Consider the following 134,163-nt stretch of genomic DNA (forward strand, 5'->3'; position numbering starts at 1 on the left):
TGACACTGATCTACTTGGTTATTTTAACTTCCTGATAAAGTATCAACATGGTCACCAGCCACCAAACAAAAACTATTTAAATACCCCTTAGTCAATATGTTTGCTAATCTATGAAAGTCTCTGAGAATCTGATTGATACTAAATGAGAGACTGAGAGAAGAAAAGAGGAGGCAAAATGAGTCTTTTCCCCATATATCAAGGGGAAGTTATCTCAGGACTGAAAAGGAGAACTGCAACTTATAACTGAATTTTAAGATTAAATATCCAAATAAAAATGTTGGGGAAAAAAATTAACCTGCTATTACTACAGTAAAAGCACAAATACTATGTCACATGTCTTGATTTTTTTAAATCTGTGTAATGAAATATATTTAATAAATCTTCCATTTGAAAAGTTGGCAAGAATTTGTATTTCTCCACTGGCCTCATAGTGAGAAAAAAAAAGCATGTATGCTACCCATAATTAAATAATTAACCACAATCACACCACTCACACAGACATCCTGGAATGTGAAGTCAAGTGGGCCTTAGGAAGCATCACTACAAACAAAACTAGTGAAAGTGATGGAATTTCAGTTGAGCTATTCAAATCCTAAAAGATGATACTGTTAAAGTGCTGCACTCAATATGCCAGCAAATTTGGGAAACTCACCAGTGGCCACAGGACTGGAAAAGGTCAGTTTTCATTTCAATCCCAAAGAAAGGTAATGCCAAAGAATGTTCAAACTACTGCACAACTGCACTCATCTCACACAATAGCAAAGTAATGCTCAAAACTCTTCAAGCTGGGCTTCAATAGTATATGAACTGAGAATTTCCAGATGTTCAAGCTGGATTTAGAAAAGGCAAAGGAATCAGAGATCAAATTGCCGTCATCCGTTGGATCATTGAAAAAGCAAGAGAATTTCAGAAAAACATCTACTTCTGCTTTATTGACTATGCCAAAGCCTTTGACTGTGTGGATCACAAGAAACTGTGGGAAATTCTTAAAGAGATCTGTATGCAGCTCAAGAAGCAACAGTTAGAACTGGACATGGAACAACGGACTGGTTCCAAATTGGATAAGGAGTACATCAGGGCTGTATGTTGTCACCCTGTTTATTTAATGTCTATGCTGAGTACATCATGGGAAATGCCGGGCTGGATGAAGCACAAGCTGGAATCAAGACTGCCAGGAGAAATATCAATAACTTCAGATATGGAAATGACACCACCCTTATGGCAGAAAGCAAAGAGAAACTAAAGAGCCTCTTGATGAAAGTAAAGAAGAGAGTGAAAAAGTTGGCTTAAAACTCAACATTCAAAAAATTAAGATCATAGCATCAGTCCCAAAGCATCATGGCAAATAGATGGGGAAACAATGGAAACAGTGAGAGACTTTGTTTTTTGGGCTCCAAAATCACTGCAGATCATGATTGCAGCCATGAAATTAAAAGACACTTGCTCCTTGGAAGAAAAGCTATAACAAATCTAGACAGCATATTAAATAGCAGAGACATTACTTTGCCCACAAAGGTCCATCTAGTCAAAGCTGTTTTTTCCAGTAGTCATGTATGGACATGAGAATTGGACCATAAAGGAAGCTGAGCATTGAAGAATTGATTCTTCTGAACTGTGGTGTTGGAGAAGACTCTTGAGAGTTCCTTGGACTGCAAGGAGATCAAACCAGTCAATCTTAAAGTAAATCAACCCTGAGTATAAATTGATGCTGAAGCTGAAACTCCAATACTTTGGCCACCTGATGTGAAGAACTGACTCATGAGAAAAGACCCTGATGCCGGGAAAGGTCAACCTTTAAGTAGGAGGAGAAGTGGATGACAGAGGATGAGATGGTTGGATGGCATCACTAACTCTATGGCTATGAGTTTGAGGAAGCTCCAGGAATTGGTGATGGACAGGGAAGTCTGGCGTGCTGCAGTCCATGGGTTGCATGACTGAAGACATGCAAAGAGTCAGACATGACTGTGAGACTGAACTGAATTTGGTCCATATCTTAGTTGATGTCCATTTCATTCCTTCCACTAACAACTATTTTTTGAGTGTTTATTTACTCTAAGTCAAGTGCTGTGCTGTTGGCTGGGGATGGAGGAGGTAGAGGTGAGACAGGTATGAGCTTGAATCTCACACAGTTTGTACCCTAAGGGTGAGACAGGTAATAAATATGCAAAGAAATCCAATACTTGCAGATGGTGATGGGTGTTACCAAGGAAAGAAATGGGGTGTGTGATAGAGCACACCTGGATAGGGTACTGGCCTGCTTTTTTGAGGAGGGAAGTCAGAGAAAACCTTCTCCAAAGAACTGAGATGGGCCAAGGGAAACAGAACTAAGGTGAGACAAATGAGGTGCCTAGCTGCCTTGATTTAAGGAGGCAGTTACTTGCAGGCCTGTGCCAAGTGCAGGGTTGCATTTGGACAGTCTCAAGAGTGAGTACCTCCTTAAATTCAGCACCAGAGGCACTCCACTCTTTACCTTAGTCCCAACCCTAATGGGAGCGAAGTTCAGTTCGAAAGGCAGTCCAGGCAGAGGCAACATCAAGTACAAAAAATAAAAACAAAAGCAAAAACAAAAAGACCAACTCTGGGACTGGAGAGGCTCAGTGTGTTTCAGGAACAGAAATTGTCTCTGTGTTTGGAGTGGAATTAAAAAGTGCTAATGGAACCAGAGAAGCCGAACCACCAAAAGAAGTGAGAAAAAATTTTGGAAAGTTTTGAACATTGATCATATTTGATGTATATGTATTTTTAAGTATCCAAGTAGTCATCATGGGAAAACTGAGCTTTTAAGTCTTTCTTTCCCAGTGGTTTAGAATTTTTATAACCAACATATATTGGGAGGTATGGGTGGAGGGTTAGCGTTTTCAGTTCTTAGGTGCTCAAAAATGGTGTTTTTCAGTCTTGTGTGCATATTAGAATCCGATGGGGAAGTCTAAAAAATTTTAATGCCTGAATCTACATTTAGAGATTCTCATTTTTTTAAACTGGGGTACAGCCTAGGTGAGAGGATTTTACTATGAAGAAGAAATTTAGAACCATTATTAGGATCCTGTTCACGGGTATGAGCAGCCCTGGGATGTTTGCAACGCAGGAGAAGCCAGTTTTTACAGACTCTTAGTAATGATGAGTCTGTCTAGATTTTATCTAGAGAATGGGAAGCCATTGATGTGTTTTAACCAGGATTGTCACATGATCTGATCTTTATTAGAAGAAAATAACTTTGCAGTGTCGCATATCTTCTTAGGATACAATCCTAGGAGAGGAATCTCCTAGGAGCAAAGGGAATTCATTTTAAGTCTTTGGATACACACTCTTAAATTGCTTTCCAGGAAGTTGCTGCTAAATGACACTCACTCACCTTCTGCGTCCTTACACCTCCTCTGTATGAACACTGTTTTTGAGGGTTAATCATTTCTATGTAAACAGTAGGGGAAAAAATGATAAATAAAAAGCAATTGCTTGAGCAATTGGGCACAACCCCTGCCAGCTACCTTTTTTTTTTTTCTCATTCTTCACTGGTCATGCATAATCCAAACAGCCATGTGCTTCAGTGAAGTGAAGGATCTGATTTTTAGCTGTGATTGTTTACCAAGTGGCAGGCACTGTGAAAAGCACTTTACATGCAAGATCGCTATTAACCCTCTCAACATCCTGAAGAGGTCAGTGCTAATATTATCATCTATATTTTACAGATGAGAACCTGGGGCACTCAGCCTTGCACCCCCGCCCCCCTCCCACCCCACCCCAGCCCGAGCTTTTACACAGCGTTGGAATTTGATCCCAGAGCCCTTCCTTGAATTACTCTGCTGGTGTCCTGTAATTTGAAAAGGTTAGAGGACTCCTGAAAATTTTCTCAGGGTTCTAAGTTACTGATTAGTCTTTTGGAAATCATTTTGGAATTTGAACAACTGACATAATTTGGTCACTGCACCACTGTTGCAATCAACTGTTGAAGGAAATCAACATGATTGATTGGCTACATCAGCCATTGGCTCAGGGGTCTGAGAGTCCCAGAGAGGAGGAGAGCGGGAACTCACCTGGAGCACAAAAAGAAAACAATCTGAGAAAAACAGGTACAAGGAATCCTCAAAATTTAGAATTAAGGAAAGGCTTTGGTCGAGGGGGCTTTGTTAGTCAGATTGTGAGACAGGCTTGCAGGATGGTGGAGAGAGGAAAGATTGAGCAAACATAGCAATTTTAGCTATTTCTAATAATATTGAGTAGATTATCTCTTTGACCCCTACTTCCAGAATTCCTTGAGGACAGGGGTTGAGTACGGCCCCCTTTACAACAGTGGGATCCTTCCTCAAGCAAGTATGGGGGAACCCAGGGCAAATTTCCAGATGTATTTCTTTTCACACAGATATTTTATTTAAAAAAAAAAACCAACCTTTTTTTTATGCATGTGGGTGACCATACTTAAGTCTGACCTAGTGGGAATTTCTAGGTTGAGTCAAACAGCCCCAGTTCAGAGGAGTTTCTTTTTTCCGGGATGGGTGGAGTGGGGGCGGGGGCGGGGGGGGGGGGGTGAGAAAGTGCATTTGAAAATCTAACTTTCCATCCTCTACAACTGGCAGGATCATACCTTTATGAGGGGTTGGTGGGCATAAGGAAGGAGCGGAAAGAGGATGAGTAACATCTCATAATCTCAACTTTGGTAACCACTTTTAATCACACAAGCAATATATAGACTTTCCTCTTGCAACGTAAAATAGGTCAAGACCCTCTGTGCAGAGAGGGGTAAGATCCATTTGAATAACCTCCCCAAATGTAACTCCTGTTACCTGTCTGATGTGCACCTTGCTGAAATTTTATTGTACATGGCATTCACATTACGTATCAAATGATTTACTGAAGACTTTTGGAGCACTGTCGCGATGGGGGAGAGAGTGCTTAGGCTGTCCCCCCGCCCCCACTCTCCAGTCTCTTTTTGGCGGGGAAAGTGGGGAAGTGTTACCGTGAGAAGATAGAGCATATTTCGCGTTTCACGGGATCGGGGTTGGTGCTCCTCAGTAATTAGCTTTTCCTACTTTTTTTTTTTTTTGCAATGAGAAGAAACGGTCAGGGTGTCAGGACTTTATGGACACATTTCAGGTAGAGGCAGGGTAGATGGAGATCAACCCGTTTTTAAAAAAATTCCACTTTTTACCGTAGAAGGTGAGGAACGTGGACACACGTGAACCCTCATGGCACGTGTGTGTGTGTGTGTGTATGCACGCGCGCCCCCTAGCTGCCCCCACCCCCTCAAGGGCACAGCAGGTTCTTCACTGGTGGCCGGGTTACACCTGACTGCCCGGCCCTCAGGGGGTCAGGTGCTTTCCCGGGAGTAAGTGGGAGGGTGTGCGTGTCGGGGTGGTGGCGGAGATCCCCTCTCCCGTGATCCCCCGCGGCGGGGCTGGACTTCGGCGCGGTCCGCGGAGAGCCGCGACTAGCGCAGGGAGCCGGAGGACAGTCCGCTCGCCGCGCCGGCCCCGCCCAAGGCCCCGCCCATCTGATCTGACCCCGCCCCTCTGCCCTGGCCCGGCGGGCGCCGGCACCGCCCCTCTCTCCCAGCATGCCGTGCGGTAGCGGCGGCGCGGCGGGCGGAGCCGGGAGGCGGGGAAGCAGTGGCTGTGTGAGCGTGGGGCGCCGTCGCCACCGCCTCCTCCTCGCTGTCCTCCTCCTCCTGGGCCCGGGCGTCGCGGGCCGCGGACGGCCCTGGAAGAGAAGTCGCCTCCCCTTCCTCCGCCTCCCTCGCGCCGCGGCACTCCCGCCTCCTCGTCCTGCGCTGCGGGCTCAGGCGGAACCCGGAACGGCCGTCCGCCTCCCCCGCCCTCCGCCGCCTCCTCCTCCTGCTGCTGCTCGGCTTCCTCCTCAGCCCCGGGCCGGAGCGGAGTGTCGGCGGCGGCCGGTTCGGGCGGCGACTCGCGCTTCTTCGGGCGGCGGCGCTTGGCCATGTCGTGTCGGGGAAGGTAATGAGCCGCAGAGCCCCGGGGTCTCGGCTGAGCAGCGGCGGCGGCGGCACCAAGTACCCGCGGAGCTGGAATGACTGGCAACCCAGGTAGGTGAGCCGGCGCCCAGCCCGCCGCCGCGACCCCGGGCCCCGCCTCGGGCGGGCCGAGGCCTAGGACCGCCGGGGTGGGAGGCGCGGCCTAGGCTCTCCGTACACCCCCGCCCCCCCCACTGAAAACCGGGCGCGGCTTCCTGGGTCCCCTCCCGCCCCGGCCGGGGAAGGAAGGCCGCTGGGAGGCGAGGCCTAAATGCCTCCCCTTTCCCTGCGCTTGAGTTCGGGGGCTGGAGTCGAGAACCCGGTGCTGCGGCAGAAGGCACTGGCCTAGGAATTGGGTTCAGGATGGTGAAGGAAGGGGGACCAGGTTGTGGGGGTGGGTTGACTTACCACCTTCCCCTCAAGTTGGGCGTTGAGTTTGAGGGATCCTGAGAGTATTGGACCCTTTCTGTTTATCCATTAACTTCCCTGATCCCTCACCCGCTTAGCCCCCACGTGAAAGATTTTTCCTTAACAGCGATCTCTATTGTGACCCCCCCCCCCCCCCACGTGTTAGTCTTAAAAAAAAAAAACAACCAACCACTCCCGAGTCTTTACTCTGACAACAGGGTAGTTGTGGAGCGTGAGCTGAGATTGTGACTGTGTTAATGAGGACCGACCAAACCTGGTGCTGAAGAGTGAAGTGCAGGGGCAGTTAATTGGGCGGAGAGAGTTCCTACCTGGACACTTGAGCCGACACTCGTTTAGAGGAATAGAGAATTTGTTTTGGTTTTAGAAAGGTTTGGGGCCTAGTTGGAAGTGGATATTTGGAAAATCGACTGTTTTTTATTATTCTCCTGTTTCTTTTTGGCCTCCCCACGCTGGTTGCAGGATCTCAGCTGCCCTACTAGGCATCGAACCTGGGCCTGGGCAGTGAAAGCCGGGAATCCTCACCACTAGGCCACCAGGGAACTCCTTAAGGAGCATTGACTTTAAAAAAAAAAAATTAAGTTTCATGTCTTTCTGAGTAATCATGGGGCAGTTGTACCTCATTTAGGACTGATTTATTCTTACCTCTCTTACTGAATAAGTGGTTGTAATAGACTATTGGAACTTCGCCCAGTGCCTAGAAGAACTCCCTAAACGTATGTAATATTTTAGGCTTAGTTGATTCATTGTGCTCTCATACTTTGACGCACACGTGTATTATGATTACCCAGGACCTCGGCAGATAAATGTTAGACACACACGTTGTTGGGATGACTTTTGCTTCTTAATGGTATGTGTAATTCCAGCAGTGTTTGGAAATTAGTAAGATGTTAGAATGTAACACTTAAGACTTGATAGTAAAATAAAAATAATCTTTTGGCTAATGAGTGGTGCACATCTTATTCTGTTTAATATGCCTTTTCAAATCCTGTGTCTGTTGAGAACAGGTGACTTTAAAAGCTAGTACTTGAGCCTAGAATTGAGATGTTGAGCAGTTAAAAAAGTTTGGAAAGCATAGTTTTACTCTTCCTTTGCCACTTAGGGTTTGTGCATGCTTCACATAAAATCAGTTAACTAGTTTGGTATTTTTTTAAAAAAAATCTGTAATTGACATTCTTAGTTGTTTTATATGCTTGTTGTAATGTGTAAATTTAATTTTTTTTCACCTATTGACTACATGATAAATGAGTATGATTTGACATTTGAGAGGTCTTTGACAGATTTCCCATTATTTTTCAGTACTGTGGTCAGCATATGTAAAAGAATGCACATAGTATCCCTTTAGAGGACTAAAATGCCCTTCACAAATAGTCCTAGAGTTTCTGGAAAAGAATTGTAGCTTGTGGCTCTGAGTAAATGCAGTAGCATAGTTGCAGCTATGGGTTGAGATCACCTGGCTTCATTCGACTGATACGAAGCAGGGTGGCTTATATAGTTATGGAATATATACATGGGTTATTAATTTTATTCATATTTTCTTCTTTTAAATACTTTATTTCTTGGCTGTATGTTGGGTAGGCTGTGTATTCTTTGAAGCTGTGCTCTGTTACAAAGTCTCAGAACTTACTGCCTAGGTTACAGTTAATTCTTGTTTAGTCCCAACTCCTTTGCGACCCCAGGGACTGTGTCCATGCCAGGCTATTCTGTCTGTTGGATTTCCCAGGCAAGAATACTGGAGTGGGTTGCCATTTCCTTCTCCAAGGGATCCTCCTGACCCAGGGAACAAACCCATGTCTCCTGTATTGGTGGGCGGATTTTTTTTTTTTTTAACCACTGAGACACCTTGACAGCCCATGAGTTGATAAGGATGTTGGAAATACTTGACTTTTTCAGAGGAGAGAACAGAAAGGTACTGATAATATACCACAGCAAAACTTGATTTCTTTGCATGGTTGCCTAGTTGTTTTGTTAAATAGCCAATTAAAAAAAAAACAACTCAGGTGTTTGCCAAGTCATAAATTTTCATGAGTTAAATTTGAGGTGGTTGTTATTCTGTTCCCTCTTCACTTTAGAAAGGTGACAGACTCCAGTTAACTGAGAGAAGGGAGGTCAATTTTCCCCCTTGTTTAAATGGGGGTTCGTTTCTCTCAGCAACTTCAAATGCAAGCAGATTCCTTATGGTTCATCAGAATCATTTTGGTTTAAAAAGATTATTTGCCTTTCTGTGCCAATTCTCTTCCTATTTTGGTTCTCTTTCCCTTAATTTAGACGTTTTAAAAAACAGGATTTTAAAAAGGCGACTTTCGGTTGGTTTCTTTTCAGTGTTTGTCTGTCTGGAAACTATTGAGTTAGTAGTGATGGCCACACATGATACTTCATACATGTTGACAGGAAGTGTTCCAGGTGGCTGAGTAGACTTGTGTCATGTGGGAACAGAGCAAGCCCACCTTTGCTAAAAGCATACATCTTAGCAGAAAGCCTTTTTATTGCCGTGTCTTATAGGGTTCATTTACTGTACTCTTCTTTAACATTTAAGAATGATGATGCAAATGAGTGGTCTTATTGCCACTGACCAGTCTCTTCTTTTCTTGACTTTATTTTGGAAAGTAAGCTTCTAAGTATACCAGTCAAGATAGAGATCGGAATGATTTGTTTAAAAATTAAGTGTATATAGGAGTTTTCTTGTGGTTCAGTGGTTAAGACTCTGGGCTTCCACTGCAGGGAGCGTGAGTTCCATCTCTGGTCAGGGAACTAAGATCCTGCATATCTTGCAGTACAGCCAGGAAAAAAAAATCAATGTATAATTACATTGTTCATTTTAAAACTCCAGATGACAAGATTAATTTGACATTGGAGTCAAATACAGATTAGTTCAACAAACAAGAGGAAGCATTCAGGTCAACCCAAAACACATAATTTTACTTCCACACTTGGGAGTCTTTAGACTTTATTTAACAGATATATATTGATGTCTTACTGTGCTCAAATTTAAGTCTTTCTACAATTCTAAAAAGATGAGACTGTATATTAAAAACAGCTTCCACTTTTGGTAAAATGTAGACAGATTGAAGTTTTCACAGTACAAATACCTTCATTCTCTATTGTCACAGACCAGAAGATAGGGAAGAGGCCTGTGAAGATGGAAAAGCCAGAAACTAGTATGTCTGGCATTGTGAGAAGCTGGATTTTTGAAACTAGAGTTGTCTATTTCAGCCTTTTATGAACCTGTACTGTCGGATATCCATAGATGCATAATATAGTGAAGTACATTTTACAACTATAAATAGAGCTTTAGTTGGACAGAATTTAAAGATTGCCAGTTCAGTACCACATTTTTTCAAGGACATTAAGCAGCTTCAGAGATTATGTATGGGTATTTAATTTAGGGGAAAAGTTTATTTTTTCATTATAGAATAACATATATTCCTTATGAAATAATTGTATCTTTAAACTGAACCCTTCTCCCTCTTCTTTTTTGGTCCTTTCTTAAGATGGGAGCATAACTGAAGGGTTTTTTAAATATTAAGAGACAGAGACTGTGAAATATTCTAATTCAATGAAAATATTCTGCTTCAGAAAATAGAGATGCTGTAGGGATTTTTATAACTAATAGAGCCACTGTCGTTAAGGAGGTTGTTGGTTGGTATGGGAGATAACGAAGGGCTTTGTAAAAGGTAGAGCATTATATGGATATTAATTGTGATACAATTCTTGGTATAATTCTTTTTACATGTGATTTACAGTTTAAAACCTGGAGAGTCAGAGGAAGGAAAGCTATACAGTTGAGTGGGGGGTGGCGGGGCCGTGAAATTCATCTGTTCTATTTTGACAGTAAATTTGGAGGGGATCTCACAAATAGAAGATGGTAGATAATGGCAAAATGCAGGCTGTCCTTGGTAAAAAAAAAAAAGATTCCCAGATTGGTTAGAAAGACGGATGGGGTATTTGTGAAATGTGATACAAATAAGAAGTGAAGCTTAAGCGCTGGAGTGCGGCTGTATTGTCGCTCTTGAATCATATTGGAAATGTGTTTGGAAAGACTTTAGGGAGCTGTTGAAGTTTTACCAGCATGGAAGTGGCATAATTGAAGATTGTTGGTGTGTGTGTGTATTTAAGTGTAACCACAGTAGGAGGCAGTTGAACACTAGACAGAGACTGTTAAGGACCTGAATACTCTGTTTATAATTCATGGTTTAAATTCAGACAAAAATATTCAGCTCAATATATGGAATTTTCAAAAGCAAAAGCCCCCCATTTGTTATTTGGTGTTGATTGAGGGTGATCACTAAAGTGATACTTAAACCTGCTCACAATTCAGTTCAGGTTAGGGCACTTACATTATATAGAATGATCATATACATAAAATGGAGTGTGGTTGATGTTTTTTGTGAACATTGAGTTCTCACAACTTTTAAATTTAGGCTTTCCTGCCTTCATTGCTTGGTACTTGCTTATTTGCATTTCTTTGCCAATCCTAATAATCAAACCTAAAATAAATCCCTGAGACAGTTTTCAGTGGACCTCTCTTTATGGATTCACACAAGCTGTCATTTGTTTGGTATCTTTTCATATTGTTTTTTTGGTTACCTGTCTTTGGTTGTCTTAAAGTTTTCTTAAAATCCATTTAATGTTGGGGACTACAAAGTAAAACATATTTTCTCTTGTATAGCGATCTAACAGTGAAGATTGCAGACATTTTGTGATTTAACTCCTGTATGAAATACTCCAGCTTATTAGTTTTTTTAATGTAGACTATAACCTCTTAAATTTTTATGGAGATATTTGTGTTTTTCTTGGTTTTTCAAAAATTGAGGTATGATTGACATACAGCATATTAGTTTCAGGTGTGTGTACATTTAAAAAATATATTTATTTATTTGGCTGCATTAGGTCTTAGTTGTGGCGTGCAGGATCTTCCTTGCATCATGTGTAATCTTTCGTTGTGGCACATGGATTGTCTACTTGTATAGCTCATGGGCTCAGTATTTGCAGGGTATGGTGTCTCTAGCTGTGGCGCGTTGGCTTGTTTGCTCAGTGGCACCTGGGGTCTTAGTCATCTGTATTGTAAGGCAGAGTCTTAACCACTGGACCATGTATGTTTTTATTATGGGAAGTCCCATGTATGTTTTTATTATGTTAGTTCTGCTCCATCTTATATTAGTTGATTGTACTTTTCCTCTCTTAGTTGAATTCTTTTTTGGGCTCTTTTTTTGAACTTGTTACTTTTTTGAGAAAAAATTTATCCGTGTGTAGATCCAGTGAATTTCACAAATGCCTACACCTGTGTAACCATGACTCTGATCAAGATACAGATACACAATGACTTTGCAGCTGGATAACTTCCCTTCCCACTGCACCTTGTCCCACCCTCACCACCAGACCAAACCAGAACAGAACCTTGGCAGACTGTACATGTGGATCTTGCCTTAAAGTTATTATAGAAAGGAAATATTTGAATATTATCTTGTAATTTATTACCAACTTATGGTTTCTGCAGATTGATAACCTTATCATCTTCAACATATTTCTGTTATTCCTTTTTTGCTATAAACAAACTTGGGATCTCTGAAGAGCTTTGTGAAAGTAGTTTCAGATGGATCTACTGTTAACCTTTTCAGGCATTTGAGTCCTGGACACAGAGGAGCTCTTCTGAGTTTGTTGGCTAAACTTCTTCCTGTGAGGTAACAGGTTCATAAACCTCTCTTGCACCTACTGTTTCTTGTGCTGTCTCTACTGTAAGCATTGTGCTTCCCTTAAGATCCTTTCCCTGCCTCTGCCCTCTGTACTCCTTCTTTCCAAATCTTGCTACAAATCTACAGTGAAAGCTAACTGTGCTGGGCACTTCAGTCTTTTTTTTTGTTGTTCCCCCAACTAGTTTAAATCCCCGAGGGTTGAGTGTGAGTTATTTTCTCTGCTGCTTCTGTGTACTTGCCCCGAAGCACTCCCCAGACTAATTTCTGCCTTATTTAGGGCCTTTGAATATCCTGTTCTTGCGTGTAGCTACCACATAGATTGCTTTTCTCGGAGTGCCTGACCTGGGTGTTTTCATGCTGTTTTAGGCTAATTGCCACCCCTCAGTGAGAAGCAGCAGCCTTCTCTAATAATACTCACTGTATGAGTTTTTTGTGTATCTTCTCCATAATGATTTTCCCTCTGTATCCCTCCTTTCCTATTAGTGCATCAATAAATAGTAAACGCTCTAAATCTGAGTGTTCTTTCTCATCTAAATATGTGAAAATGGAATTCTGCAGGTTTATTTTTGTGTTAAGAGTTAACTTCAAGGCTTAGAACACTTACTGTAGGAGACGTTTTGAGGGAAACTTCCTTACACAGTGGCCTGGTTAGCCTGAGGCAGCAACTTCATTCAGTTGATTGAGAAAGTTCAAAGGGACAGTGTTCTGGTGGGCTGAGGTGGCCAGATCAAACTAGGGCCATGGAGTTTTATCCATCTTGAAGAAATACTTTGCTCACATATTTATTTATTTAAAAAATATGTTTATTCATTCGGTTGTCCTGGATCTTAGTTTTTGGGTGTGGAATTTAGTACCCCAATCAGGGATTGAACACGGGGCTTCTGTATTGGGGGTGTATAGCCATCAGAGCCGCTGGACCACCAGGGAAGTCTCTGCTCACGTATTTCAAGTTAGTTTACACACTGACAGTTTATCCCATATCTGTTTGTACATTATTTGAGTAGTCTAATCACGAAAAAGTTAAGCACTGGGTTGAGCCTCTTTTGGCCTTCCATTAGAATGCCTGAGAAAACAAACCTCTTGCCAGTTGTATGCCTACTGATTGGGGAATGACTGAAACCCCAAATTCCAAGATCAACAAGTTTCTTTCATAGTCATCTTCACACCCTTTGAAAAAAGGAGATTGTGTCCCTGTTAGAAATCATTCCTTCGGAAGTTACTGTTGCTATTCATAGTGTGTCTGGAATCTCATGTTTATTATGTAAAAATCTTTTACAGACTTTCTGTGTTTATTAAAATCTTTTTCAAAAGAGGAGTTTCCAGGAAATTTCCTGGCGGTCAGTGGTTAGGGCTCAGCTCTTTCACAGTTGGGGCTTGGGTTCGATCACTGGTAGGGGAACTAAGATCCCACAAGCCTGGAGGCCAAAAAAAAAAAAAAGGATATCAGAATTGTAATTTGCTTTTTGGTATGGAGTTTCCTAAATTATGCTATATCTTTTTTTTTTTAATTAGGAATGGCATTACTTTTTTTTCCTTTATCTTTTTTAATCAATAAAGAACCTTGACAGTGCTCTTATAGGTCCTCGAGAAAGTTATTGTAGGCTCTGCAGTGGCTGAATTATATGTATATTTATGCAGATTAAAAAAATGTTAAGCTTAGTATTTAGTATATATTTATTTTGAGGTGGTATCTATATTAATATCTTTCTGCCGGTTAGTCAAGAGGCTTCCATAGTAAGCATGTCTTGGTCAATATAGTGATATATTTTAGTTTTTCCTCCGTATTTGACAGCAGTGACAACAATTTTATTTTTTTACTGCTGAAGTTCTTTGAATTAAAAAACTTCCCTCTTAAATTGAAAATTTTTCTTTTTAGTATTTTAATCTGATTTTAAAAGATGTGTGTATATTGTTTGTGTAATTGGAATTTTAATTTTCAACTTGTAATATTTAGTTCTTTGAAACAACTCATGACTCTTTGCTATTTCCGTTTCTTGAAGGTCTTCATAGTTTATATTCCTGATAACATGAGACCTGGAACCCTTGTCTGAATTATATAACTTTATTTCTAGTACCTTTGCTTTGATTCTAATGCTGAAAATTCAGACTCATTGCCCTAATGACAGTGTATGTTGGCTTCCTGCGATTTGTCAGAAATTAAGCAGAAAAATCTATTAATGTGAGGAAAGATGTCAGGCTTTTTTCTGTCCTCTGTGTAATGGGACTCTTCTGATTAGATGACTAAAAAGAGTCAAAGATGATTACCAGTATCACACAGTATGTTAAAGATGAATTAATACGTATTTAATCAGAAAAAAAGTACATCCTGGATTTTCTTTTCTAAAAAGATTGATTTTCTTGCTGTCCTTCTATTCTTTTGATAAAGGTAAAGTGAAAATGGTTTCCCAAAAGTAAGATAATGAAACTTGGGATATAGTGTCTTCATTAGTCTGGTTTATAGAGAAATCTACCTTGAGGCACTGTTTGTATTGTTTTTGTAGGACTTGAGTTAGACTTTTGACTGTTAGAAATGATAAATTGTCCTTATTTGAAATATTGAGATCATTTTAATATATGGTGTCTTGTTTCTTTTTTTGAAAATACTGGAATTAAAGATAAATTTGTGCTTAATGAAGATTGTGTCCTTTTATTTACTTAAAGTGGCCCATCTTGCATAGCTTCTATAATGCTAGTGTTCCTTGTGTTTTTATTGTAATCTTATTGAAGGTATAAAACTTATACTACAGTGCTCTTCTCCCCCCTCTTTTAGTCTATTTAAAAATCCACTTGTTGTCTTAATACAGTTACATTGGAGGAGTTAAAAATAGAATGAGAGTGTTTTAGATTCTTCTCTAAGATATTTGCTTTTAAGAATGTGTGCATTTTTAGTTTTTTTTCTTTACAAATATTTCTCTTGAGAGGCTGGTGTCATGAAAACAGCAGTGTACTAAGCATGAGAAGATAGAGGTCTTTTGTACTGGCATTACCAGCTGTCCCTCAGGAGGTAGTTCTTGCTTTTCCTAAGATAATAGGGTTGTGTGGGGTAAAGATAAAGTTTGGCAAATTACTTTCAAAACTGTCAAGTACTGTACAAATGATACTTATGTTGCCACATCTGAATCAAATTAAGAATTTTAAAGAAAGTTCCTCTTTTATTGCTTCCTCAAAGAGTTTTAGAATTGACTACACACATAGACCTAGACTCAAGTTCAAATTTCATTTTTCTCTTCTAATACTCTTAAGTACCACAATGTGTATATGTATGTATAGTTACTTATAAAAATTTCACAAAGGGCATTTATGTCAAGTCTCACAGAGGTTATATGACTAGAAGCTCATATAATTGTTAAATTTGTTGTTTTTCTCTATATCTTATAAGTCACACTCTTAGAATTTGATACCAATTGAAACTGTGGGCCAGCAAAAATAATCTAATCTTTGTGACCACATTTACTGTAGAGAAGGTGCAGTGGAATTAAATACAGACGGGGTAGGTTAGAAGGTAGTTTGTACCTTACTTAACTTTCATTATACAGTTGGAATTTAAGAACTAATTCTTGTAAGAACATCAGTTGAATGCTGCATTGTGTTTCTCTCCCTTATTCTAGTATGTATGCATGTTTGATTTAAAGGGATTGGGGGAATCCTGAAAAGGGTTGACTCTGCCAGTGTAATAGTTTGAAGTATGTACAAAAAAGGAAGGACCATATATATCATCTAAACAGATATGAATTAATGAAATTTTGTATCATTATATAATGTATATACTATATTAAGCTATCATGAAATTTTGGTACTGTTTTAAATTATGGCACTATAAATTTACTCAGAATGGGTCAATGCTCTCTCCTAAGGAACTTCATATCTAAAAACTGACTTTTTTTCTATCATTGTAAGGTTTTTATTTTATACCACTTAAATCAATCTGATACATGTGTGTTTAGTGTAAAATATACTAGAAGAAAAAGATAGGGTTTGTATAGGCTTTTTGAGTTTGTATAGGCCTTTTGAGTTTAAAGTGGCTTAAGTGATGATTTTGAACTGTTTCATAACTTTCTCAAACTTATGGCTACTTTAAATACCTCAGTGTATTTCTGGCTCCTGCTGAGCACAGTGGGAGCAGTGTTTCCTGGCTCTTCTTGATTGCTGCTTACTAGTATGTTTCAGTAACTACCCCAAACTGACTTCATTTAATAAATATTTCTACAGTTGAAAGAATAATGTGGTTTTTGTGAGAAGTGTCTCCATTTTCCGATTATTTGATTTAGGAGTCCATGTTTTTTGAGATAATATCTGTGAGACCTTCTTATTTGTTTATGTTTAAGTAGGGGAGGATACTTAAACTTAACACTCCAGCATTCAAAAAACAATGTAGGGAGGATACTTAAACTTAAAACTCAGCATTGAAAATACTGAGATTATGGCATCCAGTCCCATCACTTCATGGCAAATAGATGGGGAAACAGTGGCAACAGTGGCAGACTTAATTTTCTTGGGCTCCAGAATCACTGCAGATGGTATTTCCAACCATGAAATTAAAAGACACTAGCTCCTTGGAAGAAAAGCTAGGCAGCTTAGAAGAGAAACCTAGACAGCATATTACAAAGCAGAGACTTTACTGACAAAGGTCCGTCTAGTCAGAGCTGTGGTTTTTCCAGTAGTCAGGTGTGGGTGTGAGAGTTGGACATAAAGAAGGCTGAGCGCTGAAGAATTGATGCTTTTAAACTGTGGTGTTGGAGAAGACTCTTGAGAGTCTCCTGGACTGCACGGAGATCAAACCAATCAATCCTAAAGGAAATCAGTCCTGAATATTCATTGGAAGGACTGATACTGAAGCTCTAATACTTTGGCCACCTGATGTGAAGAGCTGACTCATTGGAAAAGACCCTGATGCTGGGAAAGACTGAAGGCAGGAGAAGGGGATGACAGAGGACGAGATGGTTGGATGGCATCACCGACTCAATGGACATGAGTTTGAGTAAGCTCTGGGGGATGGTGAAGGACAGGGAAGCCTGGTCCATGGAGTCACAAAGAGTCGGACACGACTGAGTGACTGAACAGCAAAGGAGAGGATGTGGCTGTTTCAGAAACAGCTCTGAAAAAGAAGTTCCAGTGCTTAGGTAGGAGGGTTTACCATACATATTTTATCACTGATTACAGGTAGTATGTTTCTTCACCAATTTGGTGTTAATAGTGTATTTCCTACCCCAGGATACCTAAGATGATAGGTCCTAGAGGAGTTACTGGAGATGTTGAAAGGAATCAGGGTCCATTTAAAAATCCAGTTGCTGTCTTAGTATAGTTGTGTTGGTAAAGTTAAAAGTAAAACCAAGAAGTTCAGGTTTCTCTTAGGTGTATTTATTTTTTAAGAGGATTGGAGTGGGGGGGGTCACGTGTCTAATTTGAGAATGCACTAAAGATGTTTCTGGTAATATCTCTGTTGAAAATCATGTGTGGAATATGAAATTCAGTGTCTTTTCCATGCTTGCCACTATATTTGAGATATGTGGTGTTTGTTAAGAGGTGCATGTTAGAATATTGCTCTTTTGTTGCCCAAATCCTTGACTATGCCCAGGACTTGTAGGGTATACCATACCATTATGGCAATAGAGCCTAACTCGATAATAGTTTTCTTAAAAAATACCTTTGTCGATTGCATAATATTTATGTTTTCTTAAAAACAGAGACATTACTTTGCCAACAAAGGTCTGTCTAGTCAAGGCTATGGTTTTTCCAGTAGTCGTATATGGATGTGAGAGTTGGACTATAAAGAAAGCTGAGCGCCGAAGAATTGATGACCAGTCCATCCTAAAGGAGATCAGTCCTGAATATTCACTGGAAGGACTGATGTTGAAGCTGAAACTTCAGTACTTTGGCCACCTCATGTGAAGTACTGACTCCTTGGAAAAGATCCTGGTCTGGTAAAGATTGAAGGCAGGAGGAGAAGGGGACAACAGAGGATGAAGTGGTTGGATGGCATCACTGACTCAGTGGACAGAAGTTTGAGTAAACTCCGGGAGTTGGTGATGGATAGGGAAGCCTGGTATGCTGCAGTCCATGGGGTTGCAAAGAGTTGGATACCACTGAGTGACTGAACTGAACTGTGTTTTCTTAATATGTTAGGAGTGATTTTTGGCAATCACATCATTTTTCTTGACGTGTAAAAAAAAAAAAGTGATGATTAACATTTCTTATAAAACACTCTGCCTTTTCATTGATTAGAGTCCCAATCTGGTTTCAAGACTTTTCCTTTTAGGATTCCTTTAGTGTTTATCTCTTGGTGGTGGTGGTGTCGCTTAGTCGTGTCTGACTCTTGCGACCCCATGGACTGTAGCCTGCCAGGCTCCTCTGTCCATAGGAATTCTCCAGGCAAGAATACTGGAGTGGGCTGCCATTTCCTTCTCCAGTGATCCTTAATCTTCTCTATCCTCAAGGGTTATGTTTGGCATTTAGTTGAAGAGTTTGGGTGGGGATGAGGGGGTGGGACATGTTTCTTTGTAGACTTTCAGTCCCTTTGTCTTATTCTACTAGGGAGGTCATGGAGTAAGGGATTTCCTTTCAGTCTTGGCAATTTCCCAGGCTGAATGGGATGTTTCTAAAGTACTTCCAGGACTTGCTGACAAAAGAGAAAGATAAGCAATGCAAAAATGGTAGCTGAAGCAGAGTTTTATTTAAGGCTGTAAACCAACATGTGTTAAAAATAAACTTGAGAGTAAGTCAAATTAATGTGGTGCTTTAGATTCGGGAGCCTTCAGGTGACCAATTATTTAGCATTAACAAAATTTTTTTTTGTTAAATACCGAGAATTGAATTCATATTTGTATTGAAGATTAAAAGCATATCAGATTTTATTGCTATCAGTATTTTTAATGCCTAGTAAGATATGAATTTATGCCAGATGAAGTACATAATACTTAACAAACTTAAAATAGATTAGAAGTGGATTGCCTGCCTCTATCTCAAGCAGTGATTTTTCTGATTTTGCTCGCCATGGTGCTTTGACGCTTGTGTCAAAAATTGATGCTTTTGCACTGTGGTGTTGGAGAAGACTCTTGAGTGTCTCTTGGACTGCAGGGAGATCAAACCAGTCAATCCTAAAGGAAATCAGTCCTGAATATTCATTGGAAGGACTGATGGTGAAGCTGAAACTCCAATACTTTGGCCACCTGATGAGAAGAACTGACTCATTGGAAAAGACCCTGGTGCTGGGAAAGATTGAAGGCAAGAGGAGAAGGGAACGTCAGAGGATGAAATGGTTGGATGGCATCACCGACTTGATGGAGATAAGTTTGAGCAAGCTCTGGGAGTTGGTGATGGACAGGGCAGCCTGGTATGCTGCAGTCCGTGGGGTCACAAAGAGTCAGATATGACTGGGCGACTGAACTGAGTGCTTTGACTCTTTAAAAAATTTTTTTGAAAATGAGTAGGCAATATGAGTAGGTTTCTTTCTGTATCCTGCCTAGGTTAATCCTTCCCGAGCTTAAAGTTCAGACACTAAGAGAAGTTTAGTTAGTGCTATATACTATCTGCATTCCTCAGAACAACTCTAGGGCATGTAAATTATATCTCAATAAGTCAAACATAAAGGAAATAGTGTGTTTCTTTACAGTAAAGGTATAAAAATAAGTAAAAGACCATCGGGCTTCCCAGGTGACACAGTGGTAAAGAATCTGGTAAATTCTTTACTGTTTGGTAAATTTAGACACTAACAGTCTTTGATTTCACTGGAGAGTATCCAGTGTTACATTTTTGCTTTTCCATTGAAGAAGAAGAAGAAGTGAAGTCACTCAGTTGTGTCTGACTGTTTGCAACCCCATGGACTGTAGCCTACCAGGCTCTTCAGTCCATGGGATTTTCCAGGCAAGAGTACTGGAGTGGGTTGCCATGTCCTTCTCCAAGGGATCTTCCCGACCCAGGGATTGAACCTGGGTCTCCCGCATTGTAGGCAGACGCTTTACCCTCTGAGCTACCGGGGAAGCCCCATTGAAAATGACTACTAAATTTGGTAGGCAATGAAAAACATGAAATATCAAATTATTACAAATCAGTGGCCTTTTGTGTGCTCAGTTGCTCAGTGGTGTCTGATTCTGTGTGACCCCATGGACTGGAGCCTACCAGGCTCCTCTGTCCATGGAATTTTCCAGTCAAGGATACTGGAGTGGGTTGCCATTACCTCCTCCAGGGGATCTTCCCAACCCAGGGATGAAACCCACATCTCTTATCTCCTGCATTGGGAGGTGGATTCTTTACCACTGTGCCACCTGGGAAGCCTGATGGTCTTTTACTTATTTTTATATCTTTAAAGAAATATGTAAAGAAAATAAAGAAAAAAAAATGACCACCACAGTCAAGCTATCAATAGTTCCATCATCCCCTCCACCCTGCACCCCCAAGTTTCCTTGTTCCCTTTTATAGTCAACTTCCCCTAGTCCTTTATAACGACTGGTCTCCCCGCCCCTCCCCCATAATTTTGTCTTTTCAAGAATGTTATAAATAAGTTTTGAAAAAAATTGTGGTAAAATACACATAACCTTTACCATTTTACAATTCATTGGTATTAAGTACATTCACAGTGTGTGCAGCTGTGACCAACATCTAGTTCCAGAGCTTCTTGTCACCCCAGATTGAAACCCAGTACCAATTAAGCAATCACTCCCAATTTTCCCCTCTTCCCAGCCCCTTGCAACCACAAATCTACTTTCTTTATGGATTTGTCTATTCTGGATATGTCATATAAATGGAATCATGTAATATGTAGTCTTTTATGTCAGACCTCTTTGACTTAGTATAACATTTTCAAGGGTCATCCATGTTGTAGTAGGTATGGCTGAGTAATCTTCCATTGTATAGATTTACACATTTTGTTTATCCATTCATTGTTTGATGTGTATTTGAGTTTCTGCCTTTTTGCTACTGTAAATAGTGTTGTGGTGGACATTGATGTGTAAGTTTTTGTTTGAACGTTTTTCAGTTCTTTGGGGCATATACTTGGGAGTCAGTTGGAGTCAATTTGTTGAATCATGTGATAGTTCTCTGTTTAACTCTTTGAGGAAATGCCAAACTGTTTCTGAAGTGGTTTCTAGCATTTTACATTGTCATAAGTAATGTATGGGGGCTCCAAATTTTCCAGCTCTCACAACATTAGTTATTCACCATTAACAGATTTTTTTACTCTTCTAATGGGTGCTTTCTCTCTGTGGTTTTGATTTGCATTTTCCTCCAGGTGGCGCTAGTGTTAAAAGAACCCACTTTCCAATGCAGGAGACATAAGAGGCTTGGTTTTGATCCCTGGATCAGGAAGATTCCCTGGAGAAGGGAATGGCAACCCACTCCAGTGTTCTTGCCTGGGAAATTTCGACAGAGAAGCCTGGTGGTCTACTGCCCGTAGGGTCGCAAAGAGTCAGACACAATTGAAGTGATTTAGCACGCATTTGCCAGTGAAATTGAGCAAGTTTTCATGTGCTAATTGGCCATATGTATATCTTTGGAGACATGTATCTATTCAGGTCTTTTGCCCATTTTAAAATTTGAATGTTTTCTTGCTTAGTTATAGGAGTTCTTTATATACTAGACTCTTTAAGAGATACATGATTTGCAAGTATTTTCTCTGGTTTTGTGAGTGGTCTTTTCACTTGATAGTATGCTTTGCACAAAAATGAGACTTGTAATATGCATATTAAGTAGATTTAAAAAATTTAGAATTCATTTAAATGAATTACTGAATCCATCCCTTTCTGTTACTGGGTTCTTTTTTGTGTTACAAGACAAAGTTTTTACTTAAATAATCATGATGGATTTTGATCCAAGGCCATCTTCTAGTTTCCCTCCACTCTCCTTGCAGCATCATGCTGTTCTCCTTTCCCTATGAAAGGTGTGTGGTGTTAGATAATATTGTACATCTGCCTTCAGTGCTGGCATCTCAAACTGGTGAACAAATTGAAGCTAGTGTAGAACTACTAAAGTGCAAGCTAGTGTGATACTCTGAGTGCTGTAAGAGTTTAAAGAAAGTACTGAATCATAGGGTTTTTTCTCCCTTAAATCACAGAATATTTTATATTCCTAATTGGAATTTATACTAACAGTTCTTTTCTTTCTAGATTGTAAATTCTTAGAGGGTTGGGACTATCTTATTTAGTTCATCTTTTGGAGTTATTACTCTTAATTAGTGCTCTTGTAGAAAATAACCAAGAAAACATTGTTGATTTTTAATAGAACATATAGGAGAGGGAGTATGGGTTCTAGGTTGAATCTTGAAGAAAAATTAGTGTTGGGTTAAGTTAGGGGACAGCACTCTAGAGTAAAGAGAAAGACCTTGATTGTGAGCAGAGGCAGTCATAGGAAATAATTTTTTGCTCTCTGGGCAATGGGAATACAGTGATAAGCAACACTGACAGGCTCCTGCCCTTCTGGACTTTACAGTCTCCTGGCAGAACACAGTTAAATAAGCTGCTCCAATGGTGTAAGAGTTAAGGAACTGTTAGGTTTCAGGTAGTACTTATGTAACAGGGATTCCTAGTCAGTGTCAGGGGAATCAGAAACTTTGCAAAGGAAAGCTATAGCTTAAAGGACATTGAGAGATTAATGAGGGCCAAGGAGAAGGCTGTTCCATGCAGACAGGCTTAGCAAGGTGACGGGGCACTGAAAGAATGGGATGAGTGGGGCACAGAAGGTAAAAGTATTACGACAGTGTGGAGAGTTAGCTGAAAGGGGAAGTAAGGACCATAAGATGAAGATGGCAGTGGGAGGACAAAACATTTGTGTTTTATTAGAATTGTCTTTGTTGTAGTGTGGGGAGAAATGGAATAGAGGTGAGAACTAGAGGTGGAAAACATACTATTAGGTAGGTGTAAATGTAATTACAGTTGCAGACTGTGGATTTTAAATCATTATAACTAGGCTCAGACACATCTTTATTTACCAAAATAGGAACCATTGCAATCAACACGTTTTTGCCAATGAGAAATAAGTTTGTTTATTCCTGTAGTGTTAAAATTTGGGATTTGATGAACTCTTGGAAAGCATTTTCTGCCTCCTCCTGGTTGTGGAAACATTTTCCCTGCAAAAAGTTGTTGAGATGCTTGAAGAAAGTGGTAGTTGGTTGGTGAGAGGTTAGGTGAAGATGGCGGATGAGGCAAAACTTCGTAGCCTAATTCATTCAACGTTTGAAGTGTTGGTTGTGCAACATGCGGTCAGATGTGATGGAGAAGTGAATCCTTTCTGTTGCCCGATGCTGGCTGCAGGCGTTGCGGTATTTGGTGCATCTCATCAATTTGCTGAGCGTACTCTCAGATACAATGGTTTTGCTGGGATTCAGAAAACTGTAGTGGATCATACTCGCAGCAGACCACCAAGCAGTGACCATGACATTTTTTGGTTCATGTTTGGCTTTGGAAAGTGCTTTGGAGCTTTCTCTAGGTTCAGCCACTAAGCTGGTCATTGCTGGTTGTCGTATAAAATCCACTTTGCATCACACGTCCCAGTCCGATCGAGAAATGGTTCATTGTTGCGTAGAATAAAAGATGACACTTCAAAATGACAGTTTTAAAAAAATCTTTGGTCAGCTTATGCGACATCCACTGAGCTTTTTCACCTTTCCAGTTTGCTTCAAATGCCAATGACTGTAGGATGGTCGATGTTGAGTTCTTTGGCAGCTTCTTGTGTAGTTGTAAGAGGATCAGCTTTGATGATCTTCTGAGTGGTTCTTTGTCAACTTCTGGTGGCTGGCCATTGCACTCTTCATCTTCAAGGCTCTGGTCTCCTTTGCAAAAGTTTTGAACCACCACTGCACTATATGTTCATTAGCAGTTCCTGGTCCAAATGTGTTGATGGTGGGATGCCTCCGCTGCTTTATGGCACATTTTGAACTCGAGTAAGAAAATCACTTGGATTTGCTTTTTGTCTAACATCATTTCCCTAGTCTAAAATAAGTATAAACAGCTAGTTTGTGTCTACTTTGGCCACTTGATGCGAAGTACTGACTCATTGGAAAAGACCCTGACGGCTGGGAAAGATTGAAGGCAGGAGGAGAAGGGGATGACAGAGGATGAGATGATTGGATGGCATCACTGACTTGATGGACATGAGTTTGAGCAAGTTCCGGGAGTTGTTGATGGACTGGGAAGCCTGGTGTGCTGCAGTCCGTGGGGTTGCAAAGACTCAGACATGACTGAACAACTGAACTGAGCTGAAACAGCTAGTAATAAGTCATTAGCAAAAAATCATAAAGCGAGAAATGTGCTTTAAAATGATGTATAACATAACTACATTTAAGAATGTTTTCCAGTATCAAATGGCCAAGTTCAACAATGTGAAACTACAATTTCTTTTGCACCAGTGTAATATGTCTGTTTGACCAAATAGTGCCATTTGTTGGAAAATGCCCACATTTATTAAAGTGGGAGTTCTGGGAAGAAACGAGCCAGTTGTTGTGTTTGAAGCATTAGAACATTAAAAGTGCTTTTTTTTGTTTGTTTTGTTAAATACTTGGGTATATAGGTCTGGATCTCAGAGTGCACATCTTTGATGGAGGCCTAGATTTGGAAATCAATGTCATGCAGGTGATAAGTATTGCCATCAGCATAGTTTGCAGAAGAGATGAATAGAAGGCCTGTGGTCAAGCTTTGAGAAATTCCCAGGCTTAGTGGTTTGGTAGAAGAGGCTGAGTAAGCCTTCAGAGGTGCCTGAAAAAGCAGAAGTGGAAAGGTAGAAAGAAATACAGAATATAACATCCTATAAGCCAAAGGGAGGAAAGAATCTAGTTACTTTGAATTATCAGGATCTGACCCTGGGTTACTGTAAGGATTTTTAAAAGAAGTTTTCATTCAGCCCACTTCATTCCTCTCTAAGGCACCTTTGTGCAGGCTATAGCCTGATCAGCCCTGCTCAGCAGCCTTGTGAAAGCCTGCTTTGAAAGGATGAGTAAGGAGCAACCTGAAATATATCTTGCTTTTAGCAACCTGGAGGTCTTAGTTGGTTTTGCCAAAAGTGATAGAACAGAAGTCGGATTGGTGTAGACAGAGGAGCTAATAGAGGTAAAGAAATAATATGGGGAGGAGAGACGATTTTGTTTGGTTGCAAAGAGCAAAGGCAAATTGGTTGGTTGGAGGGATGTGGGATTGATGGGGTTTTTCTGTGTGTGTGTATGTGTTTTTAATTTGTTTTTATATTTTTAAGTGGGAGATATTAGAAAATTTTACATGTTTAAGAAGATTCAGTTTGGTGGAAAAGGTAGAGTCCACAGGAGAAAGATTATTTGAAAAGTTACGAGAAGGTAGAAATAGATGGAATCCCATAAAGTTCTAGAGTTGGGTGCCTATGTGTTATTGTATCTTTATTTTTCCTCTTGGTCAAGTAGAGAGAATGTTAGAGAAGTAAGGAGAGAGGGAGTAGGGAATTTAGGAGAGTGTTTGGAATCTGAAGAGAATGGGGAACAGATAGTGCCTGTGGAAGATGAAAGAACCTAGGAATGTGGTACTTACTGATGGATGATGGGTAATTGATAATTGGATATATGCAGGATTAGGATTTTGCCAGGTAGGTGTGAGGGAAATATTAAGGGGAGTTAAAGGAAGAGTTATTGAAATGAAAGACCATGAAATCTAAACTGATTAAAGAAGGAAGTTCAAAAGAAGGTACTTGGATTGGGAAAAGTAGAGAAAGTCACAGGAGTTAAAGTTACTAAAAACCTTTATAGTGGTACAGAGGAAATGTGAATAGCTAATTAGCTGTGCTGCTTTAGGTCACTCATGGAATCTTTATCAGCGGTGGTACTGGGGGAAAGAGAAAGGTGCAGAAAGTTTGACAGCTGTTTTGGAAAAGCAGAGAACCCCAGCCAGGGAGTCATGGGCAGCATTGAAGACTCCGTTGCAGGCAGAGAGCTACACAGGAGTGGCATATTCAACAATGTTTACACTGAAGACAGCGTAGATGCACGGGAAGCAAAGGCTGAACTCTAATGGGCACCCCCGTAGTTACTCACTTTGTCCTTTTTAGTTAATATGGTTTAGAGGTCTGTCAAATAGATGGTGTTTGAGATTCCTTGGAAGGGATATAAACTATATTGAAGTTGAAAACTATGTTTTGCTAAAGATATTACATAAAACCAAAATTTACAACCTTTTAAATTTTTCATTAGAGTATATTCAGTGATTTTAAGTATAGGTACAGAGTTAGAAGGAACATGTCCATAAGACCACCCTTACTTCTGATAGCAGTTGCAAGTTTGGGGGTCCTCTAGACCACCCTTGGGTTGGATAATTCACTAGAAGGGCTTAAAGACTCGTTGAAAGCTGTTATACTCATGGTTGCAATTTATTGCAGCTAAAGGATACAGATTAAAATCAACCAAGGGTAAAGGTACATAGGGCAGAGTCTCAGTTACTTCCAAACTCAGAGCTTCTCCCTGTTTCCTGGTATTGATTTGTGATAATACATATGGAATGTTACCAAACATGGAAGCCCAACCCAACCTTGGTGTCCAGAGTTCTCATGGGGTCCATGATCAATTGCCCACATGCATGAACTTAGGTTTTCAGCCCTACTAAAGGTTGAGTTGATCCATGTGATTCAAAGGCCTCACCGTAAATCCCATAGTTTTACCTTCTGGTGTGACCCAAAGTTTCCAGGTGGACAGGGACACTCTTATTAGGCATTATATTCCAAGTGTTTAGACTTCTTCCAGCAGTTGAGGGGTAAGGTCAGGCCTCTCTTTGGGCAAGGTGAAATTCTTTACACTTTTACGAGAGTATTTAAATATATTTTTGTATTTTGAGACTGCAAAAACTAATTAAGGTTTGATTGATATTAAAAGTTGATTACTAAAGAACCCATAAATAGGTAATTAAAATTTGGTATTTAATACTTAATTCTTATTAAGTACCTAAGGACGTTTCATCAAGAAATATTAACTGTTAATATTTCATTATGGTAAAACTGAGGTAAACTCATTTATAATTTTTCATTTTGGCATGATGGTTCAATTCTGTTTTATTAAATTTGAACTTACTATTTTCTCCTGTGGCATTTCATATAATGAAGTCCCTGAGCCTCCCAACTTAATTTTTTAGCCACAGATTCATATTTCAGAGCATTGTCTCTCATGTGAAAGTGTGATGTACTGAAGTCTCAGAGTTATGCATAGTTTCGTCTTTTCTCTCACACTTTTTTGAAAGTATGTCTGAATCCAGGTGAGTAAGAGACATCACAGGGATAACCTTGAATTTATTTTTAAAAGGTAAATTTTTGGTGCTATGAACTGTTAGTATGAAAAACAGCATATTCTGCAACTTCTTTGTGATAGTGATGCTCTCTGTCTTTTGAGTGCCACTGCTTCAGAGAACTAACGCATTCCCACCTCAGTGGCTTTAGTGCAGATCTCATTTCCTATTTGATCCTTACTACAAATTAGATCTCACCATTCGAGTGAAGTCCCTTAATAAGCCGAGTTAAAAGCAACTTGAAGCAATGTCATGCTTGTTCTGGTGGCACCACTAGGTGTGGTGTTTGCATCAAGTCATTTTGGGGTGCTTTATGGAGATGTTTTCTGATAGAGAATTCCCTGACTTCACCTTTCCAGGCTGATTTCCGCCCCCTCCTTAGTTGCTTTTCATGATGCTTACAAGAACTGGACTATAGAACCACATTTAGGGGTGACATACTGGCCCTAACACTCGGTAGGTTGTTGATGTGAGATCTCAGGGCTGGGGTCAGTGAAAATGAATAATCTCTCTGATTTATTACATCTTCTGTATATTGATAATAGGCAACTAAAATGAGTGGTAACTGTATTTGCATGTGATTTGTATGTTATAGTTAACATTTAAATTCTCTTTGGTTCTAAAAATTTTTTCTCTGCCACCTCAAGCCTCTGTCCTCTAAGGCAGAGTGTGGCATTCCGTTTGTTTTTGCTTCAGCATATGAACCCTAGAACGCCATAGTGCGACTAAAAGCACCTAACCCATGAGTGATATTTGCTTCATGTTTGGAAAACAAATGTTTTAACCCAGTGTCCTCACTAATATTGTAACTACTGTCTTACAGATTGACTTGATGCAAAAACATCACAAAGGCTCCATATTATACAGTATGCGATTTTTGAGGTATGAGCTTTAGAAACTTACCTCTCATGTGGCATGTGCATCAGGCTTTAACTTCAGTTTAATCATTTTGGGGAATTTATGCATTTCTTTTTTTTTCCCTCTCTCTCTCCATAATATTTTTAGAGTATTAAAAGGGCTGTGGAGGTATTTTGGGGTCCTAGCTAGGATACTTAGTCTTAATAAATACATTTTCTTTTATCACTAAGTTGAGATACTAATTCTGGCAGATGATAGTTTTTTCAGCCCTTACAACTAGCTTAACATTTATGCCTGCCTCTTTGAGATCAATCTGCATTTTCTTTTTAGTGCCCTTTGATTGCCTCATTTTAAGTGCTTATTTCCATTCTTAACAGTTTTCTATTTATTGGACTGGGATGATCTTGTTGATGCTAACTGCCTGATACTGACTTTTTGAGAACTAAGCTGTCTAGATCTTACAAAAAGAAAGATTTCATATAAATGCTGAACCATTTTGTGTCTTTGGGTTCAGAATATCTCTATAACTTGCATTCTGGTTAGTAGTTTGATCGGTTTCTATTAAAAGAACCTGGAAACCAGAGAGTTTTTAGACATTTCTGAGACAGTAGTTCTACTCTAGTGAATTATTCATTATATTTCCGAAAACTCAAATTCTGGGGAGAAAAGTCTCTGTGTTTATTTGTGTATATACTCTGTGTATATACTAATGAGATTTTATTTCTAACAGATTGGGAGATTTGTTCTGTTTTTTTGTTTGTTTAGTTTTATGTGATTCCTAAGTAGAAATGGATTTCTTTTCTTGGTAGCAGTAGATGGCTTAATTTTTTCAATGAGGAAGTTAAAATCAGTTTTTGTATACTGAGTATAAAAACTTGTTTCGATTGTATTCATATGTTCATTAATGATTAATATTTATCTGTTACACTGGAAACCTTGACTATATTTAGTATTATGGACCTACTGACTTTGAGTGTACCTTGTAAGCTAAGTATTTAAGAACTTGTTATCTTTCATAAGTCTTATAAAAACATCACATAATCTATAGGTATTATCCCCATTTTATGCAACAGACATCAGAGGCTTTAAGTTATCTTCCTTGTGCAGAGTCACATGTGCCTTTCCAGTGCTGGAGCTAAGATTTGAGCCTAGATCTTTTTTTAACCCATATTCTCTATTACTTTGTGTTTACTGCTGTATCACCAGAAAAAGATACAAATATCTAACTTCATAGTAAGAGTAGTGTATGTAATCTATATTAAGCATAATGGACACTAGAAACCCAGAGTATTTTAATATTTATTTAAATATTGATAAGACTTTAATTATCTTGATGTTTCAGAATTGTTTTATTAATTCATTTGCTAACAGTTTGCTTTTCGAGGTTGTGTTAGGTGCCATACATACAGACAAGTTTAAACTATGCCCAAATCATTAAAGCTTATAGATTCTCTTATTTTTCAATTCCCTTTTAGAAATGGTATGTTATAGTTTATTATAGGTGCTCATTGAGTATGCTACTTTTAGATACATGAGGCAGGTCATTATGTAAGTTTTAAGGAGTTCTTATGCTTCATTTAGTGGTAAAGGCATTTAAATGCTTGTAGACTTACTACACTTAGAAAATATCCTCATACATTTTTAAAAAATTCCATTGATTTTATTTTTTCATATGTTGGAAGTTCTAAGCTTTGTTGAGTGAACTCTGAATGTTTGAAGAATATCCTGCATTAAGGAACCTTAGTTATATGTTTAGTTAGTGTGCTAGCATTATGAATTTTTATAAAGTTTCAGATTCAGAGCCTTTAGGAATAATTTAGACTTGTGTGCCATGGAGGTGTCCAATTTTAATTGAAACTGTTTGTCTACATTCTATAGTAACAGTGGTTGCAATAGGTTCAGATCAGGATGTCTGACCCTATGCAACTTTTTCATATTTCGTATTCTTGTGCGTGGGGACAAGGAAAGGATGATAAACTCCAGATAAAATACACAGACACTGTGTCCTTTTTTATACATGGGGAGGGGAATGGGGTTGAGAAACAGCTAAGTTTCTGCTCTTGCCAGTGTCCTTAATATCCCCAGATAATGTCACCAAAAAATTATGGTGCAGAAGGTGTTTTAGTAAGTGCCATAAGAATGATTTATTTTTTCCCCAAGAAGGTCGTTCCTCTCCGAAGAAATATCAGTATTAGAGGAGCATTTTTCTTCATATTTTTCGTATGTTGCCATGATACCTTATTTCTTGGTAGTTGATTGAAGAAAGAATAAGGTTCATGAGAAATTATAGAGTTTAGCTTCCCATTTTACTGATAGGGCCATTGTGGCGTAGAGATGATCCTTAGATAAGCATACTGATTTTACCTTGGGGCTGTGCCACTTGTTTATTAATATCCAGATATCTGGGATTATTCTAGGTAGCATTTGAATTTTAAATAGATTATTGACTGCAACCTTCAACTTTATTGGATTCCTTGGATACCTTGCTTTTATTTTCCTTACTTTTTATAATTTTAATAGATTTTTTTTAATTGACTCAGTCTTTATTATTAATAGATATTGCTTATATAAAGAATATCTATTAATAATGAGGTCCTTAGTATTACCTACCATACATTAAAATAATCTTATTTTTCAGCTGTGTTCTTCCCTAATATCCTACTGAGCATGCTTTCAGATTTCGTGCTGTAATCTATTTTGCCACCAAATAATCAAGTTACGAATTTAGGTGAGAGAGACAGAGTACCACATTGCCGTTAGGCAGTAGTTTAAAAATAATTTGGTAACACTTTGTTCCTGCCTGACATGTTGCCAGTGTTTTTTATTTTTATGACTGAGAAGAGTAATTTTCCACTGGTTAACCTTCTTATGAGAGAAGGCGATTTAGAAACAACTATTGCTTTTATCAAGTTACATGTAAAGAACCCCGGACCACCATGGTGACCAGCTACCTCAGTTTTCCTGGGACTAAGGGAGTTCATAGGACATGGAACTTTCAGTGCTAAAACCAGTTTAGGTGTTGAGTTGGCCACCCTATTCCTGGAAGTTATTCATATTTCTGAATGAATCTTTAGATAGTAGAAGGGACTGAAAAGCTGGTGTTTCACCCATTGACAATCTCTTCCTAGTTGAAAGACTTCTTATTAGATGTTGGAGTGCTTTTGTATAATAGCAATGAGAAGATAGAGGCTTGTATAGAAGAAAGATTTACGATTTGGGTTATCAAAATGTTTGTTTACAGATGTAACTTTATACCCTTCTCTCTTTGCAGAACTGATAGTGCATCAGCCGACCCAGATAATTTAAAATACTCTTCATCCAGAGATAGGGGTGGGTCTTCCTCTTATGGACTGCAGCCTTCAAATTCAGCTGTGGTGTCTCGGCAAAGACATGATGATACCAGAATCCATGCTGACATACAGAATGACGAAAAGGGTATATATTATATATTTCCTTGTTGCCAGAGGCATGCTTGTGTGTGTGTGTGTGTGTGTGTGTTTTAACCTACCTACATCTCCTTTTCCTCCTCCTTCCCTTTCTTTCCCTCTCTCCCCTTCTTTTCTTCTAATATGTTTAAAATATAATTATTAAACACAGTGCTGTTCTTGAAACATTTTTTTGAAAGTTTATCCCTTAATTATAAATTTAAATATACTTTTTACACATGCAGTAAAATACATAAGTACAATTTTCTTGCCCCCAAAATACAGTATTATCACTGAGGCTGAAGTCTTTCCTGACTACTGTCTCTCCTCTGGACTTCTAAAAAGTTTTCAAGTGCAAAATCTGATCTTCCACCGAAGATAACAAAATGAAATCAAGGCATGCATCACAGAGAAAGAGTAGAAGCAAAGGCTGGTTGAGCTGCAGATTGAGTCAGAAGGACCTGAACTATCAGGAATTGATGGAGTGAAACAAAGAGCCCGTTGAAATAACGTAAATGTTGCTGTTTTTTAGGTGGCTACAGTGTCAATGGAGGATCTGGGGAAAATACTTATGGTCGGAAGTCGTTGGGGCAAGAGCTGAGGGTTAACAATGTGACCAGCCCTGAGTTTACCAGTATTCAGCATGGCAGTCGTGCGTTAGCCATCAAAGACATGAGGAAATCACAGGGTAAGACTGGGTGACCTGGGACCATTGCACATGCCTCCACTGAGACGTCTCCTAAATGCCTTGTCTCATGCCAGTGCCTTGCGCATCTGTGGCTTGGTCAGCTTACTGAGTTGAGAAACATGTGATGGTGATAATTATTTGCATTCTTTTTCCTCTCAACCGCTCCCTAACGTAAATTTCTACCAGAAAGGTTTTTAATACTTTTAAAAAGAATTCTCTTAAAATTAGACTGGATAAGATTTTTAAGAAAGGATTTTCCTGGTTACAGTAGATATTGAACATATAGTGTGTAATAGACTCTTCTGCAGCAAGTCCTTCAACTCTAGGGTGAGGGAGGCCCCTAGAGTTCTAGAGTTCTGTTTAACTCTAGTAAAGGGACTGGGCCCTTTTCTAAAGTTAAACACACAGTTACTGCTTCTTGCTTTATAACACAAGCCTCACTGAATGGGTAAAGTGTCTTGAACATTCATAGGATTAGAGGTAATGGTCTTTTTTCCGAAAGAGAAATTTATTTTATTGGTAAAGCTGATTAAGAAGTCAAGATTTCTGATTTATACTCTTTGTTGGATATAATTACTGTTTGGACCTTTACTTTATAACCATTTTTTCCCAATGAGGAGTGTGTGTGTGTGTGTTGTGTGTCTTGGTGAACATTTTTGTATAGAGGTTTTTTATTTTGCATGCAGCTTTAAAAAAAAAGAAGTGATTTCTTTTAGGTAAATTTTTCTAATGTGGAATGACTAAGTCATAGGCTGAAATGTCTCTTAAAAGTATTTGAAGTCTTTTTTTAATTTTTCATTGTTCAAATTTTTTTTAATTTAAATTTATTTATTTTAATTGGAGGCTAATTACTTTACAATAGTATTTGAAGTCTTAAGAGTTAGGTATGGTAGAGTTAGGAAGTGACTCTAAAGCTAATTTAGTCTAGCTCCCCCTCGCAGGCGGAGTTATACAGTTTGCTAGTGGCAGCATTGTAAATACAGCCTAGATTTCTTGACTAGTAACCTGAAGACATTTTAGTAGTCATCCTTGCTGACTCTATAGGCTTAGGCTTTTTAAAAAACCTTCTTCCTTCTCTCAGATGTTATAATTTCTTTTATTATCACTTTTCCTTTCATTCCTTAGAAGTGGAACTGTCAGACTGTTTAATGTGGTTTGTGTTAATGTACATTCATTAGTTATGGTGAATTGCACAGTTGAAAATATAAAGAAAAATTTAACACTTTATTTAAAGCCATCTTGGTTAGTAGTATTCAACATTGTTTGAGCATTCCTGCTTGTTCTTATCATTAAAAAAGGGAAGAAAAGTTTTGATTTGCCACTTCGCTTGTGGCAGCATGCCTTTCACAAGGTAGGTGGTAATTAGACATTGTTGAACTGAATGTGTGATTGCAGTTCACCAAAACTTTGTCCTAGGAAACTGATGATGTAACAAGAGGCTCCCTTCCAGTGTGAGACCTAGGTGAGAAAGAGAAGCATGTAATCTCTTTCTGGCTAATAGTGACTTTATCTCTAAACCTGTTGAAGTTTCTTACCTGTGCTCTTTACCTGGATTTTGAAAACAGTTTGGAACAGATCTGAAGAGAATAATTTCTAAGCCTTTCTTTTTTCTCTGTCGGTTGGTTCTCTGGATTGAGGTATCTGTGTAGGTTTATCTTTTTGGGGGGGTCTCCTGTTGCCTTATAGTCTGCTGGGGCTGGGTGTACAGTGATGAACAGAAGTGTTACGGCTGGGCTTCCCTGGTGGCTCAGTGGTGAAGAATCCACCTGCTAGTGCAGGAGACATGTATTTGATCCTTGGTCTGGTAAGATTCCACGTGCTGCGGAGCAACTAAGCCCTTGCACCACAGCTGCTGAGCCTGTGCTCCAGAGCCTGGGAGCCACAAGTGCTGAGCCCATGTGGAGCCCACATGCCACAGCGACTGAAACTTGTGCCCCTAAAGCCCAGGCTCCACACCGAGAGGCCACTGTAATGAGAGGCCCACACACACAGCTCAAGAGTCGCCTCTGTTCTCTGAAGCTAGAGAAAAAGCCCCTGTGGCAACAAAGACCTAGCACAGCTAAAAATAAGTAGTTAAAAAAAAAAGTGTTATAAGGCTTATGTTTATTGAGCTTTAATTGTCTGGTGGACTGTGATTGTTAATATACTTTAAAATATTTGGGCTCTTAAGTTTCTGTGCTGATTCATCCTCAGTGTTTATGTTCACAGAGCGATCGATGTCTTATTCTGATGAGTCTCGACTGTCGAATCTTCTTCGGAGGATCACCCGGGAAGATGACAGAGACCGAAGACTGGCTACTGTAAAGCAGTTGAAAGAATTTATTCAGCAACCAGAAAATAAGCTGGTCAGTATAGTATGTTTGGAAATATTGATCAGTTTTGCATATCCTTAGTACACTAGATAACGTTATCTGAAGTAGTTTAAGAAGGGAAAAGGTTTGCTTCTAAGGAAAAATAATAGGGAATTCCAGATTATTTGGCCTATATTATGATCATCTTGAACTTAATGCCCCTAATGTGTAATTTAGCCACAAATGTTGGATCCGTGTTGGTTCCTTCTGTGATAAAGTAGTTTTGACCTTTTACATATTTATTCTGTTGTCCTTGGAACTTTTTTATTCTGTGTTCTGGGACAGAATATCTCTCTGTTTTCATAAGTTAAATTGGAGTAGGAGGTACATAATTTGCTCATGGGTAAGTTTGGCCAGGGATAAATAAATGGAAAAACTCTTTAAAGTACAGGAGGGAGTTCCCTGGTGGCCTAATGGTTAGTATTCTGGGCTTTCATTGCCTTGACCTGAGTTTAGTCCCTGGTTAGGGAACTGAGATTCTGCAAGCTAGTTGGCCTGGCCAGAAAAAAAGAATAAAGTATAGGAGCAGTTACAAATTTCTTTGCCATACAACTAAGTCTCCTACTGTTAAGAACATGATACACAACAGGAGACAGTTAATGAAAATGCTGTAGTGAGTCAAATGACATTTGGCTCAAATCAGGTTTCTTCCAGGCCCCCCTGCATGATTTTATTATGAAAAATTTCATATACACAGTAAATTGAAAGAATTTTACAGTGAGTATCGTAGCATCTAAATTCTGTCATTAGCACTTTAACACTTTATGACTTTATCATATATGTCTCTACCTCCTCTTCTGTCCATCAGTTTACCTTTTTGAAAATGCATTTCAGAGTAAATAAAAGAGTTGTTGGTTTTTTCCCCCATTGATGATCATGGCTGTATACTTCGTATGGGTAAATTTCTTTCAGAATCTGAACGGAAACTTATGACCCTCCTGATATAACTGGGACTTGGGAATAATAAGAAAAGTAAGGTGTGTAGTCCAGTTACAATTTGGAGGGAACCAGAAGTAAGAAAAAGTACATAATGTTATTCTTAAAAGTATAGAAATGTGAAGTGTTTATTAATTTTTTTTTAAGGTGCTAGTTAAGCAGTTGGATAATATCTTGGCTGCTGTACATGATGTGCTTAATGAAAGGTAAGAAATTAAGAGAAATTTAAAAAGTATACAGGAAGATAAGCTTATTGACTTCATTTATAACATATTTAATGTTTCACTGGGTTCTCTTGCCATCTTTTTTTGTGTTAAGTATTTAAACCTTAATTATCACTGAAATAGAATCCAGGTAGGTTACAGTCTGTGGGGGTGCAGAGTGAGACAGGACTTAGGCAAATGAGCACACACACGCACACAAATGGAACCCACTTGAAAGGGAGAGCCATTCTTTATTTTAACTTGTCAACATGACTAAATAATTGAGCACTGACTTGTACAATGACATAAACTCTGAATGTTAGCGTGAATGCATCCAGTTAACTTTTGTAAACTAGAGCATTTTGAAACTGCTTAGAGAGTAGAGGTGAAAGGGTGTGTCCTTTGGGCAACAGTGGATTCAAGCCATCCAGTCTCCAGGGCTGCTGGGGTTCCCCAGAGGTGTGCAGTCATTTCTTCATATGGTGATTCCCAAAGACTTGCAGTGTTGGAAAGCATCCAAAACTCATCTCAGTACGTCATCAATCTGACTGCTTTTGGATGGTTTTACTTTGTATACTCATTAATATAATACTTAAATCAGTGTTAATCTTCTAAGTTTATTATATTCAACTATTACTGTTCCCTATTTAATAGTCCTCAGATACTGAATATTACAAGGTATATAATTATTTGTATAGTAGTTTTATCTGATCCCTGGATTGGGAAGACCCCCTGGAGAAGGAAAGTGCAACCCACTCCAGTATTCTTGCCTGGAAAATCCCATGGACAGAGGAGCCTGGCAAGCTACAGTCCACAGGGTCGCAAAGAGTCGGACACGACTGAGTGACTTCACTTTGTCTGATCATTTGTTGCTGCGTTTTTCTATGAATCAGTTAATATAGTTTGAGATGGAATTTGAAGTCTGAATTTTAGTATATTTAAACCTTTTTTTAAAAATTATTTGTAAATAATCGATTCTAAAATAAAAGTTAAAGTTTTAACAAATGTACTATGAGAGAGAAGATAGAATACTTAGAATGGATAAAACTTAAACCTTTTGTGTAGTCTGAATAAAAATTAAATCATATAACACATTCTATTGTAAGATATGTTATTCTTGTCATCTTTGAAAGCTTAAGCCTCTTGTGTATTTTGTTTGTTTTGTTCTGTTTGCATTAAAATAAACACAGTAGCAAATTGCTTCAGGAGTTGAGACAGGAGGGAGCTTGTTGTCTTGGCCTTCTTTGTGCATCTCTGAGCTATGAGGCTGAGAAGATCTTCAAGTGGATTTTTAGCAAATTTAGCTCATCTGCAAAAGATGAAGTTAAACTCCTCTACTTATGTGCCACCTACAAAGCGCTAGAGACTGTAGGAGAAAAGAAAGCCTTTTCATCTGTAATGCAGGTAAGACTATGGAGGATGGGGGAGTGATGATGTGCTTGGGAAGAATGGTGTCTTTAACACATCTTTGGTGGAGTGCTTAAAGAAAGGAATCTTAGGGTAGGGGTTATCTACTGATAGTACATGTAATGTAAATAAAATTCCTCTTTCTGAATTTGAGTAAAGAATATAAAGAATACACTTTATAGGTAGATTTAAAATAAGTTACTTAAAATTTTATGTCTTCACTTTTTAGAAGCTTTCTTTTGAATTTGCCTAGTACTAGAATCATTTACAGATTTAGACACTGGAGCTGCATGAGGAAAGCCAGGTCAAAGGGGGCTTCACATTTTTTGAGGGAGATAAAAATTAAACATCACAACTTACTTTGGGTTTTTTTTTAAGGTTTGATAATATGTTAAAAATTATTATTCCAAGTTATATAAAATAATTGTGTGTCTGAATTATTAAAAGATGATTCCCAATTTAATTTTGAGCCAAGTTATAAGTAATTAAATGTTTGTTGTTTAAAAATTTAGAATTTGATGGTTTTGTAATATTTGATGTCTTTATTTTTCCTTTTCCTAAAAAGTTGATCTTATGTTTTATTTTGGCCAATTAGTAAAAAAAACAAATGTGAGAAATCTATTCTGTCTTAAAATTTTTATTTTCCTGTAATTGTAGAGGTTATGAAAAGAATTTGGGGAAAGATTTAGAAAATTATTTGTAACTAACGAGCATAACACCAAATTTGACTTATTCTGCATACAGTTTATATAGTGGATGTTTCCCCAGTTATTTATTTTGAAAAAATTTAAATCCACAGGAAAACAGATTGGTTAGTACAGTAAACACCTATATATCTTTTACCTAGGTTTGTCACTTATTAATATTTTGCTCCAGTTGTTTTTATACACATGCACACACAGACATGATTTTTTTGTTGAAGCATTTGAAAATAAATTACATCATGATGGTTTACCCTGTGATACTTGAGCATACATATACATCTCCAGAGATTAAGGCTAATCTTCTATATAACAACAATATTATAATCATACCTAAGAAAATTAGTTCTGTTGCATGATAAAATCCATGTTCAAATCTTGCTATTGCCACTGAGATGTCTTTTGTCTTACCCAAGATTCCGTCAAGATTCATGTTTTTGATGAATCTTTAATCTCTTGAAGATGGTGGTGTGCCTCTTTTAATCTTTCTTTAAGCGTAACAATTTGCTGCACTTTTTTTGTCCCCCTTCTTTCGTAGAGAATGTTTTACCTCTTGGGCTTGTCTGATTATTCCTTTCTGGTTAGATTCAGTTCACACAGCTTGGTCATGAATACTTCATGGGTTCATACTTAGCTTTGTGTCACGCTAGCAGGTACATAACTTGAGGTTTACATACCTCTTAGATGAAGAGTTTCATTGCTTAGTTAAGGTGAAGACCAACCAGAGTTTTTCTTTGTGAAGGCTTGTTTTTCTCCCTTTGTAATTAGTCAGTAATCTGTACATAATGCCATGAGACCTTCTGAATATCCTGTTTTTCATAATACTTAACTCGATTTTAGCATTCATTCATATGCTGTGCATTGTATAGATTATAGTACTAGCTGTTGAAAAATCGTGGTTTTCTCATTCTAGCATTTTTTCTATATTTATAATATAATTCTTTTGTAGAGAAGAGCCTTCGTTTTGGGGAAAGAATGGGTTTTAACAAAAAATTCAGCTGTAAAATATTCTATAAGTTGTATGCCATGTGTTTATTTAATATATATGTACACATGTATAGTGGTAACATGATATGTCATTCTTGTGTTGGAGCCATGCTGATCTTCTCTAAATCATTCCAGTTTGAAGCAACTGTTTATATCTTAAAGTATAAACTATACAACATTTTTGCTCTATCTTTTGAATTTTTAAATCATACATCTTAGTTTTTGTTCTTGAAATTTTAATCACACCCATAACATTGAAGAAAGCACTTAGTAACAGAGTAAACATGTTACTTAGAAATATGTTAACAGATGTTAAAGAAGGGAAAAACAGTATTTTTTTTCAGCCTTTAATATCTTAGTGGATTGAAATGTTTTTGAATATTTTGGAAACTAAAACTACAGAGTTTATTTCCTCTGATGTCATAGTCAGTTTTTGCTATGTCACTATTAAATAATGAACCTAATTTGCTTGTTTTCTCCCTATTTTATTAAATGTTCGTGGTTGTAACTTTTATTTTTCAGCTTGTAATGACCAGCCTGCAGTCCATTCTTGAAAATGTGGATACACCAGAATTACTTTGCAAATGTGTTAAGTGCATTCTTTTGGTAGCTCGATGTTACCCTCATATTTTCAGCACCAATTTTAGGGTGAGTTCCCTGACCCCCTCTTTTCATATGATAGGTTGAGGGATTGGCTGCATATATGAGGACTTGAGAAATTAGATAGAAAACAAAGTTTCTGCTCCTTCGAGTATAATCAGTTTTAAGGGCCAGGATTGAATGATACAGTAATGCAGTTTTATAAAAAATACCATCTGTACTTGCCAACACTAGTGGCTTAAGATACTTAAATATTTCATCAATGTCACAAACAAAGGTCCATTATTCTCCTGCCATGTCCCTCCCACCCCCCTCTTAAGTTAATATGATGTCAAGTAGGTAGGATATAAGATGTTCTAGAATCTCTTACTCTTATATGGTCCACACAGGTGGAATAGCAGTAAGACCTTAAAATGATTAGTCCCCTTTTCTTTGTCTCCATCCAGGATACAGTTGATATATTAGTTGGATGGCATATAGATCATACTCAGAAACCTTCACTTACACAACAGGTGTCTGGTGAGTCACTCAGGATATACCAGTTATTTAAATATTGTGGGAAGGAGTGTTGGTTCCTCAAAGACCAGTTGTTAATACTAGTTTTTTTGATAATAGAAGAAAAATAATTACTTCAGAGAATATTTTGGTGAAGATTACTTGTTAGCTACATCTTTTCAAAGGAAAAATGTGTACTTTTGTAGTAAGTAGGGAGAGTAAATGCAGATTGTAGTGTTGTACCTATGACTTCTCTCAAGTCATTTGTTGCATGTGTTGGTTGCAAGAGATACCATAGTGGCAGTACTCTGAAGGGTAGAGTGGAAGGAACAGCCTGGATATTTATGGTTTTTTTTGTTTTTCTAGTGATTAAACAGTCAAACAAATGGATTAATTTGGATGATTGTCATAAATTGTGGGAAAAAGCCACCTTTTTTTTCAAGTTAAATGAATGACTAGTAGGACTCACTTGAACTTGTTCCAGGTGCTGTAGTTTTTCATAGCTTGTTTGGTACAATAAAGTTCTGAAGTTAAGATACACAGGTAAGAATAGTTCTCTCAGTTCCACTGGCGAGTGGTCCCATTTCTCCCCCGGAGATGGAGGTACATTTTCAGTGGCCAGGTGTGGCCCTGGAGGAGAAAACCAGTGTGGTCTTAGATTGGGGCAGTATAGTCTCAGCCATGTGTGTAAGGACCGATTAGATTTTAATTTCTGTAGCATTTCTATTTCTGCAGCATTAAAAGAGGTAGCTGTTAATCATTAGTATATTTAATAGTTCATGGGAATTTCCCTGGTGGTCCAGTGGTTAGAACTCTGCACTTCCACGGGGCAAAGAGGGATGGGAGAGTGGTTTGATCCTTGATATGGGAACTGAGATCCCACAAGCCATGCGGCACAGCAAAAAAAAAAAAAATCAGTTTATAGTACTAATTTTATGATACAGGGCTTGTTTCAAGAGTGAGCAACTTGAAAGCCTTTTAAAAGTGTCTTATTAAATATTTTTTAATTTGGACCTAGATTTTTTTTTCCTACTCTTTCAAAATTTCTTATGTGCTTCCTAGGGTGGTTGCAGAGTTTGGAGCCATTCTGGGTAGCTGACCTTGCATTTTCTACCACTCTTCTTGGTCAGTTTCTAGAGGACATGGAGGCATATGCTGAGGTGAGTATATAAAAACTAAGTTATTTCCTAAAATTTCATTTAAGACAAAAAGCAAAAACAAAAATCTAAAGCAGTGCTACATTTATTTTAAAATAATTCTGATCACCTGACATTTAAGCAAAAGTTATGAGACCATTGCTTCAGATGCTTTTAGGTTGCCAGCAGAATTACTGGAAAGATTGCAGGCCTAATTTCCCAAAGCTTGAAATAATTTTCGTGGTTGGTAATTTTCCAAAAACATTTTCTTCAGTTGTAGTTTACTTTTATTTTTTGTTATGAAAAAGGTGAATTGATATTGTGAATTGATGACGAAAAAGGCTTTCCTCTTACTTGTATTGGCAATCTTGGCTTGTGCTTCAGAGAACAAGGCTTGGTTTCAGTCACCTTTCGAGTGTGACACTTTTAAGTCAAGTGTCCATTACTGGTTCTTGGATTTCCTGGCCACTGTCATGATTTAAACCTGCCGTATTTGAATTTGTCTCTTAGTGTTTCTTTCCTGCTCAGTTGGTAATTACCACGATTCTTATTTGGTGGTCAAGGCTTCCATAAAGATTTAACTTCATCTTTTCTTGATACCTTTGCTCTTTCTGGCAAACGGTTAATTCACTACTTGCAACTGTACCAATATATTTTCTCCCTTTCAGAGAATGAGAGAATATTTTGCTTCCATATGTTTCTTTACCCCCACAGCTAGGATGTCTTGCTTCCTAGCACAGCTTTAAAGCTGATCTGCTTCTCATAAGCCACCCATTCTCTTTTGTAGACTTCCCTTTGCTATCCCTAGAGATCTAGTTTCCTTCAGTTATTTTGGTGCTTAATTATATGTGGGTATAATGGTTCTAATACTCCATTTTTTGCTAATCTTTTCCTTTGAGTATATCTGATTTCCTCAACTGACTTTTAAATCTGTAGATTAGGTATTACAAGTTCTTACAATTTTTTGAACCAGCCTCCTCTAACCTCCCCCGTCCCCCTTCCCTCTTCATGTGCATGATATTGGCTCTCTTACTGTTGGAGTTCCTCAAAGAATCTATTGAGGTTAATATTTGCTTTTTAAATAATTGGAGAAGTAAAGTCTACTTATATATTTAGATTCATGTTTCCTTTTCTCTTATAGGCCAAAATTCCTCTTCATTTGTAAAGATCTGTTATAAAATTTAAAAAAATCCTTAAAAATTAGGAGTTGCTTTTTGTTTGTTTTTAAAAACAATGTCCTTAAATAAGAATGCTGTGAATTCACATCCAGGACCTCAGCCATGTAGCCTCTGGGGAGTCAGTGGATGAAGACGTTCCTCCTCCATCAGTGTCCTTACCAAAGCTGGCAGCACTTCTCCGGGTGTTCAGTACTGTGGTGAGGAGCATTGGGGAACGTTTCAGCCCAATTCGAGGTCCTCCAATTACTGAGGCATATGTAACAGATGTAAGTTTTAGTAGTCTTAAGTATCATTCAATAATAATTGCTTTTTATTTTAAGTGGTTCTCTTTACCTAGTGAAATGTTATTAATCTCTCATTTGTTTAGCGTGTATCTGTGTGTCTGACTACTTTCTTAAATAGCCAGAAAGGTAGGGAATTATATATTTCATTCCCCCTTACCCCATGATGGAAGGTCCACTGTGTATTTTTAAATGTTGTGAACTTTTAGGAGATTCTCTGTAGGTCGACCCATTTATTCTTGTTTTTCACATATAACTTTAAAAACATTCTGTAGTTTTTTAATAATTTAAAGTTTTGATTTAAAATTATTGACTCCTTTTAGTTTTTCAACATACTAAGAAGTTTTTCAACATACTTCTCACTTGTAAATAAGGCTTTGAAAAGTAATTTTCGCTAAGCCTAACAGGATGAAACAGTTTGATAGCTTGACATCAAAGGATATAAAGACATAGAATCTAAAATATGTAGTAGCCTGAGACCAATTAAAAAAGGTAGCTAGATTGCTACATTTCAGCCCCAGACATCAGCTGCATTGTGTTACAGTCCAGTGAGTGGTTCAGTGTAATGGATGTGAGAAGTGAACCCCTATCATTGTACTCTGCTTGAACAAGAAGGGAGAAACTTGTGTGATAAAGTCATAAAAGATCTAACCTAAATGATTAAAACTTTACTGTTAGTATAAATTTCTGGCTTTTATTAGCATTTACTTTTGTTGAACACATTGCTAGGTAAAATAGGACATTAATTACATATTTAATTCTTAGTAAGTTAATTGTGCATTTGAGCAGACATGTCAGCTCCTGAAGATAATTACAACCAGCATGTTAATATTTTAAAACTGAGCGAAGTAGTTTAATTTTTTTTTAATTGTCTAAAAGGAAGGTGGTTGATGACTTTGTCAGTGTTGAAATAAAAGCAGTTAACTCAGATATAAAACAAAGGACAAGCACATATCATTTTCCAGGGTAGTTCTATATTAATGTACTCTTTAATGAGAGTCTTTTAGGTCTTTGCCAAAAATGGTGTTTGAGGCCTTTTAAACCTATTGTTGGTTTAAAAAAAAACCCCTGTATGTAGTAGTTGTTGAATATTACAGAAAAATTTGAGAAATATTATTCTGTATCAACTTTCTCTGTATCTTTTATCCTGTTATTTTTATTAGAAATTTAGTACATTAATATTGACTACTATAGTTTGGTGGAGTTTTTGGTTTGGAAATGATATGATTTTCATACTTACATAGGTATTATATGTTATGAATGAGAATATCTTTACAAAGAGGCCGCCAATACATGAACTTGCATAAGCTAAACTATCTTGTATATTTAGTTTTATAAAAAAGTCCAAGTGCTAGATTATGGAAAGTTATTCTCATGGTAGGTTATTCCCATGTTCTTAATACTGTTACTAGGTTCTGGTTTGTTTTATGATTATTAAAAAGGTTTTGAACGTCAGCTATTTAGTGACTTTGGTTGGGGGTTAGGAATTGGGTATAAGGGAAATAGAGGATGGCAAATTCCATTTCCTGTCACAGTAGTACTTTAGGTACTTAGGCAAGATCCTTTCTGTGTATTGTACCAGAGATAGCCTTATTATTATTCAACCATTGAGAACTGGAATATTGAGACTAGTGACAAGGCAGGCAGTTAATTTTCCATTGAAACTGCATTAGAAAGAAAATATTTTCTTGCTCTGTGGAAGAGTATGAATGTTTTTAAAAAGCTGCTTGTTTTCCCCATTTGCAGGTTCTGTACAGAGTAATGAGATGTGTGACGGCTGCAAACCAAGTGTTTTTTTCTGAGGCTGTGTTGACAGCTGCTAATGAGTGTGTTGGTGTTTTGCTCGGCAGCTTGGATCCTAGCATGACTATACATTGTGACATGGTTATTACATATGGATTAGATCAACTGGAGAATTGCCAGACTTGTGGTACAGATTATATCATCTCAGTCTTGAATTTACTCACATTGGTATGTGAATTCTTTTTTGTTGCTTTTTAATATGTTTATTCAGGTTGTTAAGTGTAAATTGATGTGGAAGAAATTAAGCCCTTGTTTGCCTGTGGGGCTTTTAAAAATTTTTTTGTATTAGTCTTTTAAAATCTAGTTTGCTTTTGCTCTTGTATCTGTTTACTTTTAGTGTTTGAGATCTTATCTTAGTGTAGCTTCACTCTTTTTTCTTGTTTTTGATGAAATAGCATGCTTCACATGAGACTTATTTAGCACTCCTGATAAATTTTGTGTAGAGGAGGTACTTGATACTTATTTTGAAAGACCCGGTTATGTTTTGTTTCTGAAACATGGGAAAGCTTCTTTGATAGTTTTTCTTTTCTTAATCAGAAATATTCCCCCTTTCTTCACCTTTTATTATGGAATTTTGAAGCATATTTTAAAAAAGTAGAATAGTATAATGAATCTCTGCATACTTAATACTCGGTTTCTGTAATTAGAAACACATGGCCCATCTGGTTTCATCTAGGCCTCCTACTCTCTGCCTCCTCCTTGCCGTACCTCCATCCCCAACTGGATTATTTCAGAACAAATTCTAGATGACATTCTGCTGAACATTGCTGCCATAGTTGTACTTCCTTTGCCAATGTAAAAATTTATCCTTAAGTGTAAATACATGTATCCTATTTAGATAGCTAAACATTTAATGTCACAATGTTAAGGACTAAAAATATAGCTTAGATATATTACTTTTTTCTTTCATAGATTACTTTTCAGAGGAGTTTTTAGGTTAACAGAAAAGCAGAATGTACAGAGTTCTCCTACAGCCTCTTTCCCCAATAGTTCCCTCTTGTTATTATTAATACCTTCTTTTGGTGTGGTACTTTTATTACAACTGATGAGCCAGACTGACACCTTATGATAACTAAAGTCCATAGAGTTCAGTCTCTGTATTGTCCATTCTGTGGTTTTTGACAAATGTGTAATGCCATGTGTTCACTATTGTAGTATCATACAGAGGGTTTTACTGCCCTGAAAATCCCTCCTGTTCCACCTATTTTCTCCCCTTTACTACCTGGCAACCGCTGATCCTTTTACTGTCTCCTTAGTTTTGCCTTTTCCAGAGTGTCAGAATTATATAATATGTAGCCTTTTCATATTGGTTTTTCTCCCTTAGAAGTATGTATTTAAGGTTCCTCTGTGTTCTTTTGTGAATTGATAGCTCATTTCTTACTTTATTCTTTTAGATTGTTGAACAGATAAATACAAAACTGCCATCATCATTTGTAGAAAAACTGTTTATACCATCATCTAAACTACTGTTTTTGCGTTATCATAAAGAAAAAGAGGTAAGTGATTTACTGATCAGGCTTTTGCTAACTTAGATCATTGAGAAGTTTGACTCATGTTCATTACTTAGTAGGTACATAAATGAAATTAAAATGATAAATATTTGATTTAGAATATTATAAATTGTAATCACTTAATATTTGTTGACTTTCATATTGTATATACCTTGATGAATGATAGTTTTCTCAGATTTCCATCATTTGTTTCCATTAAATTTGTTTCATTAAAATTTCATGTATATGTCATAAACAAAAGTTTATTGTTAGCTTCCTAACTGACTCCCAGTCAAAGCCAATATAGACTTTTCAAGTAGATGTAGGAAAACCTGTCTCTATAAATTGCTGCTTGTATTTGTTCTGATACTGGCTTAAAAAACAGAAGGCCTTTTAAGGAATTTCACATTGTCATTTTTAGAGAATACTTTTTTGATAATAAAGCTTTATAGATTTTTAAATAGCTTACTGATACTGTGTAGGTTTCCTAAATTTCTTTTTGAAAAATTAAAGTCTTTGGTGTTTTAGACAGTGAATTTATCAATCTTAAACTGATTTGTATCATCATTTTGCAGATAGTAATATACTCTCCATTTAATTATTACTTTCCTGAATTCTCTTTTTAAGGTTGTTGCTGTAGCCCATGCTGTTTATCAAGCAGTGCTCAGTCTGAAGAATATTCCTGTTTTAGAGACTGCTTATAAATTAATTTTGGGAGAAATGACTTGTGCCCTAAACAGTCTGCTACATAGTCTACAACTTCCTGATGCCTGTTCGGAAATAAAACATGAGGCTTTTAAGAATCATGTTTTCAATGTAGACAATGCAAAATTTGTAGTTATATTTGACCTTAGTGCTCTGACTACAATTGGAAATGCCAAAAACTCACTAATTGGGGTGAGTATTTACTTGTAATGGCTTTGTTTTATCCACATTTGAGCCTCTCCTCATTGCATGTTAACATGTTTCATTAACTATCAAGGCGGTGTGTCTACAACATCAGACAGAACAAACGGCCATATTTTGGGCATGATTGGATAATTAAAATTGACAGGAATATTTTCATGCTATTTTGTTTAGCTCTTGCCTTCCTTGATAAGTTTTTTATATCCTTTTTATTTTCTGAAATTGTATTTTAATGCTCTCTCCCATTTACTCTAGCATGCTTTTAGTAAACTTGTCAGCATTTTCCACAGGACAAGATTGTGTAGTTCTAAAATGCAACCCTTTCTACCCCTGGTATGCTTCTCCTTTTCCCACTAGAGTTAGTGCTTCCATGTGTCCCTTAGTTTTTGACTACCCACTTTTCTTTGGGAACATTCGCATATTATTTTGGAAGAAGAAGAAAGATTTTATTCCTTTTAAGAAATCTGAAGTGACTGCTTTTGATTTATAATAATTGCTGTGCGTGAGTGAAGTGTCACTCAGTGGTGTCCGACTCTTTGCAACCCCACGGACTATACAGTCCATAGAATTCTCCAGGCCAGAACACTGGGGTGGGTAGCCTTTCCCTTCTTCAGGGGATTTTCCCAACCCAGGGATCGAACCCAGGTCTCCTGCATTGCAGGTGGATTCTTTACCAGCTGAGCCACAAGGGAAGACCAAGAATACTGGAGTGGGTAGCCTATCCCTTCTCCAGCGGATATTCCCAACCCAGAAATTGAACCAGGGTCTCCTGCATTGCAGGTGGATTCTTTACCAACTGAGCTCTCAGGGTATATTTCTCCCTCCTGTGGTACTTAGCAGAATTGAAAAGCGTTGTTTACAATGAAAAGTAATGGAATATAATTCAGGGGTTAGTGTTTCTAAGAGAGAAGGGAGGGAAAACTCAAGATTTGATATTTGTATTTGCATGCTGTCCCTATTAGATCAGGTGGCCTGTGTCCTCTGCAGTGACTGCTCTTTCCCTCACTGCTGGGCTGCAGCTGACTCCTCTTTCGCATTCTAAAATTTGATTGTTGAGAAATTCACATTGTGTTCAGATTTGAGGTTTATATTCTACACTCTGAAAGTGAGAGGAAGTGGGGACAGAGTGGTTAGGTGAAAGGAGTATCTTAGCAATGGAAAGAAAGGGAAGAATGGTAAAGGCTTAGAGTGGCAGGATTTGCCCTTTTTTCCCACTGGAGAGGGCAACTTGCCATTTATGGTATATGGAAAACTGAGGTAACATGATCTACTACACTGAAGAGTGCAGGGGCTTTTGTTTAGACCAGGGATCAGCAAATTACGGTTCATGGACCAAATCTAGCTGCCCACTGCTTTTTTTTTTTCTTTCTTTTTTGTTTCTTTTAATTATTGAGATATAATTCACATACTATACAATACCCATTTAAAGTGTACAATTCAGTGATTTTTAGTATGTTCACAGAATTGTGCAACCATCACCAAACATCACCTCTTTTTGTAAAGACTTTTTATTGGAACATAGCCACTTTGATTCCTATTTTTTGTCTGTAACTTTTCTCACTGCAGTGGCAAAGTTGAGGAGTTGGACATTGTAACAGAGGTGTCACATAACCTGCAGAGGCTGAGGTATTTACTCTCTTATCTTTTCAAGAAGTATTTGCTGATCCCAGGTTTAGTGTACTAGCTTATTTCCAAATTTAAATCTGTTATTTTAATTTTTAAAAATGTGCAGACATATTTTGAAATAAACATTTTGTATGGTCATGTATGTCCTGAAGGAGCCAAACATTTACTTTCTTTGGTACATCATCAGATGTGGGCCCTGTCTCCAACTGTGTTTGCACTTCTGAGTAAGAATCTGATGATTGTGCATGGCGACCTGGCTGTTCATTTCCCTGCCATTCAGTATGCAGTGCTCTACACATTGTATTCTCATTGTACCAGGTAATGTATTTATATATACTTCTTAAGAATTGTCTGTTTAAAAAAAAAAAGAATGTTTGTTTTTTAAAGGGAAGATGGACTCTTTAGAGTATACAATGTGAAAAAAATGTGTTGATTTAACTTTGGAGTTGCTTTTTTTTTTTTTAATGAGAGATGACAAGGTGATCCAAATTTTGTCTTCTAGGCATGACCACTTTATATCTAGTAGTCTTAGTTCCTCATCCCCGTCCTTGTTTGATGGTGCCGTTATTAGTACTGTAACTACAGCTACAAAAAAACATTTCTCAATTATCTTAAATCTCCTGGGAATATTGCTTAAGAAAGATAATCTTAACCAGGACACAAGGTAATTAACATTTTATAATGTTTCTAGCTTTTGGTTGATTTGAGAAAAAGAAATGAAGACTATCATTTGGGATAGAGCAGCAGCTTCTTCATTACGAAACACTTTAAATTTTGTTTCATTATTTAGTCTAGCATTTCTTGTTTCCTGAAACAATTACATGAAACTTTTCCTTCCTACAATATTTTATAGATGAATGTATTTATAGAGATTTTAGAATTTTTTTGCTATAATTTATGCTAGTTTGGGGAGATTTTCTTAAAAGACAGTTTTGTCAGAGGAATTTCTGTAGTTTTAATATTTGTTTCTTATTTCTCGAAGTATTAAAAAAAAACCAAAATAATTAATGTAAAAAGAATAGACTTTCCAAGTTGTTTTTCTGTTTTTAGTTTTTATTAATGTGAAATCAACTGTGTATTTTATGTTTCAGGAAACTGTTAATGACCTGGGCTTTGGAAGTGGCTGTTTTAATGAAGAAGTCTGAAACATATGCACCTTTATTCTCTCTTCCATCTTTCCATAAATTTTGCAAAGGCCTTTTAGCCAACAGTAAGATTCTGTGATTATTTAATTTTTGTTAATCAGTGCTTAAAAGAGATCTTTGATAATGAGAGAAAGATAGTCACTTGAGTGCCTTTCATGAGCGGAAATGTCTCATCCCCATTTTAATGACAAAGGTGTAATCTGTCTTAATTTTTTTGCCAGTGTTAATATGTGAAAAAAAGTTGTTTTAAAGTGATTGTTAACAATTTTTAAGCTTATGTGATTGTTTATACATTCCATGTACTTTTAAAATTTCCTTCAGAGAAAGGTTTGGGTGAAGACTAGTCACCCTAAGTAGATTTTTGTTGAGTGTTATCATTTTCCCAAATGTTACTACTGCCAGTGAGAGAGGGTTCCGGGCAGGAACAACCCCTCATCCATGGTAGTCACTCACTGTTTATTGAAGTGAATGTGTTCAGATATTTATGAGGTACTGGCATATAATTTCTTCTGGCAAGGTGAAAGTGTCTTTAAATTTTTAACAGCTCTTGTTGAAGATGTGAGTATCTGTCTGCAAGCATGCAGCAGTCTACATGCACTGTCCTCTTCCTTACCAGATGATCTTTTACAGAGGTATGGATTAAATTAGATCCACTCTTTTGACCCTGGCCCTAATAACTTAGAAATATTGCCACACTTGTATTATCTATTTCATTTTTTTTGTAGGTGTGTTGATGTTTGCCGTGTTCAGCTAGTCCATAGTGGAACTCGTATTCGACAAGCATTTGGAAAGCTATTGAAGTCAATCCCTTTAGATGTTGTCTTGAGGTATAACAATTGTATCAATACAAAGACATCCCACAGTTTTGTTTAGCAAAAGACAAATTGTCTCTTGGTGAATCAGTATCACATCTTTTGTGGTACTTCTCAATGTTTGAAGGGATGGCAAAGGATCAAATCTTTCAGGTCTAGAAGAAAATAACAAAAATTTGTAATTTTTATAAAGCTTATGATGATTGCTACAGAATAATACTTAAAGTGCCAAAATGTGTTTCTCAGTAGTTATTTGTAAAACTAAATTGCATTCTTGTATAGTTTTTAATTGGGTTAATTTTGGTGATTTAAGAACTTTAAATTTCAAAATTGTAGTAACCTTTATTTTTAATGTCTTAATTTTATCCGTTTTTACTGTCAGATTTAGTTAACAAGGAAGTATTTCATTTACAGCAGGAGGTAACCTTTTAACTAAAGGATTTTGTATGACAGTGACTTTATTTTCTGTCTACAGCAATAACAATCACACAGAAATTCAAGAAATTTCTTTAGCTTTAAGAAGTCACATGAGTAAAGCACCAAGTAACACATTCCACCCGCAAGATTTCTCTGATGTTATTAGTTTTATTTTGTATGGAAACTCTCATAGAATAGGGTAAGACCTTTCTTTGACTCTTTCATCTGGGAAAAGTACTTTAAATATATTTGAATATCTTAACCCTGTGCCCAGTTTAGAGGAGAAAATACATCAGCGGTGGCAGAATAGAAAGTAATATTCTTTCCAATTGAGTTGTTCTAAGTTTTCAATAGTAGGAGGAATTGGTTTGAAGATGGCACCTGAAGAGATAAAAATGAGCTTTACAATTGATAGTAAAGGTGAAATGTGGTTGATGTAATTGATGTGTCCTAGTCATCAGTGCTTTGGGGAGGGGCCTGAGGGTGCAGACATTCTGGAGACTTGCAGTGAGTATTTTATCCTGGTGGCCAAACTGTCATGAGCTTTTTACCCTAATAATCTGTCTACACTACACCCTACTCTTATTTCAGCCATGAAAGACCTTAAAATGAGAGGTGGGAATATAATGCTTCCCAGTTTTATAGGTTTGCCTTTTTGAAGTAGGGGAAAAGTCCCATATTCCCATTTCCCTTGCAGTTTGTTTTTTGTTACTGTCTGTTTTTTCTTCAAATGAAGTTGTCATTAAATATGAAACTACTTTTTCCAGGAAGGACAATTGGTTAGAAAGATTGTTCTATAGCTGCCAGAGACTGGATAAACGTGACCAATCAACGATTCCCCGCAATCTTCTAAAGACAGATGCTGTCCTCTGGCAGTGGGCTATTTGGGAAGCAGCGCAGTTCACTGTCCTTTCTAAGCTGAGGACCCCACTCGGCAGAGCTCAGGATACTTTCCAAACAATTGAAGGTAATTGACTCTGCACTGTTTCAGACTTTGCAATATAAATACTTTCAAGCTTGCATTACGAAATAATGGATTTTTTTTATCTTCATTAAAACAGAACATTGAGAGTACACAATTTTTTCCTTTAGTACTTTATCAGTTAATCTAGATATGTTTGTTTGAATAAGCTTTTATTAAATAATTGTGTCGTGTGTGTTTGTTCACAAAGTTGCTAGCAAATTTGGAAAACTCAGTAGTGGCCACAGGACTGGAAAAGGTCAGTTTTTATTCCAGTTCCAAAGAAAGGCAATGCCAGAGAATGCTCAAACTACCGCACAATTGCACTCATCTCACGCTAGCAAAGTGATGTTCAAAATTCGGCAAGCCAGGCTTCAACAGTATGTGAACCGTGAACTTCTAGATGTTCAAACTGGATTTAGAAAAGGGAGAGGAACCAGAGATCAAATTGCCAATGTCCGTTGGATCACTGAAAAAGCAAGAGAGTTCTAGAATAACATATACTTCTGTTTCATTGACTACGCCAAAGCCTTTGACTGTGTGGATCAAAACAAACAGTGGAAAATTCTTCAAGAGATGGAAACACCTGCGCTGCCTCCTGAGAAATCTGTATTCAGGTCAAGAAGCAACAGTTAGGACTGGACATGGAACAACAGACTGGTTCCAAATCGGGAAAGGAGTACGTCAAGGCTGTTGTATATTGTCCCCTGCTTATTTAACTTATATGCAGAGTATATCCTGAGAAATGCTGGACTGGATGAAGCACAAGCTGGAATCAAGATTGCCAGGAAAAATATCAATAACCTCAGATATGCAGATGACACCACTGTAATGGCAGAAAGTGAAGAAGAACTAAAGAGCCTGTTGACGAAAGTGAAAGAGGAGAGTGAAAAAGTTGGCTTAAAGCTCAACATTCAGAAAACTATGATGGCATCCGGTCCTATCACTTCGTGGCAAATGGATCGGGAAACAGTGGAAGCAGTGTCAGACTTTATTTTGGGGGGCTCCAAAATCACTGCAGATGGTGACTGCAGCCATGAAATTAAAAGACGCTTGCTCCTTGGACAGCAAGGAGATCCAACCAGTCTATCCTAAAGGAAATCAGTCCCGAATATTCTTTGGAAAGAATAATGTTGAAGCCGAAACTCTAATATGTTGACTACTTGATGCAAAGAACTGACTTATTTGAAAAGACCCTGATGCTGGGAAAGATTGAAGGCGGGAGGAGAAGTGGGTGACAGAGGATGAGATGCTTGGATGGCATCACTGCCTTAATGGATATGAGTTTGAGTAAACTCTGAGAGTTGGTATGGACAGGGAGGCCTGGTGTGCTGCAGTCCATGGGTTCACAAAGAGTTGGACAGGACTGAGTGACTGAACTGAACTGAAATAATTGTATCGTATGTGTTTGTTCACAAACTTAGGGGATTTGTGTGGAGAAGACATTTTTTTCTTCTAAAAATGATAAGATCTTGTTGGGAGTTTTGTTTTTAAGTGACGGATATGCAGAGGATACTTGCTAAATGTGAATTTGTGAAATTATCTCCAATAACTTCTAGAATCTTTGAAGACTCCTTTTAAATGTGGAATGTTGTCTTTGGTTGTAGGTATTATTAGAAGTCTTGCAGCTCACACATTAAACCCTGATCAAGATGTTAGTCAGTGGACAACTGCAGACAATGACGAAGGCCACAGTAGCAACCAGCTTAGACTTGTGCTGCTTCTGCAGTATCTGGAAAACCTGGAGAAGTTAATGTATAATGCATATGAAGGATGTGCCAATGCATTAACGTCGCCTCCCAAGGTTGGTTTCAGTGGGCTGGATGTTGATTTACAGCAGTTTTGTGGTCAAACCTAGCAGTGTGGGCAGAGCTGAAATCACAGTAGACCTGTGTATATGCTTTATGTGTATTTCAGACAGTTCTGCCTGTAATTTGAACCAGTCCTGAGCTCTTCTTTCTCTTCTAAAGGTCATTAGGACTTTTTTCTATACCAATCGCCAAACTTGTCAAGACTGGCTGACTCGAATCCGACTCTCCATCATGAGGGTTGGATTGTTGGCAGGCCAGCCTGCTGTGACAGTGAGACATGGCTTCGATTTGCTTACAGAAATGAAGACAAATCCGTCTCAGGTAAAGTGGTGTGTGTGGAGTTAGTTAAATCTGTTAATAGAAAAACTTGGGGATAATTCCTTTGCTATGATCTAATCTATGGATAGGCGCTTCCCAGGTGGTACTGGTGGTAAAGAATCTGCCTGCCAGTGCAGGAGATGCAAGAGACTGGGGTTTGATCCCTGGGTTGGAAAGATCCCCTGGAGTAGGAAATCGCAACCCACTCCAGTATTCTTTCCTGGGAAATCCCATGGACAGAGGAGTCGGGCTCCAGTCCATGGGGCTGCAAAGAGTCAGATGCGACTGAGCACACAGTCTGTGGATAAAATGAGTTAAAGGTTCCATTGATTTTTAAAGCTTTTCATTCAATATTTTTATACAAGCAGTAACTTCCAAAGTTGCCTATGTTTTTTACTTAGAATATGTGAAAATATTCATTACTTACGCTTAAAGATTGGAACTTCTAAGAAATTCATGTATATAAGAAAACTTTTATAATCCCTTGTAATGATTATATAGTATATAGGAAAGTATGATTTATGATATATGTAAAAATATAATATTGATACAATTATAATATGTGGGAAAAGTGCTGACTTGTAGGTGGGGTTACTAAATAAATAGAATCCAAAAATTGCAAATGTTTACTAGTTAATAGGCAATATGCAAAAACATAAAATTAGGCATTCTTTGATTCATGGTTATTTAAATTTTTGCTTTGTATTTACTTCCTGTATTACTCCTAAAGATGCCACAGCTGAAATGGTAAAGTTTTTTTTTAATTTTATAAAGATTAACACCCAAGTGCTATTTATTACAGTCCATCAGCACCCCCTCCCCCTCGTATCTACAGTATACATAACATTTAAGGAAATTCTAAAAATCTAATTTCATCATTGTAAAAGGAATTGTTAAATATATTTGACTTTAAATAGGCTTTAGATTGTGATCAATAGTTGTAAATTTAGTAGAGATTTGAATTTTGAAGGTATTGACGTCTTTGATTTTTTTTGAATGGCCACTTTCAGGGAAATGAATTGGAAGTAACTATCATGATGGTGGTAGAAGCGTTGTGTGAACTTCATTGTCCTGAAGCTATACAGGGAATTGCTGTCTGGTCATCTTCGGTTGTTGGAAAAAATCTTCTCTGGATTAATTCAGTGGCCCAACAGGCTGAAGGGAGGTAAGTTGGAAGGAAATGGGTGATAGGAGTAAGCTTTTTTGTGTTATTGGCTGACTCTAATTAAATGTTAATTACATTTAATGTTGATTCTTAATTGATAACTTTTCATATCAGAATCTGATACAAATTCCCCTTTATGGCCAGAGTTCTCACTCATTAGCTCTAAACTAACTCGATTCCTGTAGGCAAACTCTTTGCATGCCTTGGATTCCTCTGTATATGTTTAAGTGAGTTTTATCAAATATGGAAAATGTAGGGAAAATAAAAGAAGGGTTTATAATTCCATCTCTTAGTGGTAACTCTTTTGTTGTACATGCCTTTCTATTTCTTTTTCTTTTATATCCAGTTTTCTATACTCTTTTCTCAGAAATAGCAATGTTTCTGCTGGTCACATGATTTTGCTTTTTCTACTCAGCAGTATTTAAAAAAAATATATTTTGTCCTGTTAAATTTTCTACAGTGTGATTTTTAACAACACAGTTTTTTTTTGTTTTTGAGTGCACCCTAATTTAACATTCCTTATTGTTGGACAGCAAAATTATTTGGGGTTTTCTTTTTACTAATCTTAATGCACCATGGCACTTAATTCTTTGCTCATGTTTGTGATTGTTTTCTTAGAATGCATTCCTGAAAGTTGATTTACTATTAATAGAAGAAAGGCTACAGACCATTAGGCTTATGATATATACTATTTCTAATTTACCCTACGTAAAAGATGGTTCCAACTTGTATCCCTAACAATAAAAATAACCTTTTCCCTTCTCCTTTGTGTATATAGAGGGCCACTGAGAAACAAGAACTCTGCCATCATATTAATGAAAATGCTTGTTTTAGTATAAATTTCTTTATTACTAATTAATAGTAGAGGTTTCCCCGTATGTTACTGACCATTTGTGATTATTGAAAACATAGATGATGTCTTTATGGCTTCTTGGTTTTTTGGTTACTGATCTGTGAGATTTTATTGTACACCAGGATTATTGATGCTGTCTATCTTCTTGATCAGTAATTTGTTTTTAATAGTCATTTTGGGTTTTTTTTTGTTTTTGTTTTGATGCCCAAAAGTTTCAAATTATGGTGTCATTAGATCTGTTAACTTTCATGTGTTTTAGTGTTTATTTTTCTATTGAGTCTCTGCATACATTGAGATCAGATACTTACCGATATTTTCTGTTTATACCTTCTCTTTTCATAAATATTTAATGATCTTTGGATTTATTTTCACTTTTTTGTGAGTAAGAAGTCTAATTTTGTGCCTGCTCAGGCCCACACGAAATAATCAACTTATTGTCTCCACTCAATTTATTGAATAACTCATTCTTTCCAGTGTTTTTAGAAATGAAATATGTGAATAATTAACAAATAAGACTGTGTGAACTTGTGTTGAAGGTTTGAAAAGGCCTCTGTGGAGTACCAGGAGCACCTGTGTGCCATGACAGGTGTCGATTGCTGCATCTCCAGCTTCGACAAATCCGTTCTCACATTGGCTAATACTGGGCGTAATAGTGCCAGCCCCAAGCATTCTTTGAATGGTGAGCATTCCAAGTTTAAACAAACAGTTGTGGTCAAATAATTTGTACTCATGATCTTACTATACATTTTTAGATATCTCTGCTCTTTGAAATATTTATAACTGCTTTGGATCTCTCTTGCTGTCTCTTTATTTTATGAAATGTTTTCACTTAGGTGAATCCAGAAAAATGGTGCTGTCCAAACCAACTGATTGTTCTCCTGAGGTTATAAATTATTTGGGAAATAAAGCATGTGAGTGCTACATTTCAATTGCTGATTGGGCTGCTGTACAGGAGTGGCAGAATGCTATCCATGAGTTGAAAAAGAGTACCAGTAGTACTTCTCTCAACCTAAAGGCTGATTTCAACTACATAAAGTAAGGATTTCTTTTCAGTTACGAATTACACTTAACCATCAAAAAAATTTCAGTAACTTTATTTAAAGTCTTATTTTATGGCAGAAGAATATTAAAATTGTTTATATTATGACAAGATGCTTGTAGTTCTAATGATACTGCCATTCTTAAAATGACTACAGTGAGAAACCAACATAGAGGTGAGGAGCATATTCATGCAATGGGAAAACATATTTGTATGTTGAGGTAGTCATTTGGGATTGATTCTCAGAACCTGTTCTAAAATCTTAATGAAATAAAGAAATTTGTCACTGCTTTAGAAAGGATAATACTTGATGGCATTATTTCTAAATTGAAAGTGAAAGTGAAGTCACTCAGTCGTGTCCGACTCTTTGCGACCCCATGGACTGTAGCCTGTTAGGCTCCTCCGTCCATGGGATTTTCCAGGCAAGAGTGCTGGAGTGGATTGTCATTTTCTTCTCCAGGGTATCTTCCCAACCCAGGAATTGAACCCAGGTCTCCCGCATCGCAGGCAGACGCTTTACTGTCTGAGCCATCAGAGAAGCCCCGTTTCTAAATTAGGTGTGCCTATATCAAAAACATTTTTTTAAGAAGGACAGAGTTTATGACATTTGTAAATTAAACTCCCTTTCTTATTTTCTTCTTTTTCCTTTTATTCCTTTGACCATTTATTAATATCTTAATTTGAAATTTGAGTACAAGCTGTGTCCCAGACCCTGGGCTGGGATGATAAGGGTCATTAGTCTTGCCGTCAGGGAGCGCTCTAGTGAGTAAATGAGCTAGTGGGTAATTTCTCCATTGAACATATACTGAGTGCCAGCCAGTGGGGTGTAACACTGTGCAACAGACACACATTCTAATCCTTGAGGAGCTGACCTTCTAGTGAGGGGTAGACATAGGCAGACTAGGTTGGGAAAACCATCAGGATGTCATTTGAGCACAGACTTGAGGAAGCAGATCTCTTGCAAAGATGATAGACTTGGAGTATTCTGGAAATGCCTGGGAGGCCACTATGGTTGGAGTTGAGTGAATAATAAGCCATAAGGGTAGAGAAGTAAGATTTTGACTCCCAGTAAGATAGAAAATCTTAGGTGGGATTTGGAGAAGTATCTGACCTACTGGCTTTCTCTGCTAGGTTGTCAGCAGGCTGGAGGTGAAGGGCCAGGGTGGGAACATTTGGCCATTGAACTGTGGGGTGAAGGTACAGAGAGGAAAAAGATGCTATTAATTGAAGTAAGAACACAGAAGACAATGAAATTTTTTCTGAGGTGTCAGTTATTAGCTGAAAGTGCAAGGCATAGTGGGGACACAGCAAACCTGCCTTTGGAGAGGACTCAGACTCTGGGGCGGCAGAAATCAGTGTGTTGGTCAGCACACCAAGACAGTTCATTAATGCCAGGTGATTGCAGCTCACCTGAGAAGCTGGGATTCGTTAAGGTAGAAGCAGGCACAATCACTTCCAGTGCTGTATTCAGGCTGAGTTGTGAGGGAAGTGATACAGTGAGAGGGATAGGAAAAGAAGAGAGATCAGTGGAGAAGAGAGAATTGAGAAACTGTAACCCTGATGCTGGGAGGGATGGGGGGCAGGAGGAGAAGGGGACGACAGAGGATGAGTTGGCTGGATGGCATCACCGACTCGATGGACGTGAGTGAGTGAACTCCGGGAGTTGGTGATGGACGGGGAGGCCTGGCGTGCTGCGATTCATGGGGTCACAAAGAGTCGGAGACGACTGAGCGACTGAACTGAACTGAAGTCCTCTTGTTGGTTAGATAGCAGCTGTAATAGGAATGGGAATGGAGTGAAAATAGATCTGAATGTGGCAGTGGGTTGCTAGGACGATAAGGCCCTCATCCTGGCCTTGAAGCTACAGATAGACTATTGGAAAGAGTTCAGGGGTATACCATGTTCAGATCAGGTGAGGAGAAGGGAAGGAAAAATTCTTTGAAAGAAGAGGAACAGTTTCCGTAAAACAGTGGAAAAGTGAGAAAAGGAGAGAGGCCAGCAGAGAAAGAAGGTAGAACTAGGATATCAGATTGAGGCAGTAAGACAGGAGGCCTACTGGGGCTTATGCTTTAGATGAGCAGTGAGGTCAGGTAGGGGATTTAGTGGTAGCTTGGGAAGAGCTGGACGTTGAAGTTGCCCCTGCAGAGCTCTGCTGTTAGTGTTTTGGTCGGGCCCTCAAAGATAACATGCTGGAAAGAGAGGAAGGAAATGTGGAGTGTTGAGTATGCTAAACTGAGTATCTGTAGCTGTGAGTTTGTGGTTTGCACTCCAATTAAGATGGTAGTTGCATCTTCAATGGTGGCCTATGTGGAAGGAACTTCATCACAGGAATTCTGTGTAACTGCTCCCTTTTCCTATAATTTGTTCTATTTTTTTGAATGGCTCCACAGCCTGGGGAGAGTGTAATACAAGCTAACTCAGTATTTTAATTACAGATCACTAAGCAGTTTTGAATCTGGAGAATTTATTGAATGCACTGAACAATTAGAATTGTTACCAGGAGAAAATATCAGTCTACTTGCTGGAGGATCAAAAGAAAAAATAGGTATTTGAGATAATTTTAAAATTAAGTATTTTAATGAACAAATTGTTTAAAATGTTTGGCTTAGTATACTTTAGTGGAGAATCTGAAAGTTTTTGTACATTTATTAGGGCAGAGTGTGAAGCAATAGATTAGGGCTCTTCACTTTACATCTGGCAAATATAAAAGTTTAATTCAGATTAAGCAAACTAAAAAAGGCTATTGTAATGCTTAGAGATCTATCTAGCCATTTTCTTTGAAAAAGTGCAAGTAGTGTTTAAATATTTTTCTTGCTTCACATCTTAATATGGTCGATTAATTAAATTCTTTATTGTAACTAGAACATTTTAAAAAGTGTAGTACTGAAGTTAAATATTGTGAATATTTTATGTGTTAACATTGATCTGCTGAATTCATTGTTTGCCCCATTAAGTAGTAGGTTGACTTACTGATTTTTGAGTCTTTGAAAATGAACTCATTTTGGGAGGTCTGAGTTTAAAATACTTTTTTTATGCTGTTTTGTGCTTCACATAAGGTAATACCTCAGACCTCCCAAAATGCTATCAGAAATGCTTGATCATAGTGTCTGAACTTAAATATGAACTTAAACATGAAGGAGGTATTCATTGGTGATTTTTTTTTTTTTAATACTGTCAAGGTATCTTGTCATTTTTACACATTAAAAATGAATTAACTGAGTGGAACCTGTTTGATTTCTGTAGATATGAAAAAACTGCTTCCTAACATGTTAAGTCCAGATCCAAGAGAACTTCAGAAATCCATTGAAGTTCAGTTGTTAAGAAGTTCTGTTTGTTTGGCAACTGCTTTAAACCACATAGAACAAGATCAGAAGTGGCAATCTATTACTGAGTAAGTTTAATCCTAAGGAGGTAAATCTGTATTATGTGTACCATATGGTAAATGTGTGTAGTTTGGTGGGGGTGAGGCAGTCACTGGATCACTGCAGTGGTAGTCATCATAGCTTCGTTTTAGTTGTAGAAGTTGTAGGTTGTATAAATGCTGCTTGCAAATATACAGAGGTTGAAACTAAAGAACATCAAAAATTTCATATCCCCAAACACAAATATCTCAACTTGCTTATGTCATTTTACTTAAAAGCAAGCAGTTCCTTTTTCTTTCCCCACTTTGGATGCCAGTGTGGTAGCATCTTATCACACTGCTTTATCCCTTCAGTGGTTACAAGTTGGAAAATCTTTTTTGTTAATTAGCAGCAAATATTCTGTTTCAGAAATGTGGTGAAGTACCTGAAGCAAACCTCCCGCATAGCTGTGGGGCCCCTGAGACTTTCTACGCTCACGGTCTCCCAGTCTCTGCCAGTCCTAAGCACGTTACAGCTCTATTGCTCTTCTGCTTTGGAGAACACAGTTTCCAACAGACTTTCCACAGAGGTGCGTGTGTGTGCATTTTCAACCAGGATATTCTTCTGACCATTAACAGGCATTAGTGTGGACAAAAGCTATTTTTCAAGTTTTTTTAAAAAGTTTTAAAAATAACATTTGTAGCATTTTTGGACAAGCTATTAATATTAAATCCAGAAGTCTAAAATGCCATTTTCAGGCAAATTTTTGTTGGAAAACTATGTGAGGAAGATGGAACATAAGAATGGCTAGTTAGTTGCTTAATTTTTTTCTTCCTTCCTTTCCTCCTTCCCTCCTTCCTTTTTTTGCACGAGGAGTTGATTATGAAAATATATACCAGATTGTATAAATTTCAGATTTGACTGAAAAGAAGACACAGTGCCTCTTCCTTCAAACAGGATACAGTTTAACCAAAAGTGAACCCTTCCCAAGGGAAATAATCCTTGAGAATCTTTTTATGAAGTGGTTGTTTTATGTTTTTCTGTAACTTAGGTTTTGCTTTATAGAAAATAACCCTTTTTTAATTAAAATAAGACTACTTTATTGTAAATGCACTGATAAATTGGACTTAATATTCTGAAAAAAATATTTTTGCTTTTGGAAAAACAAAGGTTTTTGTCTTTTTCCCTTGTGATTAGAAGATACAGTGAAGGTAGAGGAAAGTTTAATAGATAAATCTGAAATAAATCTGAAGTAGCTGACCTGTGGGGTCATATAAGGATTCTTTTTACATTAAGTGGTTTTGACTTTTCTCTGGCAGGACTGTCTTATTCCACTCTTCAGTGAAGCTTTGCGTTCATGTAAACAGCATGATGTCAGGCCATGGATGCAGGCATTAAGATACACGATGTACCAGAGTCAGTTGTTGGAGAAAATAAAAGGTAACTAGGTTGTGTTTTTTTCAGTAGCTCTTTTGAGATACAGTTACACATTTTGAATGTGTAGTTCATCAGTTTTGACGTTTCTTCACGTGTGTAGCCACCAATACAGTCAAGATGCAGAACATTCATGTCGGCCTCAAAGGTTTCCTCATGCTTCTTCCCAGATGTTTCTCCTCCTGTCTGTCCTGTCTCGGGCAACTGCTTATTTGTTTCCCATCACTGTAGATTAGACTTGTCTTTACTAAATTTTTTAATAAATTGTACAGTACGTTCTGTGTCTGGCTTCTCTTGCTCAGCATTTTATTTTTTAAGGTTTCCTGTGTTGTATGTGTCAGTATTGCCATCCTTCCTACAGTTGAGTATATCCACTGTATGAGTTCACCATAGTTTATCTGTTGGTCCTTTCACAGATACTTGAGTTGTTGTCAAATTCAGGCTATTATGTATGAAGTTGCTATGATATTCATGTACAGGTCTTTGGTTGGGTATACATTGGCCTTTCTTTTAAATAAATACCTAGGATTGGAGTTGTTGGGTCATATGGTTTAACTTCTGAAATAGTTCAGCAGTTTCTTATAAAGTGGTTGTATTTTTTTTTTTTTAGTGGTTGTATATTTTACATTGCTTCTGACATCTATGTACTTGCAATAGTTAGTCAGTGGAGTGAATCTACAATAGTATCTCATTGTGGTTTTATTTGCATTTTCCAAATGATTAATGATATTGACCATCTTTTCATTTGTATAGTGGCCATTGTATAAGTATTCAACTCTTGCCTATTTTTAATGAAGACATATGTTCTGGATATTCAAATTCTTTTATCAGCTGTACTATACCGTGAATGCTTTCAGTTCAGTTCAGTTCAGTCGTTCAGTCATGTCTGACTCTTTGCGACCCCATGAATTGCAGCACGCCAGGCCTCCCTGTCCATCACCAACTCCTGGAGTTCACTCAGACTCACGTCCATCGAGTCCATGATGCCATCCAGCCATCTCATCCTCTGTCATCCCCTTCTCCTCCTGCCCCCAATCCCTCCCAGCATCAGAGTCTTTTCCAATGAGTCTCTTCACATGAGGTGGCCAAAGTATTGGAGTTTCAGCTTTAGCATCATTCCTTCCAAAGAAATCCCAGGGCTGATCTCCTTCAGAATGTGAATGCTTTAAATAATTCAAATGAATACAGAATTAGCGTTTGTATAAATATTTATGTCTCATTTTTAAGAAAGAAACGTCATGTTGAATGGATATTAGAAATTTCCTTTTGCTGTAAAACAGAAAAGTTGCCAGAATTCTGTAAAATTTGTCAAAAATGTGGTCGTCAGAGTTACTGAGTAAATTTGCTATTAAATTTTAAGTCAGCTAATGCTGGGATATGGACTTGTACTGCAAGGTGATTACTGGCAACTCTGATTCACCAGGACCCTCAGTGCCATATAGACCTAGTTTTGGATCATTTGCCCAACACTTGCAAATCGAGGAACCTCATGGCAAGTCATAAACTTCTGAATCACTTTGCTTAACAGTTACGGGGATTGCCCCACTCAGATTCTTGAAAGGATTGACAAGGTATATAAAAGCCTTAGCACAGAGCATGACATATAGTAGGACTACAAGTATCATCTCCTTTCTCATCCTTCCTATACTGAATAAGTTTTAAAATTGAGAAGGAAATGTCAGTAACCTAACACAGAACTTCATTCTTCCTCACATTTTTTTATTTAGCAAACCCTTATCAAAATAATGTGCTTTGTGCCAGGTACTATGCTGTAAGTTGGGATATAATGGTGAACAAGACAAGTCTGTTTTTCTGCATTCCTAGGACCAAAGGGATTCTGAAGTCTAGCAGGGAAAATTGTCATCAAGCTAGGAACAGCAACATGGTGTGCTGACTGGAGGTGCACGTACATGGTGCTTAAAATAACACAACAGGGCCACTAGTTTAATCCTGGGAATCAGAAAAGGACTTGGGGAGGAAGTAACATTTAAGCTGAGAAAGAAGGCAGACTGATTTAGTTAGAGAAAACACCATGTGTGAAGGCCACCAACAGTAATAAAAGATTCTTAGAGGACTCAGTTCTCATCTAAGGGAGAATGGGAAGAGATGAAGCTGGATGAGATTGAGATTGGAGTGGAACGTAAGCATCAGTGCCTGACAAGCCAAATTTACGAGTTAGGGAAAGGATGAAAGGGAAATTAAGTATTCAGATTTACCTTTATATAAGATCAGTTCAGTTGCAGGTTGAAGAACGAATTAGAGCAGCAGAAGTCCCTGTGAAAGGTAACCAAAATAGTGACAGTAGGGACAGAAAAAAGCTGATGTGATGTGAGGATTGACGTCTAAGATGCCTGCCAGATTCCTTCTCAGGTAGCCAGGTTGATCATGTGCCTTTACCCAAGAAAGAAAACAGGGAAGGAAGTAAGAGATTTGGAGGGTGGTGGGAAATGGATTCCATGCGACACAGGTTAAAGTGCCTTTGAAATACTCGAGTATAGGTGACTAGACTGGTAGGCAGGTGGGACTCAGATGGTGACTAGACTGGTAGGCAGGTGGGACTCAGATGGTGACTAGATTGGTAGGCAGGTGGGACTCAGATGGCAGGTCTGCGCTAGAGATAAGATTGAAGCATCGTCAGCATTTGTATGGTAATTGAAGCCACAGGAGCAGATGATATTGTCCAGGGAGAGTATGCAGAGTGAGAAGAGTAGAGAGCCTAGGCTCGACCCCAGGAGCCCCAATTACAGTGGATGGGTAGTGGATGAGAAGGAGACTGAGAAGCTGATTCTTCAGAAAGGCAGGAGTAAACTAGGAGAAAACAGCATGGTAGAAGGGCAGAGGGTACTTAGTCAAGAAGGGGGATGGTCTAGCCTTATCCTCATCCCCCACCCATTGGCCTAGGCTCTTCACTAGGTGCAGAAACTGAAAAGTTAATTTCTTAGACTGGACGATTTTTACTTTCGTCTACTCCATTGTATACATTCATTTTAACAAACAAACATTTATTGTTCATTGTGTGCCAAGCACTGTGCTAACTCCTGGGGATTTGAAGATGATGAAAAATGAGTTATCTTTGTTTAGGGAGGCAGTGGGAAAGAGAATAGCTGGGGAAGGAATTTTTGGCCATGTTTTAGTGCTCTCTGGAATTAGACCAATCTGGGACTAATAAAACATTTTCTTCTCTGCAGAACAAACAGTTCCAATTAGAAGCCATCTCATGGAATTAGGTCTAACAGCAGCAAAATTTGCTAGAAAACGGGGGAATGTGTCGCTTGCAACAAGATTGCTGGCACAGTGTAGTGAGGTTCAGCTGGGAAAGACTACCACTGCACAGGATTTAGTCCAGCACTTTAAAAAACTATCAACTCAAGGTCAAACGGATGAAAAATGGGGACCTGAACTTGACATTGAAAAAACGAAACTGCTATATACAGCAGGTTAGTAAAATAATACGTGACTATATACTAAAAATCAAGTGTATGAATGTTACTGTGTATGGTAATAGAAAAGTTGATTTTTTTTCAACTTCTGCAGAACATTTGCATCCTGAATAAGTTTTGTGTAATTGAATTATCTATATAGTTTGGTGCTTTTGATTTTGTTATTATTATAGTAAGAAATGTTTCCAGAAATCATTGATTATCACTGAATTTACAATATTACTTTACCCTGAAAGAATATCATTTGTTTACTGCTAAGAGCTGGTGTTTTGATCTTTTTATAGGCCAGTCAACACATGCAATGGAGATGTTGAGTTCCTGCGCCATCTCTTTCTGCAAGTCTGCCAAAGCTGAGCATGCTGTTGCCAAGTCAATTTTGACGTTGGCTAAATGGATCCAGGCAGAATGGAAAGAAATCTCAGGGCAGCTGAAACAGGTTTACAGAGCTCAGCAGCAGCAGAACTTCACGGGTCTTTCTACTTTGTCTAAAAATATACTCACTCTAATTGAACTACCATCTGTTAATACGATGGAGGAAGAGTATCCTCGGATAGAGAGTGAATCTACAGGTAGAATTTGTTTTAATAGCTTTAAATGTTGATTTTAGAAGTTATTTTCCCTGTTTTAAAGTTTACAGTGTTGTGTGTGGTCAGTTGTGTCTGACTCTTTGTGACCCCATGAACTGTAACCCACCTGGCTTCCCTGTCCATGGGATTTCTCACGCACGAATACTTTAGTGGGTTGCCATTTCTTATTCCAGGGGATCTTCCCAAACCAGAGATTGAACCTGCGTCTCTTGTGTGTCCTGCATTGACAGATGGGTTATAGGCTGACTATAATTTGCCATAAAAACTGTCTCTGTGAAAATTTAGTATATTATATTGCCCAGAAGTGACTCAAGCACATTTCTTTAGTATCTGACATCACGTGGAAGTCACTGAACTCAAACCTCCCAGGTCATACTTCCCAACTCTCCAGTTCATGGTGCTTTTATGGACTTAGATGTTTTTGCTGGCAGAAAGATCCTACCTGTGATATTTAAAATTCTTCCTCATACTGGGAAGAACTTAACACAGATATAGAATAGTGGCCTCTGATCCTGTTGACTGGTGAAGCACAAAAACTACAGAAAGGTTCAAGTTTCACATCCTGACACTAATGTTACTTACAGAAAGGTACACGACAAATAGAGTAGTTAATTCATTCAGTGTTTGAGTGCCTGTTATGGTAGGGACCATTATCCAGGTTTTACAGATTGAGAGATAGCTAAACGTTTTGCTAAAACATTAGAATTTTGTTCATGTTGTTCATTTTGATGTTGTGAATCCTAGAACTGTAGTTACTTAGACTAATCTATGTACTATAGGTGTCTTTATTTGTAAGGCATATAGCTTGTTATCATTATAAATCTTCATATTGGCAAGTGGCACTATTGCAGGAGATTTCTTCATTTCTAAATTGGGGATAAAAATATTATTTCATGAATCTCTCATTGAATGAAATTGTCTACTTGTCACATATTATTTTTGCCAGAATTTTTAAGCTGAATCTAATTGTGAGGAAATGGCCAGTCATATCCAAAATACAAGACACTCTATTACATATCTGACACCTGAACTGTTTGTAAAGTTCAGTGTCATGAAAAACATTGATGTGTTTTACAGGCTTACTTGAGAAGCTGAGTGATTGATTTCAACGTATTAGCCTTTCAGAAAAGCATAATGCAAATGTGTGCTTTATCAAATTATGTACCATTATAATGTTATAGGACTTACTGGCCGATAGCAAATTCCCTAGAAGGCAATGGCACTCCACTCCAGTACTCTTGCCTGGAAAATCCCATGGACAGAGGAGCCTGGTAGGCTGTAGTCCATGGGGTAGCTAAGAGTTGGACACGACTGAGCGACTTTACTTTCACACATTGGAGAAGGAATTGGCAACCCACTCCAGTGTTCTTGCCTGGAGAATCCCAGGGACAGGGGAGCCTTCTGGGCTGCCGTCTATGGGGTCGCACAGAGTCGGACACGACTGAAGCGACTTGGCAGCAGCAGCAGCAGCAGCAGCAGCAAATTCCTAAAATGTAAATGAAAATGGTGTTAGAAATTTATGAATGTGACATTGTTATTTTTTTTCCCCATCATGGCAGTACATATTGGAGTTGGGGAACCTGACTTTATCTTGGGACAGCTGTATCATCTATCTTCAGTACAGGCACCTGAAGTAGCCAAATCTTGGGCCGCATTGGCGAGTTGGGCTTACAGGTGGGGCAGGAAGGTGGTTGACAATGCCAGGTATGTATGCTAAAATGTGCAATTTATTTAGTGCATTGCAAAATAGAGATTTAGAATGTCTGCTGACATGGCGAAGCTTTGGTAGCTGAAATACTGATGATCTGTTTTATTTTTATAGTCAGGGAGAAGGTGTTCGTCTGTTGCCTAGAGAAAAATCTGAAGTTCAGAATCTGCTCCCAGACACCATAACCGAAGAAGAAAAAGAGAGAATATATGGTATTCTTGGTCAGGCTGTGTGTCGCCCAGCGGGGATTCAGGCAAGAAAAATCTGATACAGTATTTTGGGGGAAATAGTGTTCTAAATAGCATACACCTGATTAAATATTTCAGATGAAACTTTGATAAGATGAAAGTGAGTTAAAATATTTTTCTAAGAAGAATGTGATTTCTTGAGAAATCAAGTCATTTCCTTAGGGTTCTGTTTAAAAAGGTGAAGTTCTTTTTATGTAAAATAGATTTCTCTTTTCACTGCTCTTCTGATCAGATGTTAGGTTCTTATCACTAGCTTAGAAGCTTTTTAAAATATGCCCATGTCAAAGCACTACCCCACATATTGTGAATGGAATGTTTGTGTATGTGTTGGGCATAGGAAGGTTTATGTAAGTTTACTAGGTGATACTTTAATAGACAGCCATAGCTGAAAACCAGCCAACTAGATAGTCTGTATGATGTATTCCCTTCTGTCTCAAAATTCTGTTAGTTCTAAAATGTTATGTCTAATTTAGTTGTAGACTTTAGACATGTGAATTTTATTTGCTGAGCTAAAACTGTTGACTTCTTGTTCTAGACTTTGGCACATATAAGTGTCTGCCAAAGCTGGTGTTAGGTACGTGTGCAGTACTGTAGAGAGGGTCACGTAATTCTCTGCAGGCAGAATATTATATTGTAACTGAAGCATTTAAATTCCCCAAATCAAAATCTTCAATCTTTGCTAAATGCCTGTATCCTTCTTTAGCTACATTAGTAAATACATCTTAAAGAGAAGCATAGTAACATTTATTCAGCATGTACAGCACTACGAGTGGAGTATTTTGATCTTTCATAGATGAGAAGATGCTTGCATATATTAGGGAAATCATGTACCTTTCTCCTTTTTAAAATTTGTGTCCCCAAATAGCATTTTTTTGCCCTGTTTTTCTTTAGGATGAAGATATAACGCTTCAGATCACAGAAAGTGAAGATAATGAGGAAGATGACATGGTTGATGTTATCTGGCGTCAGTTAATATCAAGTTGCCCATGGCTTTCAGAACTTGATGAAAGTGCCACAGAAGGAGTTATTAAAGTGTGGAGGAAAGTTGTGGATAGAATCTTCAGCCTGTATAAACTGTCCTGTAGCGCATATTTTACTTTCCTTAAACTCAATGCTGGGCAGGTAGGTAGCACAGTATTCTGTTATGAAAGTTTATTTGAAATTTCTTTTCTAGCAGATGAAAACAGTATTCGGAATTGTTTAATTTTTTCCTCTTGTCTCTCATCCTTAGATTCCTTTAGATGAAGATGACCCTCGGCTCCATTTAAGTCACAGAGTGGAGCAGAGCACAGATGACATGATCGTGATGGCCACGTTGCGGTTGCTCAGATTGCTTGTGAAGCATGCTGGGGAGCTTCGGCAGTATCTGGAACATGGCTTGGAAACAACACCTACTGCGCCATGGAGAGGTGATGATCTAAATAAAATGTTTCAGGGAAAAGTACTTCTGGGTAGAATGTAGTAAGACAGTTGAAACATAATAGTTCCTTGGATTTCCCTGGCAGTCCAGTGGTTGAGACTCTATACTTTCACTGCAGGGGGTGTGGGTTAGATTCCTGGTTGGGGAACTGAGATCCCACGTGCTTCATGGTGTGGCCAAAAAAAGTTCCTATATGTTTACTGTTTGAATGTGTTATGAAATAGCTAAATTAGTTCAGAAGACACTGTGGACTGCTTGTTATACCACTTTCCTCCCACCTTTCAGAGAAATGGAAGGCTGAGAGGCAAAAAGCTTTTAATATACAAAAGGAATTTTGGAGAGAGTGATAAGAATGTTTCAAAAAATTTCATATCCCTTTGAAAAAATTGTCTGTGTCTGCCTTCTTTTACAGGCATTCACAGAAAATATATTTCTGTATAAAGTTTTGAATCAGGATTTTGATCATAGCTCTGTACCCTTACTAAGACTTCCCTAGTGGCTCAGATGGTAAAGCATCTGCCTGCATTGCGGGAGACCTGGGTTCGATCCCTGGGTCGGGAATATCCCTGGAGAAGGAAATGGCAATCCACTCCAGTATCCTTGCCTGGAGAATCCCATGGACAGAGGAGACTGGTAGGCTACAGTCCAGAGAGTCACAGAGTCGGACATGACTGAGCGACTTCACTCACTCACCCTTACTAAACCTGCAAATCAAGAGCTGTTGTGTATATAGTTCTTTGTTATCCCAGGGAGAAATTTGAGGCTCCTAGAACTAATGGCTGACATATATCAAGTTTTATCCTTTTGCCTCCACCATGTTGACTGTTTTTTTAAATAACTTTAAAGTATTTTTCTTCTTATCCTGAAGGAATTATTCCACAGCTTTTCTCACGCTTAAACCACCCTGAAGTGTATGTGCGCCAGAGTATTTGTAACCTCCTCTGCCGTGTGGCTCAGGATTCCCCGCATCTCATATTGTATCCTGCAATAGTGGGCACCATATCGCTTAGTAGTGAGTCACAGGCTTCAGGTAAGGAAGGTTAAAATACTGCTACTTTAAATTAATTTGCAAACACTGTTTATTAGGTAAAATTTTTTGAGCTTTATGTTCCTTAGTTGATAAGAGTTTGTGATTTTTTTTCCCAACAATAATAATAATAGTACCAATGGTAATACCATTTATTGAGTGAGTAGCTACCATGTCTGACAGTAAGATGTGTGCTTTACACTATATCTTCAGTCTCAAAATAACTCGCCAGGGCTTGGAGAAACTGAGTCACTCTCAGTTCACTGAGCTGAATTAACTGGCAGATAAGGATTGAAACCAAGTTCTGAACTCTGGCTAGGCAAACACTTTATTTGTTGAGACTCATCTATTATCATTCCCCCCATTTATCTTTTATTAGCTTATAATATTAATAAGTATGAAGCTCAACTTGTAAAAAGGTGTAATATCCATGATCCTTGGTCAACTTAGCGTACACGTGCAAGATGAGTTAAAACGAGTGCTCTGGAATCAAATACATTAGAGATGTATTCCCTAACTCAATGTATGCACATGAGAGAAACAGCCAATGTATACCTTTCTCCCATTTCATTATAGGAAATAAATTTTCCTCTGCAATTCCAACTTTACTTGGCAATATTCAAGGAGAAGAACTGCTGGTTTCTGAATGTGAGGGAGGAAGTCCTCCTGCTTCTCAAGATAGCAATAAGGATGAGCCTAAAAGTGGGCTGAATGAGGACCAAGCCATGATGCAGGACTGCTACAGCAAAATCGTTGATAAGCTGTCCTCGGCAAACCCGACTATGGTGTTACAGGTACAGAACAGCTCGTGTGTTTTAAAATTAGTTTTTATTACAACCACTCCCCTCTCCTCCCAGAAAAACCCACCTAAAAACAAAACCCCCAAAGTTGTTATGGAAATTATAGTTAAGGAGCAAAGCTTTTGAAATAATCAAAATTGGTTTTATAAACCTGTACTGATAGAGTTTCTGTAATTAGGTAATGAACAAAAGTGCATACATTTCACTTGAGATTTGCCGTGTTAGCAGAACTGTGCTGTGTAGACTTAAAGACGAGCATGTCTGGATGTGCTGTGTGTGCAGGTTCAGATGCTGGTGGCTGAGCTGCGCAGGGTCACTGTTCTCTGGGATGAGCTCTGGTTGGGAGTTCTGTTACAGCAGCACATGTATGTCCTGAGACGAATTCAGCAGTTGGAAGACGAGGTGAAGAGAGTCCAGAACAACAACACCTTACGCAAGTATGTTTTTATCAACTTATACTTCAAAAACATAGCTGCCCCTTTTTATTAATGTAAAATACGTATAAAGTTTGCCATTTTAAGCAGTTTTAAGTGTACAGTTCAGTTGCAGCAAGTACATTTGCAAGGTTGTGTCCAATTCCAGAACTTATCCATCCTCCCAAACAGCAGCTCTGTACCCATTTAATAGTACTTCCCCATCCTCCCCTAACCTCAGCCCCTGCTCACCACTTGTCTACTTTCTATCTGTATGAATTTAACTATTCTGAGGACCTTGTGTGACTGGAAACATACAGTATTTGTCATTTTGTATCTGGTTTGTTTCACTTACCATGTTTTGAAGGTTCATTCCATGTTGTAGCATGTGTCAGAATTTCCTTCCTTTTTATTGCTGAATCACATTCCATTGTATGGATGTGGGTATGTGAGCGTGTGCACTAAGTTGTATCAGTCCTGATCAACTCTTTGCGACCCTGTGGACTGTAGCCCATCAGGCTCTTCTGTCCATGGGATTCTTCAGGCAGAAATCCTGGAATGGGTTGCCATGCCCTCATCCAGGGGATCTTAATGACCCACGGATCAAACCTGCACCTCTCATGTCTTCTGCATTGGCAGGGAGCTTCTTTATCACATTTTATTCATGCACTCTTCTTTTAGCTCTTGTAACCAGTGCTTCTGTCAGCATTGGTTTACAAGTATCTAAGTCCCTGCTTTTAATTATTTTGTGTGTGAGCCAGTGAATTTGCTGTGTCTTATGGTAATTCTGTGTTTAACTTGTAGAGGAACTGGTAAGCTGTGCACCAGGATTTCAGTTTCTCCATATCCTCGCCAACATTTATTGTTTTCTGTCTTACTGATAGTGACATCCTAATGGGTGTGGAATGGTATCTTTTCACGTGCTTATTGACTATTTGTATATCTCCTTTGTTTGTTTGAATCTTTTGCCCGTTTTTGAATTGGGTTGTTTTATTGTTGTTGGAATTTTAGGAGCTCTCTAAATATTCTGGATTTTAATCCCTTTATCAGAATTTATTGATTTGCAAATGTTTTTTTCCTATTTTGTATATTTTTCACTCTTGAATGAAGATGTCTTTTGATGCACAGAAGTTTTTAGTTTTGATGTAACCCAGTTAATCTGTTTTTTCTTTTGTTTTCTTCTAAGAGTTTTAAATGAAGTCTTAGCTTTTATGTTAAGGTCTTTGATCCATTTGACTGTTTTTTTGCATGTTAGTATCAGGTAACTCTCCAGCTTCATTTTTTTGTAAGCAGGTATCCAGCTTTCCTAGCACCATTTGTTAAAAGGAGAAGCTGTGTCTTTTATATGCTGGATTTTTTACAGTGCTGTTGTGGCCAGTTACTTTGCAAACATTTTAGTAATTTATTTTGATTATTCTTTTATGCTGTTTACTTGTACTTGACAGTTTAACTTATTCCCTGTTTGTATAACTCTTATGTCTTTCTGGTCAGAGAAGAGAAAATTGCAATCATGCGTGAGAAGCACACAGCTTTGATGAAGCCCATCGTGTTTGCTTTGGAGCACGTTAGGAGCATCACAGCGGCCCCTGCAGAAACACCTCATGAAAAGTGGTTTCAGGATAACTATGGTGATGCAATTGAAAATGCTCTAGAAAAGCTGAAAACACCATCAAACCCTGCAAAGCCTGGAAGCAGCTGGATTCCGTTTAAAGAGGTATAGAAAAATCTCAAGAATGCTACTGAAATGGGAAATTCCGAGAGATAAAAAACTTAAGCGGTCTCTTTTTACTTAGAACACAGAGAGAAGACTTTCTAAGCCCATGGAATACAGCCAGTGTTCAGTTGCTATAAAGAATATAGAGAAAGGTGTTTTCTTCATTTTTGAGAATTTGAGGTTGAGTGTCCTAGGGTTGCATCTACTGAGGGTTCCCATCAAGGAAGAATATACTGTAAGGTGTTAGACAGGGAAGGGGCTTGACTGCCTGCTGTAGTCTTCTCATAAAAGATTAACAAATTTAATCTTGTACCTATGTAGTTTTTCTTAATGGAGGGGTATTCAGTATTTCTAACAGACAAAATATTTGCATATAATAGCATCAATTTTTATAAGTAATTTTTTTGACAGCAGTTCTGCATAGGCTGTTTGAAGAATGATTAGTATGTTTAAATATTTGAGAATCCTTATCTTTCATGATTTGAGCCACTTTATTTGGTTTGCATCTGTTTTAGCAATAGCACCATTAGTTGGGGGATCCTATTTATTACCTTGTTATCTTTTTCTTATCCCTTCTTTCGCTGTCCCATTCCTATATTGATCTTAACTGATTTCCTTACTTCACTAATGAAAAGCTGTTAAAAGCTACAGTGTAGAGACAAAGTACACCTGACTTTAAGGAGAAAATGTGAAGCAAGAGGAAATGCTTCATTCAGAGGAAATGCTTTAGGAGCTCAAGACAAGAGCACTAATGTGAAGGATGAAGTTTATTTGTGTGGCCTAGCCAAAACTTGTTTTCCTCATGTTCCAGCAGTAATTTCTTGCTTTGCGTTCTTCTCAGTAAATCAACCAAGAAACCCAGAGAAGACGGGAAGAATACTTTTTTTTATTTGGCCACACTGCTTGGCTTGTGGGATCTCAGTTCCCCAATCAGGGTTCCTGCCTGTGCCCCCTGCAGTGGAGTTTTAACCATTGGACCTCCCAGGAAGTCCCACTTTTAAAAAATTGATATATAGTTGATTTACAATGTTGTATTAATTTCAGCTGTATAGCAGAGTGACTTTTTAATATATATTTGTTTTCATATTCTTTTCCATTGTGGTTTATCACAGGTTATTGAGTATAATTCCTTGTGCTATATAGTAGTTCCTTGTTTATCCATCCTATATATGCTAGTTTGCATCTGCTAATCCTGATCCTTTCCTCTCCTGCACTCCTCCCATAGGGAATATTTTTTTAAAAAAACCCTCTGTGTGTATGTGTGTGTGTGTGAAATAAGTCATAGAGAAAAATTTTTGAAGTACTGTGTCCCTCCATAATTATATCTTCCTCTCCACAACCAGTGCTCTGAATTTTGAATTAATCCTTATTTACTTTAAGAAAATAGTTTTTTGGATACATTTCTAAATGGTATAGTTTAGCCTCTCCTGTTTTTGAATCTCATATAAATGAGACTATATTTTATGTGTACATATGTGTTGTACCACTTCCATAAAAGATTCATCAGCGTTAGGTTTTTGCTTTTGTTTTTTAAGATAATTCATCCATATTTTGTATACAGCTGAACATGAATAGAGTATTGAACAGTACCACAGTTTTTCTTTTGTCCTGTCAGTGAATACTTGAGGTGTTTCCAGTTACCTTTTTCCGTTTACGAACAAATGTGGCTAAGGATTGATTAAAATTTTTCACGTGAAAGCAGAGCCCAGAGTTCATGAATTCTGGTGTAGATTATTGAGTTAGTTAAGTAGGGATACAGCTATACATGATCCTCTTTCTGTGAGTTATTAGAAAAATTGTGTGTTTTCTGCATACTTCAAATAGTCCGAGCTCTAAATTATTACTAAATTTTCAGATGGCTTTCTTAAAGGTGTGTGCCACTTTTAAGTTACCTGCCAATAACTCGCTATATCTTTTGTTCTGTTGCTAGGACTAAACTGATCTGTTTGGGTGTTGATTGGACATAGCTTAACATTGGGGAATTAGTTTGCTACAAGTCTTGAATTTTGTGATCACAGCAGTGATTGTTTTATCATCTGCTGTGATTTCATTGCTTATCTGGGAGAGGTCTGAACAAAGTAGAAATCATCGAGAGCATATTAGCACATCAGTGTTTCCCTTCCCAGGAAGGCCCAAATATGTAACAGCAAATTAAATGAACTAGACAAGAGATGTTTGTATTTTAAGTTTATCTTTAAGCCAGATCAAATGTAGAGGAAAGTAAGAGTGGTAACGATTATGTAAACTTTTCCTATCTTAAATATAGATAATGCTGAGTTTGCAACAGAGAGCACAGAAACGTGCAAGTTACATCTTGCGTCTTGAAGAAATCAGCCCATGGCTGGCTGCCATGACTAACACTGAAATTGCTCTTCCCGGAGAGGTCTCAGCCAGGGACACCGTCACAATCCACAGTGTTGGTGGAACCATCACAATCTTACCTACTAAAACCAAGCCAAAGAAACTTCTCTTTCTAGGATCAGATGGGAAGAGCTATCCTTATCTTTTCAAAGGTGAGATTTAAAAGAGCATTAATCTGATTATTAATGTTTTCATGCTGTGTGTGTGTGCTGTTTAGGTGAATTTCTGTATGTCATGAATAGCCTGGAGTATCATGTATTTTGATGGAAGTTGTTGGAAGCTGTGTAGTGTGATTTTCTGTTGTTGCTTATGAATTTATACAAGCTGGGCAACTGAGATACAGCTAATAATGCTGTATCTAATACCTTGTGACTGAATAGAATGTTCTTTAATGCTGTCATTATGCCCTTTTGACTGTCAGTTCTTGACTGTTATTGCTAATTGAGAGGGGCACGAAAAAGTGGTATGTTTCCAGTCCCATTCCATTGCACTTCACCCTATTTGGTTATCTGTCCTAACTACTTTAATTTTGTTTCCACAGGATTGGAGGATTTACATCTGGATGAGAGAATAATGCAATTTCTGTCTATTGTAAATACCATGTTTGCAACAATCAATCGCCAGGAAACACCTCGTTTCCATGCTCGCCACTATTCTGTAACACCACTGGGAACTCGGTCAGGCCTAATCCAGTGGGTGGATGGAGCCACGCCCTTATTTGGTCTTTACAAACGATGGCAACAACGGGAAGCTGCCTTGCAAGCGCAAAAGGTTGATTCAAATTAAAATACGTACTTTTATTTGAATGCTGATAAACAAGTATATGTATTAGTTTGTTCTCTGTTACATGTGAAATAAGTCTAGGCTTACTGCCCTTGAGCAGTTTTTCAACTTTATGAGAGTTAAAGAAGGAATAAACATAACTTTAAGTTCCAACATCTAGACAAATAAAATGATTCTAAGTAGGATAGGTATGGGAAGGAGCAAGAGTTTGAACAAAGGAGACAGTAGAACAATTGCTGAAGGGTAGATCTCTGGAATTAGGAAAGGGTCATCTAAATTTTTGTCCAAGGTCTTCTTGAATATGTGTTGTTAATTTTGTATTACGATTAAGTCATATTGGTGAATGAAATATGTGCATAAATGAATGATAGATTTTTTAAACAGAATTATATGTTATAAAGAAGTGAAACTTGGATGTTGAGCTTGAATTGAACCTCAAGAAAATATAACAGTAAACCAAGTTTTCAATAAAGTGATAATACCTAATTAAGAAAAAGATAATGTAGATTGCAGTCCAGAAGAATTGGCTATTTGATGTGTGAGATTTACCTAGCTAGGTAGAGAATGCTGCTGAAAAACCAATTTTTAAAATACTGCTTTATATTCAAGGTAATCTTTATCCTTGTTAAAGCAAAGTTAATCTTGCCTTAAAAATTTTTTCAAAGGCCCAAGATTCCTACCAAACTCCTCAGAATCCTGGAATCGTACCCCGTCCTAGTGAACTTTATTATAGTAAAATTGGTCCTGCTTTGAAAGCAGTTGGGCTTAGTCTGGATGTGTCCCGCCGGGATTGGCCCCTTCATGTGATGAAAGCAGTGTTAGAAGAGTTAATGGAGGCCACGCCCCCAAATCTCCTTGCTAAAGAGCTTTGGTCATCATGTGCCACCCCTGATGAGTGGTGGAGAGTCACACAGGTATGTGTTTTGTTCCGGGCTGTCGTCAATATTATTCTTTGCCTGCGTCCTGTCTTGTCTTATTCACCCTCTTCCTGCAGCCCCTCTAGAATCGGTAGTTTGAGACCTGCATTTGAATCTTATGTTACATTTATTTTTATGAGGCATGGCCATGACTGTATGAAGGCAGAATGAAGGGTATTGTGGATGAAATGAAAAGTGGAATAAAAACTTTAGAAAGGGAAAAACTAGAGAGACTGAAGAACAGTTGTTTTTTAAGTCCTGCATTCTGTTGATGATTAAGTGGAACCAACAAGGACCTCAGTGTTGGATGCTGCTGCTCACTGCAGCCTGTGATCACATGCGGCATCCCTGAAGAGCACCAGCTATTTATTTAGAAATAAGGGAGTAGGATTGTGGAGGCTTGTAAATTGTAGAGAATCAAGACCATGTTGGAAGGAAATTTGCTAATAATGCCTAACTTGCTCCCCCCACCCCCTCTTCTTTAGTCTTACGCCAGATCTACTGCAGTCATGTCTATGGTCGGATACATAATTGGCCTTGGAGATAGACATCTGGATAATGTTCTCATAGATATGACGACTGGAGAGGTTGTTCACATAGATTACAATGTTTGCTTTGAAAAAGGTAAAATTAAAGTGGACTTTTTATATAAAGGGTCGAATATATTTTCATGAAAGGACAAAAATATAATGATTTGTCTTTTCAAGGTAAAAGCCTTAGAGTTCCTGAGAAAGTACCTTTTCGAATGACACAGAACATTGAAACAGCACTGGGTGTAACTGGAGTAGAAGGTGTTTTTAGGCTTTCATGTGAGCAGGTATGTGGTTTTCTCTTACACCTCTTAGTGTACCTGTTAAATTAACAAGTCCTTTGGAATGAAAAACTACATTTTAATGAGGAAGCTTGTGGCAAAACTTAATTAAAAGTTTTCTGAAAACAGGTTCTACACATTATGCGGCGTGGCAGGGAGACTCTGCTGACGCTGCTAGAGGCCTTTGTATATGACCCCCTGGTGGACTGGACAGCTGGGGGCGAGGCTGGGTTTGCTGGTGCTGTCTATGGTGGAGGGGGCCAACAGGCTGAGAGCAAGCAGAGCAAGAGAGAGATGGAACGAGAGATCACTCGCAGCCTTTTTTCTTCGAGAGTAGCTGAAATTAAGGTGAGGCCAGTAATAATAAGTCATTTTCCCTTTTTTGTTAATAGTTAACAAGACCAGGGAATTCCTTGGTGGTCCAGTGGTTAGGACCTGGTACTTTCACTGCCAGGGCCTGGGTTCCAGCCCTCCTCAGGGAGCTAAGATCCTGCAAGCTGTGTAGTGCCACCAAAAAAAGAAAAAGGTTAACAGGTCCATAAAAAAAGTAAGACTGTCATGTATAATACTGAAATGGCCACCACGTATGGCAGTTTGCTGTGATCGTTTGTTAAGAAATGCTCACATGAAAAGACACAGTCATACTCCCACATGGGAGGTGGGTTAATGATTTGAAAAATATTATGCCTTTTTTAGTAGACTGAATGTGTTTGCCAGTAACTATTTTAAATGTTCTTTAACTGGATTGTCTCCTTGATTTTGACTGGATAGTCTTCTCCTCCACGGTAGCCAGTGGTGCTGATCTTGTTTTGTGTGGCATGGTGGTAGCTGCATGTTACTGTGTATTGTGGAATTGAGTCTTCATTTATGGCCATGTGAATTGATTGCATTAGTTATCGTTATGAAAATGCGGGTGATCCACACTGGCTTTGTTGAGATTTAAGTATGATAGCATGTGCAGAACGTCCTTCTAACATGATCCTTTTGGCATACATCCTCATACCTCACAGTCGGCCTTATAAGAATCTTCCTAATTATGTCTTTTTACAGGTGAACTGGTTTAAAAACAGAGATGAGATGCTGGTTGTACTTCCCAAGCTGGATAGCAGCTTAGATGAATATCTGAGCTTGCAAGAGCAACTAACAGATGTGGAGAAACTGCAGGGCAAACTTCTGGAAGAAATTGAGTTTCTAGAAGGAGCTGAAGGAGTGGATCATCCTTCTCATACTCTGCAACACAGGTTTAAAACAAGTGTTGAACTCTTAATTTATCTTTATTCCATTAAGGAGAACTTTTGTATTTGTTTGAACATTACCACCTTGAATTAGAATTGTTGCAGCAACTCACATGAATAATCAAAGCTCTTGCAAGAACTGCAGTTTTTGAAGTATTAATAGAATTCACTAAAATTTTCAGCTTCATTGTATTTAGATGCTTGAGTTACTATGGGAGATGGTGGACATAGTGGTTAGAACCATGAACTTGGATTCAGAAAACCTGGGGTTTGGTTTTTTTCCTCTGCAGTTTGTCTGAATCCTTATTCATTTGTATGGTGGATTTTGTCCACATGGCCCAAGTTTTTTTGAGCTTTGATCTAAGTGAGAGTGAACCTCGCACAGAGTGGGTCCTGGTTCAGTGAAGGGTAGTTAAATGTGCAAGTGCCAGACACTGCAGGAGATGCTGAGATTACAGAGCTCTGTCTTCTGGTCTTCAAATAACTCTGGTAAATGTGGTAGAATTTTGTTTAAAATGTTGTGAGTATAGTTAGGGGACTATCAGTTCAGTTCAGTCACTCAGTTGTGTCCGACTTTTTGCGACCCCATGAGTCACAGAACGCCAGGCCTCCCTGTCCATCATGAACTCCCGGAGTTCACTCAGACTCATGTCCTTCGAGTCAGTGATGCCACCCAGCCATCTCATCTTCTGTCGGCCCCTTCTCCTCCTGCCCCCAATCCCTCCCAGCATCAGAGTCTTTTCCAATGAGCCAACTCTTCGCATGAGGTGGCCAAAGTACTGGAGCTTCAGCTTTAGCATCTTTCCTTCCAAAGAAATCCCAGGGCTTATCTCCTTCAGAATGGACTGATTGGATCTCCTTGCAGTCCAAGGGACTCTCAAGAGTCTTCTCCAACACCACAGTTCAAAAGCATCAATTCTTCAGCGCTCAGCCTTCTTCACAGTCCAACTCTCACATCCATACATGACTACTGGAAAAACCATAGCCTTGACTAGATGGACCTTAGCTTTTGAATATGCTATCTAGGTTGGTCATAACTTTTCTTCGAAGGAGTAAGCGTCTTTTAATTTCATGGCTGCAGTCACCAGCTGCAGTGATTTTGGAGCCCCTCAAAATAGTCTGCCACTGTTTCCACTGTTTCCCCATCTATTTCCCATGAAGTGATGGGACCAGATGTCATGATCTTCGTTTTCTGAATGTTGAGCTTTAAGCCAACTTTTCCACTCTCCTCTTTTCACTTTCATCAAGAGGCTTTTGAGTTCCTCTTCACTTTCTGCCATAAGGGTGATGTCATCTGCGTATCTGTGGTTATTGGGACTATAGCGTCAGGAAAACCAGAGGAGAAAAGAACATTTGAGTGGTGTCCTCAAGATTAAAAAGGAGCTTACCAGGCCATCCAGGTATGAGCAAAATGTACTTTTAGAGTGATGACAATTCCCAGCAGTCAGTTAAAATTTTTTCCTTCCACTAGGTATTCTGAACACACTCAACTACAGACTCAGCAGAGAGCTGTTCAGGAAGCAATCCAGGTGAAGCTGAATGAATTTGAACAGTGGATAACACACTATCAGGCTGCGTTCAGTAATTTGGAAGCAACACAGCTGGCCAGTTTGCTTCAAGAGATAAGCACACAGATGGACCTTGGTATGTTAGATGTACATGTGAGCATGTGAGTTTTGTTGTTATGTGTTTATGTGTGGAGTTCTGGTTTGTACTTCTTTCAGTGACTGCTGATTTGAAATGGCTTCACTGTAATGGATAATTATCTTTTACCAAAAGGTCCTCCCAGCTACGTGCCAGCAACAGCCTTTCTGCAGAATGCTGGCCAGGCCCACTTAATTAGCCAGTGTGAGCAGCTAGAGGGGGAGGTCGGTGCCCTCCTGCAGCAGAGGCGCTCGGTGCTGCGAGGCTGTCTGGAGCAGCTTCATCACTACGCAACTGTTGCTCTGCAGTATCCAAAGGCCATATTTCAGAAACATCGAATTGAGCAGTGGAAGACCTGGATGGAAGAGCTCATCTGTAATACCACAGTAGAACGTTGTCAGGAACTCTACAGGAAGTAGGTTGATTACTCTCGATTTTCTTTACTTCTCATTGGGACTGGAAGCAAAGTTGTGTTCACATTTTCAATTGCATAGTATTTCATTTTCTAAAAGAAATGATTGATAGATGGAATTTGAATGGAGTCACTTTCTTATGGTTTTAAGAGGGTTTAAACTCTTGTTTCGGAGAAGGCAATGGCACCCCACTCCAGTACTCTTGCCTGGAAAATCCCATGGACAGAGGAGCGTGGTAGGCTGCAGTCCGTGGGGTTGCTAAGAGTCAGACATGACTGAGCGACTTCACTTTGACTTTTCACTTTCATGCACTGGAGAAGGAAATGGCAACCCACTCTAGTATTCTTGCCTGGAGAATCCCAGGGATGGGGGAGCCTGGTGGGCTGCCATCTATGGGGTTGCACAGAGTCGGACACGACTGAAGCAACTTAGCAGCAGCAGCAGCAGCAAACTCTTATTTTCCTTTATAAGACAGTGTTTTCTGTAATTAGTTAAAAATGTATTTCACTCTTAGATAAAATGTATCTAAGAGTGGTGGGTTCAGGTAAAGAGAGCTGAATTCACATATTGATTCTGTCACTCAAATCATTTTTAGAAGTTACTTTTGCTCTTGAGACCTTTTCTGTAAAATGGAAATAATGATTTCTGCTCTTCAAAGTTTGAGTATCAAATACAGTAGTCAGTCTTGTCTTTGTTAGTATTTTGTAAGGTATGAACTCTCTTTTCAAGCACCTCTTTTTCTTTTTTAAAGATATGAAATTCAGTATGCGCCCCAGCCACCCGCAACAGTGTGTCAGTTCATCACGGCCACTGAGATGACCCTGCAGCGGTACGCAGCAGACATCAACAGCCGACTTATTAGACAGGTGGATCGCTTGAAACAGGAAGCTGTCACTGTACCTGTTTGTGAAGATCAGTTGAAAGAAATTGAGCGTTGTATCAAAGTTTTCCTTCACGAGAATGGAGAGGAAGGATCTTTGAGTCTAGCAAGTGTTATTATTTCTGCCCTTTGTACTCTCACAAGGTGAGTTAGCTGACATATCATTGTGACTGTTTCATTGTTCTGCAAACATTGATGCTTGTAGAGAGTTCATGTGTTTTTTGTTTGATCCCAAAATTAAGATATCCTTGTACTTTCTATTAGTCTTGCCCAGTGTAAGAGTGCTTTATTTTTTTTTTTTCTCCCAGATTTTGAGGTATCCTATTTGTGTGGGTTCCACTAAGTCAGTTTCACTGTACAAATATTTATCTCATTCAGGCGTAACCTAATGATGGAAGGAGCAGCATCGAGTGCTGGAGAGCAGCTAGTTGATCTGACTTCTCGGGATGGAGCCTGGTTCTTGGAGGAGCTCTGCAGTATGAGCGGAAATGTCACATGCCTGGTTCAGCTACTGAAGCAATGTCATTTAGTGCCACAAGACTTAGACATTCCTAACCCCGTGGAAGCATCTGAGGCTGTTCATTTGGCTAATGGTGTATACACCTCACTTCAGGTGAGCACTTCTAAATTAGCTTAAATTTTGTAAGGTTGTTTTAAATGTTGAGTGTTGTATTTTTCATTTCTGGTTCTGAAAAGCAGTTTGACTTCAAGCTTTAATGTTGCTTTATCTAAACTCAGGAAGCATTAAAGTAGGTTTCTCACATATTTACAGGAATTAAATTCAAATTTCCGGCAAATCATATTTCCAGAAGCACTGAGATGTTTAATGAAAGGAGAATACACATTAGAAAGTATGCTTCATGAGCTGGACAGTCTTATTGAGCAGACAACTGATGGTGTTCCTCTGCAGACTCTAGTTGAATCTCTTCAAGCCTATTTAAGAAATGCAGCTATGGGACTTGAGGAAGAAACGCATGCTCATTACATCGATGTTGCCAGGCAAGTGAATGCTAAGCTGTGCTGTTTTCTTGTGAGAGAGTTGGGAAGGCAGATAGGTTTTAAGTTTTATCTGTCTTTGGCTGTGCTGGGTCTTCATTGCTGCTCAGGCTATTCTCTAGCTGTGGCGCACAGGGGCTGCTGTGTAGTTGCAGTGGCTCCAGTTTTTCATCGTGGTGGCTTCCCTTGTTGTGGAGCCTGGGCTCTAGGGCACATGGGCGTCAGTAGTTGTGGCTTGTAGGCTCAGTAGTTGCAGTTCCTGGGCTCTGGAGCACGGGCTCAATAGTTGTGGTGCATGGGTGTAGTTGCTCCAAGGCATGTGGAATCTTCCCAGATCAGGCATGCAGCCCATATCTCCTTTATTAGCAGGTGGATTCCTTACCACTGAGCCACTGGGGAAGCCTCAGTAATACCTTTTTAAAAAAACTTTCATTTGGGGGAATTCCTTGGTAATCCAGTGGTTAGGATTCCGTGCTTGGAAAGGGTGCAGGTTCTGTCCCTGGTAGATTCTGCAAGCTGTATGGCATGGCTAAAACAAAACCAAAACAACATTTCCCATCCCCCTCCCCCCACCCCCCCCCCCACCCCGCCAAAAAAAAAAAGCAAAAAAAATCCCTTTTATTTGGAATTAATTACAGATTCATAGGAAGTTGTATTTTTTTAAAAAAACATTGTTCAGGGATATCTTATGTAGCCTTCACCCCTCCTTCAGTGTAGCATGTTGCATACCTGTGGTACAGTAGCAACACCATGAAATTGACTTTGGTACAGTCCACAGAGCTTATTCAGGTTTCACCAGTTACATGTGTACTCGTGTGTGTGGCTTTATTACATACACATACGTATTCTTGAAGGGCTGTAGTTTTTACCATACTTGTGCTCACACACAAGGTGGAATGTGGTATTTTTTAAGCCAGCACTTGGAATTCAATGGGAGCATCTGTGCCAGTTTAGTCTGCTAATGGAGTATACACGTCACTTCAGGTGAACACTTGTTAGCTTAAGTTTTATAAGTTTGTTTTAGGTATTGAACTTTGTATTTCTCAGCTCTTAAATCTGGGAAAACAATTTGACTTTGAAACATGTGGAGCTTGAACAGTTTCTTCAGCCATGCAGTGTACCCAAAGCTAAACCCTAAGCCCCTTTGTCCCTTGTGATTCAGGGCCTCTTTCTTTGGCATTCTGTCCAGTTACTGTCAGAAAATATAATTGAGAGAATTGCAATGAATTGACCCACCATACTTCCTCCCATGGGAAAATTACAAGATATAAGAAAGCAGAGAGAACAGTATAATGAACCCCCATTTCACCACCTTCAGTAATAATCTGCACTGTGATTAATCCTGCCCCCCCCACCCCCTTTTTTAATTTTTTTTTGCTTCTGGTTAATCTTGTTTAAATTGTACTGCTCTGGTTACTTTGAAGCAAATACCTTTTCTTTCTTAAACTGCAGGAGAAATGTATATCTAAAATGTAGACTTATTTTCTTAGGAGGCCCTTATTTCATAAGAAACAGTAACAACTCCTTAATGATTTCTTTTATCCTGCATTCAAAATTTTCCTATTTTCTCATGTTTCTTTTAGTTTTATCATAAAATTTAAAAAACAAGTGTAATTAGTATAGCATAAACATTTGTCAGCTAAATAATGAGATTATTTGTGGAAGAGCTTTATCATAAAGTTCCTAGCATTATTTTAAAAGTTAGATGCTGGTCTGTACACTTCTTTCTCACTAAAGTTCAGCCCTTACTTTCCCTTGATGTCTAATCTAGATCCCCTTTACTCTCAAAGGGAGGGATATTTACTTCCATGTGTGTATTGGGTGACAGACTTCATGTTTGATTCTGCTACAGCCTGAATGTATCTTGTGTTAGAGAAACTTTCTGGTAATCTAAATGGAAATTTTATACCATCATATAGCTCTTTTTCTATTATAAATTTCTCTGATAGCCTAAACTTATATAAAATGTTTAACATGGTGCTTGCATAAACTTGCATTAACACTATGCAAGTCTTAAGTTAATTATAATGTGAGAGCAAATTTCTCAAGACCTACCTTCAAACTGTGCATTATTCAAAACTCAGCATGCCAGAAACGATAGCTATTTCCATTCACTGTCTATAGCTCACTGTCATGTGACAGTAGCATGAAGATACTTGACAACTTTTGCTAGGTCCACCACCTTTAGAATTGTGTGCCTCTTGATTTTTTTAATATTGGAAGTATAGATTATTTTATGTTCTGTAATAAAGAGATACTGTAATATTTTACATAGTTCTTTTATAATTATCATAACTTCGGTTTGCATAAAATTTAATCACATGAACAATCGCTAATAACACTCCTTCCTTCATAAAAAGACTTTTTCCTAGACTCTGCATACTAGCTGTAAGACTTGTTGATCTTAACGTTTCCCCCCAAATATGTTACTGTTTAGGAATGGTTTTAACTCCTTTTTCTTTTCCTCTAGAATGCTTCATGCTCAGTACGGTGAATTAATCCAACCAAGAAATGGTTCAGTTGATGAAACACCAAAAATGTCAGCTGGCCAGATGCTTTTGGTAGCATTTGATGGCATGTTTGCCCAAGTTGAGACTGCTTTTGGCTTATTGGTTGAAAAGGTAAATAATTGACCTGGTTTGATGAATAATGCATGTGTAGTAAAGTAGTTGTTCTGCGTTTGGAGAGTGGAGAAATGAACTTTCTTTTCTTTCATTTACATAGCTAAATAAGATGGAAATTCCTATAGCTTGGCGAAAGATTGACATTATACGGGAAGCCAGGAGCACTCAGGTCAATTTTTTTGATGATGATAATCACCGACAGGTGCTGGAAGAGATCTTCTTTCTAAAACGACTGCAGACAATTAAGGAGTTCTTTCGGCTCTGTGGTACCTTTTCTAAAACTTTGTCAGGTAATATTTCACACTTAAGCCAGATTTGTACTTTGGAGGGAAATGGGATAGAGCAGGCTTAATTTAACTGTAAATTAAAATCTTAAGTTCATATAAGTCTTCAAATTCTTAAGTTAGCGTTATCACCTTATTTTAGTATTGTATGAAATACTTAAAGAAAATTTTCCTTTTTTAGGATCAAGTTCACTTGAAGATCAGAATACTGTAAATGGGCCTGTACAGATCGTCAACGTGAAAACCCTTTTTAGAAACTCTTGTTTCAGTGAAGACCAGATGGCCAAACCAATAAAGGCATTCACAGCTGACTTTGTGCGGCAGCTCCTGATTGGACTCCCGAACCAAGCCCTGGGCCTCACACTGTGCAGCTTCATCAGTGCTCTAGGGGTAGACATCATTGCACAGGTGGAGGCAAAGGATTTTGGTGCTGAAAGCAAAGTTTCTGTTGACGATCTGTGTAAGAAGGCAGTGGAGCACAACATCCAGATCGGGAAGTTCTCTCAGCTGGTCATGAACAGGGCGACTGTGCTGGCGAGCTCCTACGACACTGCCTGGAAGAAGCACGACTTGGTGCGCAGGCTGGAAACCAGCATCGCCTCCTGCAAGACAAGCCTGCAGCGCGTCCAGCTGCACATCGCCATGTTTCAGGTAAGTATTTCCCTTCGTAAAGGGGTAAGCCGGGAAATTACTATAGAACAATATAAAGAAGAGAACATTTTAAACTTCTCAAATTGTGCCAGCCCGGAACAAACACAGCTTTAACATTGCTGTAACATTTCTTGTTTACGGAGTTTTGATCATTTTATGTTTATAGTTTGTGTCCTTTTAATTAGTTTCCATCAATGTTTTATGGTTATGTTAGTGTTATCATTAAATATTATTTGTAAATGTAATTTCTTTTTCTTTCAATTGGAGTATAATTGCTTTACAGTGTTGTGTTCATCTTTGCTGTACAACAGTGAATTAGCTGTGCATATAAATATATTCCCTCCCTATTGAGCCTCCCTGTCCCCCACCCTGTATATGTAATTTCTAACAATTGAATTTATTTGTTCAGTTCAGTTCAGTTGCTCAGTCGTGTTTGACTCTTTGTGACCCTATGAATCGCACCACGCCAGGCTTCCCTGTCCATCCCAGAGTTTACTCAAACTCATGTCCATCGAGTTGGTGATGCCATCCAGCCATCTCATCTCTGTCGTCCCCTTCTCCTCCTGCCCCCATTCCCTCCCAGCATCAGAGTCTTTTCCAGTGAGTCAGCTCTTCACATGAGGTGGCCAGAGTACTGGAGTTTCAGCTTTAGCATCAGTCCTTCCAAAGAACACCCAGGACTGATCTCCTTTAGAATGGACTGGTTGGATCTCCTTGCAGTCCAAGGGACTCTCAAGAGTCTTCTCCAACACCACAGTTCAAAAGCATCAATTCTACGGTGCTTAGCTTTCTTCACAGTCCAACTCTCACATCCATACATGACCACTGGGAAAACCATAGCCTTGACTAGACGGACCTTTGTTGGCAAAGTAATGTCTCTGCTTTTGAATATACTATCTAGGTTGGTCATAACTTTTCTTCCAAGGAGTAAGCGTCTTAATTTCATGGTTGCAATCACCATCTGCAGTGATTTTGGAGCCCCCAAAAATAGTCTGACACTGTTTCTACTATTTGCCATCTATTTCCCATGAAGTGATGGGACTGGATGCCATGATCTTCGTTTTCTGAATGTTGAACTTTAAGCCAACTTTTCCACTCTCCTCTTTCACTTCCATCAAGAGGCCTTTTAGTTCCTCTTTACTTTCTGCTCTAAGGGTGGTGTCATCTGCATATCTGAGGTTATTGATATTTCTCCCGGCAATCTTGATTCCAGCTTGTGCTGCTTCCAGCCCAGCGTTTCTCATGATGTACTCTGCATAGAAGTTAAATAAGCAGGGTGACAATATACAGCCTTGACGCACTCCTTTTCCTATTTGGAACCAGTCTGTTGTTCCATGTCCAGTTCGAACTGTTGCTTCCTGGCCTGCATACAGATTTCTCAAGAGGCAGGTCAGGTGGTCTAGTATTCCCATCTCTTTCAGAATTTTCCACAGTTTATTGTGATCCACACAGCAAAGGCTTTGGCATAAAGCAGAAATAGATGTTTTTCTGGAACTCTCTTGCTTTTTCCATGATCCAGCGGATGTTGGCAATTTGATCATATTCCTTGTGTACTGGCTAACTTAATTATTTCCAAAGTGACATCTTGTTTCCCTGAATCTCTAAGTTCTCTGCATACATCCTGTCATCATTTGTGAACTGTTTTTAAGAAGCCCGTTTTTGTCCTTGTTTGTTTCGGGGCAGTACAGGCTTTGGGAGTGAGATAGATTTGGATTTGGGTATATGAACTTACCTTTAACCTCCCTTAAGATATGATTTCCTTACCTGTAGAATGGGGACAGTACTCTCTAAAAGGTTGACTATGTGAATTAAAAATGATGATTTGGGACTTCCCTGGTGACACAGTGGATAAGAATCCACCTGCTAATGCAGGGAACACGGATTTGATCCCTGGTCTGGGAAGATTCCATATGCCTTGGAGTGAGTAACTACTGAGCAACTAACTACTGTGCGCCACAACTACTGAGCCCACGTGCTGCAACTTCTGAAGCTTGCGTGCACTGGAACCTGTGCTCTGCAACAGGGGAAGCCACTGCAATGAGAAGCCCATGCACTGCAACAGGAGAGAGCCCCGCTCTCAGCAGCTAGAGAAAGGCCGCACGGCAGCGTAGACCCAGCGCTGCCAAAAATAATACTTTTTTAAAAAAAGAAAAAAAAAAGGTGATCTGTGTAAGATAATAAGCACAGTATAAATTATAGATTTTTTTCTTATTTCTTTACTTCAATATTGTCAGTAGCTTCAGTCAGGTGGACTCATGGAGTAGCAATGGGGCTGTAGTATCGGTTCTGGTTTGGCCCAAACATTGGTTACTTTGTATCATTTATATTGAAGCCACTTCCCCAGAGTGGAGTTGGTGGGGCATGGAACCAGTGTATTTTTCTCTTTGCAGTTTTATCAGTTAGCTGGTTTCTTAGCTCAGAAGTTAAAAAAAGTAATTTATTCAGATTCTGAAGTTGCATTTATTATAGGTTAGCAGTCCATCTAGCACATTGGGATTTTTTTTTTAATAACATCTATTTTGAAAAATCTTTTATTTATTTACTGGCTGTTTTGGGTCTTTGTTGGCTGTGCGCTAGTTGTGAAGAGCAGGGACTGCTCTTCATTTGTGGTGCACAGGCTTCTCATTGCGGTGGCTCCCCTTGTTGCAGAGTACAGGCTCTAGGCACACAGGCTTCACTAACTGCTGCACAGGCTCAGTAGTTGTGGCGCACAGGCTTAGTTGCTCCACAGCATGTGGGATCTTCCCAGACTAGTGTCCCTTGCATTGCCAAGTGGATTCTTAACCACTAGACCAGCAGGGAAAGCCCCACATTGGGCTTTTCTTGGCATTTATTTCACTTCAAAAAAATAATGTTGAAAAGGTTTATTTAATACATATTAGAGTTTATTCATTAAAAACTCCTCCATATAGTTATATGGAAAATATTATAACAGTCCTTCCAGTTTTGTTCATCTGAACACATTTTAAGCTAGCACAATATATAACTTTAAAATTTCAGCTCAGATGTCCCTTGGCCTTCTGGGGCCACCTTACAGCATACAAGATGCACGCAAAAGATGGCTTGATCCTCTGTCAGCAGTCGCCTGCACCTTTCTGTCTTTCTGTCACTTGCAGATTCACTAGAGAATTCTTTCTTCTCTGGCTGCTGCCATTGTCTCTCTCAGGTACTTGCTTGGCTCCCATGCTGGGCAACTCTTCTACCTGCTGTGCTTGTTCCAGCCTCTGAACTGGAGATTCTATTTTCGGGGGATTGTGTAGGAAACTTTTAGTTAGACTAGGAAATGCCTTCAGAATTGCTATTTAAATACTGCATATCAGTGATCCAAGAAATTTATCAGCTGTTTTCTACCTCAGGAAATTTTCCATCTGGTTAATTCTTTTATTGTGTTTCTGTTACTCTTCCCTGCCCACCCTGCCCTGCTGCAACTGGACTTTTTACCTCCTCCCCCAGTCCTCCCAGTCCTCCCGCAAGTCCTTCCCCTAATGTCACTTCCCCTCTCTTGGTTTTTTCCCCTGCTTACTCTATTACATTTCTTTTTCTTTGAACAGTGGCAGCATGAAGATCTCCTTATCAGTAGACCACAAGCCATGTCTGTCACACCTCCCCCTCGTTCTGCCATATTAACCAGCATGAAAAAGAAACTCCATACTCTGAGCCAGATTGAAACTTCAATTGCAACAGTTCAGGTATGTTTTGTCACCTCCTCCTTCTGGCACATCTTACTTTTAGAAATTACCTCCACTGTGGTGAAGTGCTCTGTTCAGTCTGTCCTTGGCTTTTAAGTCACAGGAACTTTAATACCTTTCTCACTTTTATTTTTAATTTGTGTCTTTTTTTTCTTATCTTCCAAAGTAACTGAATCTTAGCAGTATATTTTGAAACAAGAATAGAGACATACTAAATATTTCAAATTTTTAATGAACTATTTAAGAATTTTTACTGGCTATTACTGTGCCATTATACATTAACCTTGGTAATGGTAAAAACTTGAATACCAAATTTGTTTTCTGAAAGTTTGGCATATTATTAATATCCATGAAGCTTAGGCCTATCTTCCTTCTATTGTGTAGTTAATGGAATTTTGTGATACCAAAAGCAGCAGAACATTTTTCTAAACCATTATTTTTGACTTTTTTTGGGTTACGTCAGCAAAATATTTACTCTCACCTTCTGTCTTTAAATAAGAGAAACTGGTCTTGATGATGGTTTTATATACATCTCTGGTATTCTTATATCATATATTCAGTAGTAACTGACATTTTTCTGTTTTATAGTTTAATATTAGTATAATTACAATCACTGTAGTAATATTTTTAAATTTTTTAATAGAACTTTTCTTGAGCTTCTTTGAAGATTGAAATACCTTTTCTCTACAGCATACTAGTCCTAGTTTTCACTTTAGAGATTGAACTCATGCCCTTTCTGATTCTAGAGGTGTCTGTGTGTGAATGGGTGGGGGGCGAAGAGTGTGAATGGGAACTCCGCCACTTGAAATGTTGAGTACATACTGAAGCAACTTTGTTATGTAAAACGTTTGTATTGTGATAATCTGGCTGGATTTTTTACCATTATTCATAAACGTTTACATTTGTGGGAATCTGATTTTCATCTTTTACAATCAAAGATATAAATGGACTTTCTCATAGATAGCATATATAATGCAGTGGGAATTTGGTATAACAGGGGTTTGTTTTTTTTAAAGACTATTTAGAAACGAAAATGAAACTTCCTTTTGCAAAATAAACTGAAAGCCAGTCCTTGCGTTCTCAGATATGTTTAGTCTTAAATACTCAATATGAAGTCAAGATTAATTCCAGAAGTTGACAGTTTGTTAAAGATGTCTTCTAAGTTACTTATGCCATCCTATTTCTTTTGAATCTCTCTTATTCATATAAAATGGCCAACAGATAGGAAGTGGAGTCCTATTCACTGAGATTCTGCTGCCTTTTGTAGGAGAAACTGGCAGCACTTGAAGCCAGTATTGAACAGCGACTCAAATGGGCAGGTGGTGCCAACCCTGCACTGGCACCGGTGCTACAGGATTTTGAAGCAACAATAGCTGAAAGAAGAAATCTTGTCCTTAAGGAGAGCCAACGAGCAAGTCAGGTATGGGCACCTGTGTGTGCCATCGTGTTTTCAGTTAAGGATTATATAACTGATTATATAATCAGGCACAACATTGAACTAATAGGATTCCCATATCCCATATATTCATTACCAGAATTTCATAATTGTCAACTCAAGTCCTACTTTATTTTCTGTATACTCCCTACTCCCTATCCTAAATTTAATGGTAATTTCAAATATTATATCATTTTATCTGTAAATATTTCAGTATGTATATATAAAGATGAGAACTAGTTAGTAACATAATCACAATACTATTACTGTACCTTGAAAGATGTCCTTAATATTGTCAAATAACCAGTTAGTGTTTTCTGATCTAAATGGTAAAATTATGTAGGAGTAGAAGCAGAAGAGGGGAGCATTTCAGATTGGAATTTGGATATAGCACAAATAAATTTAAGCTGAATATGATAACAGTTTTTTTATGGAGTAAAATTTCTGTATTAAAAAAGAATCATGCAGAAGATGTGTTTACCTAACTCCCCTTAGGTGCTTTTTGGCCTTCTCAGACTTGACAGCATCAACCTAAAAGTGTTCATTTATTTACAGCTTTTATAGGAAGTGGATCTGTTTCCCATGAGAGTCATACATTCATACATTTCCAGGACCTGGTCCTGAATTCTTGAAATGAATAGGTAGTAGTATTTTTCTTTCATTAATTGCGGTTTTTTCCCTCATTGTGATGGTTCCACTCTTTTTCCTCTTCACAGGTCACTTTCCTCTGCAGCAATATCATTCATTTTGAAAGTTTGCGAACTAGAACTGCAGAAGCCTTAAACCTGGATGCTGCATTATTTGAACTAATCAAACGGTGTCAGCAAATGTGTTCATTTGCATCACAGTTTAACAGTTCAGTCTCTGAGTTAGAGCTTCGTTTATTACAGAGGGTGGTAAGTCTTGATTCTGGGGACTGAAGAGATTGGGTAAATTAAAGAAGACCAACTATGTGCTCTCAGAATCAGTGTATTCACTAGTCTACGTTTATTGAGCATGTACTGTATATGAGATGTTATGACGAATTCAAGGATGACTGAATCTTTTATCCCCAAAGGAACTTATTTATACAAATAATACAGTGAATGAAATGAAAAAATGAAAAGAACTCTCGGAGCTATAAGTGAGCTATAAGTAGAATCACTCTAGGGGTTCCTAGGGAAGGAGAGAGATAATGTGTAGCAAATGACTCAGATGCACTTTTGAAAGTAGGATAGCAGACAGAAGGCTAGTGGAGGGTGAATGCTGGAGTATCAAGTTAATAAATTCAGCATTTCTACTTTGTGGGAAGGCTTTAGAATATATATTAGGAGGCTCTGGTTTTATTTTAAAGAGTTATTTACAGTGTCCAGGATCCTAGCTGTGTGTCATCTTTGTTACTCCAAATATATTTTCTTAGGTTTTAAACTTTAAGCATTTGTTCCCTGTATAATTATGCGGAAAAGTAAAAACCTTAGTTTGTACTTCATAGATTGTTTAAATTATCAAGTATTTATAAAAATTTATTTAAATTTTTAAGAAAACACTATGTTTTCTAGTGAATTAATCCATGATTCAGCAACTGAGGTTCTTTGTATCAACTTGAGTTATAAGTATCTTTTGATGTGATGTTGAGGAAAAGAATCTTATATTTTTCTGGCTGACTGCTAAAATCAAACAAACCCTTATTCTGTTTAGGACACGACTCTTGAACATCCTATTGGCAGCTCTGAGTGGCTTTTGTCAGCACATAAACAACTGACCCAGGATATGTCTACTCAGAGAGCAATTCAGACAGAGAAAGAGCAACAAATAGAAACAGTCTGTGAAACAATTCAGAATCTGGTTGATAATATAAAGACTGTGCTCACTGGCCATAACCGGCAGCTTGGAGATGTCAAACATCTCCTGAAAGCAATGGCCAAGGTAAGATTAATACCATTGACACATAATTACTCCCCCCTTTTATAAAATTACAAAAGAGTTTTATTTATGAGGAAAAAAAACTAATTTCTCCAAGGTCCTATTTCTAGTTTGTCACTGAGTTTATTTGTGTTTTCATCAACTGTCAACTGGTTTTTTTTTTTTTAAGCAGGTAGTAAATAGTATTCTCATTCTGTATACAGAGAAATTGGGGCTTAGAGAAACTGATTTATACAAAGCCACACAATTTATAGAAGAGCTGAAACTTGAACTTAGTCTCACAGAGTATTTAGATCTCTAAATTCTCTGTTCTGCCTCCCAACTCAAATCATATAGTTTGCTTCCAAAATAAATGAAATATTACCTCTTCTCTCCAATATTGTATAGAATCTAGATAGTAAGGAAACAGTCCTCAGAAAAGGCTTTATTATCACAAAACAGTAGATCACTTACTTCTTGAATTTTTTTGTTTTTGGTTGCATCATGTGGCTTGTGGGACCTCAACCAGGGATCAAACCCGTGCCCCCCCTGCAGGAAGCATGGAGTCCTAACCACTGGACTGCCAGGGAAGTCCCTGGATTTCTTTTTAGTTGGGAGTTTTTATTTGTGCTGGAAACAAGATTCCTATTGAAAAGAAGTTATTAATAAATTGTAATAAGCAGATTAAATACATTGATATTAAAAAGCCACTTATTACCTGTTATCCAAAAGGTGACTGTCTGAAGAGTAATATTAAATACCATTTTTTGTAATCATTAACATATTGATTCTAGGATGAAGAAGCTGCTCTGGCAGATGGTGAAGATGTTCCCTATGAGAACAGTGTTAGGCAGTTCTTGGGTGAATATAAATCATGGCAAGACAACATTCAGACAGTGCTGTTTACATTAGTCCAAGCCATGGGTCAGGTTCGAAGTCAAGAACATGTTGAAATGCTCCAGGAAATAACTCCCACCTTGAAAGAACTGAAAATGCAAAGCCAGAGGTAAGAATCCCTTCAGGCCTGAATTTAAAATGTAAGCAAAACATCTGGTAAAGTAAGTTTTGTTTATTTAATTTAATATTTTTTTCAGTTTTGTTCATACTTACAAGTAGCTGTTTGCTGAAGCGTTTCATAAATGAATCATTTTATTTTGTATTTCAGTGTCTATAATAATTTAGTGAGTTTTGCATCACCCTTAGTCACCGATGCAACAAATGAATGTTCGAGTCCAACATCGTCTGCTACTTATCAACCATCCTTTGCTGCAGGTAAGACTCCTCTATTCAGAAAAGCCTGTATCTTGACCTGTTAATAATCTACACATAGATGCTAAGACGTTAAAGTGTGTCTAATATGTTTATTGGGCTTCCCTGTTGGCTCAGGCAGTAAAGAATCCACCTGCCAATGCAGGAGAAGCAGGAGACATGGTTTCTATCCCTGGGTCAGGAAAATCCCTTGGAGAAGGGAATGGAAGTGCACTCCAGTATTCTAGCCTGAGAAATCCCATGGACAGAGGCCTCTGACAGGCTTTAGACTGTGGAGTCACAAGAGAGTCAGACAGGACTTAGAAAATAAACAACAGACATGTTTATAGTCATCATCTTTTTAAAGGTTTTCCCTAATAAACATATTTACAAAAACAGAAATTATATCACAGATGTAAAAAAACAAACTTATAGTTACTAAGCAGGGGGTAAACTGGGAAATTGGGGTTGACATATACACATTGCTATACATAAAATAGACAATAAGAACCTACTGTATAGCACAGGGACTTCTGTTCAGTACTGTGTAATGACCTATATGGGAATAGAACCTAAAAAAGACTGATTCACTTTGCTGTATAGCAGAAACTAACGCAACATTGTAAATCAACTATACTCCCATAGGAAATTAATTGTTCAAGTATATAAAGGGTTTCCCTAATTTCTTGTCATATTTCAGACTGAACAAATTTTGCCTTAATTTTAAAAGTATTTATGCTAGAGATTAGAGAGTAGAAATACTCTGTGTTCAACTATTGTCGATTATAAAATATATGTCTGTTAGGGAGATATGGAAAATTAATTAATAGAAACAACTGTAGTTCCAGTCCAACTAGAGATAAAACCACTGTGTATTTGTTGACTTCTCTGTGTGCATGCGCACACGTATACAAATTGAATTGTATCATTCTGTGTAGTATCACATCTAGTATTAGGGTTGTCCATTTGCAGTTGATGATTGAAACAGAACTGCCCTGCTCACCTGTTTTCTGTTTACGTGTACATTGAGCTACCAACTTTCTCTCTGTAGCAGTGCGAAGCAACACTGGCCAGAAGACTCAGCCTGATGTCATGTCACAGAATGCTAGAAAGCTGATTCAGAAAAATCTAGCTACATCAGCAGATACTCCACCAAGCACCGTTCCGGGAGCTGGCAAGAGTGTTGCTTGTAGTCCTAAAAAGGCCGTCAGAGACCCTAAGACTGGAAAAGGTAATTAGTTAAAATAAGGACACCTTAAATATTAAACATTAATACAGAGTGGTGGCTTGACTTATACATGTCTCCATTGCTTCATAGCTGTGCAGGAGAGAAACTCGTATGCAGTGAGCGTGTGGAAGAGAGTGAAAGCCAAGCTAGAGGGCCGAGATGTTGATCCGAATAGGAGGATGTCAGTTGCTGAACAGGTAACCATCTTTTAAACTTGAGCTACATGTTTTAATGCTGCTGAAGCAGTATAGGTTTAAAGATTCCCTCATCCACATCTTTGGTGGCATATCGAGAAATAACTAATTTAAATCTATTTTCAGGCCTCAGAAGATTTTGAATAACACAGCTCCTAGATTGTCAACTCTCACTCTAGCCTGTTAACACTTTCCTTTCAACCCAGTCCTCTTTTAACCAAAATTTGAGGTGTTGCTTGACCCTTTCTCTTCCAACAGAAGACTGCTAGTTTGTGTGTTAGAGAGAGCTATGTGAAGGTTTCTAATGATATGAGGGTGACAATAATACCTATAAATAAGTAATCTGTAATGTGTTCCTGGGTGTCAGTTGGTCTGAAGTTATTACTCTGAAATTTTATCATTAATATTATTAAAATTGTACATATAAATTCAGGAATGAATTCTTTTGCCCACAGCTGTTTATTTTGAAAAGTTTCAAACCTTCAGAAATGTTATAGGAATGCTCATGTATTATATATTCCTTGCCTAGAATTGGCAAATCAGTTATTAATATTCTTCTATTTGCCTAATCTTCCTGTGTAACACTTCTTGCCTAAGTACTTTGTCTCCCAAACAAAACATTGTAATAATATATAGCTATGATATATGGTTCAGTTCAGTTCAGTCGCTCAGTTGCGTCCTACTCTTTGCGACCCCATGAATATAGCAGCACGCCAGGCCTCCCTGTTCATCACCATCTCCCGGAGTGCACTCAGACTCACATCCATCGAGTCTGTGATGCCATCTAGCCATCTCATCCTCTGTTGTCCCTTTCTCCTCCTGCCCCCAATCCTTCCCAGCATCAGAGTCTTTTCCAGTGAGTCAAGTCTTCGCATGAGGTGGCCAAAGTACTGGAGTTTCAGCTTTAGCATCATTCCTTCCAAAGAACACCCAGGGCTGATCTCCTTCAGAATGGACTGGTTGAATCTCCTTGCAGTCCAAGGGACTCTCAAGAGTCTTCTCCAAGACCACACTTCAAAAGCATCAATTCTTCGGCGCTCAGCCTTCTTCACAGTCCAACTCTCACATCCATACATGACCACAGGAAAAACCATAGCCTTGACTAGACGGACCTTCGTTGGTAAAGTAATGTCTCTGCTTTCCAATATGCTATCTAGGTTGGTCATAACTTTTCTTCCAAGGAGTAAGTGTCTTTTAATTTCATGGCTGCAGTCACCATCTGCAGTGATTTTGGAGCCCCCCAAAATAAAGTCTGACACTGTTTCCACTGTTTCTCCATCTATTTCCCATGAAGTGATGGGACCGGATGCCATGATCTTCGTTTTCTGAATGTTGAGCTTTAAGCCAACTTTTTCAGTCTCCTCTTTCACTTTCATCAAGAGGCTTTTTAGTACCTCTTCACTTTCTGCCATAAGGGGGGCGTCATCTGTATATCTGAGGTTATTGATATTTCTCCTGGCAATCTTGATTCCAGCTTGTGTTTCTTCCAGCCCAGCATTTCTCATGATGTACTCTGCATAGAAGTTAAATAAACAGGGTGACAACATACAGCCTTGACGTACTCCTTTTCCTATTTGGAACCAGTCTGTTGTTCCATGTCCAGTTCTAACTTTTGCTTCCTGACCTGCATACAGATTTCTCAAGAGGCAGGTTAGGTGGTCTGGTATTCCCATCTCTTTCAGAATTTTCCACAGTTTATTGTGATCCACACAGTCAAAGGCTTTGGCATAGTCCATAAAGCAGAAATAGGTGTTTTTCTGGAACTGTCTTGCTTTTTCCATGATCCAGTGGATGTTGGCAATTTGATCTCTGGTTCCTCTCCCTTTTCTAAAACCAGCTTGAACATCAGGAAGTTCACGGTGCACGTATTGCTGAAGCCTGGCTTGGAGAATTTTGAGCATTACTTTACTAGCGTGTGAGATGAGTGCAATTGTGCGGTAGTTTGAGCATTCTTTTGCATTGCCTGTCTTTGGAATTAGAATGAAAACTGACCTTTTCCAGTCTTGTGGCCACTGCTGAGTGTTCCAAATTTGCTGGCATATTGAGTGCAGCACTTTCACAGCATCATCTTTCAGGATTTGGAATAACTCAACTGGAATTCCATCACCTCCACTAGCTTTGTTTGTAGTGATGCTTTCTAAGGCCCACTTGACTTCACATTCCAGGATGTCTGGCTCTAGATTAGTGATCACATCATCATGATTATCTGGGTCGTGAAGATCTTTTTTGTACAGTTCTTCTGTGTATTCTTGCCACCTCTTCTTAATATCTTCTGCTTCTGTTAGGTCCATACCATTTCTGTCCTTTCTCGAGCCCATCTTTGCGTGAAATGTTCCCTTGGTATCTCTAATTTTCTTGAAGAGATCTCTAGTCTTTCCCATTCTGTTGTTTTCCTCGATTTCTTTGCATTGATCGCTGAAGAAGGCTTTGATATATAGCTAGGATACAATTGTAAAATTATCAACTTCAGAAAACTTAACACTGGTGTTAACGTTGACTGCTCTCCACCATTGAGTCCATGTTTAGGTTTCTCTAGATATCTTCAGATATCCTTTTTTACTTAGCCACCCCCACCCATACAGAATTCAGTCAAAGCTTATCCTGAAGTTTATATACTTGTTCCTGTTTTAATTTCCTTTTAATGTCTAGAACAGTTCCTGAGCCTTTTCTTTTATGATATTTAAATTTTTGATGTGTCCAGACCACTTGGTTTGCAGAATGTGCCTCAGTTTATATTTGTCTGATATTTTCTTTATATCATAGCATTTTTGGCAAGAGTACTTTGCCAGTGATGTCTTCTTAGAATTTTACATCATTGAATGTGTGTCTGTCTGTGCCATCTTTGTTATTAAAGTAGAGCACTTAGTCAAGGGTAATGTTCTCCTGAGTTCTCCATTACACATTTGCCTTTTCTTCTGTGGGGTAGGGTAAAAATCTGAGACTTGTGAATACCCTATTTTCTAATGGCTTGGCATTCACAATTCACATCAGCAAGACATTTTTTTTTTTTAATTTTAAACTGTTAGATCTCTGTACTGGATCTGAGCTTAAGCTCTTCTTGGTTAAGAGTCATTCTTTAGAGAGGGTGTGTCAAATTTGTCAAAAACCCTGGACAGTGTTCTGGGTCTAGAGGTATCTTTGCTTCAGAAATTTTCTGGTAGGTTAATGGGTTGTGTGCTTTCATGACTGCATCTTAGGTCTCTGTCCCGTTTTTTTTTTTTTTTTTTTGAAGGATGCTTAGCTATTGTGCTTTCTATTCTGATAGTTAAGTTTTATATAAAAAAATGTTAAGTGGTTCACAGGAGTAGGGTAAGTAGAGTTCTTTGCACACAAAGAACTGTTGTAGGTTATAATTCAGCAGCCATATAGTGAGCATTTACTATATAATTGGACCCTGATGGATGCTCTGGATAGAGAAATGATCATATCTCTTACTATAAAAGAATATTTAGCTGAGTCAGAATCAGGAGATGTTTCAAACTGAGTATCAAACTGTGTTCCAGAATCTTCTGGGCACTTTTCAGTTCACCTAAGCATTTGTCCAGTGAATTCACATGTTTAATCCCAGGAACACCTGTGAGGTCAGTGGCACTCTCTCTCCATCTAAGGATTTGTAAGGCTCAAAGGGGATTGTGACTTTCCCAAGACACACATTTGTAAGTTACAGAATTAGGAGGGAAGCTCAGATTATTTAACTTCTTCGCACCATGACAACTGCACATCTTTGGGTAATTAATTTGGGTGATTAGAAACTTAAACAGTTCATGTAACTCAGATATGAATCATGCTCTTTCAAGTTTTAAATGGCTTTAAATTCTATCTTGCCCATTTTTACAGGTTGACTATGTCATTAAGGAAGCAACTAATCTAGATAACTTGGCTCAGCTGTATGAAGGTTGGACAGCCTGGGTATGAATGGCAAGACAGTAGATGAGTCTGGTTAAGCGAGGTCAGACATCCACCAGAATCAACTCAGCCTCAGGCATCCAAAGCCACACCACAGTCGGTGGTGATGCAACTGGGGGCATACTCTGAGGAAACCTAGGAAATCTCGGTGCGCTAGGGAAGTGAATCCTGCAGGACAGCTGCACTCAGGGATACGCCCAACACCATGGCCTGCAACCCCAAGGTCAAGGGTGAAAGAAAGCAAGCAAGCTCACCGCCTGAACACGGAGATTGTCTTTCTGCCACAGAACAGCTGCAGACGTGTCAGGAGGTTAGCTGCAGAAAGAGATCGGGATGCCGCGGAGCACAGTGATTTGGAACTCCATTCCACCTGACCCCGTGTGTACAATCCAGGAAAAAAAACCCCGCTCAGAAACAGAGGAAACTGGGGCCGCGAAGAAATCACAGCCAAGGAAGATTTGATGCATTCAGATTCTTGCATAACACTTGTTGCTTAGCAACAGTACTGGTCGGGTTGACCAGTAAGTACAAAAAAAGGCTATGAGATGAATTTCAGAAATGGACTGAAGAAGGAGAGCTATGTAACAGATACACTACATTGGAAGAACTTACTTCTGAAATGAAGGGAAAAAACCCACCCCATCGTCGTCCTCCCCATCCCCCTCCATCTGCCCATTTCCCCCTTTACCTGATCTAGTAGATTAGCCATCTTTCGCATTCACTTTTATTTCAATCCTTATATTTCATATACTTCATCTCGATGCTGTTAACTTATATTTGGAGTGATAAACAGAAAATTTTCCAAAACCACTGATAACATGGAAAATGCAAGGACAGTTTAAAGGTCTGATGATCACATACAAAATGTAATTCTGGTTATTTAAGTCATTTCTGTGATTCTATCATGTACAGTTTCCAGAATTGTCACTGTGCATTCAAAAGTAATGAATCTAACAGACATTTGATTTAATGTACACTCCCCTTTGCTTATAGTGTACATTTTTGGGAAGTCATTCAAATTTTCCCTCTTCTGTGATTGCTGTAGTTTCTTCATAGAAAGTAGCTAATCCAATGTAATGTTTTACCTTTTTAAAAACCAGGATAGAGTACCTATTAAGAGTTTTACATTGTTGGTGACAGATTAACAATAAAGTGATGTTCTGGTGGAGGTAGAGTGAAATGTTTTTTTTTAATTCAGTTTTCTCATTTGATACTTTTAATTTACAATTTACAAGGTGTAAATTAAAAGTGCTTTAGTTTACCTGGCCTTTTAGGACATACACATGAAACATCAGCAAAAAGTAAGAACCACCAACATCTTTTATTAAGTTCCATTATTAGTGTGTGAAGTACTTTTAATTTTTGCACATTTTCATAGTTCAGTAGTGAATTCATGATCAAGATTTCCTTAAATTTAGCATTGCATTTCAGTACTGACTGTGTAAGCTCAACTGTTGATCCAAAATAAAAATCCAGACTAGAATAGGATTCCTAAAATCACGTATCAACACAGAGTAGAAGAGGATTAAAATCTTGATCGAGTACATTTTCCCTGCAATTTAGAGATTAGGGCTTTGATCACTTTCGAGTTGCTAGTCTTCACAGACAAACTTGAAAGGAATTAAGGAAAAATTTCACATAGTTCTGGCCTTTCCTGTATTCTGATTGCCATATTAATCTGTAATCTTTAAATACTCATGGGAGAATGCATTTCAGTATCAGTGCTCTTTTAATACTTTGACAGGTATTAAAAGAAAGGTGATATTTTTGAATACCCATGTGTCTAATGGCAAGTTAAGGAAACTAGTGCATCAAATTTTATTTTCTTCATTAATTTTGAACCTTATTTTCACAATCAAAACAACCTATCGGAATAATAATGCCATATTGTGTTTTGCACACTGCTTTATTTCCTAGAGGCTGTTGCACTCATCACTTGATTACCTCTACTGTTTCAAGATTAGTCTCTTAACAACATTCTTTGTCACAAGGAAAAACTTTTATTACAGTGATAAAAACAGTTGACACTAGTTTGTCCTTATAGACAGTAATCAGAAATTGCTTCTTTGGTAAAGAAGAAAAATGAAATAGGTGAATTTTATTGCCTGTGAATTTCAGGCTTCAGAGGTACCTGGCACCTTATCCTAGTGAAAACAAAACAGCTTTACATAAAAAACATGTGCCTCTGCTAAATTATCCATCACTTTTATTTTAAAATGATCCCTCAGAGAATAGTGTGACATCTACATGTTTGGTGGTAGGGCAGATATGAGTGATTGATGACTTCAAAGCTTGCTTTTTGCTGCATTCTGGACAATAAGACCTCAGTCTGTACTCTCTGGCTGCTTCTGGGGAAGTCATTTGACAAGTAGCCTTGTCATTTTGAACTGTTATAAGGGAACTCAACAGTTAAGAGATTTAATCAGCAGTAAAAGGCTTTGGTCATACAGCAGATTCAGAAGACAGGTCTGTATTTTGGTGATTATCTTTTAAAATGTGAAGTTCAGAGTGCTATGGTTATCAAGTCATGCATTTTTGATAGTCCAGAAATACCTGTGGCAAACCAGGGGTCTGCTCCTCCCTCCCTTCTCCTGTCCCCCATCCCCTCTCCCACCTTCCTCCTCCTCTTCCTCCCCACCCGACTTCTGCACTCACTCTCTTGTGCTCCCCCCACCCTTAAGATTCAGGGGGTACAGAATAACTTACAACTTCTACAATTTGAGGTACCCTTGGAAATTGAAGTTTATCATAAGTGTTTTGCTGTCTTTAATTTTCTAGAATTGCCTGAATTTTAGTTGATTTCTCTATAAAGCTGTGGAGGCTTAGTAGTCTATGGAGCTGTCTGTATTTCTCTTTTACTCTGTTTCTTTGGTGTGTCTTGCAGTATCTCATTATTTCTGGTCATGAGTTCTTCACATAGTTTGCTAGATGATGATTCTTTTGTGTCTGACACTTGTGAGTTGTTTGAGATATGTGAGGTTTCTGTGTGAGAACTGATAAGCTCTTGATCTGCTCCCCTAAATTGCTCTTTTAGAGCCCACACCCCAGGTTCAGGGTTGAGGGTTTGTAATACAAAGAAAAACTTCCATCACTTCTGCCCTTAACACTTGCCTCTAATATCTGTTGTATGTCGTGTTCTTAATGTCCGTTTGGTGTTATCTGCATTGTTTTTGTTTTTAATTGTGGTTGTTCTGATGTGTGAAATTCAAGGAAAGAGCCATTAAAAAATTCCAAGCAGGGCAATGCAAGTACAGCCAAATATTAGAGTTGATGTGCAATCTTAGGTCCTTTTAAATCTGTTGTGATATAGGCAGTACTTTGAATTGAAAAGTCTTCCTGGCCTATTTTCCTCTACATATTTGTAATTACTCTGGGGGCTTACTTGTTTTGGCAGTACTAAAATCAAAGGAGCTGGTTCTTCTTTTCTCCCAGTTCTTTTCATATTAAAGAAGACGCCTACAATTAGCTTGTTAGCTTCTGTTCATATACATTAAAAAAAAAATCAATGAATGTTTTTCTGTTAGCACATTGAAGTACCTTTGTTTTACATAAAACCAGATACATATGAAAACCAATGCCCTTCCATTCTGTATCTTGAGCTTGTAAAATGCCAGTAATTTAGAGCTAGGACTTTTCCCCTCTTAACTCTAGGAGGTAGACTATGTTAATAAAAGGATTGCTTAAAGAAGGCAGATTTTTTTTCCCACTATTTGGGTTGTATTAGAAAGATTCCTCCTATGGGGAAAAACTAGCATTATAAATTTTCCAAACACTGAGGAAGGAAATCCACTGTATTATGAACCCGGAAGGGTTTGTTGCACTTTTCCTGCTTTTTTTAAGGCCTGGGTAATAATATCACCATCTCTTTTTTTACAAAAGGGCCAATGAACTGTATTGAGAGAAGCTTTATAGGTTCAGTGGTTAGTTGTACAACATGAACCATTTAGCCTCTTGCTTTCCATGGGAATTTGGGCTTACTAGGGAAAAAGCTGTTTGTTGTGCTATTGTAAAAATGTCATAAAATTAGCCTGACTTTGGAAGATGATAAACTTAACTGAATGTTCTGAAATGCAGACTTGCAGAATGTATGTCTTTCAAAACAGGCTTTTTTTTTTCCTTGACAGTCCAAGTTTCAGCTCCTGTTTAAAGTTCTTTTATTTTCAGGTTTAAATTTTCCTTGTATTTCCACCTGTAATGTCAACAGCAACATCATACTTCACTTGTTAATTTACTTTACCCTTATTATATAAGAGCAAATTGAGTTGAACTGAATCTTCCTTGTTCTAGTAACATTGTATAAATAAAGTGGCTTCTCTGTACAAAAGGTTGTAATGCCTCCTGATGGATATAATTTTGTGATTGTATTTAAGATTAAAAGTTGAATAAATCACACCAGCTTCCTGAAAATGCTCATAATGCATCTTTTGGAAAACAAAAGTACATGGCCTACTTTGTGCATATTTGCATTAACATGGCAAAGATTGTATGAAATACCTGTTTTTCGGAAAATAAAGTCTTAAAAGACGTAGCATTTAAGCTCTGAATTTGTTGAAGTAGTTTCCAGAAAACTTAATTTTGGGGTATGGATAGCTTTTTTAAAGCATTAATACCTCCAAAAGTTTAAAAAGTTGATTCTAAAAAAATTTATTTTACATGTTCTAATATTTTTGAATAGAAGTGGAAATTTTACTTCAAAGCTCTTAGTATTGTCACAATTTATTAAGCTTCATTTTGTATATCTTTAAACACTTCTGTAGATTATTATTGACATATATTCCCTGGTGTATGGTGTGTAAAAGCTCTGAAGGAAAACAATATCCAGCTTGTTTGAATATCTGGAAATCAGATTACATTTGTTGCTGCCAGATTCTGTAGGATGATCTGTTCAGTCATCTGATACACTTCAAAAGCTCACATCCTGCCTTTGTAGTACCCAAAAAAAAAACAACCAACCAACCCAAAACTCTGAAGGAAGCTACACCACGGCAGGCTGGGATTTTTAGTAATTAGGGCAATTGGAAATTTAGTTAAGGACCTTATTTCAGTGCCTTAGGCTGTTAAGTTGTAAATAAGTCTGGGAACATGTTCCTTGAGTAACAAGGGACTGTGGAGAACTGTGCTATTTTTAAGTCAGTTTCTTTAGTTTTTTTCACCTACTTCAGTTTCACAGGCTGATGTTGAAGTCTTCTGAAGTTGCACTTAGAGAACTTGGGTGAAAACCAGGCACATTGTGTAACAAAAACTGATTTACCAAAGTACAAAGGGCAGGTTTTGAAGTCTAATAACCCCACACCTCTCCTTTGGAAGAGGATATTACTGTGCCTGTAGCAAGATTTTGCACGCAGCGCTCTATATATTCACTAATTGTGTGGCTGCTGATTGGGACCTTTTTTCTTTTGACTAGGTAGAGGAGGGCCTGCTCCTCACAGTTCATAACTATATAAAGTCTCCCCAAATGGGGTATATCTTGGCTGCATTTTCCCTACATAAACTTTTTTTCCCCAACATTTCCCAAAGCAGCATTTGATTGAAAAATCTCCTTCCCTTACAAAGCCCCCCACCCTACTCCATCCCACGGGGTTTATACCTGATCAGATACTTAATTTTTTTCTAAGTTCAATGGCAAATTTCATAACTTTTAATGATATTCACAATGCTTCTGTCCCCCTAGTTTTCTTAGGGGCAGCATGTGGTCTGTAGCTGTGTTGGCTCACATTTGTTTATGCCTTCCCTGAACTTTTTATGAACCTGGTAGTTATTTAAGGAACGTTTTTAAAATAAACGATGGCATAATATAGACGGCTGCAAAAGGATAAAAGACTGGAAGTTGAAAGCTATGGCATGTTTTTCTGAAAGAGACATCTGAAAGGTCAACATTTGGCATTATTTTATGTTGAGTAACGAAAACGTTAATGCATTTTGAAATCCTGGAGAGAAAATGTGTCTCACATTGATCATCTAGTTCTTAAATTGCAATGAATTCCACGCAAGATGGTTTACATCTTTCCTTATATGAAAGGATCTGTCAAAACCAGCCCCTTTTTGGACGGGGAACATGCAGTTTCAAGCGAGGTGTTCTATTAAGAACTTCCCCCAAAGAACCCACGAAAATAAACCAGTTTTATAAAGTGCATTTTTCACAAGCTCTCAAACTATGCCCAGATGTCCACACCCCCTCTGCCGCCCCCCGCCCCTCCATCGAAGACCTTATTCCTAATGAGTAGGAGAGGAAAAATTACAGACAACCTAGAATTTATGCCCTTTTCCCTTGTCCACAAAGCTCATGAGATGGGCAGGAGTCTCCAAGTCACATATCTAGGCTAAACTGCTCAATAGCCTGACGAGGGCTGCCAGAGCAGGGATTAGAAGAAATGTGGGTCCAATTCGGGGCACAGCCAGGCCCAGGGCCACCCGCTGGATCTGGGAGAAGATCCCAGCCCGCCCCCTTAAGGAGGTTACTGTCACATGCCCATCCCTGCCCTCCGCCTGATACTGCCTGGCATATTTCCTTAACGACTCAATTCCAGAGAGCATGCTTAGCTGCTTTGAAGTCCACTGGAAGATCGTCCGAGAGCCACCTGGCGGCCCGCCTTGGGAATACTGAAGCCAGGCCAGGCCCCCGGGAGCGGCCGTTGAACCGCTTAGGAGAGGCCTGGGCGGGGCGTTGTCACCTACTGGGCGATGATTGGCCATCCCATGGCCCCGCCCCCGGGGCACTGGCGAGGTTTCTCTCCTTTGACCTCGGTTTCAAGTCATGCGCTGGGCAGCGGTTGGTCCGACCTGTTCAAGCTTGATCTCGACTTGTCCAATGAGGAACGAGCTTCGCAGGGTCTGCCGGGATAGGCCGCCGGCCTATATAACCGGGCTGCGGGGCGTATCCTCGCGCTAGAGGTGCGGCGAGGGAGTCTGTGGAGGATTTGTTTTGGTTTCGTCCTGTGCTCGCTGAGACGGCACACCTCGAGAACTATGGCGGAGGGAGATAATCGCAGCACCAATCTGCTGGTGAGTCCCAGTGACTAGTCGCCAGAGGACCGAGTGGAGCCTCCGGACTTCGGTGTGCTCCGTGGGACTGAGCTGCGGCCTTGTTCTTATCACCCGCGGCGGGCCCGGCCCTCCTCTCCCTTCCCTGGTGTAGGCGATGACGCTTGCCCTTTTGGCTTCTTGGTTAACCTCTGCTTGACAGTGACTAGTCGTGGCGTCTCCTAACACCCCCTTGGGGAAGGTGCGCGATGGAGCGAGGAGGGCGCGTGATCATTCACTGCGAATAGAGGAGGAAGCTGGAGAAGGGGGCTGTGACCAGTCTGGGTTGCAGTCAGTGGCAGAGAGCCGCGAGGGGCCTGTCGAGCGCTTTTGGGGCCCAGACTCCAGCCGTATCTGTGTCTCCCCTTCCTTGATCTTAACCAGAATGTCCCTTCGCCCTTTACCCTAATGCTTGGGCAGGAGTGGAGGGTCAAAGGGCTCTTCCCGAGCGTTTCTGTTAGAGCCTGGCACGGCTTAAAACGGCAGGGAGGCTTCGAGCTCACGGCTGGAAGGACAATGGGAGGTTCCTGGCGTTTGTCTGGAACTTGTAAGTCTGGGAGGGGGTGTCACAGGACGATTTTAGAGTAAGCAGGGGTCGAAGGGAACTGCAGTGAGCTTGTATCAAAGGCAGACAATTATAACCTCAGCCCGAATGGGGTGCCATTGCTGTCTCCGAAACTTAGCTTACATGCAAGGAAAAAAACCAACCAAACAACAAAAACAAAATCAACTTAAAAGGTTTTTTGCCACATTAGCTCATATGAGAAGTCTGCTTAGCTCATCTGAGAAGTCTGCTTGCAGCTGATTGTCAGATTTGCAGAGAAATTTGACATCTAATCAAAGCATCCTGATAAGTGTAAGGAGCATTTTATTGAGATATATTGGGCTTAATATTAATAAGTCTTATAATTCGATGAAAGCACAGTAGTTTTCCTTACTTGTGCAAGTGATCCCAATATATAGATGATTCCAGTACACCAAGAGCTATTTTGGAAATTGAATGCTGTTCAGGGAGAGGCTTTCCTCATGTATTCAGGAGTAGGGGGTTAAATCAATGAAATGACCAAAGAACAGATCGATTGTAACAACCTGAAATGAGCAAACTTCAAGTGATCTTATTTTATACTTGGAGCAGCGCCGCTTAGCAGTGCATAGTGAAGTGAAGTCGCTCAGTCGTGTCCGACTGTTTGCGATCCCATGGACGGAGTAGCCTGCACCAAGCTACTGCATCCATGGGATTTTCTAGGCAAGAGTGCTGGAATGGGTTGCCATTTCCTTCTTCAGAGAATCTTCCCGACCCAGGGATCGAACCCAGGTCTCCCGCATTGTAGACAGATGATTTACCGTCTGAGCCACCAGGGAAGCCTGCAGCTAGCAGTGCATGGCTTTGGGAAAATAACCATTCTGAACTCACTTTAATTGTAAATGGGTCTGATTATCCCTATCTTAAGGGGTCTTATAAGGATTATGTTACATAACCCCAGTGCTTGGGCTTGGAAAGTGACCGTTACATGATAATTTTCCCCCCATTGGTTTCTGACTTTGGTATCTCTAGGAGTCATAGAAATGTTGAGGTTAGTAAAATGATTGCTTTAAACGTTGCTCATATGTAGGCTGCAGAGACTGCAAGTCTGGAAGAGCAGCTGCAAGGATGGGGAGAAGTGATGCTGATGGCAGATAAAATCCTCCGATGGGAAAGAGCCTGGTTTCCACCTGCCATCATGGGTGTGGTTTCTTTGGTGTTTCTGTAAGTGAGCTATTAAATTACAATAGATTATGCTTGTTACTGATAATGGTTCAGGTTTCACTTATGGAAGTGACTGAAGTCTTGTAATTTTAAAATCTGTAAAAAAATGCTTTTCCTTAGAGCCGCCTGCCTGGTTTTCAGAATCCATAGTACTATGTAAACTCAGTAACCGGTGCAGTGAAATAAATCTGTGGCTCAAACTTAGGACTGTTTACACTCTTAGAAGGTGTTGAGGACCCCAAAGGGCTTTTGCCTCTTGATGTTTATGTTAATTAACCATTATGGCTGGGATGTCATCATGTCACAAAACTTCTGGAAAACCACTTGTGAGAAAATGAGAATAGGAAGGGCAGATAACATCTTTTGAGAACCAGAGGACTAACTGAATAAACAGCTTCAGCTAGCACTAATAAAGACCATATTTTTCTAACCTTTGTTACTTTTTTTTTTTAAACAGGACTATCTACTATCTAGATCCATCTGTTCTATCTGGTGTTTCCTGTTTTGTTATGTTTTTGTGCTTGGCTGACTACCTTGTTCCCATTCTAGCACCTAGAATTTTTGGCTCCAATAAATGGTAGGTGGCATAATTATGTGGCATTCAAATTTCTGAGAAGTTACGAACCTGATAACTGTGACTAGCGTGCTGTAATCACACACAGAGAGCTGCCTTAATTAAGAGCTAGGGATTAGACTTATTGTTTGATGTAAAGAATTTTTTAGCTGATTCACATATAAATCGTGTATTTCCAGTAGTTATATCTCCATAGTTCTTTTATACTCTAGCATTTATTTTGACTTTTTTCTTTCTAGACCTTTTTATTGAAGTGAGGCTTTTTTTGGTAATCATTTTTCAGTGATTGCAGAACTCATAATGAGCTTTCCATAAAAGTAGTATGTCAGCTTTACATTTTTTACCATTGATATTTAAGATAATACTAATTTCATAAATAACTTATGAATAATTCAAAACAGTAAACATAGTTGTTTTTTTTTTTTTTTGCCTGTTCATTTAGCAACTGTTTATTGAATGTCTACTTTTATGTTACGTGCACTCTTCTGGGTGCTGTGAAGTATTTTGATTTTTAAGATTTATCTTGTGTTTCAGGCTAAGACATTGAGACAGTGCAGTATGGTTAGCAAAAGTGCTTAAGAATAGATTCAAGCTTATACAGAAGTGGGTTGTTTATTTCATTTATACCATTCTTTGAACGAGTTACTTGTGGGTTCCCAAGATAAGGTTAAGTGGCTTTGGATCCTATTAAAGTATTGCTTAACTTTCTTCTGGGATGTTGGATTCCTCACTTTTGATTCAAATAGTGAACAAAACTAGATAGAGGAATGGGATTGTTTTTCTCCCTTGGTTGTTTATTTTAATTTGATTAGTAATCTACTTGTGCCTATAGTTTTTTGTTCTCCTGATTAAAAAAAAATGATAAAAATAATTCTGTGAAAATAATTTTAAATGTAGGAATTGCTTACATTATGGGATAAGTAAGCGTGTTTGTTTGTATGAACATGTTTCTATCATATCAGAACAGTTCGTGTTAGGAAATGTCCTCTGAATTGTTTTTCGTGTGCAATAAAGAATTATGCTGCTGTTTGGGAGCCAAATTCTGTTTTTGTTTTTTATTTTTAAACTTTATTTTTAATTTATTTGGCTGTGCCCACTCTTTGTTGTGGGATATGGGATCTAGTTTGCTGACCGGGGATCAAACCTGGGCCCCCTGCATTTGGGAGCTCGGAGTATGGGATCTAGTTTGCTGACGGGGGATCAAACCTGGACCCCCTGCATTTGGGAGCTCGGAGTCTTAACCACTGGACCACCGAGGAAGTCCCTGGGGGCAAGTTTGTGACTATGCAGTGTAACAGTTTAACAGACTCAACCTCATATCCTGATTTTATTAGCCAGATAACATTCTTATCTGCTAATTCTTAAGTCCTGGAGAAAATATTTCAGAAGTAAACACATGAAGTTTCTTGGTAGTTGGTACGTTGTCACTGACGCAGTTTTGTTTTTTGACCTTTATGAAGAAGGAAGAACACTGTCGCATAGCCACAGTCTGTGGGCAGCATATGAATGTCTGCTTATAAGAAGTTCCAGGGCTCCGCAGAAGGCCTTCTACTGTATCTGTCACTGCAGATTTACAAGGACAAGGACTAGCGGAGAGAAAGCAACACACCCCAGCATAGGGCTTACTTTTTATATCAGTCATTATGTCTGTGTAGCAAACACAGTACAAAGACAATTATTTAAAAAAAAATCAGAACCTAAAATACATTATAAATGAAAATGGATTTTTTTGGAGTATCTTTGTATTCTTATTGCTGTTTTGTTTGTGATTTGTGATTGGATTTGAACTGTTTGTCGCTGCCTTGGCATCAAATGTATGAAGCCCAGTTGAGGTGCTTTGAATGCCAGTAGTTACTGTTGGTAGAAATGTCACATCCTCCTCAAAATAGTGGGACTCTGGTGGCCACAACTCAGGATTCACTGGGATCTGCCAAATGATATAGGAAGTTTGGGGGTTTTTTTTTGTTTCTGTCTTGTCTGCTTTTTGACCATGCTGCACAGCTGTGGGATTTTAGTTCCCTGACCAGGGATTGCACCTGGGCCCTCAGAAGTTAGAGCTTGGAGTCCTAATCCACTGGACCAAAAAGGAATTCCCAAAAGAGTCGTAAAGGTTCAAGTGCTCTTTTTTTTTTTTTAAATAAGATAATGGTGCATTGTATTCTTTAGATTTTCTTTGGAAAGTATCTTTTGAAATTTGAGAGGATGGTATACTTCTGTTTAATATTTAGATTTGTCTATAGTAAAGAAGAAAATTCTTTTTCTAGGACCACCGAGCAACAGCAAAGATTCCATGAAATTTGCAGCAATCTAGTAAAAACTCGACGCAGAGCTGTGGGCTGGTGGAAACGCCTCTTTACACTAAAGGAAGAAAAGCCTAAAATGGTACTTGTTTGGTTTTGGCTTATTTAAGTAGAGCAACATTTTAAGATTGTGTCAGATTTTACTTCATCATAGTCTGAAGCCTTTCTTTTTTACTCTAGTTGTAGTTGGATGTTTATCATTGTGTGTTGGTTTAACTCCTCTGAGTACATTAATAAATATTTATCTGTATCAGTTATACTGAAAGTTAAATTTACACTTTGCATTTAATTTTTCATTGTAGAATGAATTTTTTCTGGTTCTTTTTACTTACTGAAATAAATACAAAAGATAACATCTCTTTTCTCTTAGTTTCACTTGAGGTTACTATGTGAAGTTATCAGTTGCGGAAGTAGTGTAATTATATTCTAAACTACTTAATTTACATATAGAATTAGTTATTTTAGGAGAGAATGTATCTAAATTCTGTACAGTAGACCTAGGGAGTTTTCTGTAGGTTTTATATAATATATAGATGCTAAATATTTTTAAAGAAAAATGAGAATAAAAACTGAGTTATTTTCCAACCTTTGAAACACCCTCCTAAAAAGTTTCAGTTCTTCGTCTGTTCTGAGGAGTTGCTAAGTTCTCGTTATTTTCATTATTAGTACTTCATGACCATGATCATTTCTCTTGCTGCGGTTGCTTGGGTGGGACAGCAAGTCCACAACCTCCTTCTCACCTACCTGATAGGTAAGTCTCTGGGGAAGGGCTGCAGGCATGTCCTAGCCAGTTTAACTGGAATTTAGTAAACCGTATGTTCCTGCTCACTGAGTTCCAGGCAGTGATTAAGGAACTGTGTGAACATAGAAAGATGACTAAAAGCTGGGTCCTTGTTTTCAATGAGTTTGTGGTCTTCTGAGAAGTAAGACAAAGAACTGAGAACCAAGGTGGAAAGTATTGTGCGCAAGGTAAAAATAGGCCGTGTGTGTTACCTGAGGTTGGGAGGTGTGAGGGCAGATGCTTCTGGGGATAAATGTCATCGGGAATAATGGAAATCATGTTACTTCTTCCCATTAGAGTGTGTCTTAGTCTGAGGAACTAGCTTCTGTAAAATGTTGTAGTCTTTAGAAAGTTAATTGCTGCGTCTGTAACTTTTTTTTTTCTTTTCTTTAAGTGACTTTCTTACTTTTGCTTCCTGGACTGAACCAACATGGGATCATTTCGAAATACATTGGAATGGCCAAAAGAGAGATAAACAAGCTTCTCAAACAAAAAGAAAAGAAAAATGAATAAAGCATTCGCTTTATTCAGTGTGATTAATGGAGTATACATTGTCCTTGGGAACAGTGTCTGTTATGCTGTTTGGATACTAAAATGTTACAGAAGTAGCTCTCTGCTGTCCCTCACTCTGCCCTTAGTACAAATTCTGACTTGCTAAGCAAGGCTTTATGCCCAGTGTCTTCATGGGTGTGTTTTTAGCAGCTGCCCTTATATGGACAACTCTTTCTTCAGTTCCTCATCTTGTTTTTTTGTCACCCAGGGTTAACTGAACTCTTACTTTTAAAATAACATAGTGGTGAACTTCACCCTTTAGTACAGTTAACAGTGACTTGGGATAACTGTTCAAGTTGATCTTTATTTTAGCTGGATACAGGATAGTGGTCTGTGGCTTCAGGAAGCTTATTCTCTCGTCTGCTTCCATGGTCTGCTAAAAAAACTGGCTTCAGAAGTTTACCACTTCTGATGAAGAGACCAATTAAGATTCATTCCTCATTCTGTTTTGATAGTGTGGGAGAAGCAGCCTTATGGAATAAGATGAAACTAATCCCATGCCTTAGCATGTGTTTTCTCCCTTGTGCAGAATTTAGCAGTTTTTAGGAAACATTGATCCTTCTTCCCAAATGGGGAATCTGACAGGAACTTTTAGAACTCTTGTTCCCTTGCACTTAAACTTGAAGTTGGTACATCCTTAAAGGCTTTTTAGTAGCAGGCTTACACAAGTTGGTATTTAGGACCTTTAAATTTCAGATTTTCAGTTAATTGGAACTAAAGTCCATAATAGGTTAAGAGTCATGTCTATGATCTTCACTCTAAGACCAGCCAGTAAAGGACAGAAGTCTTCCTGTGTTGAGTCAAGATTCATTTCAGTAGAAAATAGCCTTATCCTACTAATTTTTTAAGACCAGAATAAGCCTTTACAGATAAGTCTCAAGAGTCTCCTTTTATGGTAACACTGGCTGCTTTTGGTCCCAATGGATGGAGTAGTTGAAATCTGTAGGAATGGACCTCTGAGGGCTGGAAATGTGACATATTTGGGAACAATTCTTAAACTGATTAACTAGCTGTAATATAGTTTTGTGAATTTATTGCACTGATGCTGTGAAACCTGGACCTTGTGGTATATCAGTCCCTAAATTAGTGTTATTTTCTCCCCTTCAATATTGCTGTAAACAGTGGCACCATGTAGCATGTTTGACTTTTTAAAAAAATGTTTCGTATACAACCTACAAACTACCATAATTTACGTGTGTTTGCTCATTGTATATAAGCTTGTCTTCCTGTCCAAATTTTTTGTGTGTATGTGTGTTCTACCAATTAACTACTTTAGCAGTTTTAATCCTGTATTATTTCTTCTACTTTGTTAAAAGGGGAATAAATAAAAAAGCTGGAATCCCTCCTTGTGTCCTTTCTTTATAGCTTAACCAATACAGTGTTGCCATGATTGGATTTACATACCCTGTTAATGAACTACCCTGGGTGACCATTCCACCGCTGTGAGGGGCTCTTTGGATTTCTCAGGAGGCACAGTGGTAAAGAATCTGCCTGCAAATGCAGGAGATGCTGGAGAAGCCATCCCTGCGTTGGGAAGATCCCTTGGAGGAGGAAATGGTGACCCATTCTTGCCTGGGAAGCCCCATGGACAGAGGAGCCTGGTGGGCTACAGTCCGTGGGGTCCCAAAGAGTTGGAGATGATTTAGCAACTAAGCGTATTGCACAAGGTGCTCTTTAAGAACAGAATGAACTAAAAGGTTTAAATTCTTTCAGTAAACGTCCAGGCAGCACCCTAGATGGAAAAGGAGGTAAAATTAATAAATGATGGCCAAAGGTGGTATGTGAGGGTGTGGCTGAAGGGTCAGGCAGCAGCAGGACGCAGGAGAGAGGGCCACACACCTCTACCCTAGGACCTAGCTCAGAATTTTGTACCTGACTTGCTCAGTAACTTTTGTTTGCACTTAGAATTTTTTTTTAGAATTTTTTTTTACACAGAGCCCAAATTGGGTATTTTATCATTTGGTTTCACTATCTATTTCTGGGTACTGGGAACAGATTGAATGTTAAACCTCTTGCTTTCCCTACCTGCTAAATGTTTGGATCCTTCCTTGAAGCCGCCTGGAGGCTGATGTCCAGAAAAAGGAAGTTTCTATTTCTACCCAGTCACCATAGGTCTCTTGGTCACCCAGTGCTCTGGAATGCAGCCACGCGCAGCTGTGATGAGTCTCCAGGCCAGCTTGGATACTACTGGGCCAGCTTGGCCACAGCACAAGTCCCCTTTCAAGTTCCTTTGTACCACCTCTAGCAGAGTTATTCCAGAATTCACAGGATGTCAAGAGGCGATTTATACACAGTGTTCTGCTCCATTTCCACTCTTCTTTCCTTCCCCCAGTCCCAACCATTCCAAGATTTCTGGATATCTTTATATGCCTTTTATGCCCTCCACACAGAGTCGGACACTACTGAAGTATAAGCGTAGTAGCTCTTCAAAGTAAAAGTGAAAGTCACTCATTTGTGTCCGACTCTGTGATTCTCATGGACTATACAGTCCTTGGAATTCTCCAGGCCAGAATACTGGAGTGGGGAGCTGTTCCCTTCTCCAAAGGATCTTCCCAACCCAGGGATCAAACCCAGGTCTCCCATGTTGCAGGTGGATTCTTTACCAACTGAGCTATGAGGGAAGCCCCTAGCTCTTAGAACAATTCAAAAACCCATAGGCCACACACCTTTCCTAACGTTGGGGAATAAAACCCCACAAGTAATTTATATATGACCACTTTCTCTGACTTTTTAACTGACAGCAAAATTTTAAGACTGAGTTCATTTAAGACTGAATTTAGTTTGGTTCCTCATTTGTGAGGTGGAGATAATACAGATCTCAAAGGGGCATTATGTACACCATGTGTTTTGAGGATTCAGTGAATCTACAGGAAGCGCATAGTGGCAGTTAGGAATTAGCTGTTAGAAGCTTTCAGACACACATCAAATGGCACTTCCTCCTGGCAAAGTTTAGCAACTTCTCAGGCCACCTCTCCATTCCCACAGTGTTTCATATTGGCATGGAAACAGCACACTGCCTGGTATTGTTATTTAGAGATTTGTCTCTGCTAGGATCTGCACCTCTTAAGGCCTGGAACTGATATTTGTCCTGTTTCCTGCCACAACTGGCATATGATAGGCACTCATTAGATGTTTGCTCAATGAAGGGATGAAAGAATGAATGAAGTGTATAAACAGAGGTTGAGTGGCACTAGTTTTCTATTGATGGAGGCTCTTGAAGGAAAGTGGGTTTATGAACTCCCCACTGTTGCTAAGTCCCTCAAGTTGAGTATGACAGTTTTAGTCAACATCTTGCATTCAGGCAACCAGTTCTTAAAGGAAATGTTTCTTAGAAAAGCCAGTGCCTATGTTGGGAGCTTGGCACTCTTCAAGGTTCACTTAGGATTTGAGAAGTGGTGATGGTGGGTGAGGTGGGCTGTGATGCTAATAACAAATGCTGGTCTTTTATCTGGATTATTTCATTTATCTTCACAGCAACTTTGAGTAATTAGTATATCATTCCCTTTTACAGATGGGGAAACTGATTTGCCCATTCATTGATTCATTACATATGTATCAGGGACCTACTATGTGGAGTTAACTTATCTAGAAGCTGTGGGTACAGTGGTGAACAAAGCCAGCCATATCCCTGCCTGCTTAACGGAGACAGTAAATACACTAACAATATCTCAGGCGGTAAACCCTATGGAGAAAAGTTAAACAGGGCAATGAGATAGGGGGGCAGGGAGGATGAGGAGGAGGTTATGTGATTGAACAGAGACTTGACAAACTGGGGGAGGAAAAGTCAAGTTAAAGGGAAAAGCCAGTGCAAAGGCCCTGAGGCAGACTGTGCTTGGAGTATCTGAAGAAAAGCCAGCCAGGGAGATTGCTGGGGGCTGGTGTTCCGATGCAAGGAGGCAGATATTACAAGGAGGACCTTTTAAATTTTTGTAAGGAATCTGGATTTTACTAACAGGAATCCTTGGAGAGTCCGAGGTCTGACAAGTTTTAAAATGATCATTCTGGCAGCCTTGTGGGAAACACAGGGAAGGGGGTGGGAAATACAGGGAAGGGTAAGAAGAGAGGGTAAGGGTGAGGAAGTTAAGTCCTGAGCAGAAGCTTAGCCTAAGGTCTCTCAGCTCCAGAGAGGGCAGTGCCAGAACTCCCTGCTGCTCCCAGGCAGCCAGACCTCGGGCAGTAACTACTGAGCATTTATTTAATGCGTGCCAGAGATTTGGCGAGCCCTTTGTCACCATTATGTCATCTGACCCTTGCAACAACCTTTAAGAGGCCAAGCTTTTATTTCGAAATATTTGTGGCTTTCTTTGCAACTGTGTCTGTATTTCAGAACTTAAAAGAAAAGTCTGGAACTCCAGTGAAGTGAAAGTGAAGTCGCTCAGTCGTGTCCGACTCTGCGATCCCATGTACTATAGCCTACCAGGCTTCTCTGTCGATGGGATTTTCCAGGCAAGAGTACTGGAGTGGGTTGCCATTTCCTTCTCCAAGGGATCTTCCTGACCCAGGAATCGAACCCAGGTCTCCTGCATTGCAGGCAGACGCTTTACCCTCTGAGCCACCAGGGAACTCCAGTAAATAATTTCTAATACTTCAGTGCAGTCGCTCAGTCTTGTCCGACTCTTTGCGACCCCATAAACTGCAGCACGCCAGGCCTCCCTGTCCATCACCAACTCCCGAAGTTCACTCAAACTCACGTCCATCGAGTCGGTGATGCCACCCAGCCATCTCATCCTCTGTCGTCCCCTTCTCCTCCTGCCCCAATCCCTCCCAGTATCAGTCTTTTCCAATGAGTCAACTCTTTGCATGAGGTGGCCAAAGTACTGGAGTTTCAGCTTTAGCATCATTCCTTGCAAAGAAACCCCAGGACTGATCTCCTTCAGAATGGACTGGTTGGATCTCCTCACAGTCCAAGGGACTCTCAAGAGTCTTCTCCAACACCACAGTTCAAAAGCATCAATTCTTCAGCGCTCAGCTTTCTTCACAGTCCAACTCTCACATCCATACATGACTACTGGAAAAACCATAGCCTTGACTAGACGGACCTTTGTTGGCAAAGTAATGTCTCTGCTTTTGAATATGCTATCTAGGTTGGTCATAACTTTCCTTCCAAGGAGTAAGCGTCTTTTAATTTCATGGCTGCAATCACCATCTGCAGTGATTTTGGAGCCCAAAAAAATAACGTCAAAAAAGAAGCATCGATTAAGAAAAATATTTTTTACTGTTTTGAAAAAGTATAAACAAATTTCAAAAAACAGAAATTGTACAGGGAGAAAGCTCTACCCTGGTGGCTCAGTGGTAAAAAATTCGCCAACGCAGGAACCCCGTGTTCGATTCCTGGATGGAGAAGATCCCCTGGAGAAGGAAATGGCAACTCAACCATCTTTGCCTAGGAAATCACATGAACAGAGGAGCCTTGCCGGCTACAGTCCATAGGGTCACAAAGAGTCCGATACGACTTAGCGACTAAGCAACAAAAATAGGGAGAAAAGCATGACTCCCATCCCAGTTTCTAACGCCCTTCTCAGAGGAAATTGCCGATTACTCGTGGGTCCTTCCAGAGATACTGTAAATACGCACGTATCAAAATTCATTCTAAATAGTCAACAGTTACTGCAATAAAAATTAGTAAATATCTAGGCCCTCGTCAGCTTTTCGTTTTTACCGATTAGCTGCTAGAAAGGAATTCAACACTACGCAAATGGCCCACCTCTTGCCAGCTGACTACCCTATGCCGCGCCGGGGATGTTCGACTCCATCGACTCTCTACAACCTACCCCGGAGGAGGCTCCACCCCTTCACCCGCCTCCTTCCAGTAGGCAATCCTTTTTTATTTGTTTTTGGCGGGGCTTTAAAAGTCTCGCGATAGCCCGACCCATAACCCATAATTCCGTGCGCTCGCCCCTCCCGCCCTCTTTCCGCCATCTTTTCGTGCCGGTGAGTATCTCTCTCTGAGCTATCCAACATCATCCGTCGGTTATCGGTGCCATCCTGTGGTATGGGAGTCGCGCTTCGTGTCCTGCGAGGATGTCGGAGGCCTCCTGGGCCGGAGATGCTAGCCTTGCGAGGGTCTGGGCAAGCAGAGGGGAGAGTCATGCCCGGCCATCCCATGCTTTGAACCTCGGAGAGCCCGGCCTCTGGGGCGCAGGCCGCAGCCCTTGAGAACAGGGAGCTTTGGACCGTTCCGGAGAGGCGGCAGCTCCGAATCTTTCGGCGGCGCCAGTACCTCCCGTTAGTGATTGAGGCAGCTCGTTGGCTCTGAGAAGCAGCGGAGGGCCATGGAGTTGGTGGGCCGTGCAGCTTCCCATTACTTTGGTTGCGCCGGGAGCTCGAGAGATGAGGACCCTCGGGAGGGGAAACTGCATCCTGCCTGTGGTGGCGGTTTGCTGGGAACGAATCTGGTTTCCTCTCAAGACACTGTTGAGCTGGAGGAAGTAGGTTGGAGTCCTACTGTTGTGGTTTGAGACATGCCTCTGTTCCTGACTTTCAAACTTTATTAGATGAAGTTTGTGCCCATTGAGGTAAGAGACCAGTCTGGTGATACATGTGAAATGCTTCAGTTTATTACTTTGGTACTTGCTGTTGGGCATAGTTTTAGATGGCACAGGGACGGACATTAACATTTTATGTTAATGCAGTGGTTCTGGGTGTTAGGTGAAAGTTGAGTAGTATCTTTCGGTTATTGGGAAAAATCCGTGTTAATAGTACAGAGGCTGCCGAATTCCACAAGTTTGAGTATTACTGCCATTTTGAATAGCACCTACCACGGCTCGTGTTTTTATTTTAGTAGTTGACGTCCTTCTGGGGAACCAGTCTGCTTAGGAATGGGGAAGCTTCTACATGATTGAGGCAGAAAGGAAAGGATGTGTTCGCAGGGAAATGATAGGGTGCCTGGTAATGGAAGTGCTGGTAAAACGCCTGTTTTTTTCTTCCCTGAACAGCCATAATGGTGCGCATGAATGTCCTGGCTGATGCTCTCAAGAGTATCAATAATGCCGAGAAGAGAGGCAAACGCCAGGTCCTTATTAGGCCGTGCTCCAAAGTCATCGTCAGGTTTCTAACAGTGATGATGAAGCATGGTAAGTGTCTTGCTGTTTCATGTTTTGGGATAAGCATGCTATGGAATGGGTCCTGTAGAAATTAACTGTGGAGAGAGGCCTGGAAAGGGAAAATGGGGAACAAAGTGGCAATCAGAGATGGTAACTAATGCAATTGACTTGGGCTGTGGACAGGGTAGTCCTGGAGAAGTGATGCTCTTTAAGAAATGCTGAGTAGGATAGGATTGTTGGGAGGAGGAGGTTTGTGACTGTTTAGGTGTTTGGCAGCTAAAATGGCCTTTCTTGATAATAACATCACCCCACAACATGTCATTGAAAGGACCCTGAGCTCTTCTCAGAGCTCCATGGGATGTAAAGGACTGTTGAACGTCCTGGTCACTAGGTAGCCTTTGGGAGTGGGAAGGTATGAGAAGGCACGGAGAAAAGTATCCCCCTTTTAAAATTGCAGGGTGGATTGTTTTGAGTATTGCTCTCTTCATTTTAATACAGTCAATTGTGTTCTACAGGTTACATTGGCGAATTTGAAATCATTGATGATCACAGGGCTGGGAAAATTGTTGTGAACCTCACAGGCAGGCTAAATAAGGTAAGAATTGACTATCTGCCACATTTTAGAATCTTCAGAATGGTCTAAGGTGGTATAATTGCCTTTGTAAAATGAGTGTTGTGCTTGCTTTACCTAGCTAGGTTAAGAAGAATGGGAATTGATTAAAATCATTAAATTTTATGCAACTTCCAGGTAGAATTGTCAGTTGACCTAGTGTTTGGAGTATAAGATACCTGAAGGGAGATGTGGAGGCTTGAGACTGGTGCTACCAGTTTTGAATCCTGGATGGTTCAAGGCCAGTAGTCCTGTTAGTGCAAATAACTTGTGAGGTCTGTTTTTCTTTTCAGTTTGTAGGCGTAATCTACTGAATCTCTTTGATTTTTTTGACTTTGGATTGCATGAATTTGGGGGCTAGGTATTAGTCTGTAAGTCAGTTGGGGATCTCATCGCTGCTGCTTTGCTTTCTGTGTTAAGATTTGTAGCTTTCAGATTTGCAAGGGATCTGAGATCCTGTAATGCAAAGTGTTAGTCACTCAGTCGTGTCCAACTCTTTGCAACCCCGTAGATGACAGCCTGCCAGGCTCCTCTGTCAATGGGATTCTCCAGGGATCGAGCCTGGGTCTCCTACATTGCAGGCAGGTTCCTGTAATCCAACACTAGAGCAAATGGGCCAAGAAAGTGGTTAGTGGCAGGGGCCAGATTGATTAATAAGGTCATTCCCTAGTCCAACAGTTTTCTATTTTACAAAGTTGCTTTCTTACATAGTGAATTTGCTTCTTGTGTGGATAGATACTTAATGTCAGATAAAAATTACTGGATATGAAGCCTTTGAAGAGTTTTTGAAGGAAATTTGGGGGTCTGTCTTGTTTTATTTTATTGTAAACCATTAGATTCCAATCCCAAGGAAGGATTTGAATTCACTTTTCTCACTCTGATCCTCACAGTATGTTCAAGTAGAAGAGGGTGTGTTTATTTTCCCCTCTATTTTTAAGAACTAGGAAATCTGTGTCCTGCTCAGGGACAGTGGAAGACTAATTGTGGTGTGTAGCTTATAGCACATTTTAAAGCTGTCCCGCAGAGGATTTCGGTTGATATTAAAAAAAAAAAACAGTTTGAGAAGTGCCCTGTACCAGGTTTCTCTTAAACATTCTCTGTGCATAATAGCTTGAGAAACAAGTTTGAACAGAGTACCAAATGGAACTCACTTGTGGCATCCTTACTCTGTGATACATAAGTCATTTGGAAAATCCTGGCTAATAGATAGTTGAAATCCAGGCCCTGCCAAATACCTGAATTATTTTTTGGTTTCTCTTAATTTCAGTTTTCTTCCTTTGTAAGACATTCTTGCTTCAGTTTCCTTCATGCAAGAGATGGATATACCTTACTGTGGAAATGTAATGGGGCTGGGAAATAAGGTAGTGTTTAAAGACTAGATTAAGAAAATTCTTCCCTTAATCACAATCTTAGATTGATGTGGTTTGAGAGCAGATATGCTGGAATTACACTAGCTGAATGGAAGGGATTTTTTGCTACTGGAATATATAAAGCTCGCATGTGGTAGTGCAGAGGCCTCAGAAAGCTTTGTCTTTCACTGTAGCTTGCTTGGGTTTTCCCTTGTCGTATCCCTGTGTTGCTTCTGTCCAGTGTGGGATTGCCCTTGATAGTCAAGTGACAGTAGTAGCTCCCAGGATGATGTGATAAAAAGAACCTGAGTGAGCTTCCTGCCAGGGGGCACTTGGACCTGATGGGTCCATTTGCAGTTTCGGTCTGCGTAGGGAAGTTTAACTGCTCCAGAGACTTCACAAAGTTCTAATCGTGTAGTCTCATTTAGTTTACTGTTAAGCATTTTGGAGTCTTCGCAGGCACACTAGTGGTAAAGAACCTGCCTGCCAATGCAGCAGAGGTAAGAGACGCAGATTCGATCCGTGGGTGGGGAAGATCCCCTGGAGGAGGGCATGACAACCCACTTCAGTATTCTTGCCTGGAGAATGGTCTATTAGGGTCGCAAAGAGTGGAATATGACTGAAGCGACTGAGCATGCAGGCCATCTTGGTGAGCGTGCTAGTGATTTGTAGAGTAGAGATGTGAGCAGGGGTGTCATATTTAGCTCTGAGACTTGCTCTCTTGGCTCTTTAAAATCTGGCCATTTGTTCCGGGACAGCGCCACAGGCCATAGGATGCGCGCTGCCGGCTGCTGCGTGTTGCGTTATGTTCTGCCTCTTCTGTTGATGTTTCCAGTAGCTTGCTTTTTCTTCCTAAGTAGCCATAGTCTTTAATTGTTTTTCAAATTGAACTTATATAGAATATTGTACAGAATAGTTACCCACTTAATGTTGAGTTGGTTGGCTTCTGTGCTCAGTTATAAAAGATTTTTAGTGTTACTTGTTATTAGTGAAGTGTGAACACTGTTTTCTGTTACTTTTTACAGTGTGGAGTGATCAGCCCCAGATTTGATGTACAACTCAAAGATCTAGAAAAATGGCAGAATAACCTGCTCCCATCCCGTCAGTTTGGGTAAGTTGATTTTCTTCATTTAAAAGTTGATGCTGATGCCTATGATACAGAGCTTTTTATTTATTTTTTACATAACAGTAGTAGCAATAGTCTCCATTCCCAAACAGCTTGACTCATGGGTTAGCACCTATGTTGCCACACTTCATGTGTGGGTTTTAGTGTCTAAGAGGTGGGTGAGAGAGCAGAATTGCATTCCCTTTTGTGTCTGCTCTTTTGGCTTAGTGCAAATAGTTCATACATGTTCTCTGAATACCCTCCTGTGGCCAGAATGACCTCTGAACCATTGCCCTCTGGGCAGACTCAGTTTGAAAATCTTCATCTGTGGTTAAGAGACTGAGTTCAAATTCTGGATTTTCTACTTTAAAGCTGTGAGGCTTTGGGCAATTCATGGCCTTGGTTTCTGAAAGATGGTAGTTCTCTTATCAGTTAGATTAAACTGATTTACTTCTGGTAAAGCAGTTTAAAACCTGATCTGACACACCACAAGCATTTGGTCTGTTTGTGGTTAAGAACTTAAAACACCCAGTCACGTTTGGTGATTTTGAATTTACTTCCATTTCATGGTTACTGTATAACAGGTATGGTGTTATGGGCATGTCCTTTGTGATTGCAGTTAGAATGCTAATTTTAATGCCTCCCAGTTGATACATTTTCTGTGTCCTACCTTGACCCCTATAGTAACCCATGAGATAGGCCAGGTGGGATGCCCTTTGTCCAAATAACTGTATAATAGCTTGGCTGTGATCGTACACACAGTAAGTGGCAGAAACAATTCTGTCAAGTTATATCAGTGCTTTAATGCTTTAAACTGTGTGTCTGCTTGAGAGCAGAAAGTGACTTCTGAAGTTAGAGGAGTTCCAGTTTTTGTTTTTAGGTAGCATTGCCTCATGTTAGCTGAGACCAGGACTGTGTGTGTATAGCTGGAGTCTTTGGTTCTAGGAGTCATGCCTGTGCACTGCCAGCCTGTGGCAGCTGCATTATGTATGGGACCACATGTTAAACACTGATGAATGTTGGGATTTTTCTGTACCAGAAGTAGTTCAGTGTTGAACAGTTCGTAGGGACAACTTACCAACTTTTTTTTTTTAACTTTCCATAGTTTCATTGTACTGACAACCTCAGCTGGCATCATGGACCATGAAGAAGCAAGACGAAAACATACAGGAGGGAAAATCCTTGGATTCTTTTTCTAGGGATGTAATACATACAAATAAAATGCCTCAGAGGACTCTGGTGCTTCCTTAAGTCATTCTGAATTTTGTACAGCAGAGTGGCAAGAGTGTCTTCGGGAGTATACAGCCTTTGTGTTAACTGGTGAATGCGTTTCCTTGAAGTACAAGAAAGTTTTGACTTGGTGTAACTTTCACCATCACCCTTGTGGCTCACCGGAGGAAGATGTGTCTGGCCCTGGATGGTTGACTCTGGTTTGGGGTCTAGATGGTGAAGCTGCCTCTTCTGGAGTCTTAAATTAACCCTTGAATGAGTGGTGCCTTTCCTATTTTTAGCTTCATAGAATACACATTTCATACCCTAGAATACACATTACATACCCAGGTTATAGTTGATTATGTAAGTACTCATAAGGAAACAGATAATTAGAGCTCTACGGCTCACTAAGACTCAAAGTAAATTTGGATGGCATATCAGGGACACGCCAGCAGTATGTATTTAAAATGTCATTCTTTTTAAAAAACCAGTACTGTAAACCTATCACCAAATGTATTCAGGAATTGGGCAGGGTTAGTAAGAGCAGTGCTATCCAGTATACATCTAACAAGAGGCACATGTGTATTCAGAACTTCAGGAAGCCACATTAAAACAAGTAAAGAGAAACTTTTTTTTTTTCCTTAAAATAACATTTTGTGTTCAAAATTAAAATTTCACCGTATAGATGATGTGAAAAATGAATGGGGTTTTGCTCTTTGCAGTGTCTGAAATGATGTGTGTGTGCTAGTGGCTTGGCTTGTCTGACTTTTTGATGCTATGGACCCTACCTAGCTTGCCACAGGCTCCTCTGTCTTTAAGGATTTTCCAGGCAAGTCTACTGGAGTGGGTGCCATGCCCTCTAGTGCTTCTTCCCGACCCAGAGAGAGAACTCACTGTCTTAACAGTGTCCTGCAGTGGCTGGCAAGTTCTTTACCACTAGCGCCATCTTGTTCAGTTGCTCAGTCATTCATGTCTGACTGCGACCCCATGGACTGCAAGATGCCAGGCTTCCCTGTCCATCTCCTGAAGCTTGTTGATACATGTCCGTTAGGTCGATGATGCCTTCCATCCAACCATCTCATCCTCTTTCAACCCCTTCAGTCCTCAGTCTTTTCCCAGCATCAGGATCTTTTCCAATGAGTTGGCTCTTCGCATCAGGTGGCCAAAGTATTGGAGCTTCAGCATCAGTCCTTTCGATGAATAGTCAGGATTGATTTCCTTTAGGATCGACTGGTTTTAGCTTGCTATCCAAGCATCAATTCTTCAGTGCTCAGCTTTCTTTATGGTCCAACTCAACATCCATACATAACTACTGGGAAAACCATAGCTTTGACTATATGGACCTTTCTTGGTAAAGTCAAGTATGCTTTTTAATATGCTGTCTGGATTTGTCATAGCTTTTCTTCCTTCCAAGGAACAAGTGTCCACGGCTGCAATCACCATCTGCAGTGAGTTTGGAGCCCAAGAACATAGTCTTGCCTATTTCCATTGTTTCCCCATCTTTGCCATGAAGTGATGGGACTGGACGCCATTATCTTTGTGTTTTGAATGTAGAATGTGCTTTTTCACTTTGATCAGGAGGCTCTTTAGTTCCTCTTCTGCCATAAGGGTGGTGTCATCTGCATATCTTAGGTCGATATTTGTTTCAGTGCTGTCTCAGAAGCCTGAAATTATCAACATGGTACATTTATTCACACTTAAAGCACATCTTAATTGGGACTGGTATTCCTGGGTAGGAATGCAGAATCACTGCTGACTTGGAGTAAGGTGAACTCTCACAAGTGACAACTCTGAGCTTCCTTCTTGGGTAAAGAGAACTTAACCTCATGGGGTTTTCTCATTTAGTAACTTCCTGAAAGGGCCTACTGTAAGATGTGGGAAACAGTGCTTGAGTGGGCTGTAGAGATGGGCCTGGTAACCACATGTGTGTGTGCTAAGTTGCTTCGGTCATGTCTGACTGTGACTGGACTATATCCCGCCAAGCTCCTGTCCATGGGATTCTCAAGGCAAGAATACTGGAGTGGGTTGCCATGCTCTCAAGAGGATCCTCCCGACACACTGGTTGAACCCGGGTCTCTTGCATTAGCAGGCGTGTTCTTTACCACTAGCACCAGCTGGGAAGCCCAACCACATGTGGTTGGCCTCACTAAAAAGCAAGTTGAGAGGCATGTCTAGGTTTGGGGCCTCTGATATTTGAAAGATCGTGAGTAATTAGCATGAGTTTGGGGGGCCCAACAGATCAGGATTGAGGTCTGCTGTTCTACCTAATAACCTTGATTTCCTTATCTGTACATTGGGGATAATGGAAAAAAATCTACCTTAAGAAAGGGAAGGGTGAAAGTGAGGGAAAGGTGAAAGTGAAGTCGCTCAGTCGTGTCTGACTCTGCGACCCCATGGACTGTAGCCTACAAGGCTCCTGTGTCCGTGGGATTTTCCAGGCAATAGTACTGGAGTGGATTGCCATTTCCTTCTCCAGGGGATCTTCCCAACCCAGGGATCGAACCCGGGTCTCCTGCATTGTAGACAGATGCTTTACCGTCTGGGCCACCAGGGAAGTCCAAGGGAAAGGTGAGGTTACACTTGATGTTTTTACAGTCGTTTGGACACAGAAATTTAGTCCAGAGGACTCTGAAGAGCTGTTGGTTATTTCTCTTAAATGCCAGGCTTGTAAGCTCGTAAGTAGATGGAGGCCGTGTTTTGTTTGCTGTTGTCTCCGGTCTGCCTGATGTGGCACACAAGGGATTCCTTAGTAAGTACCTGTGTGCTGAGTCGCTTCAGTTGTGTCTCCTTGTGACCCTGTAGACTGTGGCCCACCAGGGACCTCTGTCCCTGGGTACCTCTTCCCTGTCCCAGGCAAGAATACTGGAGTGGGTTGCTATTTCCTCCTCCAGGGGGTCTTCCTGACCAAGAGATCAAACCTAAGTCTCTTAACGTCTCCTGCATTGGCAGGAGGATTCTGTATCACTAGCACCACCAGAGAAGCCCGTCAGGAAGTACGTGTTGACTGAATATCATACTGGGTGTTGACTTCAAATACTAAAATGAGGACAAGAAAATGGCACCATTTGCCATTAATAGGGATCTTGTGTCCTTTAAAAAGAACAAGGGTGGGAAAAATTGGGAGAACTGTTAATGAAATTAATAGCACATGTTCTGTATGCTGGTAAGGAAGCAGATGGCCTTAGTCTGTTTCTGAGACCCTCCCAGTAAGAGTTGTATCATGGCTTGGGACTATGTCCTGGAGTTGAGGTTCTGGAGACTAGGTTGCTGCTGGCAGGATGACTTTCCTGTGATGTGAACCCAGCCTTCCCTCCTAATGTGCTACTGCTGCCAGAAGGCAGAGACCGGAGGCTTGGAGTGGGACAGCGTCTGGATTATTTGAACCCTCCAGATGCACTTTGAGTCAGTGTTATAAAGGGACCCCACACCTTCGCAGGCCCTGGGTTAACCTGGAAGCTATAGATGTCAGGCAGACAAACTTCGATACCTTTTTTTTTTTTTTTTGAAAGACATTCCATACAGCACAGAGCCTCTGATCACAGTCTGGAAGAAATTTGTAATTCAGAAAGTCAAAACCATTGCCAAGGAGACCCTCCACAATTTAGCAGCACGTCTGTGCATGCTGAGTCCTCATTTGGAGGCTGTTTTGCCTTGCTTTGGGGTAACTTGGGTAGATAGAAGAGTACTCAGTTCTCTGGGCAAGTCAGAATTATTAACTGCTTAACTTGGTCAGGTCAACATCTGAGATGACTTTTCCTTTACCCTGGACTAGGAAGTTTGCTTTCCACTTCTGACCCAGAAGAAAGCAAGCTCTGAGAAACCCAAAATCTGACTCTTGGCTTTCCCGTCTGATTCACTGCTTCCCAAAATAGCTAATACCAATTGTTTCAGTTTTAATATAGGGACAATCTAATCCTGAGCTCTAAATCTCCCCCATATGTGTGCCACCTCTGAGCCCTTGGTTATGGCTCACCCCATCTGGAATACCTTTTCCCCGGAGGTGTTCCCAGAATCCAGCTTAAATGTCACATCATAAAACTTTCTTCCGAAGAAACATGTTACACTCTTTCTGAAGATTTGTTGTTCAGTTGCTAAGTTGTGTCTAACTCTGCAACCCCGCGGACTGCAACAGGAAAGCCTTCTCTATCACTGGACTCTCCCGATCACTGGACTCTCCCGGCAAGAACACTGGAGTGGGTTGCCATTGCCTACTCCAGGGGATCTCCCCAACCCAGGGATTGAATCTACATCTCTTGCATTGGCAGGCGGATTCTTTAGCTTTGCATCACCTGGGAATTAGTAAGGCTAAGAGTAGTTTTTAGTGTTTGTTCTGTTCAGTTCAGTTCAGTTCATTTCAGTTGCTCAGTCATGTCTGACTCTTTGTGACCCCATGAATCACAGCATGCCAGGTCTCCCTGCCCATCACCAACTTCCGGAGTTCACTCAAACCCACGTCCATCAAGTCAGTGATGCTATCCAGCCATCTCATCCTCTGTCGTCCCCTCTTCCTCCTTCCCCCAATTCCTCCCAGCATCAGAGTCTTTTCCAATGAGTCAACTGTTCCCATGAAGTGGCCAAAGTATTGGAGTTTCAGCTTTAGCATCAGTCCTTCCAATGAGCAGCCAGGACTGATCTCCCTTAGAATGGACTGGTTGGATCTCCTTGCAGTCCAAGTGAACACCACAGTTCAAAAGCATCGATTCTTTGGCACTCAGCTTTCTTCACAGTCCACTCTCACATCCATACATGACCACAGGAAAAACCATAGCCTTGACCAGACAGACCTTTGTTGGCAAAGTAATGTCTCTGCTTTTGAATATACTATCTGGGTTGGTCATAACTTTCCTTCCAAGGAGTAAGCGTCTTTTAATTTCATGGCTGCAGTCACCTTCTGCAGTGATTTTGGAGCCCCCAAAAATAAAGTCTGACACTGTTTCCACTGTTTCCCCATCTATTTCCCATGAAGCGATGGGACCAGATGCCATGATCTTCGTTTTCTGAATGTTGAGCTTTAAGCCAACTTTTTCACTCTCCTCTTTCACTTTCATCAAGAGGCTTTTTAGTTCCTCTTCACTTTCTGCCATAAGGGTGGTGTCATCTGCATATCTGAGGTTATTGATATTTCTCCCAGCAATCTTGATTCCAGCTTGTGCTTCTTCCAGCCTAGCGTTTCTCATGGTGTACTCTGCATATAAGTTAAATAAGCAGGGGGACAATATACAGCCTTGACGTACTCCTTTTCCTATTTGGAACCAGTCTGTTGTTCCATGTCCAGTTCTAACTGTTGCTTCCTGACCTACATATAGGTTTCTCAGTTTGTTGCTGCTAAGTCGCTTCAGTCGTGTCCGACTCTGTGCGACCCCATAGACGGCAGCCCACCAGGCTCCCCCGTCCCTGGGATTCTCCAAACTACTATATGCCAGGCATGGAACTAAGACCTTTACAAGTATCATCTCCTTTCATCTTAACAGTTCAGCATTGTGGCTACTATTATTGGGTCCAGTTTTTCAGGTGGAAAAAAGTAAAGCACAGAGCTGTGCCATTTTATTCAAGATGCTAGGAAGTGAGTGGCAAAGTCAAGATTTAAATTGTTGTCATTCAGTCACTCAAGTTGTGACTCTTTGCGACCCCATGGGACCCGATGGACTGCAGTGCGCTGAAGACCACACAGAAAATAAGTTAGAGGCGGCAGTAAAGAAAGATGGTAAATAGAATGCACTTTGAAATGAAATGTTAGCCTCAGTCACTCACAGGCCGTGTGATCTTGGGCCCATTGCCATTCCTTGCTGTATCAGTTTCTTCATCTTTAACATGAGAATGATAGTACTGCCCCCTGTGGTGGTCACAAAGATTAAATACAATGCTTGTTAAGTCCTGGGATGGTAATTAGAGCTGTTGGCAAAATATCCAGGTTCTCCCCCTTCCCGGTACATATACTTTCTATGTGATTAATTCTGGCAATGCATGAGCTGTGAGCAGAAGTGTTGTGTGTTACTGCCAGGCTGGAGCATCTAGCGGCTGGTGGGAGAACTCCCGTGTGCCTCATTTCTTTCTGCCATGGTGCTGGGTGCTGGGCTCTATTACCCCAGTCCTGGGAGTGTGGGTGACAATGCAGAGATCCAGCTATTCAGCAATGGCAGTGTAGAAGAGAGAGAAATCACCCGTTGATGATTTTGGTTTATTACTAGCCCACGGATACAAGTGAATTGTATACAACAAGCATTTAGAGCAGTCTCTGAAATTTAGTAAGGGCTTTTTAAGTTACAAAAAGGAAATTGGTGGTAGGCAAAATAAAAGGGATTATCATTCTGAAAGGTTGTTGTTGACCCACGAAAAAACGCCAGGATTCTTGGCCTCTGAAGGAGAATTCAATCCGGGGCCAGGGACGAGGCTTGATAGCTCAGAGCTTTTGTGTAATAAAGTTTTATTAAAGTATAAAGGAGATAGAGAAAGCTTCTGACATAGGCATCAGAAGGGGGCAGAAAGAGTATCCCCCTGCTAGTCTTCGGCTGGATGTTATATAGTCACTAGCAGTCTGTTAATGAAAGAAAGGAATGTCTTAAAACTCAGAATGGCACCAGGCCCCTCATCCATAAGATTTATTTTGTGATAATCCTGGCACCAGAGGAGTCATCCCCGGCAGTAAAATGATTGACTTGAATCTTGTAGAAGGGCAGATTACCATACAAATAGTTTCGTTTAAATAGATTAGGGGAACAATGTCTGAGTATAACATAATGGTTTGTCAATGTGGTTCTGAGCCATTAGGCGGAAGACTTGAAGACAGAGTCTGGGGTAAATGCATAGTACATTAACATAGCGTAAGACAAACATTTCCCTAAGAAAAATGCATGGGTTAACTCAAGAGGTTTGAGAATAGTTAACTTCAGGTGAGACCAGGTGTCATTATAGCAACACAGTATTTTAAGAGAAACCTTTTAAATTTGTACAGAGAGAAAACAATATCTCTAGTTTATTTCCTCGTGCCGCTTAAGAGACATACAAATGTCTGACATTTGCAGCCTATTTCCTCTGTTTGGAGACCCCTGGCCTTCCTGCCTGTTACCCTGTCAATTCTTTGAGTGGATGTCAGGAGAGTATCTGACCCCCAGTTCTCCACGTGTCTTTTTCCATTGATCTCCACAACCCTTTCCATGCATGCTCATGGCTCTTAAACACCCCACACTCCAGCCCCCTGATATAGTCCTTAGGTGAGTCACCTGCCTCAAACTGAAGATAACATTAGGATATTGTGAACCTGGAAGATGTGAGGTTTGTCTCTTTAAAATGGTGGAAATGATAAGAGTGCTGCTGATTGTGATGATTCCTGCTGTGCGGAGAAAGACACTTGGAGCAACATCAGAGGCGTGTCCACGAGCAGCTGATGCGTCACGTCCTCCTGGTGACCGGCTCTCGCTGCCAGCTGTTCCTGAGACACCGTGCTACCCTGCCCTACCTGTGTTTGTATTCTGTGAGCAAGGACTAACAGTCTCCACTATTAACTTTTTTTTCAAGTACTAGTTTGAACTAAATTTAAATTTAGTATATTTAAAATAAATTTATAAAGCTAAAATTTACTGATTTGAACTAAATTCTAGTCACTTGTAGGCAGCCCTACAGCCCTACTTGGAGCTGTTTCATCAATCTACCCTGGAACTTCTTGGGAATGAATCTTGTCGTCTGTCAGATGAGGGCTGGGATAACTGGTTCTATCTGCTTAAAAAAAAATTTTTTTTTAAAGAAATTGAAGTATAGTTGATTTACAGTGTTCTGTTAGTTTCTGGGGTATAGCACTACGTGCTTTATTAGTACTTTTAGTAGCAAAAAAACAAAAATCACTCTAGCTAGTTTAAATTATTGCAGGGTATAAGGTAACTCAGAATCTCTGGTGGGGCTGGAGAATTAGTTTGGAGGCTTTCAGCCGGAGATGGTATCTCCATTACAGCTCAGGCCCATTCCATTGGAAAACTCAGCTCCTGAGTTCTTTGCCCCTACTCGAAGTTCTAGAAGCTTGAGGTTTCTACCACCCTTATTAGCATCAGTTCCACACTGACTTCCTTCATATTATCCTCTCATGCAGGGCCTCTTAAGCTTGGCACTTTTGACATTTTGGGCAGGATGATTCTTTGGTATGTGTGTATGTTAGAGGCTGTCTTGTGCGATGTAGGGTGTTAGCAGCATTCTTGGCCTTTGTACCCTACATTACATGCCAATGGAGACAGGCAAAAATGTCTCCAGACTTTACATCACCCCAGGTTGAGAAGCGCTGTTCTATGGGATCGGGGCTTCACACTCTTGCTGCAAGAAGCCTGTGCCAGAGCCAGAGTTCCAAAAGAGGCCTGTGTGACATATGTCTGTGTATTTAAAAGTAATAAGTCAAGCTAACAAGATGTTTAATAAAGTATATTCTCTTGTACCTTGACAGCTTCATAACAGCAGAACCCTAAATAAATTTGGTTTTATATGATGAAGCTGGCAAAATGTCAAAAACTGAACTACTGCATATATCCTTAGCAAGATGATGGGACAGCAATATTTGGATGAGAAAGACATTCATAATTTATAAACTATTGTACGTTCCATAAAATTTATTGCCCTTCATTTTTCATAAAATCACTAAATATGTTATAGTAAAAGTTTTTGTATAATTTATATTCTACAGGCTGTAATGATCCAAAAGACAAAAAAGTGTAATTAGTTTCAAAATATAAGAATTTGAGTATGTTTCACTGAAAATATAAAGTAAATAAATAAAAAAATGTTAAAGCTGTAAAGCCTCAATGAAGTTGCATTTCTAAAGTATTCAAAAGTATTAAAGTTACAGGGCAAAATACAAATTATGAAAGTATTGAATATCAAAGTTTTAACTCAAAGTTATTTAAATCTGAGAAATTTTAGTTTACTGTTTCAAAAACAATTTTATAAACAGTTTTACTGGGGACTTCCCAGATGGTCCAGTGGCTGAGACTCCATGCTCCCAGTGTAGGAGGCCTTGGTTCAATCCCTGGCCAGGAAACTAGATTCCACAAGCTGCAATTGAGAGTTTGAAAGCCCCAACTCAAAAAAACAAAAAACAACAAACAAACAAACCAACCAACCCACATGCTGCAACTAAGACTCATTGCAGCCAAAAAGCAAAACCAAACACAAAAGTTTTATTATGTAATATTTCATTATTAAGTAGTATTCATATTACATGACTTTTTGCCTGGTATTTACTGTCAATCTAGTTCCTAATATAAGGAATTGGTATCGCTTTATACTTCTTATATGAAGAAGAATAGAAACTTCTATCCAAACAGAAATTCTGGATCTCATATATACAAATTAGAAAGTGCTACGATCTACTTAGGCTCAGTGGTAACGCATCCACCTGCCAGTGCAGGAGATGCAGGAGACCCAGGTTTGATCACTGGGTCAGGAAGATCCCCTGGAGTAGGAAATGGCAACCCACTCCAGTATTCTTGCCTGAGAATTCCCATGGACAGAGGAGCCTGGCGGGCTACAGTCCATGGGGATGCAAAAAGTCCAACATAACTGATCAACATGATCTACTTGAACTGCAAAATGTTCCTCAGAAACAAGCAGGAACATGAAGAGCAAAAGAAAAATGGATGTTCAGCACTGCGGGAAATTGATGCTTGTTATATAGACTCTATTGCACAGGCAC

General features: G+C 39.3%; 3 protein-coding genes across 4 annotated transcripts; all 3 read left to right on the forward strand.

The window, feature by feature from the left end:
- Nucleotides 1-5,595: 5,595 nt before the first annotated feature.
- Nucleotides 5,596-104,721, forward strand: LOC128071281 (serine/threonine-protein kinase SMG1). The gene is made up of 63 exons (XM_052664171.1): nucleotides 5,596-6,034; nucleotides 31,426-31,589; nucleotides 32,112-32,267; nucleotides 34,476-34,612; nucleotides 35,702-35,760; nucleotides 36,948-37,161; nucleotides 39,375-39,500; nucleotides 39,899-39,971; nucleotides 41,010-41,107; nucleotides 42,354-42,527; nucleotides 44,289-44,513; nucleotides 45,740-45,841; nucleotides 46,463-46,732; nucleotides 48,555-48,685; nucleotides 48,870-49,031; nucleotides 49,459-49,577; nucleotides 50,057-50,144; nucleotides 50,238-50,339; nucleotides 50,800-50,940; nucleotides 51,509-51,708; nucleotides 53,310-53,506; nucleotides 53,673-53,834; nucleotides 54,842-54,996; nucleotides 56,386-56,528; nucleotides 56,683-56,884; nucleotides 59,324-59,433; nucleotides 60,132-60,279; nucleotides 60,659-60,818; nucleotides 61,549-61,669; nucleotides 64,852-65,100; nucleotides 65,388-65,672; nucleotides 67,250-67,394; nucleotides 67,513-67,651; nucleotides 68,538-68,768; nucleotides 68,878-69,055; nucleotides 69,935-70,096; nucleotides 70,670-70,887; nucleotides 71,176-71,330; nucleotides 72,798-73,020; nucleotides 75,287-75,533; nucleotides 75,923-76,152; nucleotides 76,830-77,078; nucleotides 77,567-77,705; nucleotides 77,789-77,898; nucleotides 78,022-78,240; nucleotides 78,943-79,133; nucleotides 80,599-80,771; nucleotides 80,907-81,186; nucleotides 81,936-82,208; nucleotides 82,443-82,677; nucleotides 82,837-83,063; nucleotides 85,531-85,681; nucleotides 85,785-85,974; nucleotides 86,150-86,619; nucleotides 90,171-90,308; nucleotides 91,576-91,728; nucleotides 92,460-92,639; nucleotides 93,421-93,648; nucleotides 94,419-94,630; nucleotides 94,790-94,896; nucleotides 95,924-96,103; nucleotides 96,191-96,297; nucleotides 100,132-104,721. Exons 1-63 carry the CDS (start codon nucleotides 5,949-5,951, stop codon nucleotides 100,207-100,209), a joined length of 10,977 nt encoding a protein of 3,658 aa, XP_052520131.1. The 5' UTR covers nucleotides 5,596-5,948; the 3' UTR covers nucleotides 100,210-104,721.
- Nucleotides 104,722-107,093: 2,372 nt separating this feature from the next.
- LOC128071279 (ADP-ribosylation factor-like protein 6-interacting protein 1) lies at nucleotides 107,094-114,511 on the forward strand. 2 transcript variants are annotated; one of them, XM_052664169.1, is made up of 6 exons: nucleotides 107,094-107,202; nucleotides 108,834-108,967; nucleotides 109,425-109,544; nucleotides 111,806-111,923; nucleotides 112,508-112,592; nucleotides 113,017-114,511. In XM_052664169.1, exons 1-6 carry the CDS (start codon nucleotides 107,167-107,169, stop codon nucleotides 113,133-113,135), a joined length of 612 nt encoding a protein of 203 aa, XP_052520129.1. In that variant the 5' UTR covers nucleotides 107,094-107,166; the 3' UTR covers nucleotides 113,136-114,511. The 2 variants fall into 2 exon arrangements, with proteins under 2 accessions (XP_052520129.1, XP_052520130.1); XM_052664170.1 differs by lacking the exon at nucleotides 109,425-109,544.
- A 4,575-nt stretch (nucleotides 114,512-119,086) lies between these two features.
- LOC128071278 (40S ribosomal protein S15a) lies at nucleotides 119,087-124,532 on the forward strand. The gene is made up of 5 exons (XM_052664168.1): nucleotides 119,087-119,105; nucleotides 120,110-120,247; nucleotides 120,733-120,812; nucleotides 123,202-123,287; nucleotides 124,387-124,532. Exons 2-5 carry the CDS (start codon nucleotides 120,115-120,117, stop codon nucleotides 124,478-124,480), a joined length of 393 nt encoding a protein of 130 aa, XP_052520128.1. The 5' UTR covers nucleotides 119,087-119,105; nucleotides 120,110-120,114; the 3' UTR covers nucleotides 124,481-124,532.
- The last annotated feature ends 9,631 nt before the right edge of the window (nucleotides 124,533-134,163 follow it).

Source organism: Budorcas taxicolor, unplaced genomic scaffold (genome assembly GCF_023091745.1).
Source record: "Budorcas taxicolor isolate Tak-1 unplaced genomic scaffold, Takin1.1 scaffold329, whole genome shotgun sequence".
In the NCBI taxonomy this organism is placed as follows: domain Eukaryota; kingdom Metazoa; phylum Chordata; class Mammalia; order Artiodactyla; family Bovidae; genus Budorcas; species Budorcas taxicolor.

Bases quoted from the DNA above. Each gene is read 5' to 3' on its own strand.
- LOC128071278 (XM_052664168.1), top strand. From the start codon at position 120,115: ATGGTGCGCATGAATGTCCTGGCTGATGCTCTCAAGAGTATCAATAAT. The intron at 120,813-123,201 runs GTAAGAATTGAC...TACTTTTTACAG, and splicing joins TCACAGGCAGGCTAAATAAG to TGTGGAGTGATCAGCCCCAG. The intron at 123,288-124,386 runs GTAAGTTGATTT...AACTTTCCATAG, and splicing joins CTCCCATCCCGTCAGTTTGG to TTTCATTGTACTGACAACCT.
- LOC128071279 (XM_052664169.1), top strand. From the start codon at position 107,167: ATGGCGGAGGGAGATAATCGCAGCACCAATCTGCTG. The intron at 108,968-109,424 runs GTAAGTGAGCTA...TTTTTTAAACAG, and splicing joins GTGGTTTCTTTGGTGTTTCT to GACTATCTACTATCTAGATC. The intron at 112,593-113,016 runs GTAAGTCTCTGG...CTTTTCTTTAAG, and splicing joins CCTTCTCACCTACCTGATAG to TGACTTTCTTACTTTTGCTT.
- LOC128071281 (XM_052664171.1), top strand. From the start codon at position 5,949: ATGAGCCGCAGAGCCCCGGGGTCTCGGCTGAGCAGCGGCGGCGGCGGC. The intron at 56,529-56,682 runs GTGAGCATTCCA...GTTTTCACTTAG, and splicing joins CCCCAAGCATTCTTTGAATG to GTGAATCCAGAAAAATGGTG. The intron at 83,064-85,530 runs GCAAGTGAATGC...CTTTTCCTCTAG, and splicing joins CATTACATCGATGTTGCCAG to AATGCTTCATGCTCAGTACG.